This window comes from Artemia sp. Qi Xiang Cuo, chromosome 2 (genome assembly GCF_049724085.1).
Source record: "Artemia sp. Qi Xiang Cuo chromosome 2, ASM4972408v1, whole genome shotgun sequence".
NCBI lineage: Eukaryota > Metazoa > Arthropoda > Branchiopoda > Anostraca > Artemiidae > Artemia > Artemia sp. Qi Xiang Cuo.
The window spans coordinates 45,013,826-45,158,004 of record NC_142795.1 but is presented as its reverse complement, the minus strand read 5'-3'; the positions used below and the strand labels follow the sequence as shown (position 1 = coordinate 45,158,004).

General features: G+C 36.7%; 3 protein-coding genes across 4 annotated transcripts; all 3 read left to right on the top strand.

Annotated features, from left to right (window-relative positions):
• Nucleotides 1-24,746: 24,746 nt before the first annotated feature.
• On the top strand, nt 24,747-140,957 carry LOC148955275 (phospholipid phosphatase 5). 2 transcript variants are annotated; one of them, XM_089101307.1, is made up of 7 exons: nt 24,747-24,842; nt 47,548-47,683; nt 73,922-74,027; nt 84,764-84,911; nt 128,686-128,814; nt 136,851-137,030; nt 140,301-140,957. In XM_089101307.1, the coding sequence occupies exons 2-7, from the start codon at nt 47,598-47,600 to the stop codon at nt 140,441-140,443; spliced, it is 792 nt and encodes a 263-aa protein (XP_088957433.1). In that variant the 5' UTR covers nt 24,747-24,842; nt 47,548-47,597; the 3' UTR covers nt 140,444-140,957. The 2 variants fall into 2 exon arrangements, with proteins under 2 accessions (XP_088957433.1, XP_088957426.1); XM_089101300.1 differs by lacking the exon at nt 24,747-24,842 and adding an exon at nt 45,119-45,137.
• On the top strand, nt 31,715-32,374 carry LOC148955277 (general transcription factor II-I repeat domain-containing protein 2-like). Its single transcript, XM_089106879.1, has one exon. It carries the CDS (start codon nt 31,715-31,717, stop codon nt 32,372-32,374), a length of 660 nt encoding a protein of 219 aa, XP_088963005.1.
• LOC148955276 (protein ZBED8L-like) lies at nt 32,465-32,737 on the top strand. The gene has a single exon (XM_089106869.1). It carries the CDS (start codon nt 32,465-32,467, stop codon nt 32,735-32,737), a length of 273 nt encoding a protein of 90 aa, XP_088962995.1.
• Nucleotides 140,958-144,179: the final 3,222 nt, after the last annotated feature.

The window sequence follows — 144,179 nt, the reverse complement described above, 5'->3', positions numbered from 1 at the left end:
CCCCCTGTAGTTCTTGTGCAGGTTTCTTTCTCCTTTCTTAAATAATGGGATCAATATCTGCCAATTTTGTGACCATAGAGGTGTACTTAGAATTGCCGAGAATATCAATGCAAGCACTGGCAGTATCCATGCTCTTGACCATTTCAACAGCTTAGTTGGTACTCCGTCGATACCTGGTGCTGAGTTCCCGCTTATGATTTTCAAGGCGTGCCATATTTCCACCTGTCCAATCGGCTCCAGTAGTTTAGCGTCCTCTGAATCCAACTCAATATCGGATGTCTCTTCTAAACTATTCATCTCCTCATAAGATCCTTCTTCGTCCTCTTCGGTGTATATCTCTTTGTATTTTTGTTCTAAGTATTCTGTCCAGATATCTGCGTGAGGGACTGAATCAGTCAACCTTCTATTTTCTGTTGATTTCCTAATTAACTTCCAGAACTCCGTTGTATCATTCACGCTTAATTTCTCCCGTATTTTTTGGATCTCTTCCTCTTCAAAATGTCTTCAACTGTACTACTAGTCTTAAGCAATCTAAAAGCTTCTAAAACCTCCTTCATCTTTTCATCACATTCCTTATAAAAAAAACTCATCAAACCAGTACTCCTACCATTTTTTCTCCTACGTGCCACCTTAGTTCCCATTCGACAGAACCTGTTATATCCCCTTCCCTTGCCATATCCTCACTAATCTGAATAAATGAATCCAGCTCTCTATCTTCAACTAGTACTTTTTCAACTGCTCCTCACTATCATTATCAAACCTTAAGCCTTCCCTCCATTCAAGCTCATTACCCATCTTTCCCTTAACCCCAAATTTTTTTTTCCGGCTCTCAGCCCATCCTTCCCGTCCTAATTCAACCCTAATAGGCATGTGATCCAACCCAGCCAGTGCCATCACCTCAAAATTCACACAACAAGAAACAAGCTCCAGACTAACAACCCCATAATCTATAACACTTGGAGATTTGCCCGAAAAACATGTTAAATCCCCCACTCCTTTATCCTTCCCTTTCCTTCCATTCAAAATAACCAAATTCTGCTTTCCACAAAAATATAATAATTTTTTACCCCAATTATTCTTTCTCCGATGACCATCCTTACTTGTCCTCCTCATAACCGACGGCTCAATCATGTAAACTCCATTCATTTTTTCTAGTTCAAGATCTACCTCTTGCTCATGGGCTCCTTCATCCTCTCCTGTATATCCGTTAAAATCCCCTAGAAAAATAAAATAATCGGACGGAAACTGTGCTGAAAAACGATCCATATCATTTTCTAATATCTCCCAGGTATCTTCATCACTAAAGGAGCTGGTTTCCGGCAGTAAATGCACTGAACAAAAGATAAACGAGTTACTACCTAAAGATACTCGCACCCATACTAGATTACATAAAACACTTTTCAACCGAGATACATTTCGCCATCGTTATTAATAATGCAACTCTTCCATAAGTTCTACCATTCTGCGATCGCTTTCTTTGTGATCCAAAATAAGAAAAACCTTCTATTCTGTCCTCTTTTTCCAGCCACGTTTCTGCTAATGATACAACTGAAAAATCACGACATTTAAGAAGACACTTTACTTTAAGATACGAAAAACCCTGAACTTTCCAATGTGCTAAATTGCACTCGTAATTTGCGCCATGGCCCTGGTTATCCTATCCACTGTCTGAGCCGATGGGTTGTGACATGTTAAATAGCCGCCTAGGCTCCATGTTTTTAGGGTCGTCAGCTCTAACCGACTTGCTCTTCTGTCTTAGGTGGTCACCTGGGCTAATAATTTGTTAGCTGTTACGTTTGGGAGCCCCCACAGGCCCGACAAAAGTTGATATGGAGCCTTTTTTAATAACCGAAGTTTCACTGTTCACCCCATTTATTTCGTTATCACTACTAAGCTCCTCCACTACACTAAAGAAGGATTGAGTTGAGGATGAAGATCCTGAACGCGAACTTGAATTGCAAGTTTCTTCCAGGTTAAACCGATTATTTTCAGAAACCAAACTCTTTACTAAACTTTTTTGTGGCACTGATAAAGACCCAGGTTCACGGTGAAACTTTTGTCCAACATTTTCCTTAAAATGGGTCATGGTACTCGCTGATGACTCTATATTAGGGGCATTCGTAACCTTAATCCTGGAACAAACAGTATTTTTTAAATTTAATTATAGAGTTTCTGAATTTGACCTGAAAATAAAACTTACTATCGCTCCCAGAAGATTCTATCTATGCTCTTTGACAACCAGGACACACTTACACCCTTTTTGTTGATTTAAATTGTAAGAGCAGAAGTAGTAATAGTAGTATCTCCAAGAGTTTCAACTTATTACCCCCAGTCGTTCTCAGTATAATGCTGAAGTGACTTATTTCTAACAATTAACACAATGCCGTTCGATTCATTTTAAAGTAATATCTAGTTTTAAAGCATAATGGACCAATTTAATAATTTTAGGGGATTGACATGCCTAATATCCATAAAGACATAGTGGCTGAACCGTTCTTCTATGCTGAACAAAATGACTGTCTCAAAATTTTGACTTAAATTTTGTTTGGAAATTCAAGGGGCTTGAGAGAAGGGCTGCTTGCCCTCCAATCTCCTGTTACTCTCAAAAAGGGCATCAGAACTTTTAATTTTGTGTTGAATTAGCTCCTTTAATAGTTTCAATAATATTTCTAGCTATTATAGAGTGGTGCTGCCTATGATGTTGCTTACATACCTTTTTGAAAACCTGCATGCATACTGTTTTTTCTTTAATTGAAACTCCTAAACGTTCACTAAAAGCTTCATCTTAACACATTTAGCGTCATTAGTTACACAAACTGTAGTGTCAGCAGTAAAAATATACATATAGTGCCTACTGGCAACTTCAAAATCCCCCACAACTTACCCTTAAAGGTCTAAATTAATAATATAAGTTGTTCTTCAGGTATTGCTTTGTCATCTTCTTTAAAATCCAAATGCTCATAGTTTTTTTTTTTTTTTAGTTCAACATCCGCCTAAATATTCCTTAAAAGCTTAACCTTAATACTCTTAGCTTAAGAAGTTGCAATATTTGTAAAAGCATTAGTAGCAATGTGGGCATAGCACCTTTGGTCTCTTCAACAACCGCTTTAACACATGGTGAAGGTTTCAGTTTAATAGATACCATCAACCATTCCTGAAGCATTTCTGATGCGTCCGCTTGACAACCTGTGTGGGCAATGTTTGTTTCGATTTTGTTCCATATAGTTTCTATATATCCCAAATTTATCGCTTTAATTTGCGTAGTTGTAATAGCAGTAGTAGTAGCAGTAGCTGTAGAGTTAATTATAGTAGCTAAAGCTTTAGTGTCGGTAGTAGTAATAAAGGTAGTAATAATAGTAATAGTAGCAGTAGTATGAATAGAAGCAGTAGTATTAGAATGCAAATATTTTCTTTTTGTTATTCAACATTCCTCACAACAAGCCCTGTTAGTTTTAGCTTCCACACCTAACTGTTCCTAAGATATTAATGTTAAACCCTTTTGACAAACTGCATACAGAGGGTGTGTTCTGATTCAGTTCATCTTCCTGAATCAGCTTCATGATTCAAAATTTATTGAAAATTTCACCTTCATGTCCTTAGGCATAGTTGCAGTCGTGGTCACAGTAGTATTATTGATATTGTCAGTAATAGTATTGAATAGCGGTAGTACTACTAGCAGCAGTAGTATTAACTTATTGCCTTTTGGTCAGTAGAACATCCCTTTCAGCAAGTCCTGGAAGTTTCAACTTAATACAATTAGCCATTGCCATGAAATTGCTGATATATCCTTTTGATAACCTGTATGTTTATATGCTTCTTGGCATTTTGTTCTCAATGCTCAGGAATTTGCCTTTTGGTGACATGATCTTCCCCTTTAAGTACTCTCTGAAAGTTTCAACTTAATACCCAAATCAACTCTTGAGATATGCTATTTTGACAATGTGCATGCAACTAGCGTATTTTTGATTTTGTTCCAATTTCCCCTTAATACTGTAAATGGAGAAGTGTGATCTTCCCCTTTAAGTATTCTCTGAAAGTTTCAACTTAATACACAAATCAACTATTGAGATACGCTATTTTGGCAATGTGCATGCACTTAGCGTCTTTTAATTTAGGACAAATTTCACCTTAATATAGTGAATGGAGTAGTGTGGTAGTAGTAGTGGTTGTAGTAGTATTGATAGCATGCAACTATTGCCTTTTTGATCATCCCCCTTATCATTTCCTGAGTTTTCCAAATTAGTATATTCAGTTACTCTTGTGTTGTACCCTTTTAACAATCCATATACACAAAACGTGTTTTGATTTAGGTCAACAGTCACCTCAGCATTCTCTGAAAGGCTCACCTGAATACCCTTCGTCTTCTTGGAATGCTAAGTTCAAATATGCATACCTTTCTCAATAACATGTACTATGTGTAAAAAATGAACGAATGGCCTAACTTACAGCCCTTGTCCTGAGTACTGTGGGGAGGTTGACATCCCCAATACTGGGCCTTTCAACAATGCTGAACAAAAATACTCTCTTAAAATTTCGATCGGATATATTTTGGGGAATGATCAGCTTGGGGGGGGGGCTGACGTCCCTCCATTCACTTTTGACTCTTTAAAAGGGCACTAAAACTTCCGACTTCCAATCAAATGAGCTCCATCCAATCCAAAGTTTATAAAACTACCCGTTCCATAAAAACCTTATATGCCCCAGGGCATAACTTAGAACCCTTGCCCATGGGCTCTGGGGGATTGTGTCCACCCTACAGACATTGTTGTATGATTTTTGGACTATTGGTAATATATTACGATCACCCTTTCTGTATATACCTTATATGTCCCCAGGGCATAACTTACAACCGTTGCTTTGAGGGCTAGGGGTGGGGGGGTTGCCATCCTTAAAGACATAATTTCTGGACCTTTCAATTACGTTGAACAAAAAGGCTATCTCAAAATTTTGATTGGATGTGTTTGGGAAAATGGTGGGCATGGGAGGGGGGTTCGCTGCCCTCCAGTCACTTTCGACTATTAAAAACAGCACTAGCCCTTTCCATTCCAATCGAATGACCTTTTTTCGAATTCTCTATGACAACAAATGGCCATCTCAAAATTTCTATCCGATACATTTCGGGAAAATACAAAGTGTAGGGGGGAGAGTATCCACCCTCCGATCACTCTGAATCTTAAAAAGGGAACTAGAACATCAGATTTTCAATCAAATTAGCCCATTCCGGAGTTTTTACGATCACCCTTTCAATATATGTCTTATATCCCCAGGGTATAACTTACAATCCTTGTCCTGAGGGCTGTGGGGGGGGGGGAATATCATTCTTAAAGACATACTTTCCGGATCTTTAAACTACGTTGAACAAAATGGCGATCACAAAATTTTGATTGGATGTGTTTGGGGAAATGTCAGGCCGGGGAGGGGGGTGAGTTGCCATCCAATCACTTTTGACTATAAAAAGGGCACCAGCCCTTTCAATCTCGAATCGAATGGGCTTTTTTGAAGTTTCTAAGACAACAAATGGAAATCTCAAAATTTCTATCAGATGCAATTTGGGAAAATACGACGTTTGTTGGGGGGGGGTATCCACCCTCCGATCACTCTGAATCTAAAAAAAAGACACTAAAAATTCTTATTAGCATTCCAATCAGCCCCCTCCAAAGTTATTACGATAACCCTTTCTATACATACCTTATTTGTCCCCAGGGCATAACTTACGACCCTTGCTCTGAGGGGTGGGGGGGGAGGTACTACTACTACTACTAAAAACTCAGCGCAGCACCAAGCTGCCTGAGGCCAGCACAGCTACGCACGCTCCTCCTCCATCCCGATCTATTCAAAGCCTCCCTTTTTACACCCTACCAAGAAGCTCCCTTTTTTAAATCTTTCTTTATGACGTCCTCCCATTCCTGACGAAGACAACCTGCTTTCTGTTTAGCCCTAGACGGTTGGCCGAAAAGAGTTATCTTCGGCAATCTGTCAACCTTCATCCGCACAACATGCCCTGGCCACCTCAACTTTTCTTTCGTATTAGCCCTAGAGAGCGGTATTGGTACCAAACCTTTCCTATCATCCAGTCTAAGGGTTGGTGGTACAGGTGGTACAGATATATATATATATATATATATATATATATATATATATATATATATATATATATATATATATATATATATATATATATATATATATATATATATATATATATATATATATATATATATATATATATATATATATATATATATATATATATATATATATATATATATATATATATATATATATATATATATATATATATATATATATATATATATATATATATATATATATATATATATATATATATATATATATATATATATATATATATATATATATATATATATATATATATATATATTATAAGCGAAGGGATAATTGGACAAAGAAAAAATGATCCATAGAGAAAATCCACAGAAAAAAGTCAAAGAGACTATAAAGTACCATCTGTACCACCAACCCATAGACTGGATGATAGGAAAGGTTTGGTACCAATCCAAACAATCTTAAGTAACACAAACTATGACAAGGTATTTAAGCTCCAGAGTTGTTACAAACAGCTGGAAAAATCATTGTTATTGCGAAAAATACCAACATGAAAACGTTTTCTAGTAGAGAAGATGTTAATAGCCCATTGTCAAATCGTCATAGCTTCATAAATCGAAAGGTAAAAAAAATCACCAAAATGAAAATGCACCAGCAATACTACATAATGACAAAATTCTTATGAAGAATCAACGAAAAGCTGAAACATTTCGAAATCATTTCGGACAACCAGCCACCAGCACATTCTCACATATTATCCCGTTCATTTTCAAAATGAAACGAGGCAGCCAAAGAGGATCTTATGGAGTCATTTACAAAACAAGAGCTTGTCGAAGCACTTGAAGAATGGAATTAGAGCTCAGAAACAGGAGGGGATGAGGTAAGTTACATTATGCTAATTAGGTCGGACTCAAGATTGACATGGGTCCTAAGAGAGGAATATAAAAAATTATTGAACATTCCACAATAAAAGGAATATGCCACTGGCATATTCCCTTTATGCACGATCTCTTCCTTTTTTTTTCAGAATTACACAAATGTTTGATATGTTTGTTGATATTTTACGTATTTTACTCAGTTGTTAATAAGTCTATTGAAGATCAATACTTTGTTTCACTTACTGATGTATTTTGTAATTTCATTTATGTATTTTATATACTCCTCGCTTTTGAGAGAAATAAATAAATAATTACCAGCTGCAGAGCCAAAGTCAATGAAAAGTTTTTCTTTGGCGTAATCCGAGGCGTAGAAAATAATCAAGATCTCAACATTTTTATCACCTGCGATGGGACCACAGAGTCTTATTGCATTGGGCGGTCGCGTGCAGTAAAGGTCACATTTGTTGACCCAGTTTCACAGGCAAATTTACCTCGACTTGGAATGAAACTAGGTTACGATATTTTGTGTGTATCAGAATATCTCAGGCCACCTCGATACTGTCATAATTGCCAGTACCCAGATCACCTTAAGTCGAATAGTAACGGGCCCGCTGTTCACTGTGAAACTTCGAAAACGGCTCATTCGATTTGAAATTGAAAGGGTAGTTTCTCACAGCTAAAAAAAAGTTTGGAGGAATAGAAAGATAAATCTGCAAACCGAGATTAGAGTATTAGAAGTTACATTTGATGACAGTGGTCAAATAGGCACTCAGAAAAGCGGATGAAGATTTGCTAGATGTTTTCCAGAGAAATTGCTTAAGGACTGTTCTGGGTACCCGGCTGACTGACCGTATTTCAAACAATAGGCTGTATGAAAAATGTGGTTCAATACCGCTCTCTAGGGCTAATACGAAAGAAAAGTTGAGGTGGCCAGGGCACGTTGTGCGGATGAAGGTTGACAGATTGCCGAAGATAACTCTTTTCGGCCAACCGTCTAGGGCTAAACAGAAAGCAGGTTGTCTTCGTCAGGAATGGGAGGACGTCATAAAGAAAGATTTAAAAAAAGGGAGCTTCTTGGTAGGGTGTAAAAAGGGAGGCTTTGAATAGATTGGGATGGAGGAGGAGCGTGCGTAGCTGTGCTGGCCTCAGGCAGCTTGGTGCTGCGCTGAGTTTTTAGTAGTAGTAGTAGTAGTGCCCTTTTTATTGTTCGAAAGTGATTGGAGGGCAACTAACCCCCGTTTCACGCCCACCATTTCCCCAAACACATCCAATCGAAATCTTGAGACAGCCCATTTGTTCAACGTAGTTGAAAGGTCCGGATATTATGTATTTGAGGATGACAACCCCCCTACAGCCCTCAGGGCAAGGGTTGTAATTTATGCCCTGGGGCCATATGAAGTATATATAGAAGGGAGGACGATGTAAACTTCAGAGGGGACCCATTGGATTAGTAATCAGAAGTTCTAGTGCCCTTTTTGAGATTCAGAGTGATCGAAGGGTGGATACTCCCCCCCCCCCTTAAACCTCGTATTTTCCCAAAATGCGTCTGATAGAAATTTTGAGATGGCCATTTGTTGTCTTAGAAACTTCGAAAAGAACCCATTCAATTGGAAATTGAAAGGGCTAGTGCCCTTTTTAATAGTCAAAATTGATTGGAGGTTAACTAACCCCCGTCCCACACCCACCATTTCCCCAAACACATCCAATCAAAATTTTGAGATGGCCATTTTGTTCAACGTAATTGAAAGGTCCGGAAAATATGTCTTTGAGGATAACAACAACCCCCCCCCCCCCGCAGCCCTCAAAGCAAGGGTTGTAAGTTATGCCCTGGGGACAAATAATTTATATATAGAAGGGGTTATCGCACTAACTTTGGAGGGGGCTGATTGGATTGCAAATAAGAATTTTTAGTGTCTTTCTTTAGATTCATAGTGATCGGAGGGTGGATATCCCCCACCCCCCAACATACGTCGTATTTTCCCAAATTACATCTGATAGAAATTTTGAGATGGCCATTTGTTGTCTTACAAACTTCAAAAAAGCCCATTCGATACGAGATTGAATGGGCTAGTGCCCTTTTTATAGTCAAAAGTGATTGGAGGGCAACTAACCCCCCTCTCACGCCCACCACTTCCCCAAACACATCCAACCAAAATTTTGAGATAGCCATTTTGTTCAATGTAGCTGAAAGGTCCGGAAATTATGTATTTGAGGATGACAACCCCCCACACCCGTCAGTGCAAGGGTTGTAAGCTATACCCTGGGGGCATACAAGGTATATATAGAAAGGATGACGGTGTAAACTTCAGAGGGGGCTCATTGGATTGGTAATCAGAAGCTCTATTGCCCGTTTTGAGAATCAGAGTGGTCGGAGGGTGGATAGTTCCCCCCCCCTAATACTTCCCCTTTTTAATAGTCAACATTGATCGGAGGGTAACTAACCCCCGTCCCACACCCACCATCTCCCCAAACACATCCAATGAAAATTTTGAGATGGTCATTTTGTTCAACGTTATTGAAAGGTTCGGAAAATATGTCTTTGAGGATAACAACCTCCCCCCCCAACCCTCAGACCAAGGGTCGTAAGTTATGCCCTGGGGACAAATAAGGTATGTATAGAAAGGGTTATCGTAATAACTTTGGAGGGGGCTGATTGGAATGCTAATAAGAATTTTTAGTGTCTTTTTTTAGATTCAGAGTGATCGGAGGGTGGATACCCCCTCCCCCCCAACACACGTCGTATTTTCCCAAATTGCATCTGATAGAAATTTTGTGATTTCCATTTGTTGTCTTAGAAACTTCGAAAAAAGCTCATTCGATTCGAGATTGAAAGGGCTGGTGCCCTTTTTATAGTCAAAAGTGATTGGATGGCAACTCACCCCCCTCCCCGGCCTAACATTTCCCCAAACACATCCAATCAAAATTTTGAGATCGCCATTTTGTTCAACGTAGTTTAAAGATCCGGAAAGTATGTCTTTAAGAATGATAACCCCCCCCCCCCACAGCCCTCAGGGCAAGGGTTATAAGTTATGCCCTGGGGGCATATAAGCCATATATAGAAAAGGTTATCGTATAAACTCTGGAATGTGCTCATTTGATTGGAAATCAGATGTCCTACTGCTCTTATTAAGATTTAGAGTAATCAGAGAGTGGAGACTCTCCCCAATACACTTTGTATTTTCCCGAAATGCATCGGATAGAAAGTTTGAGATGGCCATTTGTTGTCATAGAGAATTCGAAAAAAGGTCATTCGATTGGAATGGAAAGGGCTAGTGCTGTTTTTAATAGTCGAAAGTGACTGGAGGGCAGCGAACCCCCCTCCCATGCCCACCAATTTCCCAAACACATCCAATCAAAATTTTGAGATAGCCATTTTGTTCAAGGTAGTTGAAAGGTCCAGAAATTATGTCTTTGAGGATAGCAACACCCCCTCCCCCCAACCCTCAGAGCAACGGTTGTAAGTTATGCCCTGGGGACATATAAGGTATATACAGAAAGGGTGATCGTAATATATTACCAATAGTCCAAAAATCATACAACAATGTCTTTAGGGTGGACACAATCCCCCAGACCCCATTGGCAAGGGTGCTAAGTTATGCCCGGGGCATATAAGGTTTTTATAGAACGGGTAGTTGTATAAACATTGGATTTGATGGAGCTCATTTGATTGGAAGTCGGAAGTGTTAGTGCCCTTTTAAAGAGTCAACAGTGAATGGAGGGACGTCAGCCCCCCTTCCCCAAGCTCATCGTTCCCCAAAATATATCCGATCAAAATTTTAATAGAGCATTTTTGTTCAGCATTGTTGAAAGGCCCAGTATTGGGGATGTCAACCTCCCCACAGTCCTCAGGACAAGGGCTGTAAGTTAGGCCATTCGTTCATTGTTTACACATAGTACATGTTATTGAGAAAGGTATGCATATTTGAACTTAGCATTCCAAGAAGACGAAGGGTGAGCCTTTCAGAGAATGCTGAGGTGACTGTTGACCTAAATCAAAACACGTTTTGTGTATATGGATTGTTAAAAGGGTACAACACAAGAATAACTGAATATACTAATTTGGAGAACTCAGGAAATGATAAGGGGGATGATCAAAAAGGCAATAGTTGCATGCTATCAATACTACTACAACCACTACTACTATCACACTACTCCATTTACTATATTAAGGTGAAATTTGTACTAAATTAAAAGACGCTAAATGCATGCACATTGGCAAAATAGCGTATCTCAATAGTTGATTTGTGTATTAAGTTGAAACTTTCAGAGAATACTTAAAGGGGAAGATCACACTACTCCATTTACAGTATTAAGAGGAAATTTGAACTAAATCAAAATACGCTAGTTGCATGCCAATTGTCAAAATAGCATACCTCAAGAATTTATTTGGGTATTAATTTGAAACTGTCAGAGATTGCTTAAAAGGGAAGATCATGTCACCAAAAGGCAAATTCCTGAGCATTGAGATCAAAATGCCAAGAAGTATATAAACATACAGGTTATCAAAAGGACATATCAGAAATGTCATAGCAACGGATAATTGTATTAAGTTGCAACTTCCAGGACTTGATGAGAGGGATGTTCAAGTTAACAAAAGGCAAAAAGTTAATAGTACAGATGCTAGTAGTACTACCGCTATTCGATACTATTACTAATAATATCAATACTACTACTGTGACCACGACTGCAACTATGCCTAAGGACATGAAGGTGAAATTTTCAAGAAATTTTGAATCATGAAGCTGATTCAGGAAGATGAACTGAATCAGAACACACCCTCTGTATGCAGTTTGTCAAACGGGTTAAACATTAATATCTTAGGAACAGTTAGGTGTGGAAGCTAAAACTAACAGGGCTTGTTGTGAGGGATGTTGAATAACCAAAAGAAAATATTTGCATCCTAATACTACTGCTTCTATTCATACTACTGCTACTATTACTATTATTACTACCTCTATTACTACTACCGACACTAAAGCTTTAGCTACTATAATTAACTCTACAGATACTACAACTGCTATTAAAGCTAAGGATATTAAGGCAATAAATTTGGGATATATAGAAACTATATGGAACTAAATCAAAACAAACATTGCCCACACAGGTTGTCAAGCGGACGCATCAGAAATGCTTCAGGAATGGTTGATGGTATCTATTAAGCTGAAACTTTCACCATGTGTTAAAGCGGTTGTTGAAGAGACCAAAGTTGCTATGCCCATATTGCTACTAATACTGCTACAACTATTGCTACTGCTTAAACTAAGGGTATTAAGGTGAAGCTTTTAAGGAATATTTAGGTGGATGTTGAACTAAAAAAAAAACAAAAAAACTATGAGCATGTGGATTTTAAAAAAGATGACAAAGGAATACCTGAAGAACAACTTATATTATTAATTTAGACCTTTAAGGACAAGTTGTGGGGGATTTTGAAGTTGCCAGTAGGCACTATATTTATATTTTTACTGCTGACACTACAGTTTGTGTAACTAATGACGCTAAATGTGTTAAGATGAAGCTTTTAGTGAACGTTTAGGAGTTTCAATTAAAGAAAAAACAGTATGCATGCAGGTTTTCAAAAAGGTATATAAGCAATATCATAGGCAGCACCACTCTATAATAGCTAGAAATATTATTGAAACTATTAAAGGAGCTAATCCAACACAAAATTAAAGTACTGGTGCCCTTTTTAAGAGTAACAGGAGATTGGAGGGCAAGCAGCCCTTCTCTCAAGCCCCTTGAATTTCCAAACAAAATTTAAGTCAAAATTTTGAGACAGTCATTTTGTTCAGCATAGAAGAACGGTTCAGCCACTATGTCTTTATGGATATTAGGCATGTCAATCCCCTAAAATTATTAAATTGGTCCATTATGCTTTAAAACTAGATATTACTTTAAAATGAATCGAAAGGCATTGTGTTAATAGTTAGCAATAAGTCACTTCAGCATTATACTGAGAACGACTGGGGGTAATAAGTTGAAACTCTTGGAGATACTACTATTACTACTTCTGCTCTTACAATTTAAATCAACAAAAAGAGTGTAAGTGTATCCTGATTGTCAAAGAGCATAGATAGAATCTTCTGGGAGCGATAGTAAGTTTTATTTTCAGGTCAAATTCAGAAACTCTATAATTAAATTTAAAAAATACTGTTTGTTCCAGGATTAAGGTTACGGATGCCCCTAATATAGAGTCATCAGCGAGTACCATGACCCATTTTAAGGAAAATGTTGGACAAAAGTTTCACCATGAACCTGGGTCTTTATCAGTGCCGCAAAAAAAGTTTAGTAACGAGTTTGGTTTCTGAAAATAATCGGTTTAACCTGGAAGAAACTTGCAATTCAAGTTCGCGTTCAGGATCTTCATCCTCAACTCAATCCTTCTTTAGTGTAGTGGAGGAGCTTAGTAGTGATAACGAAATAAATGGGGTGAACAGTGAAACTTCGGTTATTAAAAAAGGCTCCATATCAACTTTTGTCGGGCCTGTGGGGGCTCCCAAACGTAACAGCTAACAAATTATTAGCCCAGGTGACCACCTAAGACAGAAGAGCAAGTCGGTTAGAGCTGACGACCCTAAAGACATGAAGCCTAGGTGGCTGTTTAACATGTCACAACCCATCGGCTCAGACAGTGGATAGGATAAGCAGGGCCATGGCGCAAATTACGAGTGCCATTTAGGACATTGGAATGTTCAGGCTTTTTCGTATCTTAAAGTAAAGTATCTTCTTAAATGTCGTGATTTTTCAGTTGTATCATTAGTAGAAACGTGGCTGGAAAAAGAGGAGAGAATAGAAGGTTTTTCTTATTTTGGATCACAAAGAAAGCGATCGCTGAATGGTAGAACTTATGGAAGAGTTGCATTATTGATAACGATGGCGAAATGTATCTCGGTTGAAAAGTGTTTTATGTAATCTAGTATGGGTGCGAGTATCTTTAGGTAGTAACTCGTTTATCTTTTGTTCAGTGCATTTACTGCCGGAAACTAGCTCCTTTAGTGATGAAGATACCTGGGAGATATTAGAAAATGATATGGATAGTTTTTCAGCACAGTTTCCGTCCGATTATTTTATTTTTCTAGGGGATTTTAACGGATATACAGGAGAGGATGAAGGAGCCTATGAGCAAGAGGTAGATCTTGAACTAGAAAAAATTAATGGAGTTTACATGATTAAGCCGTCGGTTATGAGGAGGACAAGTAAGGATGGTCATCGGAGAAAGAATAATTGGGGTAAAAAATTATTAGATTTATGTGGAAAGCAGAATTTGGTTATTTTGAATGGAAGGAAAGGGAAGGATAAAGGAGTGGGGGATTTAACATGATTTTCGGCCAAATCTACAAGTGTTATAGATTATGGCGTTGTTAGTCTGGAGCTTGTTTCTTGTTGTGTGGATTTTGAGGTGATGGCAATGGCTGGGTTGGATCACATGCCTATTATGGTTGAATTAGGAGGGGAAGGATGGGCTGAGAGCCGGAAAAAAAATTTGGGGTTAAGGGAAAGATGGGTAATGAGCTTGAATGGAGGGAAGGCTTAAGGTTTGATAATGATAGTGAGGAGCAGTTGAAAAAGTACTAGTTGAAGATAGAGAGCTGGATTCATTTATTCAGATTAGTGAGGATATGGCAAGGGAAGGGGATATAACAGGTTCTGTCGATTTTTTGTCGGGGGTTTTGTATAAGATGGGAACTAAGGTGGCACATAGGAGAAAAAATGGTAGGAGTACTGGTTTGATGAGTTTTTTTATAAGGAATGTGATGAAAAGATGAAGGAGGTTTTAGAAGCTTTTAGATTGCTTAAGACTAGTAGTACAGTTGAAGACATTTTGAAGAGGAAGAGATCCAAAAAATACGGGAGAAATTAAGCGTGAATGATACAACGGAGTTCTGGAAGTTAATTAGGAAATCAACAGAAAATAGAAGGTTGACTGATTCAGTCCCTCACGCCGATATCTGGACAGAATACTTAGAACAAAAATACAAAGAGATATACACCGAAGAGGACGAAGAAGGATCTGATGAGGAGATGGATAGTTTAGAAGAGACATCCAATATTGAGTTGGATTCAGAGGACGCTAAACTACTGGAGCCGATTGGACAGGAGGAAATATGGCGCGCCTTGAAAATCATAAGAGGGAACTCAGCACCGGGTATCGACGGAGTACCAACTAAGCTGTCGAAATGGTCAAGAGCATGGATACTGCCAGTGCTTGCATTGATATTCTCGGCAATTCTAAGTACATCTCTATGGTCACAAAATTGGCAGATATTGATTATGATCCCATTATTTAAGAAAGGAGAAAGAAACCTGCACAAGAACTACAGGGGGATAAGTCAAGGAAGTTCTATCAGTAAGTTATTTTGTACTTTGCTGTCTAATAGGATGGATAAATGGTTGCAATATAAAGGTAGATTAATTCAATGTCAGGCAGGGCTTAGGGAATAAAATAGTACAATTGATCAATTATTTTGTTTACAGATTTTAGTTAGTAAATATACGAAGTATAGAGAAAATAGGCTATATACGGCGTTTTTGGACATTAGGGGAGCATTTGATGAAGTTTCAAGGAGTATATTGAAAGGGGTGTTAGTGGAATTAGGATTGGCAATTAGGTTAGTAGAAGTTATAATGAAAATGTATGAGGTGGTTGAAGTAGTAATGAAGGTAGGTATTTCTTATTCTAGGCCAATCTTAAGTAAGGTAGGCCTTAAACAGGGATGCGCTCTATCCCCACGTTTTTTTTCTCCGTTTGTCTATCACCACGTTTGATATTGATTAAATAAAAAAAACAAGTTTTTTAAACTGAAAGTAAGGAGCGACATTAAAACTTAAAACGAACAGAAATTATTCCGTATATGAAAGGGGCTGTGCCCTCCTCAATGCCTCGCTCTTCACGCTAAAGTTTGACTTTCTCACAACTCTTTTTTTAAACAATAAAAACTTTAGCGTAAAGAGCGAGGCGTTGAGGAGGGCAAAGCCCCTTTCATATACGGAATAATTTCTGTTCGTTTTAAGTGTTAATGTCGCTCCTTACTTTCAGTTTAAAAAACTTGTTTTTTTTATTTAATTTCTGATAGTTTTTTAGTTAATGCAGCTTTTATTTTGGCTCGCCGGCATTGAATAAGTAAACAAAATTTGCATAAAAAATTTACTTTTCTTTTGCTAAATGGCTGTCTCTAAATTTGGTTCTGACGTAATCTACAAATTAACTTACGTAACAAACTTCTATATTTGTATATTTTTCTTCTGGCGAAAAATACAAAGTTGCAGATTTCTGCAGATATGAGCTTGAAACATATGTTATAGGGTTTCCCGATACGCTGAATTTGACGGTATGATTTTCATTAAATATTTTTCACTTTTGGGGGATGTTTCCCCCCTCTTTAAAAAATCAGGTAAATTTTCTCAGGCTCGCAGCCTTTGATGAGTAATACTAAACTTAATAAAATTAATATATTTAGAATCAGCATTATAAGCCCATTCTTTTAATACATTTATTGACATCAAAGTTCCGTTTTTAAAAGTTTAGATTACTATTTATCCGTTTCGCTTGTTTTTTTTATTGTTTTTTTTATTAAGTATATGTTATTAAGTATATGAGGGGGTTATAACCTTATTAAAAAACACGCTATTTAAGTTTAAATTTAACAAAAAATTTAATTCAAAAAAACCAGAATAAAAAATGCCGTTTAATTAGAATATATATATATTTTTAAAGCGCTAAAAAAAACTGTAGCGTAAAGAGCGAGGTATTGAATTGGGGGAGACCCCCCTCATATACGTAATAATTTATGTTCATTTTAAGTTCTAATGTTGCTTCTTACTTTCAGTTGAAAAAACTGGTTTTTTAATTTAATTTCTGATCGTTTTTTAAATAATGCTTGGAAATCTGGCGACCCCTTCATAGAAATGTCCCTTGCACCAAATAAACATCCTCCACGCAAAGATTCGCCCGAGTAACCCCCTCCTCCCCCCCCCACCAGAAAAAAATTCTTCCTGAAAATGTCTGTATACTTTCCAATAACCAATACAATATGTAAGCACTGGGCAAAGTTCATAACTTGCAGCCCTTCCCCTGGAAACTGTGGGGGATTAAGTCATCGTAAAAGACATATTTATTAGATTTTCGATTATGCTGAGCAAAATGGCTATCTCAAAATTTTAATTGGGTGGCTTTGAGAAAAAAATTAGCGTGGGAGGGGGCCTAGTTACCCTCCATTTTTTTTGGTGCCTTAAAAAGGGCACTAAAACTTTTAGCTTCCATTCCAATGAACCCTCTTACGATATTCTAGGACCACTGGGTCAATACGATTACCCCTGGGGAAAAAAAAACAAAAAAAAAATAAACACGCATCCATGATCTTTCTTCTGGCAAAAAATGCAAACTTCCACATTTTTGTTGACAGGAGCTTGAAACCTCTACAGTAGGGTTCTCTAGTATACTGAATATAATGGTGTGAATTTCATCAAGGTTTTATAACTTTAAAAGGGTATTTCCCCCTTTTTTCGAAAATTAGCCAAATTTTCTCAGGCCCGTAACTTTTGATGGGTAATATTAAACTTGATGAAACTTATATATTTGAAATCAGAATTAAAATCTGATTCTTTTGATGTATCTATTGGTACCGAAATTCCGTTTTTTAGAGTTTCGGTTACCATTGAGCCTGGTCGCTCCTTACTTACAGTTCGTTACCACGAACTGTTTGATGAGAATTTTAGAAATAGAAGTGTCCCTATGTTAAAATAAATGTCGCTGGAGCTGTTTTGTTTATCATTTGCAGAAGAGATAGTATTGCTTGCGAAATCGGCTCCGGATTGGCAAAAGATGTTAGAGATTTTGGATAGTTATTTGGGGAGTAAAAAATCAGTTTTAAATATTGATAAATCAGTTATAATAGTTTTTGGAAAAGAAGAAAGGGAAAAGAATAAGTTTTATTTTAAAGGGAGAGATGAAAGAAGTGAAGGATTTTATTTATTTGGGATGAAGTTTCAAGTTCAGGGAGGTGGAGTGATCAGGTGCAAATAGCGAGTTGGAACGGTCAGAAGCCTTCATGGGCGCTATTGAAGAATCGCCTGAGGCATCTAGGACCGGCAGATATTAAGCTACAGAAGAGAATTTTGAGACGAAGGAAGTCCCAGTATTGAGATCCGGTGGGGAAGTTTGGGGGTTTGAAAAAGGGGAAAAATAGAGAGAATTTATTTAGGACATTTCAGGAGACTCTTGGGGCTAAGCGGGAAATTTCATAGTCTGTTTCAAATTTAATAGATTGTTTTCATTGAGGGTAAAAAGATTGTTTAGAATGATAGGATACTGGGAAAAGCTGATTGGGTTACACAATAATATTTTAGTTAATGCAGCTTATCTGGAGGTGTTGCAGGATAGAAGGAAAAGTTCATGGGGTGCCCATGTGAATCAATTGTAAATAATTGTTGGTTACCAAGTGTTTGGAATGAAGGGAAGGGGATAGGACTGGAAGTAGGAAATGTAGCAAAATTAGTAAAGGGTGTGCTGGAAGATCAGGAGATTCAGAAATGACAGTGTGAAGTCGCAGCCTTGGTGTCCCTCGGCGTTTACAGGCAAAGGAAGGAGGTCTGGGGATAAGCTATTTATTTTAAAGCGGGTTTAAATAGTGAAGAAATTAAGTGGTATGTATCAGGGAGGGGTAATTTTCTAGCACTTAGAGAAAGGAGGAAATATTTAGGGAGGGTAAGGGTTATGGACGGTCTTTACTCATGCCCCATGTGTGGAGAAAATGGAGAGGATCGGCTTTACTTCATGGCACTTTGTCCTGAATTGTAGGATTTAAGGAAAGGATTATTTTTTGGTAATGTGGGGACAAGTGAGTGGTTCCATCTATCCATCTATCCATCTATCTATCCATTCTATCCATCTATCTTTCTATCTATCATACAAATAGCAACCCATACTATGGATTCTTACAGAAAAAAAAAACTGAAAAGTTATAAATATTATTTTTCCCATGAAAAAGACTTATGCCAATAAAAAACGAACAGAAATTATTTAAATTTTTCTAACAAAACAAGTTTTTAAAAGAAAAGTAAAGAGCTCCATTAAGCCAAGAATTATCAAAAATAAAGTCAAATGATCTTCCAAGTGTAAACTACCACGGATCACTATCTATAAATAATTAAAACTCAAAAACGAACAGAAATTACAAAAAATAGCCGAGTCGAACTTAAAACAAGCAAAAATTAACATGAGTAGGGCTGATAACCCCATGCCTCCTCAAGACCAGAACACAATTTGCACTTTACTGAAAACAAAATATGATTGAAATGTTTTCACTTTTCTTACTTTCATAAATTAAAAATTATCAACACTTTTCAGGAATAAATATCAGTATATGTAAATTAAACTGACAATCCATAGTCATTTGTTTTTTGTTGTTTTTTTTCAAATAAAGCGCAAATTGTGTTCTGGTCTTAAGAAGGCATGGGGGCTTATCAGCCCTACTCATGTTAATTTTACCTCGTTTTGAGTTTGACTCGGCTGTTTGTTGTAATTTCTTTTTGAGTTTCATTTACTTATTGATAGTGATTTGTGGTATTTTTACGCTTGGAAGATTATTTGACTTTATCTTTGCTCATTCTTAGCTTAATGGAGCTCTTTACTTTTCTCGGAAAAACTTGTCTTGTGAAAAAAGTTTTTAAATTAATATAAACAATATGCTCTTCCATTTCCGAGATTTTTGTGAAAAATACTTCCCATTGCATTCTAATCACCCTTTTTCTAGAGCAGTCGTTCTAAAGGTACTGAGGATGAAATTCAAATTTTCGGGATATAGTGGAGGCATTTGTAAATATCTGTAAAGATATCTCATAAGTAAAGCAGAATATACAGACACCCAACATTATAAACCATAGAGCTTTACCATACAAGCTTTTAAGCAGTATTGCATATAAAAGGTAAAATGATGCACTTAAGCTATGGATTTTACTGTTGAGACAGCCTGGCTCCATATTGTGCAATGAATAGGCCATAAATCTGATAGTTTTCATACTGCCGTATTGGGTCGCTAAATAGGCATTGGGTCAAAGCCAAATCGAATAAATTGTTACAAGTTGGCCGCACTATATGCTGTTGCTGCACAACATAACATAAATATGTGCTGGCTATCCATAAGACTGTAAACGTCTTAAGCCTATTGCGTCATTTGCGTTTTACTGAAAACTATATGTGTCTTGAACAGTTCATGGGAAGAACTAGTATACGATCACCCTTTCTATATAAAACCTATATGCTCCCAGGGTGTAACTTACAACCCTTGCCCTGAGGGCTCTGGGGTGGGGTGGGGGTGGGGGCTGTCGTCCTCAAAGATATATTATCCGGATCTTTCAACTACTTTGAACAAAATGGCTATCTCAAAATTTTGATTGGGTTTGTTCGGAATGGTGGGCGTTGGCGGGGAGGGGGGTAGTTGCCCTACAATCACTTTCGAATATTAAAAAGGGCACTAGTCCTTTCAATTTCAAATCGAATGAGCCGTTTTCGAATGAGCCATTTTGCCCACATAGCTCTTTACTTAGGCAGCGCAATTGTGCTGCCAATGATTGTTTATTTGATTTCTTTTCATTTACGTCTATTCTTTAATAGTACTTTTTTGTTGTTTTGAGTTTTAATTATTATGTGAATTGATTTCTGCAGGCCTTAAGTTTAATATGGCTATTTAACTTTCTTTTCTTTTTTGGAAAGTTTTTTTTTTATTAATTTTTGTTTGATTTTGTTCGCCATTGTTTTTTTGTTTATTGCTTAGCATAATTAATACGTCTCCAGTTTCTCACGTCTCCTGTGTAAGAGCTAAAATATCTTACTCTAATTTATTAGTTCTAATTTGTCTCTTTTGATTTATTTCAGCATCCGCCTCAACATCTCCTAGAAGTTTGGACCAAGTGCCATTAACCTAAGTACTCAAAGTTGCAAGTAGTCACAGTGGAAAGCTATGAAATTTTCAAACAGTGTCAGTCGCAAGCAGTTGTAGTGACATTTGTAATCACACGTAGTCTTAGTCACAGCCACCAGAAATGACATTTGCTACTATTCGTAGTAACAAGTAGTTACAGACACAAATAATCAAAGTTGCAAGCAGTCACATTAGCAGATACAAATAGTCACAGCCACAGTAACAAGTAGTCTCACTTACGGGTAGTCCTTAGTAGTCATTGTCACAGCTACAAATAGTTGCAGTCAGAAGTAATTGCAGTTGCAGTAACAGTAGCAGTATCAATAATGGCCCAGAAAGTATAAAGTTATTACCCGTAGCCACTCCTAAGATAGTGCAGCAATCCCCTTTTGATAACCTGGATGCACATAAAGGGCACAGTACCGGTCTCAAGTAGAGGTAGTTAAAGCAACAAGTAGTCACAGGTACAGCCACAGTAGTAGTACCAATAGTGGTTCTGAGAGTGTAAAATTAATATTCTTAGGCGTTCCTAAGGTATTCAGATATTTCCTTTTGATAATATTAATGCACACAGTGTCTTTTGATTTAATGTAACAGCCCCTTCAGCATTCCCTGAAGTTTTACATTAATACTATTGGCCTTTTCTGACAAACTCAGAATAACACATCCTCCCTCTTTTCCAATGATAAATCCTGTGTGTAATCAATTACACATTGCATAATCTACGATCTTTTCTTCAGGGGCTGTGGGAGGCACCACATTTACAGATGCATAGTTACTAGACCTATTGACTAATTTGAACAAAGTGGTTATTTCATAGCTTTGACCTGTGCTAAGGGGGTTCTAAATAGGACAAAAGGGACCCTTATCCCTCCAAAAACTGTTCAACATGCCCCGAAAGTTTCAACGCAATGCTACCAGCCGTTCCTAAAATGGTACTGATGTGCGCTTTTGACAATGAGCGTGCATATAGTGTGTTTTGATTTAATTCAATATCCGCCTCAACATTCCTGAAAGTAGTCACAAGTATATGCTGGAGCAGTTGCATTCATGGTTGCAAGTTATTCAGTTGGAAGTAGTCACAGTCGCATTTGCAGCCACAATGGTGGTTGAGGTCGTGGACGTGAAAGTTTCAAGTTAATACCATTACCCGTTCCTACGATATTGGATATACCCCTTTAGAAGATATATCCCTTTTTGATAACATTGGTGCAGTTAGTTTTTTTTAATTAAGCCTAACACCCCCCCCCCCAACACTTTCCGAAATTTCTCCTCAATGCCCATAGTCATTTTGGACACGCTCAAAATCAAACATTTCCACCTTTCCCATGATAAATCCTGCATGTAAAAAGTGTTATAATCGCATATTTTTCTTTCCCTGGCCCGGGGGCTGTGGGGAACGGCATCCCCAAGGGCATAGCTAATAGATTTTGTGATTATTTTGAATAAAATGGATTTTCAAGGTTTCCATCAATATCAAAAAAGGGCAAGAAGGGGGGGGAGGTCAATCCGTTTTTAACATCCCTCTCAATATACCTTAGAAGTTTCAACTTTAGTATCCTTAGGCGTTCCTCAGATATCAATTTTATATCCTTTGACAGCCATCTTGCATAAAGTCTGTTTTGATTTTGCTTGACATCTGTCTCAACATTTCATAAAATTTTTATCGTAATACCTTTAGCTTTTTTGGAGACTCGGGGTCTGGCATCCCCCTTTCACCCAATAACCAACCTCGTATATAAACAATATGCAATTTCCCAGGGCTGTAGAGGGTTGTATCATCCCGGAGTTATAGTTATCAGACTTTTCGACTATACTGAACAACATTACTATTCAAAAATTTGGATCAGATATATTTTGGGAAATGGCAGCTAAAAAGGGAATGGAGATGAACTGGTTGCCCGCCCACAACTTTTTATCATCCCCCTCCACGTGCCCTGTGAGTTTAAATTAATAAACTTAGCCTTTATTGAGATATTGCAGATACACCTTTTTATAAACTGGATGCACATATTATTTTTTATTTAATTTAACATACCCCTCAATCAACATTCCCCGAAGTTTCAACTTAATATCCTTGGTCTTTCCAAAGACATCCAGAATCCAATATTCCCTTTTTTTAACGTTGATTCCTGTATTTTAAAAAAGGGTAAATTGCAAAATTTAAAATTTTTGCCCTGGGGGCTGCAAAGGGCATTTCATTCCTTAAATAATAGTTGTTAGGTCTTTTGACTGTTTTGAACATAACTGGTTTTTCAAGATTTTGATCAGTGATGATTGAAGGGAGAATCTAAATAAGACAAAGGGGGCTGGTCGCCCTCCGACAGCTCTTTAACATCACCCTCAACATGAAGTGTTGAGGGTGAGAACATAACCCAAGAAGTGTTCTGATAGCTTTCTTAATGATTATTGCTTTCATTTTGGGTATTTCTCCATTGGTTTGAATCAGATAATTAAAAACTATTCAAGTCACAATTTTATCCTAATTGTATATTCTGAGGCTGCCTATGGACATTGCTGAGAAGACTATGTTTCTTTTTCTGTGCTTTTTAGATATATAGCTATAGATCCTATTCCGGATACTTGTGTGCTGAGAGAAGGCGTTTTAGAGATTTTGGAATTTTTGTTGTGGGATTGTATTTAACTTATAAACATAAAAACGTGGCATCTTGCAAAAAGGGGTTCATTTTTTTTAATTTTACAGCAGAGTAAAACAATTAAAAAATCTTTTTCCCACAAATAAAAATATAAGAAACTTGATACTTTAAATACTGATTCCTAGTTGACTGTTCAATTGGAATTCGCTGTAAATGTCCAAATCACATAACTGTTTGTGATTTAGAAGATAAGACATAAAGAACTTACGCCTAATAAAGATTAATAAAGATTAACTAATAAAGAAGTTAAACGCTACGGAAAATCTGTACAAGGATTTATATTGAACGTAGGTCTGCTTTTGCTATTCTTCAGGCTAATGTTAACTTTGGAATTCTAATTGAAACGACGAAAAGTAATAGCTTCATCTGATCTGCCGTTCTGTACTGCAACAGCTCTGTCGTTGTATGAGGTGTATATTTTCATTTGCTAAGAAGAGTGTCCATCGGAATAGACTGTTCCTAAGGTATAGATTTCTATTTGTACATATTTCTCTATTGTGAACGCTCCGCGACAGAATGGGTACGTGAGAAGGGTCGTGTTAGATTTTTTGTTTTTGTGTGGCTATGCCTCCAACAAATAGTGTGCCTAAATGAAGATAGTTCGTAATGCTTGCACCAAAATTTAGTCATCTAATTGACTAAAATATAAAGTAATTGTACTCGCATTTTTTTACTGATTATTCAAACTGGCTTACTGTCAGCTAGATTCCCATTCAGTTTTTGATCTAGTCTAGTTGCTGCTACTTGTTAAACTAGTCTTCATTATGCGTTCGGAAAATCAGGCTGCGTTTCTACATCCGAAAGATCCAAGTTAAAGTCAATTCCGATTCAAACGTGTTTGTGATGGACCTTTTTTATGATGATTTTACATTGTATCGGGGTACGAAAAAAGATATTGAGTTAGACTTTTGAATTATAATATTTGTCGAATGTTTATTTAAGAAAAAGGTATCAGCAACATCTAATCTTAAAGTCTAACGTGGAAATTGAGTGAGTATTTGCATCTACTTCTTTCCTTGTCTGCAGGTGGTCTTTTGGCTTCAATGGCTCTTTATTTGTTTTTCTAATCAGTATTAAAGTTGGAACTGTGTTTGTCAGGCTTTTTTAACAGAACTTGTGGTTCTGTTACAAAGAGGCGATCTTAGAATGTCCGTCTCTTTTACTTTTGGACTTCCCGTGAAGGTAGTTCTGGCTTTGCCCGAAAACGCAAAACAAAGTATGACTTGACAATACGACAATAATAACTAGCAAAAAATTCAATTTCTTTGGGAATCATGCTTGTTTAGTTCAATATTGAAATTGAGGTAGATATTTATTTAATGGACTCCTTTCATATTTTGTTATATAAGTGAAAAATTGACAGTAACGTCTTTGTCTCACAAACTGAGTCAGTAGGCCCAATCCATTCTGAACTTTTCGGTAAATGTTTTGTTAGGTTCCTATTCGTATTAGGCTATTGATTTAGGAATAAAGTAAACATACCACTCGATGCCTTTTTTATGCTCTTTCCAAATATAATAATCATTTTTGTTGGAAATGAATTTTACCCCCACCCCAATATATACCAATTCATGGTATTTATTTGCAAATTAGGGGTGGGGTGGCGGTAAATTTTATCTCCGATGAAAATGATAGGTTTTAAACTTTCCCCCACCCCCTTAATGTGCAAATATATACCCTTAATTGGTATAGGTAAAATTCTACTTTAGCTAGCCTACTTTTGGCTCTCTTGGATAGGGATTAGGTTAGGAAAATGAAACTTTCAGGGATGGGTCTACAGGCCATGGGCTAGTTGCCAGGTGGTGCACATTTGCGCCATTTGGGTGCTTTTTTGAGTTGAAGTTTTCAAAATCAATTGCACCAAATTTGCACATGTCAGAAAAATTTGGTGCAAAGTGGGCACATTTTGCCTTCACATTAACAATGACAAAACTCAGAATTTTAAAGTCTAGTGTTTACTGACAACTTCAACTCACAGATTCAGGAATCTGTCTATAAAGACAGGTGGAGTTTTCTGAACCCCCTAGGTATTCTCATATTGCATTCCAGGCTCCATGATGACCTAAATTTTAAATTATTAAAGCAGGCATTATCCTTAGCATGAAAAACCAAATGGGAAAGTGGTCAAATTTTGAAAAAAAAAAAAAATACAGAAAAGAGTGGGAAAAGCTGACCTTTGTTTGACATAACTCAAGCAGCTCTTTCTCTCTTAAGCTTACCCATCAGCATCCCCTTTGTCAAGAGAGTGTTTTCTGGTATGAATCTTGTCAAGTACAAAATTTGAAACAGGATGCACCTTAAAATGCTTAACTCTTCTGTGACATCTGACTTAGGCTAAAGTGCTGCAGAGACTTATGATTCTACACCCACTATGCCAAATAGATTTACCACTGACATGTATGACATCAACAGCCATCCAATGAAAATGAAGATGAAACTCTTGAAGAAATTTTGGGTGATAGGCCTATAGAAGGAAAGTTTGCTGTTTAACTTTGAAATGATCTTGAATACTAGTTGAAGATAGATACAATATATGATTAAAAAATGTACAAAACTAATTCAAAGTTCATTAAAAGGAAAACCAGTCTAATTTTTTGTCTTTTATTTGGTTGTTCTTGTCATTCTAATTTATATTTTGAAAGCTACAAAACATTTTGTTCTCATAACTAAGTTTGAGAATTTAATCTTTTTGCAGCTTAGCATTGCAATGTCATAAAAATAATGTATAAGGGAGTTAACTTTTATATCACTTGCCTAATTGACATTTTGGAGAGATGTGACCTTCAGGGATCATGCTTCTCTTTAGTTCTGCATTAGAAAATCCTATCTATTAGTTATCTTCATCAAATGGACTTTAACTTCCACATTTTAAGAGAAGAACAGTGAAGAAAAGTGCAGTTTTAGAAAAGGTAGAGGATATGTCAACCAAATCTTCACTCTTAGGCTAATAATTGACAAGTGCTTGAGTTTTCAAACACCTTTGGTTCTCAGTTTTATAGTTTATGATCAAGTGTTTGATTCTGTTGATAGAAAAGCTTTAGTAAAGGTTCTATCCTTGCATAGTATACCAGACAAATACATTAAAGTGATTATTGCTACGTACAGGAATAACACTGCTGCAGTTAAGGTAGGAAATGAGGTTAGCAGCTGGTTTCGTATTAAATCAGCAATTTAGCAGGGTTCTGCTCTATTCCCCGTTACGTGGATCAATTTCATGAACTCTGTCTTAAGGAGCACAGGAAAGGCAATGGGAGACCATGGAATCAAATTGGGAGGAAAAGTCTCCTGGACTTAGATTATGCTAATGATTTAAGCATCCTAGATAAAAGGGTCAGCAAAATGAATGAAGTTTTAGAGGTATTGCAAGTTCAGGGTGCTAGAATAGGTTTGAAAATTAATGTTAAGAAGACTACATCACTAAGGCTAGGAATAAGTGAAGATGAAAAAGTGACATTGGGTAATGAAAAGATTGATCAGTTGGGCAGCTTCACTTACCTTAGTAGTATTATTAGTAAAGATGGTGGGAGCAGTGAAGATGTTAAAAGTGGAATAGCCAAGGCTCAGGGTATTTTTTTCACATTTAAAAAAATGTTTTGAAGAATAGGAAGATAAGTCCACAAACCAAGATTAGAATATTAGAAGTTACAGTGATGACAGTGGTCAAATATGGCTCTGATGCATGGACGCTCTGAAAATTGGATGAAGATTTGCTAGATGTTTTCCATAGAAATTGCTTAAGGATTGTTCTGCATACCTGGCTGACTGACCATATTTCAAATAATAGGCTATGCAAAAATGTGGTTCAATACTGCTCTCTAGGGCTATAATGAAAGAAAGGCTGAATTGGCTAGGACATGTTGTGTGGATGAATGATGACAGATTGCCAAAGATTGTTCCCTTTGGCCAACCTTCTAGGGCTAAACAGAAAGCAGGTCATCCTTGTCTAGGGTGGGAGGACGTCATAAAGAAAGATTGAAAGGAAATGGGAACTTTGTGGGCAGGTGTAAAAAGGGAGGCTTTGAATAGATTGGGATGGAGGAGGAGCATGCGTAGCTGTGTTGGCCTCAGGTGGCTTGGTGCTGTGGTGAGTTGTTAGTAGTAGTAGTAGTATCTATATTGCAAGGCCAGTATTCTGAGTACCTATTTCTTTTTTTAGTTCTTTCATTACAATTTTTATTGTTGATAGGGAATAATTCAGCATATTAGCCATAAAGTAATGCAAAATACCACCTTAGATATTGGCAAGTTATTTTATTTGTTAGATCTTCTTTAATTCTCTGATATACCAGAGAACTAAGGAAAATATCTTTCTTGTCAGGCCAGAGACTGAGAACAGAAAATTTTGACCACAAAAGCGCATTTAATCAGTCAAAAATGATTCACTGTTTCAGATTTTGGAATATGGTGCCAAAATCTGTCAATGAAGATTGAATCCTATGACTTTTGAGTTCTAGTATTCTGAAAAGCAAAAATTCACACTATCAGATAAAATTGTCTCTGAATTTCCGTTTTTTTTTTTTTTTTTTTTTTTTTTTTTTTTTTGCACTCATCCCTGCAAGATCTAATTTACACTGAATTTTCAACTCCACCCAAAATATATATAGCAAAAATACGCTGATGGCGCATTTTCGCCTCTCTTGGTGTGCTATCTAAAGTCAGGCACCTGGAATCACTGCTACAGGCTTAAGTATGAAGTACCTATCTTAGTAAATTTTTTGCAAATCATATCATTGACTTATGAATAAAGTGAATATGCCACCCGATGCCTTTTTTTATGCTTTTTTCAAATATAATAAGCCTAATCATTTTTGTCGGTAATGAATTTTACCCCCACCCCTGTATTAATAGATCCAAGTTGTACATTTGAACTTTAGGGAGATAGGGGTAAAGTTTATTTCTGGTGTAAATGAGAGGTAAGTTTAATCTTTTCCCCACCCCCCTAATGTGCAAATATATACCCTGAATTGGAATAGGCTATTTAGAGGTGGGGGCTAAAATTTATTTCCAAAAAAATGATTATTATATTTGGAAAAAGGCATCAATTTCAATTTCAATTTATTCGAATAAAAAATTAACACAAACATCAATAACAATAAAGATCCTAGAAGAGAACTTGTTAAGGACCAAAAAAAAAAAAAAAAAAAAAAAAAAATTATTAAAATAACTCTGAAAAGAAAGAAAAAAGAAGAAGAAAAAAACATGGGTAATTAAAGCAAATTGGTTAAAAATTGAAAAATTAAATTATATTATCAAATTTTGTTACATTTTTATACAGCATGCAGAAACTTGTGGCTAGTTCAACACTGGAGGGTATTTTGATCCATTGAATAATAGATTTGTAAATGGGAGATTGCTGGGCAGCACTAGAAACGCATTTAGGAATTATAAAGGCTCTATTGGATGAACAGAGACAGTGGGCTTCCGAATTATTAATATTATAACAGGTTAGTAGTTGAGGTGGAAGATTATTGTCGAAAGCAGAGTAAGCAAGCGATAAGTTTAGTTTTTGTATCATTTGATCAAGTGGAGCTATGCCAAAATCTGAATACAAATCATGGGTTGGATATAGATGGGGAAGTCGAAAAACTGCGTTAATGGCATGGTTTTGGGCAAAGTTGAGTTTTTTAGTGAAAGACCGTTTTGTATTTCCCCAAACTGATCTGCAATAAGAAAGGTAAGGAAAAATAAAGGAATAATAGAGGGTAACTAGGATGTCAGGAGGAAGAAAATAATTCACATGGTCAATCATAGCTACTTGTCTCAAAATTATTGCTGTGATGTAGGAAATATGATTAGAGAAGGACAAGCATGAGTCAATAAATACACCAAGAAACTTGGCAACCTCCACTTGTGGGAGGATGTTGGAGGAGTACTTGAGAACAAGAGCAGGTTGAATTACGTCTTTGTTGTAGGGGGTTCTGAATAATACTATTTGACTTTTTTTGCTATTAATGGTCATGTTATTTGTAAAGCACCACGCCTTGACTCTGTTCAGAAGGACTTGGGCAGAGGTTATTGCCGATGGTAAATTGGTGCCAGGGATTAAGAAGTTGCTGTCATCAGCAAATAATAGAGAATACACAGGAGGGTCCCTGTCCATAACGAGATCATTGATGTATAGGAGAAGTAAAGTCGAGACTAGAATGGAACCTTGCGGGATACTCTACCGAACAGGTAAGGTCTGAGAGGATACTCCACATAAGCTCGCACTCAGTACTTTTCCCCATAGATAAGAATAGAACCAAGAGTGGGGAACACCACGAATACCTTCACTATTTAATTTACTTTTTAAAATACTCTGATTGACTGTGTCAAAGGCCTTAGAAAAATCCAAAAACAAACCCAATGCAGTTTTTTTAAGGTCGATTTGTGAGCGTATGAACTGTGTGGCGTCAATTAGAGCATGAGAAGTTGAAAATTTTAGCCTAAAGCCATATTGGTGAGGAGAAATCAAGGAAACAGAGTGCTGACTGTCAAACAGAAAGGGAGACAGACGCCTGAAGATGATTCTCTTGTGCACTTTGGATATAACAGGGAGAATTAACATTGGACAATAATTACCTATCTCAGTTGGATTGCCCTTTTTAAGAACTGGGATAACAATGGCTGACTTTAGTAAATCAGGGAAAACTCTGTGGGTTAAAGATAGGTTGGCAATATGCTTGATGGGCTTGCAAACAAAAGGAGATATGGTCTTCAGGAACTTATTACTTAATCCAAGACAGTCAGGTGTAAAACTATTGGGAAGAGAACCAATGATTTGAAGTACCTCATTGCTATCAGTTGGGCAGAAAAACATGGATCTAGAATTGAAGCAAGAGAGTACAGCTTGTAAGGAGGAGTGGGAGTCACTATGAGGAATATTAGCAAAATTAACTATTAAAAGCGTCAGGTCATGTAAAGGGTCAAATAGTCTGCCATTTGTTTCATTAATTCGAAAAGGTATAGGCTTGGTTTTTCTATTTTTTAACAGCATATCATTGATGGTGGACCAAATTTTTTTCAGGTTTCCTTTATAACTGAAAATTCTTGTATAACAATAATTTTTCTTTGCTTCACGGATGAGTGTAGTTTTTATAATTTTTATAATTTGAAAGGTCAATATCACTACCGGTCTTACAGGCTAACTTATATAATTTGTTTTTACAATATGAGGAGACAATGAGGCTATGTGACATCCAGGGGCATATAGCGATAGTTTTCCGGTTACGTTTACAAATAGGAAAAGTTGAATGGATAATCTCACTTAGTCGTTGCGCAAAACCATTTGTGACAGAATTTACCTCTTAACAATTTAAAACATCAGACCAGTTAATGGTTCTTAGGCAATCGATAAAATGGGTTATATTTGCAGAGCTCTAGTTTCTAGTAGGTGTTGGGAAATTAATTCTAGAGCGTAGAGTTAGTGGTTGTGAAGATAGTGACGAGTAAATAGGAAAATGGTCTGACGCATCCGAAAATATTATATTTGAGGACAGGTCATTTCCCAGGGAAGTGGATACAAAAATGTTATCAATTAATGATGAAGTTGATCTCGCAGGATCGATTCTACTGGGGAAAAAAATTGTGGGTAGAAGACCACTCGCGGTTACCAATTCAAAAAAAGTGTCAGATTCAATATTTTTACCAACATTGAGTAGGTTACAATTAAAGTCCCCAAGAACTATTGCCTTTTTATGGGGTAGATCAGGGGGTCTCCAAACTTTTCAGTCTCAGGGCTATACTGATTACTCCGGTAAGTTCCAAGGGCCAAAACCATATTGTCATTGCTGCCAATGGTAAAAAGTGAAATAGTTCACTGATGAAAAAAAAGTCCGAAAAAGTACGCAAGTTTAAAAAAGGCTGAAAATCAGACTGAAGTCCGTAAAACGGCAACACTGCATATTATTAATTGTCCTTTCATTATCTGTAATTTCTAGATTAGTCGTAGAGTACGAGCCATGAGGAGTAACGTGACACGACATTTGGTGGACACAAGTGGAAACTCACTTCTAGATGGTAGTAATTGGAATATATAAGAAGGCTAGTGGCGCAACCACAAGTCAGTTCCTATGACACTGTTGTGAAATAAAATAGTGTGTACCTCCTTACAACGTGTTTGTGCGTGTTTAAGTTTAAGACATCTTTGTAACAGTATTTTGATTTGAATTGTTGCTTTTGTGCATGATTTATTAGTATGGAAAAGAAGCAAAAAATTGATAGTGAATGCAGAAAATTCAAAGATCAGTGGAACATTCAGTATTTCGTAATTGAGTCCAGTAACAAGGTGCTATGTTTGATTTGCAATGAAAGTATAGCCATTCTCAAAGAATATAACATTAAACGTCATTATGAAACAAAACATTTTCAAAATTACTCAAAGTATACAGAAAGTTTGCAGACAGAAAAATTCGAAGCTATGAAGCATGGATTGAAATTGCAGCAATCTTCATTTACAAAACTCAAAACTGAACAAGAGGCTGCAACTCGTGCCAGCTTTTGTGTGGCTCTTGAAATTGCGAAACGTGGAAAACCATTCACCAATGGAGAAATGATCAAAGAATGCATAATTGCAGTAGCCAAAGAAATGTGCCCTGATAGGGTAAATTTATTAAAAACTGTCAGTATGTCAGCAAACACCATGGCTCGAAGGGTAGAAAACATCGCTGAAAATATATCCTCTCAACTGTTTGACAAAAATGGACATGTCGAGTGGTTTTCTTTGGCCTTGGATGAGTCAACGGATGTGTCAGATACTGCTCAGGTATTGATTTATATTCGAGGAGTGGATAAAAGCTATGAAGTGCATGAAGAACTTCTTGATATGTATAGTATTCATGGCACAACTACCGGTTAAGATATTTTTAAAGGAGTTGAAATGGCCATTGATAAAAAGAACCTTTGATGGAAAAACTTGAAATGTATTACAACTGATGGAGACAAAAACATGAGTGGGAAAGATAAAGGAGTGGTCGCTCTTGTGTCAAAGGCTGTAGAAAATGACGGTGGTTCAAAACCATTAGTCTTACATTGTATCATTCATCAACAGTCTTTGTGCGGAAAATGTTTGGATATGTCTGAAGTTCTGAAACCAGTCATATCAACTGTTAATTTTATCAGATCTTTTGGGCTGAATCACCGACAATTCCGAAATCATACTGCCGTACGTTGGCTTAGTTGTGGGAAGTCTTTCAGCGCTTTTTTGAACTTCGAGCAGTGATCAAAATTTTTTTGAATGAAAAGCATTGCCCTGTTACTAAATTACAAAATAACACATGGCTGTGGAAGTTAGCATTCTATGTTGATTTGACGAAACATGTGAACGAACTGAATTTGAGATTGCAAGGAGAAAACCAGCATCTTCCTGATTTATCCACTAATATCAAATCATTCCGGAAGAAATTGATACTGTTTCAATCACAACTACAAAGTAAATGTTTTTCACATTTTAAAACATGTGAAATATTCAGCCACACCACTGAGACTGAGTTTCCTATCTATTTTGCAATCGAAACTTTGAGTGCTTTGAAAATAAATTTTGATACTCGTTTCTCGGACTTTGATGCCATTGCAAATCAAATTCAGATTTTTCTGAATCCTTTTGATACTGACATTGAAACCCTAGCCCCAGAACTTCAAATGGAAATGATTGATCTACAGTGCAGCGATATAATTAAGAACAAATGTCAAAACTCATCTTTGTTGGAATTTTATAAGAGTCTTCCACTGACACAATTTGATAATTTGCATAAATTTGCATGTGGGCTGTTTTCTGTTTTTGGTACTACTTATTTGTGTGAGAAGACCTTCTCCAAAATGAAGTACACAAAAAATGTTTACAGATCTAAATTAACTGATGAGCATCTTAAATCTCTTTTAATAATTGGTAGAAGTAAAATTAGTCCACAAATACAAACTATTGTCAGTGGAAAATCTCAATTACATAAATCTCATTAGTATTTCATGTGTCGTTATGCTTGTGTTTTTATTTAAAATGTATAAAATGTTAGTTGGATTCATTTCAATAATTTGTTAGTTATTATATACAGAACTTAAATTTTCTGCATATTATACATGTCTTTACTCATTACAATTCTTTGCTTCTTTATCCAACTTATCACAAAAACAATAACAATAAACCTAAAACAATGTTATGAGCAGTTAGCCCATTACCATATCAATGTAGATGTCATATTAATAATTATTCAACATAAAATTAGAGTACTTCAGTAAACTAAATTTAATTTGCTATAAAAAATGTGTTCTCTAAAAGGAGTTTTCAAGTATGCTAGCTCTCCGTGAGCCGGAAAAAATCTGTCCGCGGGCCGGATTTGGCCCTCGGGCCGTAGTTTGGAGACCCCTGGGGTAGATTAATAAAATTAGAGAAATCATCAAACAGATTACAAAAACATGAGGTCGGAAATGGTGGAGGTTTATAAAAAAAGGAGAGTATATAGGAATTTTGGCTGATAACTATGTTAACAATTATTGAATAAATACATCTGAGATTTATTTGTGTAGAGAAAATAGATTCGCACTCTGATAGCCCCGTAAAATTTACATTCGAATGGATGTACAGTGAGATACCACCAGAACACTTTGTCAATCTCCTGAGCACATGGATTATTTGGTAACCAGGGAGTGAAAAATCACTAGTGTCATCATTATCGGAAAGCCATGTCTCTGTTAATCCTATTACGTCAAAAGGACAGACACCATTGAATGAAATTAAATCTTTAAACTTGAGCCACTTATCCAGGATGCTTCTGATGTTGAAACAAAGAACATTAAGGGAATTATTATTTACTAGTTTTGGCTTCAAATTGGTAGCAAAATCAAGAATAACAAGATAATTACAACTAGCATGAGTTAAGGTACCATTGGGGCTGCTTATAGGGTTGGCATGCTGGTTACTTTCTATATCGGAATAATTAAAAGTAATGCTATAAGAAAGGTATAAATTAGTTAAAAACGAAAAAGTCACACATTAATTAGTCGTCAGGCATTCTTGTTGGGTATCTTCTCGCTTGGGTTTTGCTTTGAACTTCATCCTCGCCCAAAGAGACTTCGTGAGGGGTCGTCAATTTCTGTGGTACTGTGTTGGTTGGCCTTTTCTTGTTTTTTTTTTATTTTGCTATGACTTGGTGCTTCTACCATCGTTTAAAGTGCTGGTGATTCTTTCAAATTTCTGGGGGATTTGGTGACAGTTGGGATTGTAGGAAATGTTGAGTTAGAATGGCATTCCTTGCCTTATTTGAAGGATAAAAGTTGGACCTTACCTGTTTGCCCGATTTCCTCTCCTAGGACCGTAGTAATGGCTTTTTTTAAGGATGTTTTTCAGCTCAACTTGTTCACTGCCAACCTCGATAAGATGGGAAACTGCGAGGTATGTGGCTAACCTTTGCCATTCTTGATTGTAATGATGAATAACTTGTGGATGCGATAAAAATGGAAGTTGAGAAGAGGAAGGCTGCGATTTGGCCTCAAGTTGAGGAAATTGAGTGGACCATTGGGTAAATGAGAAGCCTTTATTTATTGGGGGTGGGACCTTTTTCCTCTGGTTCTTTGAAACTTCAGTTTGGCTATTTAAGGGTCGACTTGGAGTTGGTTGTCTAGGGATTGTAGCAGCTACGACGGAGTAGGGCAAGTTCAATCTCACAGAGGTTCGGAGGATCTCGGCTCTTATGATAGGCTGGAGAAAGTTGCTTCTCAAGTGCCGTGTGCCCCTTATTATTTACAATTTTTACAGTAGGCGTCTTTCTCGGTGCAATTTTCTGTAACGTGGCTAGGTTTACTACATTTTCGACATGATTGGAGTGACTGTTTGCAATTATTTTTGCTATGACCATGCGCAAAGCTAATTGTACTTAGTATGGGCTGTATTTTTTATTCCTGGGGGCGAAGGGCATTAAAACACAGAAAAACTTCCCTTTTAACTTCTTTTTTGAATGTACTGAGCAACTGGGTATATAGGTGCACTAGTTTATCAATCTGAGTCTTACTTAGCGTGTTTGATATATGAGATTGTTTGAAGAATGACGTAGTTCTATTTTAAGATACTTCATTGGTATACGAGTGTCAACACCATAAACCACGTATTTAAAGGACTTTTCTACTTCTTTTGAAGTGGCAAAGATTTTGGAACCCTTAACGATTAATTCCTTGGACCTTGAAAGGACTGAATCTGTGGCCTTGTGAGAGGTAAAATAAAGATTTATCAGACTGTCTTTTTGGAAAACTACTTCAAAAGTTGAGTTAGCTAGTAAAAATATAGGCTTTCTAATATCCATTAACCACTCCCTAGTAAAGGGTCGACCAGTGGTTTTTTTGATGTTCACAATGTAATAACATTGCTCATCTAGAGAGCTAGGAAGCAATTCAGTTGGTTAGGAATCATCAGGGAGTGATATAATCTCGGGTTGGGGTTCTTCTGGGGGTGATATAATTGCATAATTTTTTCTTTTTTTGACAGGAGTTTCTCTGTTCCTTTTATCTGGAAGTAAGTCTATGATTTGTCTCACTTCCAGATGTTGGTTTCATATATACATAGGAGTCAGGGGGAGGGGGGTTGAAGTTAAGTTTCTTTTTGAAGGCAGGAAAGGTGAGACATCTATGTCTTTTTCAGGAGGATCCTTAGTGGCAGACATGAGCTATTTGGAACTAAAAATCTCACCTCTTATTCCTTTCACTGTTCAGAACTATAATTCAAATCCTATAATCCAATTATCAAGAACCAACGTCAGTAATATCACTTAGGAAAGTCCAGGGACATGCACTGTCTGTAAATGTTCAAGTTACACATGGGCAATTTCGACTGGCAAATACCAAGAGTGAAAACACCAATTAGATGTTAACACAGCGGAAGCAAGTTCATAACTGAGTAAGCATCAAGTGGTATGCTTACTTTATTTGTAAGTCAATAATATGATCTACAAAAATTTACCCCTATCTCCACTCCTTCTCTCTCTAGAGGGTCCTGACCTTAGGTAACCTTTAGAAATCTGTGTGTTATAAAAGTGAAACCTTGCAGAATAGATCTTCTGCTTAAATGAAGTGCAACAAAATTGGATAAAATTCTACAGTAAAATTCTACTTTAGCTAGTTTTGGCTATCTTAGAAAGGGGTTAGGTTAGGAAAATGAAACTTTTAGGGATGGGTCTAAAGGCTGAAGTATGTCCTGGGAAGGTATTTTCAAGTACCTTCCTCCACTCCTTCCCCCTTTAGAGGGTCCTAAAATTTGACTACATGACAGGTCCTATACCTATTGAAATTTTGACAAAACAAGATTGTACCTTAATTTTCAGTTATCAGATTCTTGTTCTCTGGCTTTAGTTCTTAACATGCAATTCCTGTTATTTGAGTAGAATTTTGATAATTTTTTTTTCGAAATTTTGGAAATGTATTTGCATATCTTTAAAACCTTATAAATTGGGATTGAGCAAAGTTGTGAAGCTCAAAACAATCTTGTTGTACTTAATTTAAGCAGAAGATCTATTTTGCAAGGTTTCACTTTTATAATACACATATTTTTAAAGATCATCAAAGGTTAGGATCCTCAAGGGGGACAAGGAGGGAGGTAGATACTTCAAAATACCTTCCCAAGACATACTTTAGTATGTAGACCCATCCCTGAAAGTTTCATTTTCTTAACATAACCCCTTTCCAAGATAGCCAAAAGTAGCTAAAGCAGAATTTTCCCTTGGGTAGTGCTTAAATCATAGATTAGGCTAACCTCAGGAATTTGCATCATAGACCTAGCTTAAAATTTTGGTATAAATTTAGGACCAGTTGCCTACTGGTCATAAGGAGACATTTTAAAAAAACAGTTCTTACTTCATAATATGCCAAATTATTCTATTGGACATACTAGTACTGTTCTATTAACCAGGCTATTTTATCACTCTTTTTTCTAGTATATATGTAATGTCATTTTGAGACACGACAGTTACCGTGACAGATGCATGAGAGATACCCAACCATAAAACATTTTTTAAAGTGGAATTGAGTGAAACAGGTGATCTAAAATGAATGTTCAAATTAAAATTTAAACAGCAAAATTTAAAACAGCACCAAGGTACTGCCTGCCAGCACCTATCAGCTTACTTAGCCAAGTACATGTAGAGTGCGAAAGTGAAGTGTGAAGGTAGAGATATGCTTTAGTTAACCACTGATCCTTAAAAAAAAACAAAAAAAACAACAGAACTTTGCCCCTCACTCCCCCTAATGTGCAAATATATAGCCCAAATTTGTTTCTAAACTATTATATATTCATCCTATTTTATTTATTTCATTAACATTAACCAAACTAGCATTATATAAAAGAGCCCAGTTAATAGAACAGTACTGACATATTATCCAATGGGGTCACCTTTATCCTCACTATTTTCCTTGTTTTTCCAGTTTTACAATCACATTTTTCAATGTCTTGTCTTTTCTCCAAGTCTTGAAAACTGTTTTAAAACAAACACCCAAGAGCCATCTAGCTAATCCAACCTAACCAAACGAATTGTAACCTAACCTAAATTTATTAATATTAGCCTATTTATATATTTTTGGTAGGTGACAGTGATGGTGTCTAACTTCCCTGTATAGAATAATTGAAAGCAGAAAAATGCAATCAAATATGTTTATTTTTCACAATTTTATTAAAAATTATTGTACAACAGTGAAAAGGGTGATGATAAAGGTGCTCCCCCTGGAAAATATGTTAACTAGTATTACTATGCATATTATGAAGTAAGAACTGTTTTCTTAACATGTCTCCTTATGACCAGTACTGGTCTCAAATTTATAACAAAAGTGTCTATGCTATAATAGAAACAACACGATTTCTGGAGTTTATTTGATAGTTTATCAATTCTTGATTTCAATTAGCCTAGCTTTACAAATTAGGGCTCCATTTCCATGTTAAAAATTAGACTAATATTAGGCTATAATATAGTAACATTAAAATTGATACTATGGTTGGTGAGATAATATGCCAGTGGGTTCTGTTATAAACAAGTCTGCCATTTTTATTCTCTTCAAGGAATTCCTGGTTACAAAACCAAAAAATTTTCCTCTTTGCTTGACTTTAGGAGAGTTTAAATTATATAGCCTATTGAATAATACATATATGGTGAATATGGCCAGGAATTGTAATGAACCTTATGAATCAATATTTTATTATTCTGTGGACTAATTTAAAGACTGCTACTACAAGGCTATTAACCTAAATCAAAATAATTTAAGTACATCCAAGTTGTTGAAATGGCACATTTGCCGTATCTCATAAATGAAATAGGGTATTAAGTTTAATCTTTCAGGGGAAGTTAAGGGGGATGTAAAACTAAATTAAAGTAAACTATACTGACAAACAACATTACTTTGGACTAAAAGTATCTTTTTTTCTCTGTTGTTTTGCAATAACTTTTGTAATAGTACCTTGTCTGACTGCTGACAAGGGTAATATTACAAATTTTTTTCATCCCTTCCCATGTGGCTATTATAAAAAAAAAAAAAAAAAATTTTGTTCAAAGTTACCCACACTTTGTCCAGCTTTGAATTATGTTATTTTATTTTATGTAATTTTCATCTAAGTTCCTAATTTGATTATAGTTGGTCATGCTTTGGGTAAGTTTGAACAACCACTTATTTACGGTTTTTTTCTCTCTTAAACTCAACATAAAAGGTTGCTTATACTGAAAAATTAAGATAAAACATATACAATCAGACTAAGATCATGTTAATAAAAACCAGACTTTCTGGAAGATCCAGAAAAACTGGAGGTTAGAACTTGTATTCTTTGCAAAGTTTTTTGTATGACTTTGTAACTTCATAGTGCCCTGCAATCTGGAAGGGGCCATACCCTTTTTGTATGAGTAGTCTAGTGAAAACATATTTTATTTCATCAACACTGATATCCTCTTTCTTGGTCCAGTTGCAACTGAAGCTAGTATTGCTCACACATTCCAAAAATTTGAATCTCATTATCCCCTCATCTGGAAAGTGTTCTGCTCACCCAATGAAAAAATCTTTCTCACAAAACACAGCATAGAAGTCAGACAGTTTGATTGAAGACCTGGGTCTTTCTTACAAGTAGAATTATCATCAACCTCATGTTTGCTGTTCTGGCATTCATCTCAGCTAAGTTCACTGGAATCACCACTCAGTTTTTCTGGCAAGTTTTCCAGTGCATTGTCAGATGAGCAGTTTAGATTCAGGGATTCTTGTAACTTTTTTCCTGCCTCTTTCCTTTATTTGGCTTCATTTTAGTTTTGCCAGATTTCACTTCCCTTGGCCCTGAATCCTCAAGAACTTTATCTTCCCTGTTGCTTGATTCAGCTAGTGATTTTCTAGGAGCCTTGTTAAGCTTTGTTTGCTTGTGTGATTAAGTATAACAGTGACAAACCACTTTTTTTCAAAAATAGTTATGACAGAATAACTAACTGCCACACAGATTTTGTCATTTGGTCACCTATCAGGAATTTTTTTGATGCAATGCTTTCTTCAAAGCATGCTGTGAACCCATTTTGAAGGTTGATGTTGTCATCCTTTCCCAGCTTATCCCAGAGGAGCTTCAATAGTCTTGGAAATACCTCCTTTCTGATTGAGTTTTCAGCAGGGTTTTGCATCTTGTATTTTTCAAGGGTTCTTATCCAGATCCATTTAGTCAGCCCAAAGAATGCTACATCAAGGGGTTGCAAGAAATGGGTGCAATTTGCTGGTAAACAAACAAAAATAATATCTTCTTCTTGATAATCTTGTCACTGAAGTGAGAGCTTAGCTGATCACGTACTACAACTTATCTTCCAGGCAGAGCTTTAAGGTGCAGAAGAAACTGAGACATGAACCAATCTTCAGACTAATAGCCTTCAAACCAACCAGACTTGCTAACATTATATCAAGTACCACAAGGTCCCCCACCTCTCCAATTGGAGTGTAGATCTTTGCTTTATAACAAACATAAGGAGGGGTTTTATAACAAATTTGCTTCATAACAAAAATAAGTGCCTCATAAAATACCTATGAGGCACTGGATGGAAAGATGCCTGTTAGTTTTCAATTCAATTCAATTTACTTATAACCTGTCAAAACAAAAAAGGGCGCAAGTCCCCTAAATGACAGAGTACATAAGAGAAACAAAAGAAAACAGACAAGAAAACTTATACACTGAACAAAAATAAGTCGTTTTTACAATCATAGACATAATCACGAATCATATATCATAATCATAAGATAAGACATAAATCAAAAGACATAAAAAAACTTAAAAAAATAAAGAGGACCAATCATGATTTAGTTTACTGGCGGAAGATTTAAAATCTTTTACTCTTTTATCAATAATTGTCGAAGGGAAAATGAGCTTAATTTTTTGGGACAAAAAAGAGTTACTAGTCCATAGGGGGCATATGTAAAAGGAATTTAGCAAATTTAAAATAAATCCGATGAACAAGTTTTTGTTTTGAAACAGAAAAAAAATGCCAAATAGGAGACAGAGCAAGAAGATGAGGCACAGTTAGACTATTATTAAGTTTAGAAAGATGGAAACGACTAAGGTGTGTAAGTGACGCATAAGCTAACCTTGTCTTTTTTTCAAGATTTTGAATGGCAAGCTTAATAGTTTCCTTAATTGAATTTCCAATGGGCATTCCCAGGTAAATAAGGCTTTTAGAGAGGGGGATACAAGTTTCAGTAAGTACTATCTGGGGTAGGGATTATAGTGTCATTCATCTGGATATTTGAAGTTGCATCATTATTTGTTGAGAATACTATCACAGCTGACATTCCCAGGGGAAAAGATCATATTGTTAAATAAGGCCCAATAATTGAGATAATCCTAGCTCTTTTGAACAGTATATTTAAGTGTCTAACCATTTCTAGATATTTGTTGCAGTGGCAAAGTGTTTAGTATACCCATATAGTTGATAACCTAAAATACTATCAAAATTAGTATCACTACAATGTAAAGTAATGTAAAGTTTCAGTCATGATTCATTGCTCAACCGGTTAAGACCGTATTGCTTGCTATCGCCCACTCTATGAATCAAGTAATGAAATGAATGACGATGGATTATTGCTAAATTATCTGCATGCTGTGATATAATGAAAACTTTGTACAATCTGATAAAAGACAATCTGAAAATACAAGCCTTTCCCTAAATAAAACTCAACAACGGAAATCATTAGCTATTATTCCTCCAAAGTGATTTAAGGCTCAAATTATTCGTGATATGAGATTAAAGAAATAGTACAGTGAGGAAAAAGGACTGATTTAGGACTGTTGGCTTCTTCTTTTGCCATTAAGTCAATTTTAGCTATTACTAAGTTAAGATGGGCAAGAAAAAAAATAAAAGGAGTCGTCCAGATATTGATTCTAGCGAGGATATTGCCACAAGTACCCCAAATACGTCAGGAAATCCGGATATTCGGAAGCCAGTGACAACTCAGGTTTCGTTAATGACCCTATCAGAGGAATTTGCAAAGATGGTGGACATTATGCGTGAAACTCATAGCTCAGTCAAATCAATTGAACAGAGATTCATTGTTGTAGAAAATAGAATGAAAACAATTGAATCAGAGCAATTAGCCTTAAGGTCTGAATTATCTGGGATTAAGTCTTGTACAAATGCTGTAGAAAATGACATTTCTTTGTTGAAAAATGATAATTTTAACCTGCAGTTAGAAGTTAAATATTTTAAAGAAAAGACCCTATGTATTTCTGATAGGCTTATGGCTGCAGAATATCAGCCTAACGAAAACAATGTGGTTGTATGGAATGCAGTCTATGAGGATGAAGATCAAGCCAAACGTATGTTTACCGAGATATGTACGGATGGACTAAATTTACCAGTTATACCCCATTTTTCAGTTGTTGCAATAAAAAAGGATAAGAAATATTTTAAGGTTAATGTAAAAAACCGTGGAAACAAGATTGAAATCCTTAAAAATGGGAAAAAGCTTAAAGGAAGAAATATAGCAAACCAGGGAAACACTTATGTGAGTGATGCTGCCCCATTTTCTATGAGAGAGGCAAGAAAAAAACTGTATGAAAAAAAAATGTGCCTTAAAACTATGGGTATCATTTCATGGGTATCAAACACAGTTTAACCATACCTTCAGTTTGAACGTTCGGGTGGTATAAAAGTGAAGTTTACGTGTGATGAATGGATTGAGGAACTAGCACATAAGCCTCCTCCCTCCACAGCTTCCAGAGGTGCTAAAAAATGAGTGTTTTATTGAATGTGTTTAGTTTATTTATTGGTTAATTATCTTTTCTTTTTCGCTTGGTTTAATCAAATAGATATGGAAAAGTTGATAGTGATGAATTTGAAATTTTTGGGTTAATAATAATTTTTATTTTTGAGTAAATAATTTAAAATGTTTGTTAATGTGAAATTATTTTGAGTGGCTGGTAGCGGGCTGGTGTCTTTTTGAATGGTTTTGCTTTGTGCCATGAAGCTTCAATAATGTGCTTTTTTGAATTGTATGTCCGCTTTGCCGGAATATATTTTGTTATTTTTTTTTGTATTTATCTAGGTCTAGATATATGTTTAGTTGATAATGATTTTTTTTGCCACCACCACCCTCTACCATTACGTGTATTAATTTTTATTAATGATGGTTAGAGAGGTTGTTTTTCCTCCTGGGAACAGCACTGTTATTCAGCTTGAAAATCAAAGGGTTGATTTTTCCAGCCAGTTTAATGAAAAAATAACTATAAATTTAGATATTAATGCTACTAAGATTTTCAAAACTGAACCATCAATGTAGATTTTTAAAGAAGGGGCACTACCATTGTATTGTGATAGGGGCCATTTTGGCCTTGACATTTTTCATTTGAATTGTCAAGGATTGAATTGTGAGAATAATTTTCTATCGGAATCAATAAATACTAATTAATGTCTTTCAGGTGATCGCTTTAACTCAAACGTGGTTAAATGATAATAACTCGCAATTACTACATATCCCTGGTTATAATTTATATGTAAGGAATCGCGAGTATTACCAACATTCAGGCCTAGCAGCTTACATTCAGGCTGATTATAAGGTTTCAATAAGAGAAGATCTTACAATATATAGAGAGAAAGTTTGCGAGTGTTTTGTTTTACATATAGCTAGAGAAAATTTGAATTTTTGTATTGTTTTAGTATATAGACCTCCCCAGAGCAATGCCTGCTCCAAGACTTTATGTATCTATTTGAATAAAAAATAATGGAACTTTTTAATAACTCTATTCTATTTTTTATTATGGGGGATTTTAATATTGACCTTATAGATCAGTCATCTGCTAGCACTGAATTTATTAATAGAAGTTTATCTAATGGGTTTCATCCTTGTATAAATATCCCTACAAGAATTACGGGACCATCAGCTAAGCTTCTGGATAACATCCTTTCTAATATACTCTTGAGTCATCCCCGGGTCCTTATCAACGATGTATCTGACCACTTTGGAGTTTCAGCTAGCTTTAGAACTGTCACGAAGGTGGTTAATGGCAAAAAATCAAGGATTCCAGTGATAAGTAAAAGTGCGATGGTAAAATTTAAAAATGATATAGAAAAGGTGGATTGGTGCGATGTTCTAGGCGATGTTCAGGACGCTAATTCAAAGTTTGTTTTATTTTATGAAAAGTTGCAGAGTTTGATAAGTCAAGTAGTCATATTGAAACCGTTTAATAGAAAGCACTCAAGTAAAGAACCTTGGATTAGTCCTGTGATTTTGAAGCAAATAAATGTAAGAGATAAATTGTTTAGAGCTCAAATAATTAACCTGACACAAGAAAATAAGCAATTATATAAAATTTATCGAAACAGGTTGAATACAATTTTAAGAAATGAAAAAAGGAAATATTTTGAGAAAAAGTTTAAGGAGGTCGAAGGATGCCCTAAGAAAAACTGGGGACTAATAAAAGAAGTGATTTGATTAAAAATAAATAGTATACCTGATGAATTAGTTAGTGTAATGGGAAAGACTTTGAATTCTGAAAAGGACATATGAAATGAATTTCAGAGTTATTTTTCGAATATTGGTCTGAATTTAGCTATGTCAGTTGTACCTGATAGTGGTGATCCAACGTCCAAGTCCTTACTGAGGGACCCCATTGATGTGTCTCTTCACCTTAGACTTCTAACAGTTAATGAAATTAAAAAAATTATTTATGGGTTGCGTAGTAATTCATCTGGTAGCGATCATATTTCTCTAAAAACACTTAAATGTATTTTTCCTGTTATAGCTGAATTTTTTTTGTGGGTTAATTAATGAGTGTTTTCGTCAAGTAAAATTCCCAGATTGTTTTAAAGTTGCCCGTTTAACCCCAATTCATAAGTGTGGCATTCAAAATGACCCAGAAAATTAAAGACCGATATCTGTTTTATCCATCATTTCTCGGGTTTTAGAGAAGTGTTTTAGTATGAGAATGATGAGTTTTTTGGAGGATCATAAGTTACTGGTAGAGGCACAATTTGGGTTCCGTAGAAAAAGGACAACGGAACAGGCGATGATTTATTTGAAAACTATTATTAATGATGTATTAGATTAAGGTTTCAAAATAGGTGCTATATTTTTAGATCTGATGAAAGCTTTCGACACTGTGGATCATGAACTTCTACTTAAGAAGTGTGAGGTGTATGGTTTGACGGGTAAATCATTAAATTTTTTAAGAAGTTTTTTAAGTAATCGTTATCAGTATGTCCAACTAAATGATTCTTCTTCCGAAAAAAAGCGTATTGAAATAGGTGTTCCGCAAAATCAGTTCTCGGTCCTATATTATTCTTGATATTTATTAATGATTTACCAAATTGTCTAAATAAGTTTTGCTATAGAATAAATGAACTAACGGTAAACCCGACTAATGACACATTTTCACTTTTTGCTGATGACACAACAGCCATTAGCACAGCTAAGACAGCGGAGCTGCTATAGATTTCCATGAAGGAATCAGTTGATGGAATTACAGCATAGTTGAGGGTAAATAAATTAAGGATTAACATGGCTAAGTCTAACTTTATTATTTTCTCGCGATCATCAAACTTTTACCAATGGATCAACGAATTGGATATGCCCAATGGCGTTATAAAACAGACTGAGTCTTTTAAATACCTTGGGATTGTAATAGATGAAACTCTATCTTTTAAGGAACATGTTTCTTTAACAAGCAAAATTCGGCAAGAAATCTCGGTATAATGAAGAAACTTCAACATTGTTTTCCAAAGTCTGTCTTTCGCCATCTTTATTTTTCTTTAATACACCCATATATACTTTATTGTTCAAGTATTTGGCTCTCTACTTTTTCTTCTACCCTAAAACCAATAAGACTTCTACAAAATCCTGCCGTAAGAATTTTAGCTGGTATACCTCCATGTATGTCTGTTCGAGAAATTTACCCAACTTTTAAAATTTTGCCGGCTGCAGGCCTTCGTGAGTTCTATATATTGTGGTTTATTTTTGGACTGCAGCAGGATATTCAGCCTCGTTGTTTTGGTGATTTATTGTCCATTAGGTCTACTGTTCATTCTCATGATATAAGGGGTACCATAGCGCGGACTTCTGTGTACCTAGAGGTATATATTCCCGTTCATGTTTTTCTGTTCTTTATAGAGGTACGCGGAAATGGAATAGTTTGAATAGTGATATTAAGACTATTGGTGACCCCAATATTTTTAGAAAAATCATTAAGGAACTGCTTTTTGCTGAATATGAGTTTTGACTGATTAATTGATTTATTTATTGTGGGGGTTTTGTTGATATGATGTTCCCAGAGGATGTATAATATATGATATTATTTTGTATTTATTGTTTAGTGTGATGGTATTAGTGGTGTCGGTGGCCAAGTGTTCTTTGTTTTAAGGATTTTGTTTTCTCTACCTCCCCCACGGACAAGCTTTGCTTTTTAGGGGAGGCAGCAATAATTTTTTGTTGATATGTTTTTTTTTTCAATAAATTCTTCTTCTTGTTAAATGAGTCCAAGATAATGCCCAAGAAACCCCCACAGAGGGTACATTCTGCAGTTCAGACTCTGTACCCTTAGACTAACTACAATTTGCCTACTGTGTAAATAGTTCCTACTGCGTAAGAATTTGCCAGTTTTGAAAATGTCAATGTAGACTAGCCTGTCATAGCTTATTTGTCAGAATTCGAATTTTTAACCTTGTCAAATGCTATTTTCATGTCTAAGAAGGCAACTAGGGTATTTTTTCATTTTTTTGACCAACTTTTATTTGCTGAACAAGTTAAGGCATCTGTAATATTCCTTCTAGATGGATATCCAATGTGCTCAAATAAAATCCAGCTAATCAATTTTGGAAATATCCGGGTTTGAGAATTTTTTGCAATAGCTTGTATACACATGATGTGAGAAAGATGGGTCTATCTGATTTAACTAACTGGGGTACCAGGGTTATTAATTATGACACTATTGTAGCTTTTCTCATAAGCAGAGCACCACTGCAGTTGCAGGGATCTATTAACCTTAAGAGAAATGAGGTTAAGTAGCTTATTATTGACATGTTTCAATATTAGATTACAAATCTTATTTGTACAAGGTGCAGCTTATTTTAGTCTTGTTGTGAGTTTTGAATTTCATCAGAGATAATGGTTTTGATCTGTAACTGGGCTTCCATGTATTTGTAGAGGAATATTTTTTTCTATTGTTGAGTGCAAACCTGCCTGAAAATGTAATTCAAAATAAGATTTAGCTTACCTTTAACATCAACTATTGATCCAAGCTGCTTAATTGCTAAAGTTTAGCTTAAAAAGTATTGGAGATCAATAAGAGAGAAAACTCAAGTTTTTCTCTGAGATACAACATCTCATATTATTTAGTATGAACTAGAAAAGCTGGAAGTACTTGCTGTTTTTTTTAAATAAAATAAAGCTTGTTTTGAGTTTTTCTGGTTTGATGGATGCTCTATCAGTTGCATTAGTAGTTCTCAGTTTCTACTAAACCAATGTGAAAACCCTTTATATTCCTTTTTTTATTAGTTTCTTGTACTCTTTTGTCTTGTTGCTCTATGATCATACATACATTTGTTATTATTTTTTTATGTATAGGAAGTCTTGTAAGGAGCCTTCTTCAAATCAAGCCTGCTAATCTTATAGCTATGAGTTCAACTGCTTGGTATCCTTATGGTAAACTTCAGATGATAGCAGAATTTACTTTAAGGATTGGTCTCTGGAGCTTTTTCCTGTGAGTTTTCATTTACTCTTCAGCCACAGTATAGTCACATCATATCCCAAATAACCATGTAACTCTATGATTAAGCTAATTTTCCCAGAATAGTGAAAATTCTTGATTTTGACCTCTGGGATGAACTGAAAAATAAAAATGACTTATCAATAAGGTATAGTCCTGCTTTTGCTACTTAATTAAATAATGCATTTAATTTATCAATAAAAGAGTCAATAACTAAATAATTGCAACACCAATGATTTATAAACTGTCTTGTAGAAGAAAAAATCTGAAGGACCCACTAAAGCATGGGTTGGCAACCCGCGGGCCGCATGCAGCTTGCAAGGTATATTGGTGCAACCTGCAAGACCCTAACTGCAACGCACCTGACGGACCATATTACTCACCATAACAATACACAACAAAGTGAAAGATGGTACCATCTAGCATTCTGCCATATAGCATTCTCGAAAAAATCCGTAAGCCTCATCTAGCATAGTTTGTTTGATTTTCAACTATCCAATCCAGACCAATTGTTTTGGTATGTTACAATTTTTGTTTTTGAGCAAACCTTTCTTAAAGTTTGGGAAATACACCCCCAAAAATACTTTGTCTTTGGGTTTTCTTTGTTTATTCTTTTTAGTTCAGTAAAATTTAGCGCTTGGGGTTCCAAATGAAAGCCAGATTATCTGGTCATGTTAGGTGGTCATCTTGTGGCAAAACATTCAGAGGAAAAAACAATGCTTGATTCTGCAGAAGGGTGCCATCTGGTATATAATGGGACGGGAAATATTTTAAACACTGGGACATTTCCCAGCATGTACCAGATGAAACCCATCTACAAAATCGAGGGTAATTTTTTTTTCTCAAAAGGGTTTAAGTACAACCAGGTTGTCAAAGGAGCATAAATACAACATCCAAGGAATAAAATAGGTATTAAGTTCCACTTTCAGGGAAACCAGAGGGGAGTAAAACTAAATCAAAAGGTAATATACATATCCAGATTATCAAAAGGGTGTATGTGCAATATCCCAGGAAAAAAGGGGGTACGTTGGAACTTTCAGAGCATATTATTGGGGATGCTGAACTAAATCAAAAGACTCTATGTCCGTCCAAGTTTGTTTTAGGGGCATATTACGGCATCTTAGGAACAGATAAAGGTATTAAGTTGAAGCTTAGGGACCTCTTGAGGGGGATTTATAACTAAATATGTATTTTGAAATGGTCTATCTGCAATATATATGGGATGGTTAAGGACATTAAGGTGATACTATCAAGGGGTATCGCGAGTATATTGAAAAAAATTAATATGTACTCTATGCATGCAGGTCGTCAAAAGGGAATATGAACAATATCTGAAAAACAGCTGAAAGCAATAATTTGAGCCTTTGAGGGCTGCTACAACTACTACTTATGCAATTAGTACTACTGCTATTGTGACTTTTTCAAACTGTGACTGTTTTTAATTGTTTGAATTTGTGACTACTTGCAACTGCAAATACTTGTGAATGTGACTAATTGCGACTGCTACCCCAACTAATTGTAACTACAATTACCAGTGCATATGACTTTGACTGCAATAACTACTTTGCTATAAGAAAAAACAAGACAATCCCTCAAAACTGGAGCAATGCCAAAAAGACAGGGATAGACTGGCTGGCTGGTTTTCGAGCTTAAAATCTACTACTGTTACCATGCAAGGCTGAACCCACAAGCTTGGGTAATGCAACGAGCTTTTACAGAGTCAACATTGAAGAGTTCATTTTCAACGCTAAGTCAGTTCTAGAAAAGCTTCCTTTTAATGCAAGTGACATATACAACTATGACGAAAATTCTGTGACCACAGTTCATGCTCGGGACTGTTTCTGCAAGCAGTCGGTATTTACCACCTTAACTTATACTCTGCCTGTACGTAATTACAGCCAGTCTCAAGCCTGGATAAAGGAGTTTTGCGGTGGTTTAGCAATTTGCCCCCGGAAAAAAAAAATTATGCTAAAAGAAACATCCAAGAAAAATATAACTGGAATTCTCTTTTCAACAATGACCCCTGCACCTGCCCAACGGACAAGATTTTTGAATGCAAAAATACCACTAAAAATTGGATTTTGGAACGTTTGGACGCTAGCACAGCTTTCGAAGGTGGAACAGATAGAGAAGGAGATGACCCGCTATCGGCTAGACATCATGGCCCTCTTGAAAGTGCGATGGCCGGGAAATGGAAAGCAACTACTCAGCGGTGGAAGCACTTTAATCTTCAGCGGTCATGAGACACGACGAGAAGATGGACTGGCCGTAGTCATTTCAAAACCTGTGACAAAATCACTGATTAGCTGGAAACCCATGAGCAGCCGCATTATGACTGCTCGATTCCATGGGAAAAATGCGCAAATGACCCTGGTTGCGTGCTATGCACCCACTAATAACGCCACAGACGATCAGAAAGAGACGTTCCACAATGAACTGACATTTGTTCTTAATGATGTACCCAGACAAGACATTCTGTGTGTCGTTGGGGATTTCAACGCAAAGGTTGGCAAGGATAGAGAATATTGTGTCGACATCCTGGGCAACCACGGTGTTAGAGAACGAAACGAAAATGAAGAGATGTTAGTTTAAATAGCTCAGTCCTTTGGCTAGATTGCTGGCGGCATTCTCTTTATCCATAGAGATATACACGAATGATCTCGGACTTCACCTGATAGGCAAACGAAAAACCAAATTGATTACTTTCTCATTAGAAAGAAGTGGCAGACGTCGCTATGTGATGTGTGCGTATCTAGAGACGCTGATATCTTCTCTGACCATAGCCTGATGGCTGCAAAAACCAGTGTAATGTTTTCAGCCCCGAGAAAGGTGAGGACAGCTAGGCAACGGCCCTATGACTGCGAAAATCTGAGTGACTTATAAATTCGGCCATAGTTTGTGTCAAAAATGACGACCATATATAAAACCCTTGATGTGCTGCGAGATGAAAGTCTAGAGGCAGCTTGGACTACTATATGGCAAACCTACAGTGATACTGCCTATGAAACGCTTGGTATGAAAAGGTCATCAAAGGATGAATGGATCTCTGTCGAATCGTGGGATCTGATCGAGAAGAGGGCTGACAAGAAAAAATCTCTTCTCTACACTCTTTCCCCTGATGCGAGATACCCTCTTGAAATAAAGTGTGCTATGCTTGATAAGGCTATAAGGAAGATCGTCTGTGCTGATAAACGTCGGCGCCTTGACCAGAAAGCTCAGTAGACTGAAGCAGCTGCTAGACGGGGATGCTCTCGGTCAGTGTACCGCATCACCAATGAGATAGTCGGAAAACGTCCAAAGACAGATGGACCTGTCAAAGATGAGTTTGGATGACTTCTTACTGACCCTAATAATGTGAACGAAGCCTGGGCGACGCATTTCGAAAAACTGTTAAATAGACAACCACCTGCTGATCCTCCAGATATACCAGACACGCCATTTCTAAGTCTAGCCGTCGATATTAAAGTACCCTCTGGTGGGGAGGTACTAAAGGCGGCTAAGAAGCTGAAGTCTGGAAAGTCCCCTGGGGAAGACCGTATTGCGGCTGAGATGATTAAATGCTCAATAGCTGCATGCATAACTATGTGGACCACGTTTTTCTCTATAATTTGGAGAACAGAAGAATTTCCTAAGGATTGGACAAAAAGTACTCTCGTCAAAATATTCAAAAAAGGCCACGCTGCAAAGTGCGAAAACTGGAGAGGTATCAGCCTTGTATCTATACATAGCGAACTATTGGCGACTGTACTCCTTAACAGAATCTCACCAGCGTTGAACGAACATCTCCGAGAGGAGCAGCATGGATTCCGGCCAAACTGATGTGCGCTGATCTTGTATTTACTCTTAGAATGCTGCTAGAAGAAGCGAATGAATGGCATAATAAGTTTTACTTGGTCTTTATAGAATTCGAGAAAGCTTTTGACTCGGTTGATCGCCAAACGAATTGGAAGGTTCTCCAATACTACGGTATTCCTGATAAGCTCATTCGAGTCATTGAAGCCTTCTATAAAGACACAAAATGTTGCGTGAAGATAAGTGACGGGAGTACCCTTTACTTTTGTATCATGACAGGGGTGAGACAAGGTTGTTTGGTATCACTACTGCTATTTATTATTGTAACCGGATATAATTTTTGGAATAGTAGCGGGAATAAAGTCAAATCAGACAATAAGCAATTTAGAGGTGTTGTCTTCGCTACTAGAGTCAACCTCCTAGAGTACTACTAATAAAGACTTCAGTGTTATTTCAACAAAGTTATAACCGTTACTGAACCTTTTGGTTTGAAAGTAAATATAAGCAAAACAAAAGTTATGGCGAGCACTGGATTTCAACTCGACCTACGATGCAATGACCAGACGATAGAGCAAGTCGTAGAGTTCAAATGCTTATTAAGTACCATCTACAATTCAGGATCGTGTCAGCAAGAAGTCAAGTTAAGAAGCCAGTTAAGAATTGGTCAACCATCTGAAGACCATAGGCGGGCCTGCCTTGTTTGCCTCTCATTACAGGCAATCTAACGGTCTTGTGTCAATCTTAAATTCTTGGTCAACATGCCTGAGACTCTAGGCAGGCATGCCTTTCCAAAAAACTAACAAACAAGTATTTGTCCAATAAGAGTCATGCATACTCCCGCCATTTACCCGTGCCCCAGCCATTTAAAAATTTGCCTCTCAATTACTTGGACTATCTGTCTTGGCTTTTCTCTGTCTACAATTAGCCCATGTCTTGATGAAACCTATGCAACCTACTGTAAAATACTTGATAACTTCAATTCAACTCATGCATACTCCCGCCATTTACCCGTGCCCCAGCTATTTACACATTTGCCTCTCAATTACTTGGACTATCTGTCTTGGCTTTTCTCTGTCTACAAATAGCCATGTCTTGATGCAACCTATGCAACCTACTGTAAAATACTTGATAACTTCAATCCAAAATCAACGGATTAATGCTGGCTAATACATCTTTCATGAAACTGTCTCAAATTTTGCACAGCCAGAAGTATTCTCTCTGACTCAAGCTGAGGCTGCTTAAAAACAACATCCTCTTAATGATTTGGTATGGTTCTGAAACTTAGTACACTGATCAAATACTTAAAAAGAAGCTTCTCGCGTTCGAAAACATTTGCTGAATACGCATTCTAAATATCCACTGGTCCCAAAAAGTAACAAACACTACCACACAACAGAACACATCGCAGCCACTGGTAACCAAAGTGATCAAGTATTGGAAGTGGAGATACCTTGGTAATGTGATCTGCATGTTCAAAACTTAACTACCGAAGGTCGTCCTTCAGTGGCAGCCACGTGTTACCAGAAGAAGTGGTCGCCCCAAAAATACCCTACGACGCAGTTACCGGGCTGACCTCGCAAACCTCAATGCCTAATTCCAACCTCAATGGGAAGATGTCTGGGTGGCCGCAGTAATGAGAGATGACTAGCGACTCTTCTTGGATGTCCTAAGCGTCTCTGGAGGCACATGAGGATCTAAGGTTTAATGTAAACTAATATTTTCAAGGAAAAATTTTCAGCCTGACATGCTAACTGGTGCTCCAGCAAACTCAGCAGGATGAGTCTCACCATCCAGTTGGATCAGTCAAAATCTATTTTTGAATTATACTCATCACCTCAAGGATATATTCACATCAATCATTTTCCAATTGCAAGAAAACGGTAGAAGAAACTGGTATAAATTTTGTTTGGCAAAATACTAAAATGAAAAGTGTATTAATACAAGTTCAAACTTAGTTTGAAAACTGGGTTCCTGATTTCCCAAAGATCTCACATAAGATGGATATTTTCAAAAACCCCTTCACAGTGGGTATCAGTAATGTACCAAATGATTTGCAAATCAAGATAATATATTTGCAAAGTGATACCACACTTAAAATAGCTTTTAAGCAAATAACCAACTTGGTGGATTCCTATGGAAGTTTCCTTCTGAAAACTACAAGGAATTAAAAAGTCTTGCTGAGCAATTAATTATTATGCTTGGTAGGACATATATTTGTGAGCAAACTTTTTCAATTCTGAATTATCAAAAAAGAAACACTGTTCTTGGTTATCGGACATACATTTAGACGCAATATTTCACGTCTGTGCTACAAAAATACAAGGTAATGTAAAAAAACTTACAAGTCAAATGTAACAACGAAAATCTCTTTGATTGTATTAGCTACAGTAAATGTAGTAAGAATATAAATTAAGCGTTTTATTTTTAAACCTAAAATATTTGTATATAAATATTGTAGATGTACTCTACTTATTATAGTACACCTACAACGCTAGACTACAGTGTTATGACGTGTGGTCTAAGTAAGGCCCGCGTAATATCCCAGCGTAAACTTTTGGCCCTTTTACAACAAAAGGTTGCTGACCCATGCACTAATTTTGATTAATACTTGTAGTATAATGCTTCAGATTCATGGGTGTAGGGGAAAATTTTCAAATATATGGGTTTGAAATCTGCAGAATCATGGGGATTCTATAGGGCCGGCAGAATTAAACCTCTTTTACATTACAGCTTTGTGTATAGATAAATACTTATCAACTATCTCTCTCTGTACGCCCTGTAAGTAGGGTTTTATCCGGGATCTTTGTTCAGGGGGGCTAACTTTTGGGGGGTGGAGGTTTATCCAAAAAAGCTTTAAAAAGCATTAAAAGTTTGTGTTTATGTTTTTTTGTTACGCTTTTACGAGTTCGGAAAAAATTTCAGGAGGGGGAGGATTCAAACCCCCTATACGGAAGCTGCTAAGTTCTGTTTAGGCTGGGAAGGTACTAATAATAGAATGTTAATCGCTTATCTTCTGACTAAAATTGCAGAGTAGCAGTCATAGTACTATATGCCCCTCAAGAACCGACTGATGGAGATAGTAGTGATTCAGATGAATTTTACTTACAGTTACAAGAACAAAAAGATAAGGTCCCAGGTAGAAATAGAGATGAATGGTATCCTAGCCTAGGCAAATTTGGTGTTGGAAAAGAAAACAGCAATGGCTACAGGCTGGTGCGATTCTGTAGGTATAACCTTCTAGTTATAACCAATACAGTATTTGTTCATAAAATTGCTCATAAGTTAACATGATATTCACATGATGGTAATACAGCTAGCCTTATTGATTATGTTATTGTAAACCACTGTATAAAGATAATATAATTGAAATTATCAAGTATTTTGCAGTAGGTTGCATCAAGACATGGCTAATTGCAAAAAGAGAAAAGCCAAGACAGATAGTCCAAGTAATTGAGAGGCAAATGTTTAAATGTTCTATTATTTATATACTGTGTTTTAAACCAAAGACTGGTAGGATCAATAGATGATACTAGGATATATAGGAGTGCTGTTATTGACTTCAAAAGCACAGATCACCGTCTAGTAGTATCTAGGGTTAATTTAAAGCTGAGATCTCGTGAGAGTACCTTCCTTCCAGGAGGCTATGACGTTGATAGACTCCAGGATGAGAATTTAAGGTAAGCTTTCCAGGAACAGTTGAATTCTAAACAGGAGAGTTTAAAATTTGACAATGTAGAAGACGGAAGTAGAACCCTATCAGAAGGTCGTGACATGACCACGTGGTCATTGCAGCATTTTTAATGCTGACGGGAGTCCTAATAAGGGCATAGAGTCATTAGGGAGAATGATTACGTAATGGGGTCAATGACCTCTTTTTCCAAGATCGATTTATTTGTTGTTTCTATGTGTAATAACTCCGGGACGAAGGTTGCACATGTGCATTGAATTCTAACGGGAACAATGTTATTGATCTAGGACTCGAGGGGGAAGTGAATTTCCGAGAAATTGATTGCGTAATCGATCGCGAATGTCATGGTGTCCAGGAATAGTATTTGTTGTTGTTTTGGTCATGTACATGCTCGAGGCGAATGTCATGGTGTCCAGAAATAGTATTTGTTGTTGTTGCTCTCGCCAATGTTATGACTTTCCCGGAAACAGTTAGATCACGTGTTTCCTTCTCAGCCAATCAGCGAGTCGGATACATCCTCCTTCTCAGCCAATCAGAGACCTGCTTACATATGATTTTCCCCGTTACATAACAATTCACCCTTGAGATTTCGTATATAACGGACATGCAATGTGATTCAGTTATCAGAAAGTATTTTGACGCTGTGTAAACAACAATGGATAAATTTGATAAACTTGAAGCCTTGGCAACTTCAATTTACCATGTAAGTACATTTTTTATTTTTAAACAAATTTTCATTGGACATCCTCCATTATATTCAGCTAAAATGTAAATATATTCATTTACCCCAAATCCCCCCCCCCCAAACTATACAAACATCATTATAATCAATGGAAAACATAAAATATATTCTTTTACCCTCGAAACCTAACCCCCCACCCCGACCGTGTGTTAAAAATCCATATTCACGCAAACAGAAATAAATATCATTTATATAAAGTTTTACTTTTATAAATTTTAATATTTTGTCTAACTGAGACATCCATCGCTCTGTTGTTATTAGCTCGCTCTGATTTGACACAAGACTCCGGCACGAGGCCTAAAATTAGCTGACACCCCTTTAAAGTACATCCGGCTTTGATAAATATACAAGAATTTGGATAGCGGCTTAACCAAAGGGTTTCTCTGAGAAAGTTAGTTTCGCGTGAAAAGAGACATTATTGTTAATTAGCCTTGTGTGATTACAGGCTTTGCGTAATTCTATGTGGTATGGGAGCGTGGAAATGAGTTATTTCCAAAATTAATGCCTTACAATATTTTTAGGACATTGGTGAAAGGGGGGGGGGGGTTTGACAAGACCTCAAGTCTAACACCTACAGTGTAAGGTGCACACACACTGCGTCTTCGCGTGAAAAGTAAGGGGGGTGTGTTTAAGAAAAAGATACATTGCTTTATTATGCGTAAATTGAATAGCATTTTTGCCATATCTTTCGGTGGTGAGAGGGGCTAGTGGTCCATGTCTTGTCTCAGGGATATTTTCCGGGGGGGTTATTTTCCGTGGGTTGTTTTTCTGGGGGTGTGATAAATATACAAACTAGGCCGGCTTTTGAACGGTTCAGTGAGTCGTAATTCTCAGATTCAAAAGGACGCAATATCTTTCGGTGGGGGGTGGGGGGGGGGCGGGGATATTGGCCCAGGTCGGTTCTCTGGGATATTTTCCGTGGGGTTTATTTTCCGTGGGCTGTTTTTCTGGGTGTGTGATAAATATAAAAACTAGGCCGGCTTTTGAACGGCTCAGTGAGTCGTATTACTCAGATTCAAAAGGACGCGATATCTTTCGGTGGGGGACGGGGGAATTTTCTCCGGTCCTTGCTCCGGGATAGTGCCCATGGGGATTATTGGTGGGGGTCTGTTTTTTTCTGGGGGTGTTATAAATATATAACCTAGGTCGGATTTTGAACGGCTCAGTGAGTCTTAATTACCTGATTCAAAAGTACGTGAAATCGGTCGGTGGGGGGAGGGGGTATTTTTACATGTCCTTTCTTCGGGATAGTTTCCATGGGGGTTATTTTCCGTGGGTTGTTTTTCTGGGGGTGGGATAAATATACAAACTAGGCCGGCTTTTGAACGGCTCAGTGAGTCGTATTTCTCAGATTCAAAATGACGCAATTTCTTTCGGTGGGGGGAGGGGGATATTTTCCCAGGTCCTTTCTCAGGGAGAGTTTCTGTGGGGGTTATTTTCCGTGGGCTGTTTTTTTCTGGGGCTTTCATAAATATAAAAACTAGGCCGGCTTTTGAACGGCTCAGTGAGTCGTAATTCTCAGATTCAAAAGGACGCGATATCTTGCGGTGGGGGGCGGGGGATATTTTACCATGTCTTTTCTCAGGGGGATGTGCCATGGGGGTTTTTTCTCGTGGGCTGTTTTTCGGGGGGTGTGATAAATATATAAGCTAGGCCGGCTTTTGAATGGTTCAGTGAGCCGTAATTCCTCATTATCAGATTCAAAAAGGAGACAATTAGTATATTTAACGAAATTTTTTACGTTGTGCTTTTCTTAGTGATAAATGTCTATGTCTAAACAAAATTACATAGATTATGATACTAACTTTTATTCTGTAAAAAAAAAAAGGGGAAAATTATTTTGAAACTAATTTTTTCTCTTCTTTTTAAGGCCAATTATGAAGAATGCGTGCCCCCTCCACCCAAGAAAGCCAGAGATGACGAGGCAGCCCCATCAGTGCCAGCCCCAATGCAGCCTGGGTTTAAGTTAAAGAGAGAGTTAACGGCTAGCAATCCTGCCGAAGCTATGCAAGATCATAAAATAGCCGGCCCAGTCGCGCAAGAACATAGCGACGCCACCCCGTCCACTCTCCAACCCGCACTACCCGGGCCATCTGGCTTCCAAGTGAAGCCAGGTTATAAAAATGTATGCATTTTTTCCTACCTTTCTATTTATTCATTTTTTTCTTTTTCAATCCCAATATAAACTTATCTCTGTGAGATATTAACCCCTATTACATATCTAAATATAGTTTTTTGCAAGGAAACCACTCTTTTCTAATCTTTGCTATCTCTTCGCCGCTATCTCATAATAATATTTTTAGCTAATTTTCTAGTTTACTCTTTGAGAACCTTTTTATCACAAAATGCTATTTTTGCTATAATATTATAGTTTTAAGTGGCTTAGAAGTAAACTTTTTATTTCATCACAGTAAAATTATGTCAGAGATATTAAATGACAGTGCCCCCCTCCCCCCTTTTAAATCAGGTCCCTGTTATCGCATACCTTCAGCAGTCTGCTGAATCGGCTCGGGGTGAAGCCAAAAAGGGATACTATATCCCGGACAAAATTTCCTCATAGAAAACTGCCTTTGCGTTATAAAATGCCTTTTTATTTAAACACAATTTTCCATGACGGGGCTATAAATTAAGGACCACGGTTTTTCAAAAGCTGATTAGTTTCTACACATTTTCTCCATCTTTTCGCTTTTCGCTTTTTTTCGACACTGTAAAATTAAAATTTCATAGATTTTAAAATATGTTTTTCCCCCACTCAATATGTGTTGGACAGAGATTATAGCATTGCAATCTCTTACACATAGGCCTAAGTATAATTTGAATAATGTTTGTCTAGACACAAGCGCCATGATTTTGCATGGGGAGACGTTCCTGGATAACAATTAACGGTTTTCAAATTTAATTGTACTGTTTCCCAGAGAATATGCTTGGAAATAGAACAGACACGCAATTAAAAATAATCTGGGCTCATTTGGAGTCATAGACAACCTGTATGGGGAATAGTCGAAACGACTTAGACTATATAACAATCCGGTTTATGGGGGCTTTCGATAACCAGCGGGGCGCCGCGGCGTCCGGACGGCACCAGTGGAGCCAGAGAGTGTTGTGGGGGGCCTGCTTAGGGGGAGCACCGGGGGATGCGCCAGGGGTCAGGGAAGGGCACCAGGGATGTGCCCTGGGTCAGGGACGCGTTGGGGGGAGCGCCGCGGGTCCGGGATGTGTCACAAGGGTATGCTGTGGCTCCGAAAAGCGCCACGGATGGTCCGGGAAGCACTGTGGGGCAAGGTTAGGGGGGGGGGTGCTGGGGGGAGCGCCGAAAAAAAAAAAATTTTTGTAACACTTTGAAAATAAACGAACAAATTGTCGCCTTCTATGTCATATCTTAGATTATCTTCAGTTGAATTAACCAAATGTTATTAAGCAATAATATTCCACATTTTAAAAGCAGTAGGGGTGATTTGAGCACTTTGAAAATAAGCTATTTTTCATTTATAGGTTGTCCTGGTTCCGTACTTACCATCTCCCCCCTACTCGTCAATTGGAGAAGGAGAGGAGGCACACGTGGAGTCCCCCAACAATTCACTATGGGATGATTTATATCAAATTCCAGATAATATTGATGAGTTCTTAGGTGATTTTTTAAATGTATATTTTAGCGCTGTTGAGCTGGTAGACTTGAGCCCCAACACATTGAAAATTTTTTACGATTTCACCTGGGAATTAATAGGGAAGCCTCCCATCTCCGATAACATATTGACTCCACTTAGAACACCTGAAGTGGAGCAATTGCCAGATATTGTTGAACAGCTTGGGGGAGGGGGTAATATACACGAGGGGGATACAACTCTCCCAGACTTTCAGCTGTCCAACAGAATTTTAAATAATATAGTTGTTTTCACTGCAACGTTTGGTGACCCTTTTAATTCGCTTTTGTGTGGTAATTTTGTTTATGACCCTGTAGAAATTGTACACACACTATGTAGATAAAATTCGTGCACTTCTGGAGAATCAAATTAAGTTGTGGGGAGGTAGGGATTCAATTAAGGTCTCCATTGTTCTAAAAGTGTTTTATTTAAATGAGGGAAAAAGTGAGGTTTATTATCATTTTATACATTCCGAGATGCGTTTGGTTTATTCAAATTTAGAAAATCTTGAGGGAGCTTTCATATATTGGGTCGATCAAATTATAACGCATCTCGAGAACTTTAATGAAAATGGTAGTGGATCTCTAGTTCTTTTTGTTGAAAATTTAATTGTTAATATTTGTTAATTTAAGAAAGATTTTATTTTAAGAGGGGGGCATGGTGGGGGAGAGGTCAGTAGTCTTAAAATATAATCCAGATCTAGAGGGTTGTAAAGGTGTCCAGAGGATTTGTTTTGAAACAGATCAAAAGTGTTTCCGATATGCTTTCCTCATATCAGCATTCGAGCCTCTAGCTCGGAACGCTACCAAGACGAATTTAGATCACTGGGCTATACATGGGAAGGAGGGGTCCAGTTTTCTAATTGTAGATTTTTCTTGTTTAGAGGGGAAATATCAAGTGACGCTTCATGATATTAATATTCTTGAAAATGCTAAGACCCGTTTAAATATCGGCGTTACTGTGGTACAATATAAAACTGAATTTGAAGATTGGACTCATTCTATCAAGAAAGGGATGGTCTTCCCTTAAAGGGGCCCCTCAGTTGAGTTGGTTAAGCACTGGGTTGGGTTGCTATACATACCACCTAGTCAACCGAACTCAATCGGACATTTTAACACTATCACTGACAGTAGTCGAGTTCTGGGGGAGGGTCAGCAGAAGGGGACACGTTTCTACTGTCTAACATGCCTCTCTAGATTTTGGACTGAACTAAAGTTACAAAATCATACGAGGCATTGTAGCCGCCATGGCTACCAGACAGTGGAAACTTTTTCAGGGTATAGGGCAATTCTACGCTTTAAAAATTTCCAGAAGACCCTTCTCCAGTGCAACAAAATATCTTTGGATTGTGAAGTTAAGCTGGTGGAGGTGAATGACCCCAAATTTCCAAACCGAGTCAAAGAACATCAGGCTATTGCAGTGTCCTACGCCCACGCGCAAAGAGACAATTCTAACACCCTGCGGTTGTTAGAAATAGTTGAAACATTGGATGAGGGGGAGTTTTTGGACAAGGCACTGAATAACCTGAGGGAAACTAATAATTGTTATTGTTATCTATTTAGAAAGAACAATTATCATTTGATGCGGTCCACCAAGAAGCGTCACGGATTTAAAATCAAAAAATAGGTGTACGTTTCCAGGGAGGGTTTATAGTGGGGGATAAGGGGGCTAAAGGGACAAGTGGGGGGAGGGGGAAAGTCAGAGATCATGACCATTTGGGGCAGGAAAGATCCTCGGGGGCTAGTAATTTTAGAGGGGTTGCGCATCAATCGTGTAATTTAAATGTTAGCCAGCAGTTTTTTATCCCCGTTTTTATTCATAATTCCAATGATGATTAAAAATTTATTTTACCGGCACTGGCACGTATGCATAGGGGGGGAGGGGAAGTAGATTGTCCATGGGTATATAGCTCATTTACCTATAGCAGAATTCCCAACTCATCCGAGACGTTATTGCTTCTCGAGCTGAAATGGCAGGCAATGAATAATGGGCGAACGTGCTGGAATAAAATTAGGTTTTTAGATTCCTATAGTTTTTTCCCCAAGGCATTGAGTCAATTGATTCAAGTGCAAAAAAGCGACAATTTTGATAGCTTTACCTTGCTTAAACAGCACTTTCCAGACAGTGAAATGTATGACTTGTTGACATGCAAAGGTATATATGCATACGATTATTACTGTTCTGGTGCTCGCTTAAGTGAGGAGAATCTACCTCCAATTGAAGATTTTTACAATTCACTGACCAACAGTGAATGCACAGCCGAGGAGTATGAGTTTGCCAAGAAGGTGTGGTCCAAGGGGGATTGTAAGAATGGGTGGGATTATTGTAGACTGTACTTGGCCAGTGAAGTTCTAACTCTGTTAGATATAATCTGTAAGAACACAGACCAGATCTATTCAGAGTTCGGGTTAGATATAGGATAGTATTTTTCCACACCCCAGTTAGTGATGGATATAATTTTAAAAATTAGCAAGGAGGACATAGGCCTAATCACCGACGTAGATCAACACCTTTTTGTAGAGCGTTCAGTGAGGGGGGGGTACGTTTTTCATGGGGACCGCGTCTTATCAACCGATCCTAGCGGACAAAGCACCGGTGCAAAGTCAAATGCAGTGTTCTTGGACATGAACTCATTGTACCCCTCGGCAATGTCACACTACTCTTTGCCGTGTGGGAACTATCAATGGCTTGAGAATCCTTGTGAGTTCCCCGACATTACCATCGTCGAGGACAATGGGCCACAAGGATGGTTCTTTGAAGTTGATGGTCACAGTCCGCTGGTGCTTCACGACTCAGTCAAAGATTTTGTATTTCCCTGTATCAATCGACCGGTGAGCAGGGACTCTCTGAGCCCCTACAATCGTTCATTGGTTGAGGATATGGGGATGCACTGTACTCCCTCCAAACAGAAAATGATTGCTGATTTGGACCCTAAAGAGAATATCGTTGTTCACCATATGCTTTTGCACTGGATGGTGAGCAACGGTTTCAAGATCACTAAAATACACAGGGTCATACAGTTCAATCAGCGACCCTACTTGAAAACGTTTATTGACACCTTTGTCGATAAACGCTCTAAGGCAAATTCAAAGCTGGAGAAGGAAATGTATAAGCTCATTCTAAATTCAGCGTTTGGCAAAATGTGCGAAAGCTCGCGGAATGGATCCTACTGTCACAACATAACCGACCATCGTCATTGGATACAGAGTGGTACCAATACTTATTTTATATCAGTCTCAAGCAGAGAGGCTTGCATGGGTCTGCCGCATAGGAAAAAGCAACACTCGGTACAGACCACGACAATAGCAGTAGGCCGTTCAGTACTGCAATTTTCCAAGAAGCTCATGTTGTCGTTCTTTTACAATGTGTGCAAGGTGCACTGGCCACAGGAGGGGGAGGTTAAAGTTTATTATGGTGATACAGATTCTCTGCTGTTAAAGGTAAATGGGAGTGAATGGGATTTAATGGACGATTTACAAGATGGAGGACACATCAGCTCGTGAATGGATTTCACCAACTGCAATCCATCCCTCTACCTCGAGTTGGTGAAAAGTCAATCCCCCAAACAACTATTAATGGTAAAATCAGAGATGGGGAGTGATTTGATAGCCAGGGGGATGGTCCCGGGCCCCAAAGTTTATTGCGGGGAAACTCATAGTGGTGACGACAAGAAGGCGTGTAAAGGGGTGCCTACACATTTTGTAAAGAGCAATTTCAACATGAGTGTGTACTGAGACTGTGTAGAAAGTAGCCTAGTGCCGAGAGCACAAGTGCTTGCAATTCGCTCTCTACAGTATAGAAATTATACTGTGAGAGTGGCAAAGAATGCAATGTCATGTATATCCGACAAGGTCTATGTGCTCGAGAATGGTGTGACTGTCCTACCCCACGGCCACTACCGTATTTCAGACCGAGTTGAATGCATTGACTATCGCAATCAACTTGGTCTGGATAAATTAACCTAACCTGACTAACCAACTAACCACCCCTCAACCTGTACATAAATTAACCTAACTCAACTAATCTAACCCAATCACTAAACGCCACCACCACTAACCCACCCTCTACTAACCCTTCGCAGTGATGGCAACTATTCTTTTTCCACCACCGTTCCCGGGGGGAGGGGGGGGGTCCCTTCCCGCGGTCGCCTAGGGGTGGGGTCCCGCCTGTGGCCGGCCGGCCTTCGGCCCCGCGGTCCCCGGGGGGTGGGGGGACCCACACACCTTTAAATTCATAATGTTCAACTGTGCTACTAGCAATTCCCCTGAGTGTGTGTCTGTTTTTTCTGTTGTATAAAAAGTGTTGTATAGAAAAGTGTTTAAGTACAAAAAGTGATGTATAGAAAAGTGTTGTTGATGATGGACAAAAAGTGTTTTTTTATTGTACATAAGGTGTTGTACAGAAAATTGTTTTTAAAGACAATAAGTGCTTATTTATAAAGTGTTATCATTGCCCTGTGTTCATGTTAAACAAATAGAGTTTTCATTTTGACCACCGGAGAAATTTTGTCAACTCTTCTTGTTGAACAAGTGTTATTATTATTTTGATCGCTATTCATGTTGACTACACAAATATTTGTTTTCATACGGTGTCGAAATAAATACTGCCATGAAATATTGTTTTTTTTGTTGTTCTTGAATAGATAGATCTATAGGGAAAATTATTGCTACTACATATTCATTGAGCACATATGATTTACAGTTAGTTGCAGTCCGACTGTTGTCAGCAGCATTTATCAATTTAAAACACCCTTCAGATCGTTTCTGTGTGGTCTCTCAATGTCGGTGAAAACAAGACTCTTAACTAGAATAATTCAAAATTGCGATAAAATGTTTTTTGGAAAAGCCGAAAAAAATCTACTATTGCTATAGTATTTGGCAGGAGTCCTATGATAAGATAAAAGCTATTGCCACAACCATACCACTACAATTCATACGAGGACTTGATGTTTTCAAAAGTATTGAATCGAACTCATGGCTGATCATCGATGATTGGACTGAATCCATTGAACCGGTCTCTTAGGAAATGATACACTTGGTCACTGGTCGCTCCAACCATGAACACTTATTCATTAACAGAGTTCTACACAATCTTTTTCATCAGAGTAAATGCATGCGAACCCTTGCTTTGAATTGCACTGTCTATATCATCTATCGAGTCGTGAGTGTTTATAGCTCGCTCATAACACTCAATAAGCAGATATAACCCCGCGCCCCGAAAATTATGCTTTCAGCGTACACTCAGGCGACTAGCAAGCCCTACGGTTACATTTTGCTGGATCTTAATCAGAGCACGCCCGAGGATCTACGTGTAGTCACCGACATTTTCAACAATGAAATTACAGTATATCTTCCGGTGAAAAGTAGAAAATACTATTAGTCGCCATTATGACACTGAAGAAACTACACGAACAACGACATTTATTTTCCGTTTTAAGCACTTCAAAACCATTGCTTAGGAAGGATATACTCAAACATGGGGTTGACAATGATTTCATTAATCTAATATCTGAACTTTGTTTAAATTTAACTGAGGGCAATTTTCAACTGCCAGATGGTTTTATACAACAGACAACCCAAAATCGGTCCACTGTACGCGCATGGGATTTTAAAAACATGGTGAAAAATTTTAAAACAAAACGGCTCCTTCAGGCGGGCGGTAGCTTTTTCACACTTTTACTACCGATAATTGCAGGACTTGTAAACAGTTTTCTCTAGTGAGAGAGAGAATGGCAAAACCCTATAAATTGACACCATTTGAACTTGTCCTCTCGCCCATCAAACATTTTGAAGACAATCTAAGCAAATTCATTAACGATGAGAATATTGCCGATGACAAAAAGCTGTTTTTGCTTCAAGATGCATTGCAACGTGTGGACAAACATAAAACATATCGTGAGACCTGCCACCGTCGTCACTGATCCCCCTAAACAGGAAACATCTCCTCAAGATTCTGCACTGCAATCAAAGGAGAAGGAATTGAATTCAATTGTATTGAAAATTGGAAACCTATTGCCAGTGACCTATCGAGAACAGAGTAAAAGAGTATTATCTTATATCATGCTGGAAGCTGGTGATCAGGTTCAAGTCGAGAGCACAGGGACACAAATTATAATTCAGGGAAAAAGTTATAATCTAGTTGATTTAATTTGTGATATGGTGACGAATCGTAAAGGACTCTTATCCTTTGACGATAATCTATACACCTGTCTGTGTGCGATAAACATTCCGAAAAGTCTTATTGGCAATAAGCAAATTCTAAAGAAACTAAGAGAATATACTCCACCAACAACATCATTTAAAAAAGAATAATATTCAATATGTGAAGATACTATCAGCAGCAGCACTGATTTTACAACACCTGTGGTTGCTAGTCAAAAACGAAGACGAATTGATTCGCTCATCCGTGTGCAAAAGGAGAGTGGACATTACACTACGTGTCTACGTTCAAAATGGATGAAGTTTTTAAAGGTGTCTATGAAAATATTGGCGAAGTGGGAAGTTTAAGTTCCCCCAAAACGCTTTCCAAAGCTGTCTCCGGCACCACCACCACATTGAAAAATGCAAAAGAGTATCTAGAAAATGAGCCGAGTTACACACTACATCGGAATCACAGGCTTCGCAGTAAACACTATCGACAAACTAAAGCCTTTTTCCCTCTGCATATAATGCAAACGGATCTTTTAACTTTAGACGCACTTCAACAGCGTCACAATGTACCCTACAAGTACATTCTAGTGGCAATCAGTATCTTTAGTCGCTATGCCTATGCCATTCCACTACGGTCAAAGAGAGGTGTTGAAGTTGCTCGGGCCATTGAAAGTCTTCTCGAACAGGATTCGTATAGAAAAATTCAATCGGATCGTGGCAGTGAATTTGTTAATCCCCTTGTGCAAAAGGTTCTTTTGAAATATAATACAACACTATATCACAGTCATAGTCCGATAAAGGCTGCATTGGCTGAACGATTAATAAGAACGATTCGTCTATTAATTTCAAGATATTGCACTTTGAAAAATACAGCTGCTTTTATTCATGATTTAGATAAAATCATGCAGATATACAACCATCGACCCCATCCATCTCTGTCCAACTCTACACCAACGGATGTTCATTACAGTGAAAAGACCATTGATACATTTATACATAAAGAAAACCCGTGTGAAAAATAAAAAAAAAAGAAGAAGAAAGACATTGTTGGTGATAGTGTTCGAATTCATAGAACAACCAATATATTTGAAAAGTGGGATTATTTCTTGAGAATTAAACTTTTTAAGTGTCCAAAACAATGTACACCGTAACCATAACATATCGACTGCGAGACACCAAATATTATGAGATTCTCGGCTGTTTTTATGAATATGAACGGCGCAAATTTGGAAACACGATTTAAATGTATAAAATTGAAATGATATTAAAGAGTGGTAAACACCATGGTAAGAAACAGCTACTTGTTCGCTGGATAGGATACAACTCGGATTTCTATTCTTGGGTCAGTGCTGAAGACATTAACAATGCCCATTGATTTCTATGTGACTTTCATGTCCAATGTTTCTGATCCTCTCTACAATGATCTGAATAGAGCAAGTGATTTTTGGACGAAACTCTCCCCCACCATAAAATTTGACGGAAAGTATTAAGTGGCTCTTGTCGATTGTATTCTTAAAAATATTTAAGACATCCTGAGAAAAGATCGTAAATATGATATAAAAATTTTACACAATTATTAGCCACCGCCACTTTCAGATGATCAAGAACAAATTCAAAAAATCAATTGGTTGGATTATCCATACATTGAATTACCCTACGAGGAACTCACCTGTATGAATTATTTATGTCGTACTATCAATAAAAGAATTACCGCTCGTAAAAAAGGAGCTTTTCATTTTAACTATTCAAAGGAGGAAGGAAAGATCTACATTAGTTCACCTATTGCCAATGAAAAGGTTATTTTCAATGATAATCTAAAGGGTGTTCTTGGCTTTAAGCTCAATATAATCAATGGTAAAAGTGCCAGAAACACTAATTTTATTTTTGCTGACTACCCGCCTGTCTTCTCGAAAGACACTTGTATATTTCTCTATGCTTCATGTGTGGAAACATCTCGGGTTTGTAATTCAAATGTTCCCCTCCTACGAGTTCTTGAACGAAAAACAATCAGGAACATAATCATCACTACAATATAAATCATCTTCAGTATATTACTGTAAACACTTGCTATTTGGAACTCTGTCAGTTAACACTAAGAACCGAAATGGGTGATCCCATAGCAATTTCAAAAGGTTTGGCTGTGATTACATGCCATTTTCGACACATCGTTCAACAGTTAGATGTCTAATAAAAAAGTGGTATTCACTTGTCCTGATATTGACTGCTATGTTAATACTCTTGGCCCAAGACAACAGGGCAATGGAATGGACTACTACAAAGGTCGCTCGTCAATTTCTGTCTACGGTCTTGGAAGCTGGTTTGCTAAGCTGTTTCGCTCTTCACTAACACTGGCTAGAAAATATCTTGTACCGGCTGCGACAGATTGTTCTTCCTCGACACTCGACTCGTGTTGCTCTGGCATTGGATTAAAAAAGCGGGCTATTGATAATCATTGATACAGTCTATAAAGCCTTGGCGACGGACCACAGCAATCTGTTCATTGCTTAAAGATGCCGCAAAACAATAATGCCGCGCTCAGACTCCACTCAGGACGGATACGTAAGACATCCCATTTGTGAAAGAAAAGAAGGAAAAAGCCGACACGTAGTGTAAACAGAAGCCCCAGGAAGAATAGAATTGTCAGATCGAAACTTGATTTCTTCTCCTAAGATGTCATACCTACCACATAAGGATTCTCAACCTTCAATCACCACCTCATTGAATCTATTCAATGCCGAAAATGTCGATGTGAGTGTCAAGCATGGATACTATGAACAATTTTATCCACAACAACACCTCTCCGATAATATCCACTTTCAAATTTATTCTAATGAAGACTACTTTATGGACATGTCTTCAAAATTTATAGATTTGCAAATGAAAGTCCTTAAATCCGATAATTCAATGACAATTCGAGGCGATGGAATATCCTATGAAACTTGTATATTACATAATTTATTTCGTCAAATTAGTGTCTATATCAATGGCACGCTGGTGAGCACAAGCAACAATCTCTCAAATTATACAAGCTATATGCAATTCATGCTGATGACACCCAAGTCATACAAGGAATTGAGAGGCACCTCCAATGGATATGAATATATTACTAATACTGATAGTACAGATGCACTTAAAAATGCTACAACTAGTGAATTACATCTAGTTGGAAAAATATATCATGAAAATTTTAATATACCCCAATGGCTGCCGCCCAATGTTAAATTGGATATAAAACTGACGCTTGCACCATACAATTTCATATTGAGAAAAGAACTTGCTGTCAATTCTGATGTAAGTCTCTCCCTCACCTTGGCAATACTTCATGTACGCAAACAACAGGTAATGAGTTCTGTTGCTTTGGCCGTGGAAACACTGAGAGCCAATGGCAACAATATTAAACTGGCAACAATATTAAACTACTTGTTCCTCATACAATCACCAATCAGCGTAATATTGCAATGGGGTCAAGCACCTTCACCGATTCATCCTTTATCAGTGACGAAATCCCGTCAAAACTTGCGTTGGCATTTGTGAAAAGCACCAGTGCAATTGGATCCTGGACTGAATTTCCACATAAATTCGAGATGTTTGGACTTTCATCTCTTGTCTTCAAAGTAAACGGCATCCCACTCTATAATCTATCATTTGATAGATCATATAGAACATTGTACGAGTTGACCATGCAAACCCTAGATCATGATTCACAATTACTCGAAAATGGTATAACCGAAGATATGTTTGCGAAAACACATGGTATCACTGTACTGGATTTGTCTGGCACACAGGATATGAGTATAGTACGTACGGGGAGTGTACGTTTAGAGTTTACATTTACCGACCCATTAGCAGAGAGTATTGCACTAATATCACTAAATCAATTTGAAACCTATTGGGAAATCACTCCCAAAGGCAGTTTTCTACTAGACTTTGCGCCATGAACACCAGTCAAATAATCAGTGTATTTAATATGGACCCCTACATGTCCCAGTACAAATCCTATTGTCTGCCCTCGGACTATCTTTGAAAAATTCAACGTGTCAACAATACCTTGATTATTGTTAATAGCAGTCCGTCGACTGTGCTGACGGGTCATTGGCTGTGCATCTTTCAAACAATGAAGACGATTGAATTTTTTGATCCTCTTGGTCTACCCTATACATTCTAAACGCCTCACATCAGCAACTATATTGAGAGCAGTTGGAAAACTATTATTCAAAATCGGAAGAGGGAACAGGATCTAACGACTAAAAGCTGCGGCTTCCATGCACTACTATGTTTTGTGTTCCGATGTTGTGGATATACTTACAAGCAGTTTCTCCACATTTATGTTGGCAATCCCCGTCTGAACGACTTTCTAGTGGAAAATATCCTCTCAGACCTATAGAGTATTGATTTCAGTGCACTAAGAGTAAAGTGCTTAAAAAATGTTTGTGAATTTGTTTATTAATAAAATGCGTATATATATATACAACAATGTATTTCAATCTACACTTTAGATCTCTACATCTTCGGTGTATAGGCAACTATCGTGAACCACTAATGTTGACAAATCATTTGGATTCACTGTATATTGATTTTGATTGACTGCAAAGTCAGGGTCACATTTTCTACAGTATAATGTAACTTCACTCTTGTCATATCTCTTTGTATAGTCAATGATACTATTTACATTCATATCATGAAATTCACGAGCTTCAATCTGTCTATTTGAAGCAATATCACATACAATGTTTTCAAATGGTGAATCACATTCCGTCACAGCCAAATAAAAATCACTTGGTTTATAGTCATAGTAGGTGGTTTCGTCACAACGATGACGTAGAAACCAAATTGTCTTTTTACCCCAATAGTTGAATCGTAGACCAGAGTCCTCTTCCCAGAATAATTTAAATCCACGACGATACCAATCTCGTAGCAATAAACTAAAATCACGTTTGGGATTCTTTCCAATCATAGCGGGGTAAGTATTCTCCCACTGATCACATTTATCATAGTGACAATTGGAGCACAGGTGCCCTCTAGGATGAGAGTCACACACCTCCTCAAGACATGAATTACATCCTTTAATTTGTACTGCATAGCCTCTATCTAATTTACAAGGATTACATAATTTACACTTTTCACTATAGTCATCAATAATTGTACAATTCTCACATTGATTCCAACTGCCAAGAGTGTACATGCACATTGGACATATATAAAACATTTTTTAGTTTCCGATGTCAACTCACTCACAGCTAAAACGAAACTGATCCTCTTCGTTCGATAAATTCAATGAGAGGGACATGGTGGGAGAGAGGAGTAGCTCTGTGACGTTACCTCTTTCGAATGATGGGGGGAGCTATCTACATTGAATCCATTGGCAATTTTTTCAAAAGTATATCCACAATATGATTCTGCTTTGGTCCAACTAATAAAACAATAAAATGACTATAAGCATTTGAGTCACATCGTAAAAGCTTCATACAATAGTCCAATGGGGGAGAATCACTCCTCATTATATTTTCAAGTGTTCCCCGACAAGAGAATATCCTACGTTTAAGAGATAACTCGAGAAAATCATCATCCAAAATCAAATGTTTTTCCATAAACACTAGATTCGATCTAATTCTCTCTTTCTCAAATTTATTCATTTTTCAGTCTTTTCACTCCAACTGCAGACTCTAGACTGGCCCTGATTCGTCAGCTCTACCCAGGAAATATAGAAAACATTTTCGATTTTGAAACAATTTTATTGAATAATTACAACAACAACAACATCAATAATATAGAGCATGTACAATCAGCGATACTGTTTATTGTCTTCAATATGTTTCACCAATGCACTTAAAGCACATTGAAGTCTATTCACATGCGCTATATCAACTTTAGCGGCGAAACATAATTGATTCTCCATTTTAAATTTGCTCAAGGATATCACATATCTTGCATATACTGCATCCCATTCCAGACAAAGCCGTGATCCTTTCGTGATTTCCACCGCAATGTTTGGTGCTCTTGTATTATTTTCATAAACTCCACTATCAACTTCTAATAGGGTAAACATTCCACTCGTCATCATTAACACACACAAATATACATCCAAATGAGTAAAGTCAAACTGTTCTTCTTCTTCTCACTCCTTTGAATTCTATTCACAGACTAATAGAACTATAGCAAAAATCCCTTCCTCATATTCCCTCCGCCGCTAATATGTATCCGACTCGCTGATTGGTTGAGAAGGAGTATGTATCCGACTCGCTGAGTGGCTGAGAAGGAAACACGTGATCTAACTGTTTCCTGTTATCGGATCAATAAAATTCCCAATCGATGACGCAATCAAATTCTCGGAAATTCACTTCCCCCTCGAGTCCTAGATCAATAAAATTGTTCCCGTTAGAATTCACTGCGCCTGTGCAACCTTCGCCCCGGAGTTATTACACATAGAAACAACAAATAAATCGACCTTGGAAAAAGAGGTCATTGACCCCATTACGTAATCATTCTCCCTAATGACTCTATGCCCTTATTAGGACTCCCGTCAGCATTAAAAATGCTGACATGACCACGTGGTCATGTCACGACCTTCTGATAGGGTTCTACTGACGGATGGAATAATTTTGGTAAAATAATTTGTTAAGTTACTTATGGAGTCTTAGGAAAGAAAGTTTGGAACACAGCTAGGAATATTAGTGAAAATGCTTTATGTTTAATATAGAGAAGGAGGGGCTTGTACAAGAATTATCTGAGTGACAGATCATTTGAAAATAAGAGGCATGTAGAGAAAATATTAAAATAAGAACTATGGAGGTGTGAAGTGGAGGCCACGGATAAAATTGCCAGGGATCTGGAAGATGCAGCTAGACGGCATAATAGTAAAATTTTTTACTGGCGTGGTAATAAATTAAAAACGAGTAGTCAGTCTGGACTTGGCCCAGTTAAAGATAGGAACGGGGCCAGAATTAGCGATAAGGAAAGAGAGATGGGCAGACCATTTTGAAATTCTGCTAAACCAGAATAGAGTTACAGGGAAAGATATGGAGGAAAATGAAAAAGTTTGTGATACCTTGTATGTCAAGCAAGATTTATTTTGTGAGGAAGAATTATTGACAGTACTAAAAGGATTAAAAAACAATAAGACCCCAGATGCTGATAATGTGGTGAATGAGTGTCTTAAATATGGTGGTTATGAGGTCAGAAACAAGTTGCTGAAAATTATGAATACGATTTTTGAAAAAGGGGAAGTACTTAGCGATTTTAGGAAATCCTAATCAAACCCCTGTATAAGAAAGGTGATAAGAATGTGGTAATTATAAAGGCATTATACTGGTTTTTGTAGGTAACAAATCATTTCGTATGATGATTCTTTTTAGACTTTGAGATGCTGTAGATAAAGTTTTAAGAGAAGAATGGTGCGGTTGTAGGAAGGGTAGAGGATGTGTCAACCGAATTTTCACTCTTAAGTTAATAATTGAGAAGCTCCGCAGTCATTAAGCGCATTTAGCTCTAAGTTTTACAGATTATGAGCAAGAATTTGATTCAGGTGATAGAAGAGCTTCAGCGAAAGGCTTATCCTTGTATGGTATACCAGTTAAATACATTAAAGTGATTAGTGCTATGTACGAGAATAACACTGCTGCGGTCAAGGTAGGAAATGAGGTTAGCAGCTGGTTTCATATTAAACCAAGAGTTAAGCGGGGATGTGTCTTATCCCCATTTATATGGATAATTTTGAAGGACTTTGTCTTAGGGAGCACAGAAGAGGCAATGGAAGAACACGGAATCAAATGGGGGAGTTTTGAGCTTGTATCTACATAAATGTTCTAACAGGATTTGTCCCTAGAAGGATGGTCATGGATTAGTGTTAATTTTTGGTCGTTTTATACAGGGATCGCCAAATCGGTTGCGGATTAACAGAAACGGCTTATAAGAGATATCACATCACAGTGAAGTGCTGATTTATGTTATTTTCTGCCGCAAAATACAAACTTAGGCTGTCAAAAATGTAACAAACTGCCATTAAATCAGAACTGTAAACAAACGAACAAACAGAGAATGTCAAGTGCAATTCCAACGATTATGCCTTTTATTGTCACACCTCGCCTCTGTAAACTTAGAGCATTCTTTTCTTAGCCGTGTGGTGGGATTTTAGTCTATCTGAAATAAAACCTATCACCTAGTATAATTTATTTTCTGTTGTTAAAACATACTATTCACTTATTCTTAATAATCTTTCCACAGTCATCTGGAAGAATGGCCTGCGTTTGAAAGGAAAATCCACCAAGAAGAACTCTGGCTGTATAAGAATCCTCGAACACCAAGCTATGTTCCATCAGAAATGTTGTGGGTAAGCATTTACTTTTCTAAATATATTTCGTGTGATTTCAGTGTAACTTAATGTCGATTTCGAGTATAATTTCAGTTCAATTTCTTATCATTCAAGTCTAATTTAATTTTTTTTTTAATTTCCGAACAGTCTTTACGTCAAGTTTTGTGATTTTGCTGTTCCCAAAATCTTCGGGAAAAATGGGGAAAAAAATTTAGGAAAAAGTTAAATTATGTGAGGTCTTTGCATGGAAAATGTTACTTATATTTGTAATAAGGAAAGGAATTTAACAAAAAACTGTAAGGGTTGTAATTTCGAGCTGAATAATATGGCGTCATTTTGATTTTAAAGAAAAGCATTTTCAATTAAGAGTAAAGAGCAATACTAAAACTTAAAACAACAGGAGGTGTTCTGTAAACGAAGGCATTCTTTAATACCCTTAGAAAGGACACTATCATTTTTGATTTCCATTCAAATGACCCCCCTCCGAAGTTTCTACGGCCACTTATTCAATACGAAGTAGCGAGAGAAGAAAAACAACAAATAAATAAATAATACACAGAAACCATATCACTCTCTTTTCTAAGGCATCGCTATTGCGCTTCCCAGGATAATGAAAAATATTGATCTAATTCCACTTACCCTTGCGCTCGAGCAGTCGTTCTCAAATAATTGCGAACGAAGAGTCGAACTTTAGCGTAAAGATGGGGGTTCGAGGAGCCTCCCCATAAACTTTAAATGGTCAACTATGTATGTATAAATATATATATTTAAATTTTTTTTTTCTTGAAAATCGCTTTAGATTCTTTTTGAAAATTAGCATCCTGCGATTTTATGGCCTGAAAAATGATCTAGAGAGGTCATGGGTTTGAGAAAATTGGTTTAGAGCCTAAATTTTCGACAAAAGTGACGTCATATTTATGAGCACATTGCAGGAGCATAAATTATCTCATTTTCCACCCACAAAGGTTCGTATTGTCTTTAGTATCTATGACGCATGAAAAATTACAAAAGATAAGAAATAAGTCTGCACAGCTAAAGAAAAAGGCATTTTACAAGAAATAGCAAAAATCACATTGAATTGGAAACGAAAATGTTGCACACTGAAATTTGCGGTTAGAAAACAAAGCAAAATTACCTGGAATGAAGAAAAACGCTGGTTTAGCATCTGTGAAGCATAAACATGAAGGAGAAATTTAATTCATGTCAGAATTTTCTTAGTTTAATCGAAATTGCTGATTTGCTCTATGATTCGAAAAAAAAAAAATAAAACGATGATTATGCCAATGCGTAATTTAAATATGTCTGAGGACAGAGGCATTGGAAAATTCCTAGTTGTTGTTGAATTATATAACAACGCAACTAAGGCAAAAATATAAAGACTGGAGAAAAGCTGGGAAAGAAGTTTTCATTATCTATGAAGACTTTCAGAAGTACACATTATTTTGAAAGAAACCGAATAGCTAAGGCAATAGGCATTGAAAAATGTCTGAGTTAATGCTGCACGAAAATGAAGCGCAAAGAGATCTGTGCAGAAAACATGTAACAACAGGCATCACAACGAATTCCAAATGAAAATAATGGACAAAGAAGTCTGCAGCAAGAGTATATATGACAGGGATGATAACATCGAAACAAAAATTAAGCAAAAATTACGTTGAGAGCAAATTTTATTATATATATATATATATATATATATATATATATATATATATATATATATATATATATATATATATATATATATATATATATATATATATATATATATATATATATATATATATACATACAATATATATATATATATATATATATATATATATATATATATATATATATATATATATATATATATATATATATATATATATATATATATATATATATATATATATGCGTCTTATAGAATTAAAAAGTTTGCATGTAAAAACGCACTTTTTGAGTCTTCAAAAAGGTTCTCTCCCTCCCCCACTTACTTGAAGTTCCACCAGCCCTCTTCCATAAAAGCTGATACACTATACATAATTTTAGCAAGCCTCAAATAAATCAGCTGAGTTAAATGGGGCTTCAAAATAAAAGTAAACTAATCTCGTTTAAACAGCATGCAGTTTTAGGAACGAATGTGCTACAACGATACATTAGTGCTTCTCAATGATTTTTGGTAATTTTAAATTGATTGGCTATCTCAGAATTTTTGCTTGGTAGCTTTTCCGCCCTCTTTGAACCAAATTTGTTGTTTTCCGCCCCAAGATGTTAGAAAATATCACTTTGCTCTGTCACAATCTCTTTTGCTCCTTAATTAAGTGGCAATATACTTTTCAGTTTCCGTTCAAAGAACCTTCTCCCTATGTCTTACGACAATTGATCGAATACGATTAGCCCTAAGAGAAAAGGTTATTTTTTTTTACCGTTCTTATCTGAAAGTCTAAGATTTCGTGGTTTCTGAGATGTCATATAAGATTTTGCATTTGATGGTGTAATGGTCATGAAGGTCACTTGCTCTTTTGGGTATGTTTTCCCCTTTTTTCTAAAATTGGGCAAATTTTCTCCGGCTTGGGGTTTTTGGTGGGTAACTATAAACTTAATGAATGTTAAACATTTAGAATCGTCATAAAAAGTTAATTTTCTATGTATATATTCTTATCCAAACTTCTTTTTTAGGAGTTTCGGTTATTATTAGCTCAGGTTACTCCTAACTCACCGCTGGCTACCATGAACTGTTTATTGAACGGTTAACACGTCACTTTTGGTGGTCCTTTGAACTTGTTATGACTTGTTTGTTCAGAACCCCAGTGACATCTGTGTTTGCCAAGTGTACATTTTCTAAACATTTCTTTCATGGTTGCAGCGATAACTGCAACCTAGTAAAGAGCGAACCACTGCCCATAGTAACTAAGTCTTTAAAAAGCTGTCTGCTGATAAAAAATTGCCAGTTGCAGCTAATTCGGGAATGGTAACTATTATTTCGATTAGTCTTAGCACTAATATTGTTTTGAAATCCAAATTTACATGAATTTTGAAAAAGAGCCTGAAACCCCGTGAAAATTTCGCCGAATTGAACGAAACGTTTATAATTGGAATTACCATTGTCAAAAACCCTACTCAGAAAATTTAAAAACCCCATCACGAACAACAAGGAAAAATCACTTTTTTTTGGATCGGTCCCTACCTTAACTTAGATCCGCCTATGCCTCCAGAGGCACTCAGGGCATCAAGAAGGAGCCGCCAATCTTCCCGCAGGTTTGCTGTTGCCAGTAGGTATTCCCACTGAGGTTGGATTGATGCGTGCAGGTTACGGAGATCTGTCTGGTACGTTCAACGCAGGGTGTTTCTGGGTCTGCCACTGCGGCTTGGACCCGATGGCTGCCAATGGAGCGCTGCATTTGGTAGTCGGAGATTGTCCATACGTAGTACTTGGCCAAGGTATCTCCATCGGCGGACTCTTAGGGTATACATCAGAAGAGGCTGGCCATTCTCTGCTGCCAACGGATATTGAAAATTCTTCTAAGACATGTGTTTTCGAAAGCAAGTATTCTTCTCTGTTGTTCCTGGTTCAGGTGCCAGGTTTTGGCTGCGTTGAGCAGCACTGGCATAACATTGCTATTGAAGATTCGTTGCTTTAGCCGTGTTGAGAAGCTTTGGGACCGCCAAACTTTCCGTAGTCTATTGAAGGCGCCATTGGCTTGGCCGATTTTTGTGAGCACTTCTTTTGTGGTCGATCCGGTGATCTCTATTATGCTTCCCAAGTATTTGAAATGGACGACTTGCTCTATGTGTTGGTCTCTGTAAGTGATGCTCAGGGGTGAATCTGTGGTAGCCATGCATTTTGTTTTCTCATTATTTATTTTCAGGCCGACCTGGCCACCTCTTTCCCTTACTTTGTCAAGGATTTTTTGGAGTCTTCTTTTGCATGCTTCTAGGACGGCAATGTTGTCAGCGACGTCAAGATCACTGAGGCGTATTTCTGGATTCAGCTGGATTCTGTCTGTGCTTGTACTTCGCAGTATGTAATCAATGACGATTACGAAAAGTAGCGGTAATAAGACGCAACCTTGCTTAGCTCCTGACAGAATGCGGAAGAAACGAATTTGGCCATCTGGTGTCTTTACACAGCAGTCGTTATCTTCATAGAGTGCAACAATCAATGAAACTATCTTTTTAGGGATTCCGTAATGCAGTAAGATCTTCCAAAGATTTTGGCAGTCTACTGAGTCAAATGCCTTCTCAAAATCGATGAATATCATATAGGTTCTCAAGTACAACTCTTTGCTTCCGTCTATCAGCAGCCGTAGAGTAAATATAAGGTCCACGGATGAACGGTTCGGTCTGAATCCATCTTGTTCATTCCCAATGTGTTTGTCAATTTGTGAGCTGATTCTCAGCAGTAAAATGTGCGTCAACAATTTCCTAGGTATGGAAAGCATGCAGATTCCTCCCCAGTTGCCTGGGAGGGACGTCGAGGGGTCTTTTACTGGTCCATGTTGAATAGAGGATTTCTTTCCAATAATCTCATTAGTGGCTGTATAGAATACTCTTGAGTCACATCTCTTCGTTGCCTCTTGTTCCTGTGTTGCTTGCCGCTTCAGCAGGTTTCTCTGGTCTTTTCTGGCACTCTTCTTTACCTTTTTATCCTTGGCTCTGTATTCATCGTTTCTGAGGATCTGTCGGTTGGGGGCTTTTCTTTGGATAAGTGATGCTTTAATTTTTTACTTGTCTCTATGAGTTCCCATGTTTGGTCAGATAGCTACTGTTCCTTTGGGCTCTTACGGTACCCAATGGTGGCTTTCGCCGCAGCATCGTGAAAGCACAACTTTATGCTTTCCCAATATTGATTGCTATCAGCATCATCTAGTAAAGACAAGGCTTAGAATCTATTCCGCATCTTTAGTTTAAGGCGTTGGTTGAATTCTCTCACCCTCAGTTTCTCCGAGTCAAAGACTGGGTTTAAGGGAGCGTTTTTGCGTTTCTATTTTTTCAATTTGAGGCGAATTTTTGCTGTCATCAGATTATGATCTGAAGCCAACATCAGCTCCTCTATATCCCCTTATATCAAGTAGGCTGGATCTCCACTTCCTGCTCCAAAGATAATGGTCAATCTCATTTCGGGTGCGGCCATCGGGAGATATCCAAGAATATTTGTGTACATCCCGATGAGAAAATAGGGAACTTCCGATTACTAGGTCGTTAAGGAGCGTGAAGTCGATAAGTAGTTCTCCGTTTTCGTTTCGCTGGCCCAGACCATGCTCGCCGAGAACCTCTGGTGAAAAGGATCAGTCGTTCCCTACTTTTGCGTTAAATTATCCTAAAAAACATGCTATATCATGCCGTGGTATGTCGTTTGCTACGGAGTTGAGAGCTCTGTAAAATTCGTCTTTTGATTCGTCGGTGGCGTCATTGGTGGGTGCGTAGCATACTACTACTGACAGTTTCGCATGTGCGCCGATAAACCGGGCTTTCAGGATTCTAGGTGACACCGGTGTCCACTGTAGTAGAGCTTGGGAAGTCTGTTTTGTCATCATGAGGGCTACTCCGTATTCACGCTTTTGCTGCAATCCACTGTGTATAATGGTCACATATACATCCAGTTTATTTGATCCAGATCCTAGCCATCGAACTTCCGACAGAGCCAGAAGGCCGAGGTGGTAATCTTCCAGTGCTCTCAGCTCTTGTTCAGTCTTGGAGTCTTGAGACATTGTGCGGAAGTTCCAGAAACCAAACTTGAGGTGTTGTTTCCTCATTTTCATTTTGCTTTATCTATTTATTCTGCTTTACTTTATATATTTTTTTTTCTTTTCTCCTCTCTCATTATGTTGAATGAGATTCAAACCCTGCTGTTTAATAATATTATTAATGGTTTGGAGATTTAATAAATTACAGGACATTTTCAGTTCAGATAAAATTAAGTCAAAGGTTATTGTGTAGCAGGTGTTTGTTTTTTTCTTTTTTTTGTTGTTGATTTTCATCGCATTGTGTTTATATTTTTGAGATATTGTTGTATTTTTTTTTCCTTCCCTGATTTGTTTTGTATGGATTTTGTGATTGATAGGAGGTCCTCTACAAGCTATGCTTCTTGGGACCTCTAGCGCTTAAGTGTATTTATGTATTTATTGTAGTATTTAATGAATTGAATTGAATTGAATTGTTTCGCATTCATAAATCCTGGCCATGGGCATGCAGAGGTCGTCATCAAAAGGGGGTTTGAAAATCCGAGGCTCAAACTTGATGTTTCGGTTGCAGTTAAAATTTCCCCCGAGGGCAGGCCCTTGAGGTCCCGGATGTGTGTCGCAAGCCCACAGCCCAACCCTCTCTCTTTATCCTGGTTTGGAACAGGCTGCATACGCAGACGAGGTTTTGGATGGGTAGCACTGATATATCCTCTTTTTCTGATGTTTTCCAATTTTTTTTATTTTTTTTCTTCACTACTAGCTTGGAACCGGAAAATCATAGAAAACTTTTTAAGAGCTCATGTAAAAGCTATTTTTTCTAATCTTCTTTTATAAATTCGAATTGATAATGCCTTCGTGAAGTGCCAGGTGGCACACAAAAAGTGCACTTTGGGTGCAATTTCTTAAATGAAAAGGCTGGAAAGAATAAAAAGGGTGCCATAACAGTCTCCATGGTTGAAAATCTCCCCCTCTTGTATATTCTTCCTCTCTATCCCTTTAACTTTTTTCATAAGTTGTCTACAGAACTAGCAGGCTATTGCAGCATCATTGAGAGCGGTTTAAGGTCTCCTTTAACAGCTAATTTCTATATATACTTGCTTTTTATAAATTCGTCTTGATAATGTCATCATAAACACCGTCTTGATGACACCATCATAAAGTGTAATATGGCATCGTAAATGCCAATTTTTTACTGTGCCATATTTAGAGTAGAAAGGCTAGGAACCATGGAAAATGTACTGTCGTAATATCCATAGTCGGGAACCTTTAGCTGAGTATTATACTCATCCCTCCTGTGTACTCTCCCTCCCATCCCCCTAGTAAGTTTCATAAATTGTGGCCTGACTTGCAGATGTAGCAGGCTATTCCAACATGGTATAGATATGTTTAATGGTTTGTCTTGAAGTTTTTGATCATATCTCGTATATAGGCTACTCTTTCTAAATTTCTCTCCATAACTCCATCACAAAGTTCCATGTTGCACCGAAATGGGATTTTTCGTACAACTTCTGAAGTATAAAAATCCTGGAAAGCCTGGAAATTATACCATACAACTCTACGTGGTCGAAAACCAATAACTAGATGTTTACAGTCCCAGATTTTTGGTGCTGCTTCTCTCAGCCCCTTTACCATCCTAGTAAGAGCAAGTCACAGCCCATAGTAGCCGAAGGTTTAAAAACGCGTTTTGAAAAAAACTTATGTTCGTCAGTTTTCTAAAATTGCTGTAAAAATATCATGGTATTGTACGAACAGAACGCCACATTTATGTATAACGTCACATTTTGAGAACTTAGATAAGAACCTGAAACCCCTCACTCTGACAAAGTAAACCCGATATAAAAAGGTCGGTTTTGTTTACTGCACTAAAATCCCTAAGCAGACGAGCAAGCAGTCCGTAATCAGTCGTTAAATTAATCTGCAATCTCGATTAATTTGTGTTGTGGATAGGCTATAGCAAATAGGTGTGCGTAAGCAATGACTTTTCATGATATTAGTCACTGGTTGGCCTCTTCTGAAGGAAACATGCTGCACAAAATAAAAATGATACTCCTTATTTTATGTTGTTCCCAAATGTCATTGTTTTTGACACCCCCCCCCCCCCACCCATTTATGTAGCCGTAATAATGTGTTTTTCCTTTAATTGATCTTGTGATACGTCATAGGTTCTTTGTTGAAGCCTGTTTTTCAGTTTTTGTTTGATTAAATTTAGCTTTTACCTGAGAAAATTGTGACTATAAGTGTAATTTGATATTATTTTAGACCTGAATAACATTGGAGGGAAGCATGATAATATAATTCATAGAAATATGCTGTAATTTCTAAAGTAAAATTTTCATTGTTTCAGTTTTATTTTTTATTTTTTTTTGTATTCATTGGGCAATGTCTGGGACCATCAGGCTGAGGGTACATTATCAGAAGAGGGACCATGATATTTTTAATTAGCATAAAATATGGAATCTGACGGTATTACTTTTATTTGTGTAGCACATTTACTTCAGAAGAGGCTCACCACTGAATATTTATTGTTCCTTTTTCCTTTAAACCTTGTGTAAGGTTTATTGTATATATTTTCAAAACCCTAAAACGGACAAAAATTAGTTTAAAAAACAATTTTTTTTTTTTTTATGCGAGTCAAGAGCTAAGATAAACTTAATATACCTGTGATATTGGTTCAAATAAACTACCTTGTAATATTTTCCTAAATTTGTAGAATTTTGGAAAACTGGTGCTTTGGTGAAAACGAAAAATCGACGTAAAAGAACACGACTAGGAGCTGAAAAGTCCTTAAGTACTCTGTAGAAAATCAGTTTTATCCTTTACCGAATTGAAAAAACGTTCAACCTTTAGTACATTTTTGAAAGAATTTTTCCAAGCATGTCACTGAGTTTCAGGATATAAGGTATAGTGGTGAAAGTTTTGTTTTCAATTACCGGAGCAATTGAAGAAAGACGGATATGTTCAATGTTCTCCTGTTTTACCATTTTTAATCTTCTGTCTATAATATTTTCAATAAGTTTAATTGGATATCCATTATAGAATAAAATATCTTTAACGACGAAAAATGTTTTCGAAAAATATACGACGAAATAACGAAAAATATAACGACGAAAAATATTTTCGACGAAAAATGCAGATAACGATCATTGTATGTAGGCTTCCTAAATACTGAAAATTCAAGGTTAGGAGTATTTTTTATAATTAAAACATTCAAGAAAGGAAGCTTTCCTGAATCTTCCAGTTGTAGTGTAAATTGAAGATTCGAGTCGAAAGTGTTCAAATGTGGCAAAAATCATTTAAAGAGTCATGTCCATGTTCCCAAACATAAAAAATATCATCAGCAAAGCGGAACCAGAAAGAGTATTTCAAGGGGAAACTATTCAAAGCAGAATTCTCTATAAAGTCCATTTTGAAATTTACCAAATATGGAGAAAAAACGGTTCCCATTGGTAAACCCATAATTTGAAGAAAAAATTTGTCTCGAAACCTAAAATACAAAGAAAATTTGTTGCAAATAAGAACAAGCGTCATTGTTGTGTCAATTTCTAAGGTCTTATAATCTGCCCAAGCCGAATTTTTCTCTAATTTCCTTTGTATGGCCTGTTTACATTTGTGACCATCACAGGAGGTAGACATGGAAACTGCATCAAAACTGGCTAAGATAGTATTAGTTGTTATACTTCTTTTTTTTTCAACAGAATCTGCAGAATTTCTTATATAAGATTTCTGTGTGCTTAAAAGAGGCTTGAAAATGGTGGTTAAGAACTTTCCTACACTTGTAGCTGGGCAAATATGGCATGCTACGATAGGGCGTAACGGAATATCCTTCCTATGCATTTTAAGCAGACCATAAAGTTTGGGAGCAGAACAACCTTTGGGGTAGAATTTTGTGTACGTTTGAGGGGCAATTAGTCTATTTTCTTTTAAAATTTCAATTTCTTTTCTCAATTGCTGCGTGTGTTTGTCTGTGGTATCAGTTGTTATTTCTTTTTAAGTGTTTTCTATGCATTAAAAATGCATTTACAATCTTTTGTCCAATTACATATAAAATAAGGATAATCAAAAAGGATTATTGGTATTTTAATTGCATTCCTAGTATTATCGAGGAGTACTCTGTTTCAATTTGAATAACAGATAAACTACATATTAATATGAGTATTACAGAATTTTTGTATTCCTATTCTTCTCATGTTACAAGAAAGACTAGTCAGCATTGGTAGAGATCATTCTCATGTAAAGATCGCCTTTTTACGCTATTTTTTTCTAATACATTCAATAGATGTCGTTGCCAATGCTGTAATGAAATATTTTAATTTCTTCTCTTTCTGCATGGCTTCTGACTTAAGCTTATACTCACTTTATGTTTTTATGCTTATGACTTAAAAAACAAACAAACATATAAACACTGTGTTTTGAATCAAGGCTACAGAGTAAGCATACTACCATATAATGATACATAACTGAAATACTTATTTGATCCTGGTTTATCTCAAAGCACCTTAATAAAAATTAACTATTAAATATTTGTGGTCTATTATTATCTCTTGCTTTTGGCTTTTCCCATCTCATTCATTCAATAGATGCCGTTGTCGATGCTGTAACGAAATATTTTGAATCTTATCTCTTTCTTCGTCACTTTATTTTCCTGACTTAAAAAAAGGCTACATACTATATACCACATTACCATACAACGGTACATAACAGAAAATGCTTATTTGATCCTGGCTTAACTCATAGCGTCCTAGTTAGAATTATTTTTAAATAAGCGTTGTTCACAATTGTTTCTTTTTTTGCGCTTTTTTTCATCTCATACCTTTAGTAGATGGCGTTGTCGATGCTGTAACGAAATATTTGAATTTCTTATCTTTCTCCGTCGCTTTATGCTCCTCACTTAAAAAAAAAACAAAAAGCATATAGATACTGTGTTTTGAATCAAGGCTTGAATTCATTTGTTTTTCGTCTATGGGGACAGATAGTAAGTTTGGTATAAATTTGCTGCAAAAATTGTACATTTTCAAATATTGTGAGCTATGTTAGCTTCGTATGAGCTGCCAGTCCTACAATTATTTGTTTGTATTTTTGCTTTTTCAGTTCCTGGTAGTGTTTGTTCCTTTGGTAGTATTTTCTATCTGTTTCATCGTGACCAAGGATTTCAGTGACCTTATTAATGCATTGTTGGGATACACTTTATCAATGGGCATTAACGGAGTCATCACAGATGCAATAAAATTAACAGTTGGTAAGCTCTTACACCTTTTTTCGTTAGGTTAAGTTTCTTTTTGCCCTGTGATATTAACATGTTATCACCAAAAGGAATATGAATATTTCTTTTTGCTCATAGACGAAGGGTCATGCAGTGGCGGTTCTGGCCTCTCTTGCGCCCAGGGAAAAATATTGATCAGCCCTTCCCCTCCCTGCCCCCTCACGCAATTTTCAGGCCAAATTTTCATTTACTAATAAAATTGTTTTCAGTTTATTAATTAACTAATAATATTTGTTTTTACTAATTTCACTCTATTATTTAAAATAATTTTTGTTTTTTTTAGATCATTTCATTAATTAATTAACGATGAATTAGTTATTTTAATTTGTTATGTACGCCCTCTGCTTTATTTTAATAAAAAAAAAATTCAAAAGTTACAAAATGATTATAACCGTTAGATTATTTATTTGAAATTTTGTGCCCCTAAAATGTCTTTGCCTGGGACAAGTGCCTACCCTCCCCTCCCCCTAAAACTGCCTATGAGGTCATGGAATGCAAGTACAAGTATTTTGTAGGAATTTGTTATTTGTAGGTGAAGAAATTTGGTCTGACGAGCACGTTAGGAAGTGTATGGGGAAAATCTTACAATTTGTGAGGGTTCAGTGGGAGGCTGGGAGGCAGGATATACCTATCCATACCTATGGATAGGTATTCTTCCCTGAATACCTATCCATACCACATATTGCTTAATCGAGAATGAAACGTCACTTCACTAATATTGCTACTTTCGTTAACCTCATTACCGAAATAAGTAATATCCGGTATATTTTAGTAGTCAGTCTCCAGGTGCTGTAGTCGGGAGGCAGGGCTTTCAGTCCTTGCAAATGTGCCCTCACGCTGCCCTCGCTTTGTTCAAACCGTACTCAGTCCTTCTGCCCTTGCAGATTTGTTCTTGCTTTGCCTGGGTAGTGCTCAAGCCCTCGATCCTTTTGCTCGGTTTCTTTCTCGCTCCGCTGTCCTTAGTTGGCAAATAGTGCCTTCATACCAAAAATTACAATTACTACGAAAAAAAAATCGTTCACAAAATAATATGTATGTAGTTTTTACAAGTAATTTAAAACCATGGATTTGCTTAACTTTGGTTAAGATAAGACCCCAGTAAGTCGTCAAAAGGGGGTGTATCAAATACCAAGTCAATAGTTAATACAAATGAACATGTATCAAAAAGAGTTTTTATGTTAGCTGCCAAAAAAGCAAGAATCGCATTGAAAACAAGCTCGCAATTTGTTTTTATCTGAATGAATTGCCTTGTCTGTTGGTTTTTCAGTCCATGTTAAAGTTTCTTTAAGTTATTATACCAGGACTGATTTCATTTTTTATTAGTTTTATGGTCAAATATTTTATTGTAAGTCTTATTTTGTATTTATATCAGATATGCTGAGGACGACTTAGATATGGAACCGAAGTATTCATTTACTACTACTACTAACAACTCACTGCAGCACCAAGCCGCCTGAGGCCAACACAGCTATGCAAGGCCCTCCTCCATCACGATCTATTCAACGCTTCACTCTGTAAACCCTTCCAGAAAGTTCTCATTTCCCTTAAAACTTCCATTATGACATCCTGCTTTTCATTTGACCCTAGACAGTTGGCCGAAAAGGACAATCTTTGGCATTCTGGCATCCTTCATCCGCAGATCATGACCTAGCCATCTCAACCTTTCTCTCATTATAGCCTTAGAAAGCGGGATTGAACAACACTTTTTGTGCAGCGTACTGTTTGAAATACGGTCAGTCAGCCGGGTACCCGAAACAATCCGTAGGCGATTTTTATGGAAAACATATAGCAAATCTTACTCCGTGTTTTAGATCGCCCATGCTTCAGAACCATGCTTCACTACTGTCATCACGGTAGTTTCCAATATTCTAATTTTGGGTTGCAGACTTATCTTTCTATTCTTCCAAAATTTTTCAACTGTGAAAAAATACCCTGGGCGTTGGATATTCTATTTTTAACATCATCACTGCACCCGCCGTCTTTACTAATAATACTACCTATGTAAGTGAAGCTTGTTCACTTGATCGATCTTCTCGTTACCCCACATCACCTTTCTATTTTCGCTTATTTCTAGCCTTAGTGACTTAGTCTTCTTACCATTAATTTTCAAACCTATTCTCGCATCCTGAAGTCGCAAAACCTCTAAAAGTTCATTCATTTTGCTAAACACCTTCATCTAGGATGCTTAAATCGTCAGTATAATCTAGATCCAGGAGGTTTCTACTACCTCATTTGATTCTGTGTTCTCCCATTGCCTATGCTTTGTTTGTTAAGACGAAGTCCATCAAAATGATTCATGCAATTGGAGATAGAATGCAACCCTGTTTAACTCCTGATTTAATATGAAATCAGCTACTGACCTCATATTCTACCTTAACCCCAGCAATGTTATTCTCGTACATAGCACTAATCACTTTAATGTATTTGTCTGGTATACCATGCTAGGATAAGACCTTCGCAAGAGCTGTTGTGTCTGCTGAATCAAACTCTTCCTCGTAATCTATGAAATTTTAGGACTAAGTCGCTTCTCAGTTATTAATCTAAGAGTGAAAATTTGGTCGACGCGTCCTCTTCCCTTCCTGAAACTACACTGTTCTTCTCTTAACACTTTATCTACAACATATCTAAGTCTAAAAAAAATCATCATACTATATAATTTGCTACCTATAGAACCAGGTTGATGCCTTATAATTACCACAGTTACTCTTATCTCCTTTCTTATACAGGGGTCTAATTAGAGTTTTCCTAAAATCGCAGTATACTTCACCCTTTTCAAAGATTATATTCGTAATCTTCAATAACTAATTTGTAACCTCATTTTAGGAAAGATTTTTTCGCTGTTCTCAAACAACACCTCGTCGTTTTACTTTTTGTTATTGTAGGGCCTACATCGCTCGCAGGATAAAATCATGCCACCATTTTAAATCCACTTTTCTTGTCTTTTTTCTAGTTTATATTTTTGGGGTTTAATAAATGATTTTTTCATCGTAGGTTTACATTTTTTTTTTAATCGTGCATACATCTAATTCACTTTACGCTGGACACACAAACAAGCAAAGTTGTCTTGGCTTTGCTGTGTTTTTCTCTATTAAAAAGGCCACTTCGTAGGCTTTTTGTCACCTGCCTCTGCTCACTTCCGTAGGGCCCTTGCCAAGCTTTTAAACTTTTAATCACTACTTCATATTTCCATTTTTTCCCAATCTCATTATGTATGAGATGGCCAATGTATATACATCGATGGCCGATGTATATGGCTATATTATTCTTGAAAACGGCTCAATTATTTAAGAAATGTTTGCAAAACAACGCGGCAAAACTGTTGCCAGCTTCAAAAATATCGTCCATCGTGTGGAACCCTTCACCTACCCATTGTTTTATCAAGCTCGAGCTTCAGGATTTAATGTAGATATGCCACTTCGAATACCTTATGCAAGTTGTGCGTATCTAACACGACTTGAATCAGTGCAACATCTTAGAAAACCGGATTTAACTAACTAGATAAACCTGATTCCCTAACTGTAAAAGTATACAACCTACTGCGTCATTGGCGCTTGAATGAAAAGAATTATGCTACAAATATTTTCTTTTGTACTTATTAAAATATTGAAAAGAAAATGAAAATCACAGTAAAATAAAATCTCAAACTGATTCAACTAAAATTGTTCTAACATTTTTCAACTAATTCAAATAATCTTCTAAGATTTTTCTTTAGATAATTTAAAGAAAATTTCCACATTTTCGTCAGCGTTGTCACAATGAACCGTGAGAATAAATAAGCAAAAATAATTAGTTAAATTTGATAGCCGAATAGTCCGTAAAAGTTTAAATACTAAATTCAAATTTTCTCAGGACGTTCATTTTGGTGCCATAGATCGGACCTTAGGGAAGATTAGGAATACTTTCTAAGGGGGATAGAGATTAGGTTAAAAATTTTCCTCAATGTTTCCTGGGTTTATCCCAAGATACTGTAAGGATTGTCCTTGCAATAGGTCACTTAATGTGCCTTTTCCGGTAGTATTTTAGATAAACTTGGAGCTTTTCTCTTGTTCAGCTTGGCTTTTTCGTTATAACAACGTTCTGATTCAACTCAAACTAATAAAATCTTATTGTTCAAATGTCGGTTATCATAAGCTTGGTCACTCCTTACGTACAGTTCATTTGTTACCACAGTCGACAGTCAGGTCGACAAGATGTCCAGATGGAGAGTGACTGTGCTAAACTTTCCCTAGATCCATTTCGGATGCTAAGAAGAATTTGCTCTTGAAGCACCTCCCTAATTTTATTGTCTAATTTAGCTCCATATGAAACAAGTAAATCACAAAAATCAAGTCTTTTCATTCTAGCAGCAAGCCATAACGGTGCTTCTCTTATATCGGTGCTACTCCAACGAACAAAATTGGATTTTGAATTTTGGGGGGGGGGGTCCATTTTTCAACATAAATGCCTTTACACCTAGGAACCTTCTATGTTCAACAATCTATGTTCTGTCAATTCTAAACAGTGCTATCTATCCCTTCGGCGTACCCCACCCCCCCCCCCCAAAAAAAAAAAGATGTTCACAAGATCCCTTTCATGAGACTGTTTTTTTTTCAGCCATTGAGCGCAATTGCTTAGATGTGTGTTATTCATAAGAGATTGGGAGAGGGAGGTTGCCAGACTTCATTCAGGGTTTTTCAGTTTACGCGGCTCAAATAATACCAGACATGATTTTAGGCCTTTTATACACAAAAAATCACGTTATTCAGAACTGCACAATAGTTTTTAATGAGATCTTTCTTTTTCAAATTTCAAATGAGGTCATAAGGTCAAATAGGTTTTAGGTGAAAATAAATTTCAAAAATGTAAAAAGCTTTTTTAAAGAAATAAGTTAGCAGTTTTCTTTCAAAAAAACGGAAGTTCGTTTTAATATTTCGCTTGGTTGGGTTTTGAGCAATTACAATTCTTACATATCAAACACATAAAGTTTTCACTAAAAACAAGAGTTTGGCTACTACCCGCTTTCCTAACTTTAAAAGTCTCAAGTCTATTGCATAGTTGGTGCTTTACTGAAAGCGAATTACATTACAAATATTTTCTTTTTCGTAGTGCAACATTAAAAATAAAATAAAATTACAGTGAAATACAATCTTGAACTGATGAACTTTCAGCAATTACGATCATTATATATCAAACGCGTTCTAATCAATTATTAGTTCTTTCCAAGACTGTTCAAGACACATATAGTTTTCAGTAAGCGCAAATGACGCAGTAGGCTTTATACTTTTACAATTAGGGAAGGGGACAATAGCCAAACTCTTGTTAGTAGTATTTTTTTCGTTATAAGCTTGATTTGCATATTCAATTTTAGTTTTACTCGTTTTAAGATTTATTTATTCATTTATATTAGTACCTTAGGTCAGGGGCGTCACTAGCCTTTTACCTTTGGGGGGGGGTCCAAAATATGCCGACAGATTTCAGTAGGTGCCGACGACAGCCGACATTTGTTGCTTCGTTTTTTAGGTGTTAAAACAATGTTTATTAGTTATGGAAGATTTTCACATATTGTAGAGAAAAACTCAGGCATGAAAACAAAATTAAGACAAAGAAAATAAGCTGAATTTTAATGTGGTAAAGTGGTTGTAATGTTATTAAGGTGATGTAGTGGTAGATGCCTTTATTCTCCCTTTATAGGGGAGATATACAAAAAGCAAAATAAAAAAACAAAAACAAAAATACTCAACATATTAATTCACTATATTTACATTTATATTTAAAATGACTTAAGTTATGTTTTTACATAACTTAACTGTTTAAACACAAACAATAATTATGTACCCTTACAATTTATTTAGTCACTGCAATATTTGTTTTTTTACAACTTTTAAACTACGTCCGTCAAGAATTTTATCTGAAAAGTCTTAACTGCAATTAAAATATTTACAAAAAAAATTCAACTCCAACAATTAGATTATACACTATAACTGAGAACTGTGATTAGCCTCTATATAAGGTCTTGGCAATAGTTCATATATATGACTTTGCTGTTTACATTTCTCTATTTATAATTTTTTTTACGATAAAAATTCCGTATTTATTAAAGGTTTTTAAAATACCTTTATAACTGTATATATTTTCTGAATAACATTTGTTATCACTATATACGACTATATACATTTATTTTTTGCTTCTTTTTCTTATCTTTGTTTTACAACTTTGGTTCTATTTCGAACCAACTTGTGTCATTAACTGTTTTTAGCTTACTATTCAAACTTCTTGAGCTTTTTAATTCTTTTCGAATTTTCAGGGGATTGAGAGAGTTAAAGAAAATTTATTAGTCTGTAATCTCTTTTTTTTTTCAGCCTTAATGTCCTTTTGGGACATGGCTCCGTTTACAGCTTGATTTTATAAGCTAAAAATTTAGCAATTCGTCTTTTTAACTGTTTTGGCACTATCGATTAACTTGTGCCTGCACCCTGAAGGTTTGCTTACCAGAGCTGCTTTCTGGTAGCGTGTAACAACGTTTCTAGGTTTTCTGTCATCAGCTATACAGCTAAATAGAATATTATAAAGTTGCAACCACAATAATTAATTATTTATAGTATTGCCTCACTTTTTCTGATTTGTGGGCACAGTTTTCTCTTGGGCTATTCTGTTATCAAACAAAGTGGCCCTTCTGCAGAAAATATACCTTGCCTTCATCGCAAACAGTAATTTACTTTTAGACATACAAGTGACAATGATTGTTTTCACTTTAACTTCCCAGCTTTTAGTAGTCTGTCTTAAGTTTGAACTTCAATTTAGGTCCTTAAGGCTATTATTTGCCTTCTTTTAATTTTTCATACCCTGTTAGTCATTTTTTCCGAAAACGACTCCCACCTAAGAGAGCATAACTTTTCCTGTCTACTTGAAACATAACTCCAATATTTTAATTAATCTCGGCCAGAGTTAACCACTGTAACGGTGGCTACGTAGTATTAATGCTACCTATTTTGTACTTATTTAGTACAATTATTTCGTTTTAGGCTCATTTCAATATGCACGTATGTCAGAGTTTAACGACTCCATTCAATTTCTTCTTCTTCAATTTTGTCTGGCTATATTTTCAACTTGAACCCTTCTCCTTTTTTTTCATTATTTACTTCAATAAAGCCCAAGGGTTTTTTTCAAGTCTTTTTCCGCTTTTTCAGTTTTATAGGTATCTTCTAAGCCTATATTTATATGTTTCATGTTTTATTCAATAACTTTTACAAGTTTTTATGCTGATTGCCATTCTATGGTCAAATTCGTTATCTCCTTATTTTTCAGGGGCGCAGGGGGGGGGGGGGTCTATTGTCGCAACCTGTATTTTTTTTAAATTATTTAAATTTCTCCGTCCGAAAGTGTTTGTGTTAGAAAAGTACTGTATTTTTTCAGCTGATTTTTAGAACACTTTTAGCTAAGCTTTTGCGCCTTATTTTTTAGCCCCCATTTCTTCATAAAAATATGATTTTTACGATATACCGATATCCGCAAAATTGTGTGGTTTTCATTGAAGACACATATTATTTGTCAAAGGTACTTCACACAAAAAAATAATGCCTAGCTCGTGCCAAATTTTGTTTTGCGATAGGGGTTATCACTACCCATTGCGGTTTCCCTATAATCTCTTATATTATTTGCGACTTGCGTTTCTCCTCAGTTTAATTTTTGCCTTAGTTTTATATAGTAATTGAGTTCAATTTGTCCCTTTCGGGATTTTTTTATTATTAACCTGTTCTAAAGGTTTATGGGTTTAGTGCCCGGATAAAATTCCCGACATACCATTTATTTTTTTTCTAGCATGTCGAACTTTACCCGAACATTCAGCTCAAACTCCCTCCAAATTTTGACTTTTATTTCTGATATACATTTGGTTAGCTTGGTGGGTCCCCCCAATGACAAGACGTTTAGCAGTTTCCATTTTAAAATGCCAATGGTTTTGTCATTGGTGTGTTTTCACCTGCAATGTCCTCGCCCTGATTATTTCTATTAGTGGTTTGCTGTGAATTTATTTAATATGTGAAATTATTTGTACCCGAGAAAAAAAACTTTGGTTTATACTGTGCTGTACTTTTTAAATTGTGACAATTTTATTTTTTCTACTGATCTTAGCCTGTTTATGTTTACTGTCCTTATTTGGTAAGTATCCATTTGTTATCTTCTACTGTTTATAATAAGATTACAGCAAGCTTATACATGTCCGGATTCATGTAAGCTCTTGCTGCCCTTCCCATTATTATTTTTAATTCCCGTCAAAAAAAAATCTTCAAATTTGACTTGGGGTGCCACCTCAGACGGTCAAAGGTCAGTAGATTCTTTGCATGTACTTAACAACAAGAGACCAGCAGTGATTGAGCTCCCTCCAAATTTGCTAGCTTCCAATGACCCTATTTCAGTAGACTACCCTCCTTCTTTTTTGTTCTTTTTTTTATATTACCCCTCAAATAATTTTTTCAATATACATATCAAAAGAATCGTTTTTTAATGCTGACTCTATATATGTATAATTCATTTAGTTTCAATACACCTATTAAAAGTTACCAGTCAACTATTAATAACTTTAACTGTAACGCCACTGTGTAATTGTTTCCGTGATAAAGTTTCTATTTGCTTCCTAGACGCAATCTATTTGTAGACTAATTGGGACATAAGGGACTATTGGCTTTATTCTATTTGATTTCTACTATCAGACTGTATTTATGTGATATATTATGAAGGAAATTTTGACGTTATTAACATACCGATTAAAAGAAGAAAAAAATATAGATATTTCTTTAGAGGCTCTTTTCTTTTTCCCATGTTATTTTTTTTTCATTCAAATACTAATCGGCTGGGAGCCACACTAGTTCTCCCTTTCTTCGTTTCCTGGTCTGAATTTTGGATTCCAAATTATGGTTTCTCTTCTTTATAATATTGACAAGTTTTTCCGTCGTCTCTATTATGTGGTTCAAAAGGTTTTGAATTCGAGCGTGGTTTTGTTGCTTCGTTAAATATCTTTAATCTCCGTTCCTCATGATGTTTGGCCTTTTTCATTAGTGATTTAGCTACTTGTGCTGCTGAAGAAGGAACTTACTGCTGTCCTTCTGGTTTCTTTACCTTTCTCTGTATTTTTACTCTTAAGGAGGTTTTTCATAACGATTGCCCGGGTTTAGCTATATCTTTTTTCGTTGATAAATTTTTTGTGTCCCATTCTCTTAGATCGTTTCTACTATAAAGCGTTTTCTCCATAATCCATTTTTGTGTTGAGACTGTAGGCAAATCTAGTGTATGAAAATCAGATCATTCTGTGGTTTCTTCCAATTTTTCTTCCTCTTTGGATTTAACCTCTGGTTTATCACGTTTTAAACCATTATGTTGTGTTTGAGGCTCTTCTCTATCGCTTCCATCGCTAGTATCCGATGAGCATCGAAAATTTCCCTTTTTTTCTTGTTTGTTGTGAAGAGTTGGTAGCCAAGACTGGGCTAAATACTCCTTCCACTCCTCCCCACTGTTGCGGTCGTTAAAAAGCTCATAGAATTCGTATGGTCTTCTGATATATACTGGTGAAATTGTTTCCCTTAACTGCCACCAGTTGTGGTAAAGTGGTTGTAATGTTATTAAAGTGATGTAGTGGTAGATGCCTTTATTCTTCCTTTATAGGGGAGATAAACTATGGCCCTAAGGTAATTAAACTTTGGTAGCGTGCTTTAGGCTATGACCGGACTAATGAGGCGTACCAGCTGGGTATATTCAAGAGACTAAATGTAGATTGTAGAGAGGTTGGCTATAACACAATGCTTTTATTCAGTTAACATATACTAATACAGGTTTTGATAATACATAGATATATTCCACTGGGACCGGTTGTCCCAAGTAGACCACAAGTCTCAGAAAACTACAATAATATATAATAAGATACTTAGACACTTACAATAATCCGACAATATTCCAAGGTATTTAAATCAATGGACAAGAGGTCAGTCCGGCATAAAGTTAGTATCAGTCTACCCCTTCCCATAAAGTATATCTTTTATACATTTTTATGAACCACACCTTCGTGTACCCAATCGACGCAATAGCTAGGAAGTGGGGATTTCTCAATTTCCCGTTAAGCAGAAACTTGGCAGGATATGTTCCTTATCTTAATAAAAAGTGGTATTTCGAAACTTTTGTATTTGCGTCTTAATATTTTTACTAAATTCCAAATTGACTTAATTAGAAAGCTTCACCACATTAAGGCTGCGCGGCTTTTCAACTTTTCACTTTTCTACAAATAGGTTGAGGTCAATTTTTCCAGTAGGTGTTTTTCTGACACCATGAGCACGAGATGGTCAAGTCGATCGTGTCCCATAGTTGACCTCAGTCTGTTCTTGACGATATTCATTTTTAGGCCAGTAAAAGTACGGTTTGACCGGGACAAAATTGCAACAAAAGGTTTTTTTGCACCAAAATGTTCAGAAAAAATCGCTGAACAACATCCAAAATCCGCTAAAATCGCCCTCCGGGAAAATCTTCAGAGGCTGCTTAAAAGGGCTTGAAGGGGGCTAAAATTAGGTATTTACATTTTTGACATTTAAGAAGCTTTAGATGTTACTTTTATTGTAACACGTCTGTAACTTATATTAAACTACAAATAAGATTTTAATAACTCCATCGCAAAAATAAAAAAAAATAGCTTTTCTTCCGAAGTGTTAGAAAGATCAGATCAATGGAAGCCTGAAATACTTCAAACAGCAACACAGGAAAATCTTGAACGGCAATTTAAAGGAACAGAGAAGTACCCCACTCTTTGTTGCTTCGCTAATCGTTGGAAACCTGGTTATCCGATGAAAATCAACCTAGTGAAGACCAGACTGCAGAAAAAGGGAAACTATAGGCATAGACGCATAGAAACTTGAAAAATCATTCTTATTATCGGCTTCTTTTACAGTTGGAAAAAAAACATTAACATGTCTGTATATAAATCACAGTTTTGATAATCATTATTTTTAGATCATTTAACATTGAGAATCATCATTTCATTAATGAGCACTACAAAAGAGCACAACCACCGTTATTGCAAAAAACTAAAATTCTTCTTCTAGAGATGTTGGTTCAGAGTTATTACAGCTTGTTCCCATGCACTCTGCAAGCAAGTGTACAGGGCATGCCATTCTTACGGCAAGTGCATCTGGCCGTATTGCAACCTGATTTGCATTTGCAGTGGATAATTTGAAGAAGGCTGTGGGGAGCTGGTTTCTTCTCCGTCATTACTGGGATGTAATTATAAGCAGAGAGTCGCCATCCCCAGTTTTCCGGTTTCATCGCAGCCGCCTCGCTTTTCCATTCTATTACATGCAAATACACGCGAAAAGAATGGAACTTCGTAGCTGAGGGTGTGGTAGGCATCCGATCAGGGCAGACAAATGCGGAAGAGTAAGCGAGCTTGGCCAAGAACAGATGATGTCTCAAGGACACGAGAGTTTCTCCAGGCTTTCCTTTATAAATTCTCAAAAGAGCTTGTTCACCAGCTACAATGAGCTCGTCTTTCTTAGCCTTCGAGTCCATAAAGACCTTGGCGGCCTCACGGAAAGACGGATCGGACCGGTACAATGACAGTCTGACAAATTTACCAAGTCCTTGCAATCTCGAAGTGGTGTCACAGCCTAGGAACGCGTGCAGATATAGAATTGCACCACACATGTCCCTTAGTTTTTCTTTGATGGAGCAAATATTCCTTAGCTTATGTTCGTTTGAAGCTTTCGCCTCGGATCTGAAATACAGCCCTTTGTGGGTGGCAGTGACATGATAGAGGAAAAGGATAAGGAGGTCAGTGTCGTTGCCGATGAGACGTCAACTGAGTTCTTGCATTATGAATGGCTGTGGTTGCAATAAGGACATCCGCGTCAGCAGAGGCATGTTGTACCGAACAACCTGCTGAGGACCATTTTTATCCTATCGCTAGAATTATCCGCTGCTTGTTTGTGCAGTTTTGAAAGAACTCTTCTTTCTTTCTTGTTAACTTTGTTGTACCAGTGAATTCTATCACTGGGCACTGTTTACCCCTGGAACGTTTGAGGTGAGCCATACCTTTTGTCGAAGGACCATTGTCATATCCATCAAAAACTATCGAAGCTTTTTCAAATCTAGTGGTGACATACTTGACGTAACTTTCGCAAATGAATTCAAATGTAGAGTTGGGTTGCCAAGTCAATTTCTGGAGCAGCCAGCCGCCGTCAACGACATAGTGGCACGAGTTTAAGCGCTCATCCGAATGGTCCCCTGACGCCTTTCGGATTGCATTTGACAGAGATGGTTTGTCGGCAGGACGCAGAACTTCATAGGATCCAAAAAGGTATGGGGAATACGTACAAAGCTCATATACGACAAAAAGTCTCGAAGATCGAATTCTTCCCGGTTCGCCACCGTAGCTAAGCGCTGGAACAGAAGCCCTTGATCTACATGAACCGGTTCAACATCGATGTTAACAGCTGATTTGGATGCCATTGTAACAGCCTTGTCTTTCTTATACTATAAGAATTAAAGTTATCAAGTATTTTGCAGTAGGTTGCATAGGTTGCATCAAGCCATGGCCAATTGTAGACAGAGAAAAGCCAAGACAGATAGTCCAAGTATTTGAGAGGCAAATGTTTAAATGGCTGGGGCACAGGTAAATGGCAGGAATATGCATGACTCTCTTATTGGACAAATACTTGTTTGTTAGTTTCTGGAAAGGCATGCCTGCCTAGAGTCTCAGGAATGCTGACCAAGAATTTAAAATTGACAGCCTTGTCTTTCTTATAGTATAAGTTAGAGAAGTGTTACAATAAAAGTGACATCATTTTCGGTTTCAGCGAGTTGATTTATACCAGAATCGAGTCTCCGAACGTACCGAAATAACAAAATCGAAAAAAGGATTTTTCACCCCTTTCACCCCTTTCACCTTCTTTAAGCAGCCCCAGAAGGCTTTCCCGGCGGGCAATTTTAGCGGATTTTGAATATGTTGTTCAGTGATTTTTTTTGAAAATTTTTATTTAAAAAAAGCTTCCAAAATGGCAAAAGTTAAAAAACCTATTTTTCGCCCTCTTCCACCCTCTTTAAGCAGCCCCAGAGATTTTTCCTAGCGGGCGATTTCAGCAGATTTTGGATATGGTGTTCAGCGATTGTTTTTGAACATTTTAGCGTAAAAAAAGCTTCCTAAATGTCAAAAATGCAAATACTTAGTTTTTCGCCCCCTTCCACCCCCTTTAAGCAGCCCCAGAAGGTTTTCCCGGCGGGTGATTTTATCAGATTTTGGATATGTTGTTCAGCGAGTTTTTCTGAACATTTTGGTGTAAAAAAACGTTTTGTTGCAATTTTGTCCGGGTCGACCCACTTTTCTCCGTACTTTTACTGGACTATTTGCTGAATATTTGTTCGCCTTCGGCCATTGTCACTGCAATAGTTTCTGCAAAAGTGAATGCTCTGTAAACTAAAGGCAACCCTCGACTGTTCTTTTTTGCTAGAGAGAACAACTTGGCAAACTCAATGATACTTTCAGTGCTTTTGCAAATCTCTGCAAAAAGAACGATAATGTTCCCTCTATGGGCCCGGCATTTTAGGTATTGGATATTTCTTCCTAACTTCTTGGGAATGTGAGTTTGTGTTCCGTCGAAGTACCTACTCATGTTACTTGCAAAATCCTAGTTTGGCATGGAAGTGCCAGTTTTTCTTCATTGATACGAGCCTTCCGCAAAACTCGTAGAATTTCTTCTGCTATATTGGCTCTTTTATTTGACTCAGAATCTACAATGACGAGTAAATGCTCTTTAGCGGCTCCCTCACAATCAATGTTCCTTACACCTACAGCTAAACACTCTTCATGGCTGGCAGCGGGTGTTTCGTCTGCGAAGATGCCAAAGAAGTCAGCTTCATTAACTTCTGCTACGATTATTGAACTAGCTCTGTTCGAACAATCGCAATTAATTTATTTTGGCTTCTACCCGACAGATAGCTGGTGACATTCGGGTTCATCGGGTCTTTCATTCGATGGTCCATTTCGATGTTGTGATCTCGAAAGAAGATTGGCTAGCTGAACGTGATTTTCCCTGTCATGATTCTCCCCGCGCAATGCCAGCCCTTGTTTACCTAGAGTGAGGGTAACATCTAGCAACATGTTTATAATGCGACGCCCTCTTTCCCTTTCTTCTTCTTACTCTGTATCTTTCATTAGTTTCTCCTTGTTAACTAAGCTTGGCAATGATATATCTCTCTCTATAAAACAAATTAGACCGCCTACAGGAGCTTTGTGACCATTTGATTGGAAGTTAATGACGAGCATTTCAGCCTTGGTGCACTTGCTTCGCATTTTGTGCCAGTTTTTAGTTCCTGTTATAACCGAAGAATATTTGTTTCTGTATTCGCGGCCAGGTCCTGTTGGAAACAACTAACCGGCAAAGTAGTAGGCTAAATCTTTCTCGACAGTATACTCTAGGGAAATCGATTTTTGGCTGAAATGTCCTAGTTCGATAACCTTCAGCTTTTCAGAGTTTGAATTTTTTTTTCTTAAGCCCGGGATTGTGCTCGACTCTTACAATTCCAGCTTACTGTAAACTTTCAGCTTCAGATTTGACTCCTTCAATTCTTGACACTTTCTGAGAAATGAATTTCTCTGACTGACTAATAAGCCTCTGATTTATTGCCCTATGTCTAGCGCTTGTATTGCAGCGTCCAATTCGTTAGTGACGGAATCCGACTTAACTTCAAGTGTCAGTTTTTTTGCTACCTCGGTACAGTCAATAATGCAAGAAAAAATAGCGAAGATATTGCTGATTCCTAACGATTCTCTCGTGATCAATTTCTGAACAGGGAACTTCTTCCAATGTTGTTTTTCTTTCACCAGGTTTCTTTCACCAGGTCACACAGAGTCAGGTGTGAGAGGAAAAGTAACTTCGATTTTTTCATCCGCATCTTCTACTATTCAGGCTCTTATATTTTTCAACTATGGACCAGGACGAACTTCCTCAACTGATGTCTGAAATGTTACTTCGATTTCACCACAGTTATTTGTCTGTATTTATTTCGTTTATTCGAAAAAATTGAGAAGCTCGGAACAAATTTTAAAAATTTTATAGGGAAACCTGGCTATAACCTAATACACTTTTTTCAAAACTATTTTCTTCTTTGCTTCTTGCAGGCAATTCGGTACGCTTTAGTTCAATTCAGTTCCATTTTAAGGCATACCTCGATAGAAAAGAGAGTAAGAGTCCCAAAAGTAGAGAGCAAGCTGAAAGAGATGTAGAGATCCTTTGCATAGTAGTACTGCTGTTTTGTATATGTATATATATATATATATATATATATATATATATATATATATATATATATATATATATATATATATATATATATATATATATATATACATTAAGTATAATCCAATATCTCTAAAATTCACTTGTCTCCAGTACTCCCATCCTGTAGGAAAGATCTCTTACCAGGACTGTGCTCTAACTCACATAAACAAAATTAAATTAGGTAAAACTACAAAAAGTTTGCATATTAAAAGGACATGTTCACTGCCCTTCAGGATAACTCATCTCTTTATCATGTATAATTGAAGATTAAGGATATGTCTTATAATTATCCCTAATCTTATTGTCATTTCCTCGTTTATCAATTACAAATTAATGAGTGTTTCAATCAAATTTTTCTAAAGTTTACTACCCTTTAACAAACTGACGCTCGCTGAACATACTTCCCTTAAATGTAAGATTCTGCACAGACTTTGGGAGTCTATCCTATCAAGTCATGTACTTACAACTTCGGAAATCTGATGAACTTTCATGATAAACATTTTAGTAGTGTCAGAATTTGAGATACGAGGTGGCTGCGACGTCGAAGCACTAAAACAAGAGGCATCACTGAAGACAGACTCTAAGCTTTCTGTTTACTTTAACTGCACTAAGCTATGTTGCTGTTCGAAATTAAGTTCGCTCGTGACAGGGCCTTCTACAGTCTTCTTTGAGCTTCCTGGCCGTTACAATTTTGAAATATCCAATAGAGAGGTCTTTTGCACAATCTTTGGCCTAATTTTTGCTTCGGTACCGTTTTTCAGTTCCTCACTATGATGCTTAGAATGTGAATAGCTCGATAATCAGTGTCAACTTTGTAATACCTTTCATCTTTCTTTTTTGAAGCAAACTTCACATACAAGCTTTATTCTAGTTCTGGATCTGTTCCTTTGTTTTGCATACATTTTCATGTACTGATGATGTAAACAAATAAAATAGCGCTCTAAGCGTCCTTTTAGGTTCAAATGCAGAATCGCACTAACTCAGATTGCAATTTCTAGATCACTGATAAACTTAATTCCAACGTTCATTGTGAACGTTCCTCACTCTTGACAAACCAGTTTAATTTGAATTTATTTCCACGTGTGTTTGTATTACAAAATTTTCTTTTGGAGTACCAGTACAACCCAAGTAAAGGGCTTCCTGCCTTCTTTTTTTTGTCACCTTAGACGTTAGTTCCTCCAACGCCATCCAGGTCGCATAGGGCATCAGTGATACTCCGCCATTCTTCTCGAAGCTGGGTAGCGTCTAATACATCCGCCCAGTCTGGTACAATAGCAGTGTTTATTGTTGCTCAGTCTTTTTCATAAGTCCCGCGTAGAGTATTCATCGGCCTGCCTCTGCCTCTTGAGCCCCCTGGATTCCATTGGGACGTAATCTTCGGTAGTCTACTGTCTGGCATGCGTAATACATGACCAGGAAAGCGCCTGCGTCTATACTTGATTACTTCTGTGACGGATGGTTGCATGGTGCTGGTTCGTATTTGTTCGTTTATACCTCGGTGGTACCAGCCGACGTGCAACAATCGTCGGAGACGGTAATTCTCAATGGCTAGCAGACGTTTCTCTAGAGTTTGGTCGAGTTTCCAGGTTTCATATGAGTAAAGCAGTAAGCTCATCACCTTGCTGTTGAAGAGTCTCATTTTGAGCCTTAATGAGAGTTTTGGAAATATCCATATTGATGAGAGCCGATTCAAGGCAGCCTGTGCCATCCCAATTCTGGTCTGGACCTCCTTAGCTGTGTTGCCTCTCTTCAACTATACTGCCAAGGTATCGAAAGCATGATACTTGCTATACTCTTTCGTCCTTATGGAAGAACTTGAGAGGTTGATCGCTGCAAACAGCCATACATTTCGCCTTCTTTATGTTAATATGTCCCACTTTTTCGGCTCGGTCTGTTACACGGCTAAAGAATTCTTGCAGGCTAGCCTTGGCTTTATCTAGGAGGGTTAGGTCGTCAGCCAATTCTACATCTGACAGTTGTGTTTATTTGCTAAGTCTTACTCCTTTGCCGTTAGCATTTCGGAGGATGAAGTTGATGACAATGATGAACAGGAGAGGAGACAACACACATCAATGCTTAACCCCCCGAAGTGATTTTGAAGCATCTTGTGTCACCAGTACTGGTACGAACGCAGCATTCTGTTTCTTCGTACACGGTCATGATCAGATTTACTATTTTCACTGGCAATCTATTGTGGGATAAAATCTTCCACATGTTTTCTCGATTGATTGAATCAAATGCTTTTTCGAAGTTTATGAATAAGATCAGCAATTTCCTCCTCCGTTCATTGCTCTCTTCAATCAGCATTTGCATAATGAAGATAAGGTCGGTGCACGACGACCTTATCTACTAGGTCTAAAACCGCTTTATTCCGACTAGGTCTAAAACCAGTTTGTTCCTCGCGAAGGTTTTGGTTGATCTGATTGATAATTCTATTTAGTAGTATCAGACTGAACACCTTGGCAGCTACAGATGAAAGGGCGATCTCTCTCCAGTTTCCTCAGGACTTGGCATCTCCTTTCTTAAATAGTTTTACTATAATGCCCTTGCTCTAATTTTTGGCAACTCTTTCCGTTTCCCAGACGGTTCTGAAAAGGGTTAGCCAAACTGACATGCATATGCCCAATGAAACTTTTATCATTTCAGCAGTGTTGCCATCAGCACCGGGTGACTTGCCATTTTTAACTTCTTGGGCACTTAAGATCTGAGTGGGAAAGATTGGGTCTAGGTTACTGCCTAAATCAAATAAAGGTACTTCTGGGATATGGAGTGTCTGAGGCGGTCTAGGTCGATTAAGGACGTTCTCGAAATGTTCTGCCCAACGTTCCTTAATCTGCTCTTCAGAAGTTAGGTGGTTTCCTTTACTGTTTGATCTGAACCTTGGCGATAACTAGTTCATGGTCTGAACCTAAGTCAGCACTCCTCATGGTTCTTACGTCTAAGAGACTTCTTCTTCGAGCTTTACTCCTAAGTATAGGATCGATCTGATTTTTGATTCTGTGGTCTGGGGACGTCCAAGTGTATTTGTAAATGTTTTTGTGTGGAAATAACGTTCCATTGATCAACACCCCGAGTTCAATATCAATATCGATCAATAGGGAGCCGTTTTCATTCAGGTTATCGATGCCATGCCTCCCCATAACGCTAAATGCGTAATCAGTATGGTCGCCAACTTTGGCATTAAAGTCTCCAAGAACACGCATGATGTCATGCCGGGGTGCAGATCTTATCACATATTTCAAGGTACGGTAAAATTCATCTTCAATATCGATGTCTGCGATATCAGACAGCAATTTTTTTGTTAAATTGAGTCTTAAATAAGTGTAATGTCGCAAAGCAGCAGAATTTTTGAATCTGGAATTTTTTTTTTTTTTTCCTTTGCAGTTTTAATTATTCATATCCTGGGCTATATGATTTGTTATAGAACTTTTGAGAATAAGCGAAAGAGGTCTAGTTCTAAATAAGCGTAGTATAACCTTGCAATTCTATGCGGTCATTTATTACGAAATTATGTCAGCTGTTTCCGATATTTTGGAAAGAAACATCAATATTTCCCAATTAGTTTTTTCTCAGTAGAGCCACTAGAATTGTCCTGGCTAACCGACTCGTTAAGAAATATCAGGTTTTGCAAGGCTCCACCCGACAAGATCTTTTCTAGGTGGCAAATTGGTTTCTATCAACTTCGCAGATGGAGCAGTCAATTTTGTCGACTCTGCCCGACGGAAGTCTTTTATGACATACCAATGGACCGACAAAATATTAGGTTTTTGTTGACTTTGCACAGATGAAGCAGCAAATTTCGTAGTCGTTCGCCCGACGGAAGTCTTTAATGACAATAGATCTGACCGACTATATATCAAGTTCTGTAAGGCTCGGCTCAACAAATCGTTTTTTAGAGGGGCAATTGGTTTCTGGCGACTTTTTGCAGATGAAGCAGTAAATTTTGTTGTTCTTCGCCCGACAAAAGTCTTTTATAACATTACATTGGATGGAGAAAATACAAAGTTGAGTAGGGCTCAGCTCCACCAGTCGGTTTTTAGGGGGCCAATAGGTTTCTGTCGACTTCGCGCACATGAAGTAGTAAGTTTCGTCGTGCTTCGCCCGACGCAATCCCTTTCCAGAAGCCTCACTGTGCGCCGAAAGATAGTGACTTCTCGAGTTTCGCCCGACAAAAGTCCTTTCTGAGGACCTTTAGGGGGGAGGGGTATAGTTATTTAGCCTTTGGACTATTTGAACAAAATGGCTATCACAAAATCTTGACACGATGGCTTTGGGGAAAACGGGTTCGGAGCGCTGGTTGCCCTTTGATGACTTTTGACTCTTAAAAAAAACACAGGAATTTTCAATCGAATGAGCCTCCTTCAAAGTTAATACGACCACCCCTTCACAAAAACCTTATTTTACAACTTTCGCTTCGAGGGCTATTTCAACCCCTAAGTTAAAGTTATTTGAATTTTGGACTATTTTGAACAAAATCGACATTTCAAAATTTGGTTTGGGTACATTTGGGGAACAAAGGGCGTGATGAGGAGGGGGGCAGGTTACCCTATGATCACTTTTGACTCTTAAAAGGGCACAAGAAATGTTGATTTCTAATTGAATGAGCCTCCTCCAAGGTTTGTATGACCATATATGTCGTAAAGACCTTATATGTTAACGATGGGTAACAAGCATAATTTCAAACCCTCTCCGCGAGGGCTGGGTGGTTTTCAAACCCAGCACCATAGTTATTTGAGATTTTGACTATTTTGAACAAAATGGGTAATTCAAAATTTTGATCGGAAGAATTTAAGAACAAGGTGTGTGGGGAGGGGCTGGTTACTGTCCGAAACTTTTGACCTTTAAAGCTGGAGCTAAAACTTTCGATTTCCAATCAAATGAACATATCCAAGATTTACACGACCACCCTTCCATAAAAACCTTATATGCCCTCAGGTTATAACTTATAATAAATACCCTGATCTCTGTGGGGTTGTGTCAATCCCGGAGACATTGCTATATGATCTTCGGACAATTTTGAACAAAATAGCTATGTCAGAATATCGATCGGATTCATTTGGGGAAAAGAGGGCATAGGGGGAGGGGGTAACTTGCCATTTATCACTTTTGGCTCTTAAAAAGGAACTAGAACTTGAAATTTCTAATTCTAATAAGCTTCCTCCACCACTTCCAAAATAACCTGATAAGCCCCTGAGGCATAACTTAAAACCCTTGCCCCCAGTCTCTGGGGATTGTGTCAACCCCGAAGGCATTGTTATATGATTTGTCGACTCTTTTGAAACAAAATGGCTATCTCAAACGTTCGATCGGATGCATTTGGGGAAAAGAGGGCGTGTGGGGAAGAGCTACTTAAACCAAAACGAACTACAAGTATGTAGATTTTCAAAAAGGTAACAAAGTAATATTTCAAGAACGACTTAAAATATTAAGCTAGACCTTTAATGGTAAGTTGTGGTGGATTTTGAACTAGCTGAAAGGTATTATGTGTATACTATTAATGCTACCACTGCAATTACTATAACTAATGACGATAAGGCTATTAAGGTGAAACTTTTTAGGGAATATTTAGGAGGAGTTTCAACTAAACCAAAATACTATAATCATGCAGGTTTTCAAAAGGGCATTTAAACACTATCATAGGCAGCGTGGCTCTATAATAGCTTGCAATATCATGGATACTTTTAAAGGAGCTAATTTGATTGGAAATTAAAAGCTCTTGTGCCCTTTTTAAGAGTCAAAAGTAATGAGGGGGGTAAGCTGACCTCCTCCCAAGCCCATTCCTTTTTCTAAATACATCCAATCAAAATTTTGAGACAGCCATTTTGTTCAGCATAGTAGAGCATAAAAATTGATACTTTACTGAAGAAAAAACGACCATGGATTGTCAGTTGAATATGCATATACTGAAATTTATTCCTTAAACTCTTAATAGTTTTTTTATTTGTTAAAGTAAAAAAAAAATTAACATGTTTAAAATTTATTTTGTTTTCAGTAAAGTGCGAATTATGTTCTGGTCTTGAGAAGGCAATGGGGTTGTTAGCCCTACTCATGTTAATTTTTGCTCGTTTTGAGTTTGATTTCATTTATTTATTGATTGTGACTTTTGGTACTTTTACCCTTGGAAGATTATTTGACTTTATTTCTGCTCATTTTTGGCTTAATGTAGCTCTTTACTTTTCTTGGAAAAACTTGTTCTGTGGATTTTTTTTTAAATTAATATTTTTTTTTTCGTGAATCACTTTGTATGGCTGGTTGTTGCTGCTTCAAAATGTCGCATTTGGGTCTAAACATACATACAATGCAAACAACCTGAACGCTTAGTGTAGACCATGTGTACAGTGTTACCTAAAAAAGGTGAAATGTCAAAATTTGAAACATGTCCGATTTTCCACAAAGTAGAAATGACGAGACAACCTTTAACATAAATAGGAAGGAAGAGTTTTTGAATATTAAGTTTCAACTTCCATCATTTTCTTTCAATTAATTGGAGTATGATAGATAGGATTACCAGAATCTCATTACAGTCAGGAAGTCAAATTTTCTATACAAACACTTAAGGATCATCATAGCACATAGCTAATTTTGTACTGCGGATCTTTTGTTAAATCTAGATTAAGATATAAAAACAATTAGAAAGTTAATGATGGATGTAGGTAAATCTTGAAGAAGAAAAATTATGAACTAGTTGTTGCTCACTATCATTTTCCAGAAGGTTTACTCTTTAAAAGAAACAAGTCCATAAAAAAATTGCTTTCTAGTTGTGGGATTACTGAACTTAAGTGAATAAAATTGAGTTAGTTTTCCTTGATTTCGTTTCAATGACTGTTGATTCTGGTAATGGTTAATATGAAAGAGAATCAGTTGTTTATATAACATTAATTAAGAAAACTTTTTCCACAAAATAAGTTTTTTAAAGAAAAGTAAAGAACTCCATTAAACAAAAATTAGCAAAAATAAAATCAAATAATCTACCAAACTCGAAACTACCACAAATCAGCATCGATAAATAAATGAAACCCAAAACGAACAGAACTTAAAATAAATAACCAAGTCAAACTCAAAACATGCAGAAATTAACACAAGTTGGGCGCAAAACTCATATGCCTTCCCAAGGCCAGAAAAAAATTTGCACTTTACTGAAAAAAAATACAAATGAATGTGCATTGTCAGTTTAATATACATATACTGATATTTAGTAATCAAAATGTTAAAATTATTTGATTTATTAAAGTTATAAAAGTAAAAACATTTATATTTTTTTCAGTAAAGTGCAAATTTTGTTCTGGACTTGGGAAGGCATATGGGTTTTGCGCCCAACTTGTGTTAATTTCTGCTTGTTTTGAGTTTGACACGGTTATTTATTTTAATTTCTGTTCGTTTTGGGTTTCATTTATTTATCGATGCTGATTTGTGATAGTTTCGAGATTGGTAGATTATTTGATTCTATTTTTGCTCATTTTTCGCTTAATGGAGTTATTTACTTTTCTTTAAAAACTTATTTTGTGGAAAAAGTTTTTTTTAATTAACTTCTGTTCGTTTTATATTGAAATAGTTTTTTCAGGGAAAAAGAAAATAATACTTTAAATCTTTTTGTTTTTTAAGGCTTTGTAGTTTGGCCTGCTATTTGTATACTTGAGAAAAGTTTTCAGCAATTTTTAACAACATACGCCATTTTAAAAATCTGGACACAAATAGTACTGCTTAACTTAGTTTCATACCTCGTCTAGTTGACCTGAAATGGAAAACTTGATACCAGTAGAATGGGGGGTACCAGCCCCACGCGACACCCCTGCTGCCACCTATAACTTTTTTGCACACCAAAAATGGGCATAGCCTCCCCAGGGAGAATGATTGCATAATCGAAGTGGGTCAATGACCTAAATTTCCAAAGGTCGATTTATTTGTTGTTTCCGAGGCAATTGTCAAGGTCAATGTTGTTGTTGTTGTTGTAAGTGCATGCTCTTAGCGAATGTTATGATCCAGAAATAGTATTTGTTGTTGTTTTGGTCATGTACATGCTCGAGGCGAATGTCATGGTGTCCAGAAATAGTATTTGTTGTTGTTGCTCGAGCCAAATGCTATGAGTTTCCCGGAAACAGTTAGATCACGTGTTTCCTTCTCAGCCAATCAGCGAGTCGGTTACATCCCACTTCTCAGCCAATAAGAGGGCTTGTTACATATGGTTTTACCCGTTACATAACAATTCGCCCTTGAGATTTCGTATATAATGGACATGCAATGTGATTAAATTATCAGAAAGTATTTTGACATAGTGCAAACAACAAGAATGGATAGAACAATTAACATAATTGATGAGCTTGAGGCCTCGGCAGCCACAATTAGCAAAGTAAGTGCATTTTCATTTTCAAACGAATTTTCCTTGGACATCCTCCAGTATATTCAGCTAAAACGTAAATATATTCCTTTACCCCAACCCCCCCCCCCCAAACCATTGTTTTACAATCAAATTCTCGCAAAAAGAAATACCATTTCGATAAATTCCTTCCTTCTATATTTCCAGCTAAATCCCCCCCCCACCATTGTTTTACAATCAAATTCTCACAAAAGGAAATACCATTTCGTTAAATTCCTTCTTTCTATATTTCCAGCTAAATCCCCCCCCCCCACCATTGTTTTACAATCAAATTCTCACAAAAAGTAATACCATTTCGTTAAATTCCTTCCTTCTATATTTCCAGCTAAAGCGATCACTGACTTCTGTCAATTTTTAATGAAAATGCTGCTCTGGTTTTGACATAATGCTCTACGCGAGGTTAAAATTAGCTGTCACCCCTTTTCCTATGTGTTTACGAACGCGGCAGCCAAAGTCAAAGGGAACTGTTTCTCCTTCAAAACTAAATACATAAAATATTTTCTTTTACCCTCAAAACCTAACCCCCCCCCACCATTGTTTTAAAATCAAATTCTCTCAAAAATAAATACCATTTCGATAAATTCCTTACTTCTATATTTCCAGCTAAAGCGATCACTGACTTCTGTCAATTTTTAATGAAAATGCCGCTCTGGTTTTGACATAATGCTCTACGCGAGGCTAAAATTAGCTGTCACCCCTTTTCCTATGTGTTTACGAGCGCGGCAGCCAAAGTCAAAAGGAACTGTTTCTCCGTCAAAATTAAATACATAAGATATTTTCTTTTACCCACAAAACCTAACCCCCCCCCCCCACTGTTTTACAACAAAACTCTCGCAAAAAGAAATAATTATCCTTTCGTTAAATTTATGCAATTTTAAGTGTACTATATCCTAGCTAAAAGCGACCATTGACTTCTGTCAATTTTTAATGAAAATGCCGCTCTGGTTTTGACATAATGCTCTACGCGAGGTTAAAATTAGCTGTCACCCCTTTTCCTATGTGTTTACGAACGCGGCAGCCAAAGTCACACGGACCTGTTTCTCCGTCAAAATTAAATACATAAAATATTTTCTTTTACCCTCAAACCCTAACCCCCCCCCGCACTGTTTTACAACAAAACTCTCGCAAAAAGAAATAATTATCATTTTGTTAAATTTATGCAATTTTAATTGTTATATATCCTAGCTAAAATCGACCACTGACTTCTGTCAATTTTTAATGAAAATGCCGCTCTGGTTTAAACAAAATTATATGGATGAGGGTACTAACTTTCTTTCTGTAAAAAAGGGGCAAATTATTTTGATACTAATTTTTTCTCTTCTTTTTATGGCAAATTGTGAAGAATGCGTGCCCCCACCTTCCATGAAAGCCAGAGAGGGTGAGGCAGCCCCATCAGTGCCAGCCCCATTGCGACCTGGCAGAAAACTTAAGAGAGAGTGGGCAGATAACTACAATGCCGAAGCTACGCAAGATCGTGAAATAGCCGGCCCGCCACCCCCTTATCATACAATGTCGAGGGTCTTAGGAGCTGCCCCACCCGCCCTCCAACACGCACTACCTGGTCCTTCGGGCACCCAAGCCCAGACGGATTATGCAAATGTAAGCATTTTTTCCTACCTTTCTATTTCTTCCATTGTTTTTTTTTCTTTTTCAACCCCAATATAAACTTTTCTCAGCGGGATATTAATCCCTCACCCCCCAACCATTGTTTTAAATTTATCTCCCTCAGAGATATCTAAATGTATTTTTTTTTGCAAAGAAACCGCTTTTTTCTAATCTTTCCAATTTTCCATTGTAGACATCTTCGCTTTCTCATAATAATATTTTTAGCTAATTTTCTAGTTTACTGTTTGAGAACCTTTTTATCACAAAATGCTATTTTTGCTAGAATATTATAGTTTTAAGTGGCCTAGAAGTAAACCTTTTATTTCATCACAGTAAAATTATGTCAGAGATATTACAGGACCTTGTCCCCCCTTTTAAATCAGGTCACTGTTATCGCATACATTCAGCAGTCTGCTGAATCGGCTCGTAGTGAAGCCGAAAAGGGATACTATATCCCGAACATAATTTCCTCATAGAAAACTGCCTTTGCGTTATTTAAAAGATGTTTTTCCCAAACTCAATGTGTTTTTAACTTATATTATAGCAGTGCGATGTCTTACACATATGCATAAGTCTATTGTGCATAACAATTTTATAGATAAACTTTCCAAGATTTTGCATGAAGAGACAGTCCCTAATATGAAGTAACGCTTCGTGAATTTAATTGTACAGCTTTCCTGAAAACGAGCTTGGAAACAGAACATATATGAGATTAAAAATAATCTAGGCTCATTTGGAGTCCTAGACAACCTGTACGGGGAGTAGGCGAAACGACTTATGCCGCCTAACAATACGGTTTTTTGGGACATTATGTAAATGGCCGGGAGCCACGGAGCCCGGAATGCGCCGGTGGGTCCGGGAAGCGCCGGAGGGAGCGCTGCGGGAAAGTGCCGCGAAAAAAAAAAAAATATTTGAACACTTTGAAAATAAACGAACAAATTGTCGCCTTCTATGTCATATCTTAGATTATCTTCAGTTGAATTAACCAAATGTTATTAAGCAATAATAATCCAAATTTTAACAGTAGGGATGATTTGAACACTGAAAATAAGCTATTTTTTCATTTATAGATCGGACGAGCATTGGTCCCCTACTCTCCATCCAGGGAAGAAGAGGAAGAACCTATTCTAACACCGCCAGTGGAGTTTCAGGACAACGAAATCATTAACTCTATTGAAGTACCTTTCGATATTGATGACTATTTAGCTGTTTTTTTTATTGTAGATAATAGCGCTGTTGTGGTGTTTGAATTGAGCCCGAATACTTTGCAGCTTTTAGTTGATTTTACTGGGAACCCTCCTCCTCCCGCCTCCGATACCCTAACGACTCCACTTCGAACAACTGAAGTGGAGCATTACAAAATATTCCTTTATTACCTCTGCAATACGGGTAAAAATGAAGAATTCATACACATTTTCAACTAGCTTAGGGTAAGTGTTTTAATTAATCGAATTTATGCTTCGACTAAAAAAAAATCATATAAAAAATAAAAAACTATCCTTTATGACAACTGCAATTCTGCCAATAAATACGAAAACAAACAAATGTTCAAATAGCTAAGGGTCAATGTTTTAAATATGAGCCATTCTGTTGCGAAAATACACAAAAGATAGAAAAAATTCAAAATATCCCTTTATTACCTCTGCAAAACGGCTAAAAATGAAAAATTCATACACATTTTCAACTAGCTAAGGGTAAGTGTTTTAAATATGAGCCATTCTGTTGCGAAAACACACAAAAGTTAGAAAAAATACAAAATCTTCCTTTATTACCTCTGCAAAACCGCTAAAAATGAAGAATTGATACTCATTTTCAACTAGCTAAGTGTTAGTGTTTTAAATAAGAGCCATTCTTTTGAGAAAACACACAAAAGTTAGAAAAAATACAAAATATTCCTTTATTACCTCTGCAAAACGGCTAAAAATGAAGAATTCATACACATTTTCAACTAGCTAAGGGTAAGTGTTTTAAATATGAGCCATTCTGTTGCGAAAACACACAAAAGTTAGAAAAAATACAAAATATTCCTTTATTACCTCTGCAATACGGCTAAAAATGAAGAATTCATACACATTTTCAACTAACTAAGGGTAAATGGTTTAAATATGAGCCATTCTATTCCATAAAAACACAAAAGTTAGAAAAAATGAAAATTTTGCGTTATTACCTCTGCAAAAAGGCAAAAAATGAATAATTCATACACATTTTCAACAAGCTAAGGGTAAATGTTTTAAATATGAGCCATTCTATTGCGAAAACACACAAAAGTTAGAAAAAATGCAAAATTTTCCTTTATAAACTATGAAATACGGCTAAAAATGAAAAATTCATACACATTTTCAACTAGCTAAGGGTAAGTGTTTTAAATATGAGCCATTCTATTGCGAAAACACACAAAAGTTTGAAAAAATGCAAAATGTTCCTTTATTAGCTCTGTAATACGGCTAAAAATGAATAATTCATACACATTTTCAACTAGCTAATGGTAAGTGTTTTAAATATGAGCCTTTCTATTGCGTAAACACACAAAAGTTAGAAAAAATACAAAATGTTCCTTTATTACCTCTGCAATACTGCTAAATATGAAGAATTCATACAGAATTTAAACTATCGAAGGCTTAGTGTATTAAATATGAGCCTTTCTTGTGCGAAAACACACAAAAGTTACAAAAAATACAAAATATTGCTTTATTACCTCTGCAATACGGCTAAAAATGAAGAATTCATACACATTTTCAACTACCTAAGGTTAAGTTTTTTTAATATGAGCCATTATATTGCGAAAACACACAAAAGTTAGAAAAAATGCAAAATGTTCCTTTATTACCTCTGCAATACGGCTAAAAATGAAGAATTCATACACATTTTCAACTAGATAAGGGTAAGTGTTTTAAATATGAGCCATTCTATTGAGAAAACACACAAAATTTAGAAAATATACAATATAATCCTTTATTTCCTCTGCAAAACAGTTAAAAATGAAGAATTCATACACATTATCCACTAGCTAAGGGTAGGTGTTTTAAATATGGGCCACTTTGTTGCGAAAACACACAAAAGTTAGAAAAAATACAAAATAGTCCGTTACTACCTCCGCAAAACGGCTAAAAATTAAGAAGTCATACACATTATCTACTAGCTAAGTGTAATTGTATTAAATATGAACAATTCTGTTTCGAAAACACACAAAATTTAGAAAAAATCCAAAATATTCCTTTATTACCTCTGCAAAACGGCTAAAAATGAAGAATTCATACACATTTTCAACTAGCTAAGGGTAAGTGTTTTAAATATGAACCATTTTGTTGCGAAAACAAACAAAAGTTAGAAAAAATACAAAATATTCCTTTATTACCTCTGCAATACGGCTAAAAATGAAGAATTCATACACATTTTCAACTAACTAAGGGTAAGTGTTTTAAATATGAGCCATTCTGTTGCGAAAACACACAAAAGTTAGAAAAAATAAAAAATTTTCCTTAATTACCTCTGCAAAACGACTAAAAATTAAGAATTCATACACATTTTCAACTAGCTAAGGGTAAGTGTTTTAAATATGAGCCACTCTGTTGCGAAAACACACAAAAGTTAGAAAAAATACAAAATATTATTTTATTACCTCTCCAAAGCGGCTAAAAATGAAGAATTCATACACATTTTCAACTAGCTAAGGGTAAGTGTTTTAAATATGAACCATTCTGTTGTGAAAACACACATAAGTTAGAAAAAATGCAAAATGTTCCTTTATTACCTCTGCAATCCGGCTAAAAATTAAGAATTCATACACATTTTCAACTAGCTAAGGGTAAGTGTTTTAAATATGAGCCATTCTGTTGCGAAAAAACACAAAAGTTAGACAAAATACAACCTGACCCCCATAATTGAAGGATATGAATTAGAACCATGGGAAAGTAATTTCATCGTATTTGCATTTCCCACAAGAGGACACTTTTCGAGTAAAAGTAAAGAGCTACCAGACTAAACCAAAGATATGATGAAATAATAACGAATAATTGTTCAAACTTAAATTTTCTGTATTACGGGAATAGTTTATTTTCGAACCATTATATCTACCAAAGGTTCAATACCTGAGTTAAACTAAGAGGTTTCAATTTCAGGAAAAAATTACATTTTGACAACATATGACAATTTACCAAATTTAAAGTTTTGTTTAGTTTCAAAATGTTTTCTGTCACTCATCTTCTTTTAATCATTCACAAACAATACTAAAGAAAACCACTTCCCACGGTTTATTGATTTTAAATTATTAGAGAAGGCTATTATTTCATTGAAATATACATTTTACATTTTTAATTTTCATGCTTTTGATAAGTATCTTGTCCTTTTGGTGTAAATTGCAGCTGAAGGCTTATTTCATCATATTTTCCTTATTTTCGTTGGAAAACACACTGAAAAGACATATTATTGAACTCACATCAAACATTGCCAGGCTTGCATTTGAAGAACCTTCAATTATTTTCTATCTTGTCCTATATTTCATCATATACTGACTTTTAAAGCTTTTCAACGCTCTTAAATATACTAACCTAACGGTTATTTATTTACGAAATTTTGCAAACTGTTGATTTAGAACAATAATTACCTTTCTATATATCAATTAACACTCACTACAATTGCCACTTTTCACTCGCGGAGAATGGTTTCAAAACAATACTTCTTACATCGCATAGACTAATTGTGTCAAACGAGACATCTTCAATGCAGATTAATTAATTGTTACGTTCGATTTTGTTTTGGACATAGGAGAGCATTAATGGGAAGTGAGAATTTCTGTAAAACTATCAAAGATTGATTAGGTGTATGGTTAGGCTAGGTTAGATTATGTTAGGTTAGGTTAATTTAGGGTAGACTAGCTTAGCCTACGTACGAGAAAGAAAAGTTATTAGGTGTGGATCTCCACCAACGCCTCAAACATAGCTCTTTAAATCCCGTGAATTAGGTTAGAGACAGACAAAAAGTTAGGTGTATGGGTAGGTTAGGTTATATTATGTTATGTTAGGTTAATTTAGGTTAGACTAGATTAGCCTACTTAGACCACACTCCCCCACCGCCACAACCAACCCTCATGAAATACCGTGAATTAGGTTAGAGAAAGACAAAAAGTTAGGTGTATGGTTAGGTTCGGTTAGATTATGTTAGGTTAATTAATGGCCGCCACTTTTGTTAAGGTTTTTTATTTTTTTTGGGGGGGGGGGCTTCCGCCCCCCTCAACAAAAAGTTAGGTGTATGGTTAGGTTAGGTTAGATTATGTTAGGTTAGGTTAATTTAGGTTAGACTAGCTTAGCCTACGTACGCCCCCCCCTAACCCCCGGGGCCACGGGACCGAAAGCCTGACACGGGTAGGACCCTCACCACCAAGGTCAGGTTAGGTTAGATTAGGTTAAGTTACCTAACATTTCTAGGTTAACTTACATCAGGTTAAGTGGCGAGCCACTTAACCTGATGTAAGTTAACCTAGAAATGTTAGGTAACTTAACCTAATCTAACCTAACCTGACCTTGGTGGTGAGGGTCCTACCCGTGTCAGGCTTTCGGTCCCGTGCCCCTGGGGGTGGGGGGGGGGGTCACCGTGAACTGTAAGGTAACCTAACCGGGTTGTGGTGGGTCCCCCCCATGGTCGGCTTGCCGTCCCCGGGGCCCCGAGGTGTGCAGGTGGGCCGTACGTAGGCTAAGCTAGTCTAACCTAAATTAACCTAACCTAACATAATCTAACCTAGCTTAACCATACACCTATAACTTTTTGTTGAGGGGGCGGGAGCCCCCCCCCAAAAAAATAAAAAACCTTAACAAAAGAGGCTGCCGTTAATTAACCTAACCTAACATAATCTAACCTAACCTAACCATACACCTAACTTTTTGTCTGTCTCTAACCTAATTCAAGAGATTTCAAGAGCGATGGTTGAGGCGGTAGGGGAGGGGGGGGCTACGTAGGCTAAGCTAGTCTAACCTAAATTAACCTAACATAATCTAACCTAACCTAACCATACACCTAACTTTTTGTCTGTCTCTAACCTAATTCAAGGGATTTCAAGAGCGAGGGTTGAGGCGGTGGGGGAGCTCCACACCTAAGAACTTTTCTTTCTCGTACGTAGGCTAAGCTAGTTTACCCTAAATTAACCTAACTTAACCTAACCTAATCTAGCCTAACCATACACCTAATCAATCTTTGATAGTTTTACAGAAATTCTCACTTCCCATTGATGCTCTCCTATGTTCAAAACAAAATCGAACGTAACAATTAATTAATCTGAATTGAAGATGTCTTGTTTGACACAATTAGTCTATGCGATGTAAGAAGTATTGTTTTGAAACCATTCTCCGCGAGTGAAAAGTGGCAAATCTAGTGAGTGTTAAATGATATATAGAAAGGTAATTATTGTTCTAAATCAACAGTTTGCACAATTTCGTAAATAAATAACCGTTAGGTTAGTATATTTAAGAGCGTTGAAAAGCTTTAAAAGTCAGTAAATGCTGAAATAGAGGACAAGATAGAAAATAATGGAGGGTTCTTCAAATGCAAGCCCGGCAATGTTTGATGTGAGTTCAATAATATGTCTTTTCAGTGTGTTTTCCAACGAAAATAAGGAAAATATGATGAAATAAGCCTTCAGCTGCAATTTACATCAAAAGGACAAGATACTTATCAAGAGTATGAAAATTAAAAATGTAAAATGTATATTTCAATGAAATAATAGCCTTCTTAATAATTTAAAATCAATAAACCGTGGGAAGTGGTTTTCTTTAGTATTGTTTGTGAATGATTAAAAGAAGATGAGTGACAGAAAACATTTTGAAACTAAACAAAACTTTAAATTTGGTAAATTGTCAAATGTTGTCAAAATGTAATTTTTTCCTGAAATTGAAACCTCTTAGTTTAACTCAGGTATTGAACCTTTGGTAGATATAATGGTTCGAAAATAAACTATTCCCGTAATGCAGAAAATTTAAGTTTGAACAATTATTCGCTATTATTTCATCATATCTTTGGTTTAGTCTGGTAGCTCTTTACTTTTACTCGAAAAGTGTCCTCTTGTGGGAACTGCAAAATACGATGAAAATACGTTCCCAGGGTTCTAATTCATATCCTTCAATTAGGGGGGGTCAGGTTGTATTTTTTCTAACTTTTGTGTATTTTCACAACAGAATGGCTCATATTTAAAACACTTAACCTTAGCTAGTTGAAAATGTGTATGAACTCTTAATTTTTAGCCGTATTGCAGAGGTAATAAAGGAATATTTTGTATTTTTTCTAACTTTTGTGTGTTTTCGCAACAGAATGGCTCAAATTTAAAACACATACCCTTAGCTAGTTGAAAATGTGTATGAATTCTTAATATTTACCCGTATTGAAGAGGTAATAAAGGACTATTTTGTATTTTTTTTTAATTTTGTGTGTTTTCGCAACAGAATGGCTCATATTTAAAACACTTACCCTTAGCTAGTTGAAAATGTGTATGAATTCTTCATTTTTAGCCGTTTTGCAGAGGTAATAAAGGAATATTTTGTATTTTTTCTAACTTTTGTGTGTTTTCGCAACAGAATGGCTCATATTTAAAACACTTACCCTTAGCTAGTTGAAAATGTGTATGAATTCTTCATTTTTAGCCGTATTGCAGAGGTAATAAAGGAACATTTTGCATTTTTTCTAACTTTTGTGTGTTTTCGCAATAGAATGGCTCATATTTAAAACATTTACCCTTTAGCTAGTTGAAAATGTGTATTAATTCTTCATTTTTAGCCGTATTGAAGAGGTAATAAAGGAATATTTGTATTTTTTCTAACTTTTGTGTGTTTTCGCAACAGAATGGCTCATATTTAAAACACTTACCTTTAGCTAGTTGAAAATGTGTATGAATTCTTCATTTTTAGCCGTTTTGCAGAGGTAATAAAGGAATATTTTGTATGTTTTCTAACTTTTGTGTGTTTTCGCAACAGAATGGTTCATATTTAAAACACTTACCCTTAGCTAGTTGAAAATGTGTATGAATTCTTCATTTTTAGTCGTCTTGCAGAGGTAATAAAGGAACATTTTGTATTTTTTCTAACTTTTGTGTGTTTTCGAAATATAATTTCTAATAATTAAACAACTTTAACTTATATATTTTAATTTTTGTTTTAATTATTATTTTTTTTAAGTATTTATTTTTTTATTTTTGAACATTTTGCATTTTTTATATCTTTTGTTTGTTTACGCAATATAATTGATCATATTTAAAACATTCACCCTTTATCTAGTTGAAAATGTGTATTAATTCTTACTTTTTAGCCGTATTGCAGAGGTAATAAAGGAACATTTTTCATTTTTTGTAACCTTTGTGTGTGTAAGCAATATAATGGCCAATATTTAAAAAATTTTCCCTTTAGCTAGTTGAAAATGTGTATGAATTCTTCTTTTTTAGCCGTATTGCAGAGGTAATAAAGGAATATTTGTATTTTTTCTAAATTTTGTGTGTTTTCACAAAAGAATGGCTCATATTTAAAACACTTACCCTTAGCTAGTTGAAAATGTGTATGAATTCTTCATTTTTAGCCATATTGCAGAGGTAATAAAGGAACATTTTGCATTTTTTCTAACTTTTGTGTGTTTTCGCAACAAAATGGCTCATATTTAAAACACTTACCCTTAGCTAGTTGAAAATGTGTATGAATTCTTCATTTTTAGCCGTTTTGCAGAGGTAATAAAGGAATATTTTGGAATGCTCCACTTTAGTTGTTTGAAGTGGAGTCGCGTTGGTATCGGAGGCGGGAGGAGGAGGGTTCATTGTAAACAAAACTAACATCATCCAATTGTACGGACTAAATTCAAACACCACCAATTCTCAAAAATCTACATTAAAAAAATAAGCAAGAAAGTCGTCAATATCTAAAAGTACTTCAATAGAGTTAATGATTTCATTGTCCTGAATCTCCACTGATGGTGTTAGAATAGGTTATTCCCCTTCTTCACTGGACGGCGAATATGGGACCAATGCTCTTCCGATCTATAAATGAAAAAAATAGCTTATTTTCAGAGTTCAAATCACCCCTACTGTTAAAATTTGGATTATTATTGCTTAATAACATTTGGTTAATTCAACTGAAGATAATATAAGATATGACATAGAAGGCGACAATCTGGTCGTTTATTTCCAAAGTGTTCAATCTTTTTTTTTTCGCGGCACTTTCTCGCAGCGCATCCTGCGGCGCTTCCCGGACCCACCGGCGCATTCCGGGCTCCGTGGCCCCCGGCCATTTACATAATGTCCCAAAAAACCATATTGTAAGGCGGCATAAGTCATTTCGCCTACTCCCCTTACAGGTTGTCTAGGACTCCAAATGACCCTAGATTATTTTTAATCTCATATCTGTTCTGTTTCCAAGCTTGTTCCCAGGGAAACAGTACAATTAAATTCGAGAAGCGTTAATTCTTATTCAGGAATGTCTCTTCATGCAAAATCTTGGCAAGTTGATCTAGACAATCGTTATGCAAATTAGAATTAGGCCTATGTGTAAGAGATTGCAATGCTATAATCTCTGTCCAACACAAATTGATTGGGGGAAAAACATCTTTTAAATAACGCAAAGGCAGTTTTCTATGAGGAAATTATGTCCGGGATATAGTATCCCTTTTCGGCTTCACTACGAGCCGATTCAGCAGACTGCTGAATGTATGCGATAACAGTGACCTGATTTCAAAGGGGGGACAATGTCCTTTAATATCTCTGACATAATTTTACTGTGATGAAATAAAAGGTTTACTTCTAGGCCACTTAAAACTATAATTTTCTAGCAAAAATAGCATTTTGTGATAAAAAGGTTCTCAAATAGTAAACTAGAAAATTAGCTAAAAATATTATTATGAGAAAGCGAAGATGTCTACAATGGAAAATTGGAAAGATTAGAAAAAGAGTGGTTTCTTTGAAAAAAAATTACATTTAGATATCTCCGAGGGAGATAAATTTAAAACAATGGTTGGGGGGTGAGGGGTTAATATCCCGCTGAGATAAGTTTATATTGGGGTTGAAAAAGAAAAAAACATTGGAAGAAATAGATAGGTAGAAAAAAATGCTTATATTTGCATAATCCGTCTGGGCTTGGGTGCCCGAAGGACCAGGTAGTGCGTGTTGGAGGGCGGGCGGGGCAGCTCCTAAGACCCTCGACATTGTATGATAAGGGGGTGGCGGGCCGGCTATTTCACGATCTTGCGTAGCTTCGGCATTGTAGTTATCCGCCCACTCTCTCTTAAGTTTTCTGTCAGGCTGCAGTGGGGCTGGCACTAATGGGGCTGCCTCACCCTCTCTGGCTTTCTTGGAAGGAGGGGGTACGCATTCTTCATAATTTGCCTTAAAAAGAAGAGAAAAAATTAGTATCAAAATAATTTGCCCCTTTTTTACAGAAAGAAAGTTAGTACCCTCATCCATATAATTTTGTTAAAACCAGAGTGGCATTTTCATTAAAAATTGACAGAAGTCAATGGTCGCTTTTAGCTAGGATATAGAACACATAAAATTTCATAAATTTAAAGAAATGATAATTATTTCTTTTTGCGAGAGTTTTGTTGTAAAACAGTGAGGGGGGGGGTTAGGTTTTGAGGGTAAAAGAAAATATCTTATGTATTTAATTTTGACGGAGAAACAGTTCCTTTTGACTTTGGCTGCCGCGCTCGTAAACACATAGGAAAAGGGGTGACAGCTAATTTTAACCTCGCGTAGAGCATTATGTCAAAACCAGAGTGGCATTTTCATTAAAAATTTACAGAAGTCAGTGATCGCTTTAGCTGGAAATATATAAGGAAGGAATTTATCGAAAAGGTATTTCTTTTGGAGAGAGTTTGATTTTAAAACAATGGTGGGGGGGGGTTAGGTTTTTAGGGTAAAAGAAAATATTTTATGTATTTAATTTTGACGGAGAAACAGTTCCTTTTGACTTTGGCTGCCGCGCTCGTAAACACATAGGAAAAGGGGTGACAGCTAATTTTAACCTCGCGTAGAGCATTATGTCAAAACCAGAGCGGCATTTTCATTAAAAATTGACAGAAGTCAGTGATCGCTTTAGCTGGAAATATAGAAGGAAGGAATTTAACGAAATGGTATTTCATTTTGTGAGAATTTGATTGTAAAAAAATGGTGGGGGGGGATTTAGCTGGAAATATAAAAGGAAGGAATTTAACGAAATGGTATTTCTTTTTGTGAGAATTTGATTGTAAAACAATGGTGGGGGGGGGATTTAGATGGAAATATAGAAGGAAGGAATTTATTGAAATGGTATTTCTTTTTGCGAGAATTTGATTTTAAAACAATGGTTTGGGGGGGGGGGGTTTGGGGTAAAGGAATATATTTACGTTTTAGCTGAATATACTGGAGGATGTCCAAGGAAAATTGGTTTGAAAATTAAAATGCGCTTACATTGCTAATTGCGGCTGCCAAGGCCTCAAGCTCATCAATTATGTTAATTGTTCTATCCATTCTACTTGTTTGCACTGTGTCAAAATACTTTCTGATAATTTAATCACATTGCATGTCAATTATATACGAAATCTCAAGGCCTATTTTTTATGTAACGGGGAAAACCATATGTAACAAGCCCTCTTTTTGGCTTAGATGGGGGATGTAACCGACTCGCTGATTGGCTGAGAAGGAAACACGTGATCTAACTGTTTCTGGGGAACTCATAACATTTGGCTCGAGCAACAACAACAAATACTATTTCTGGACACCATGACATTTGCCTCGAGCATGTACATGACCAAAACAACAACAAATACTATTTCTGGATCATAACATTCGCTGAGAGCGTGCACTTACAACAACAACAACAACATTGACCTTGACAATTGCCTCAGAAACAACAAATAAATCGACCTTTGGAAATTTAGGTCATTGACCCACTTCGATTATGCAATCATTCTCCCTGGGGAGGCTATGCCCATTTTTGGTGTGCAAAAAAGTTATAGGTGGCAGCAGGGGTGCCCCGTGGGGCTGGTACCCCCCATTCTACTGATACCATTCGCAAAAAAATCTGTTTACTTTCTTTGATAGCTTTGATACACTTACACTATTTTGATTTGGTTAAATTTTAGAGCAGAAGTAGCCTCGAGAGTTTGAACATAATACCCTCAGTCGTTCTTGGGATACTCCTGAGATGCTTTATTGGGAATTAGCATTATCACAGTGCATTTTGATTTAATCTTGAGGCAACATTTGGTTTTTAAACATAATGGGCAATTGGGAGGGTCGGAGTGGAAGAGGGATTAGTTGCCCTCCAATCACTTTTGACTATTAAAAAGGGCATCAGCTCTTTCTATTTTCAATCCAATGAGGCCCTTTCGAAGTTCCCACGACAAATCCTTCGATATGAAGTGCCCTGGTCTAAACAACAACAAAAATATTACTAATCACTTTCGACTATTAAAAAGGGCACTAGCCCTTTGAATTTAAAATCAAATGAGCCCTTTTCTGAAGTTTCTACGACAAAATCTTCTATAAAACCTTATATGCCCCCAGGGCATAACTTAAAACTCTTGCCCTGAGGGCTGTGGCGGAGTCTTCCTCAAAAACGTATGGTCTATCTTTAAATCACTTCCACTGAAAAAAATTATAGTCTAACAATTCTGTGTCGATGTGTTTGGGGGATCCATGGGCGTGGGGGGGCTAGTCGACATTCGAACATAATCTAATGTTAAGAAGCGTACTATCCCTTTGACTCTCCAATCTAATGAGCTTTTTTTGAAGTTTCTACGACAACACCTTCTATAAAAAACATTATATGCCCCCAGGGCATAACTTAAAACCCTTGTTCTGAGGGTTGTGGGGGAGTGTCCTCCTCAAAAGCATATTTTCTATCTGGAAATCAACTAGGCTGAACAAAATGGCTATCTCAAAATTTTGATTGGATGTGTTTGGGTGAATGATGGACGGGGGGGGACTAGTTGCCCTGCAATCACTTTTAACTATTAAAAAGGGCACTAGTCCTTTGAATTTCCAATCAAATGAGCCCCTTTTGAAGTTTCTATGACAACACCTTCTATAAAAACCTTATATACCCCAGGATATAACTTAAAACCCTTGCCCTGAAGGTGTCCTCCTCAAAAACGTATTTTCTATCTGGAAATCAACTACGCTGAACAAAATGGCTATCTCAAAATTTTAATTGGATGTGTTTGGGAGAATGGTGGGCGTGGGGGAGGGGCTAGTTCCCCTCCAATCACTTTCGACTATTAAGAATGGAACTAGCCCTTTCAATTTCCAATCGAATGAGCCTGTTTTGAAGTTTCTACGACAACCTCTTCTATAAAAACCTTATAAAACTCTTATATTAAAAACCTTAGTTTCTATTACAACGCCTTCTATAAAAACCTTATATGCCCCCAGGCCATAACTTAAAACCCTTTCCCCGAGGGTTGTGGGGGAGTGACCTCCTCAAAAACATATTTTCTATCTGGAAAACAACTACGCTGAACAAAATGTTTATCTCAAAATTTTGATTGGATGTTTTTTGGGGAATGATGGGCCTGGGGGGGGGGGCTAGTTGCCCTCAAATCACTTTCGAATATTAAAAAGAGCACTAGCCCTTTGAATTTACGATCGAAAATCCATTTTTTGACGTTTCTCCAGCATCACCCTCTATAAAACAATACATGCCCGCTGGGCATAACCTAAACCACTTGCCCTGAGGGTTGTGGGGGAGTATACTTCTCAAAAAAGCATTTTCTATCCTCAAATAAACCACGCTGAATAAAATGGCTATCTCAAAATTTTGATTTGATGTGTTTGGGGGAAGGATGGGCGTGGGGGGGAGGGTGCTAGTTGCCTTCCAATCACTTGCGACTATTAAAAAGGGCACTAGCCCTTTGCATTTCCAATCGAATAAGCCTTTCTTGAAATTTCTACGACAATGCCTTCTAAAAAAAAGCTTATATGCCCCCAGGGCATAACTTAAAACCCTTGCCCTGAGGGTTTGTAGGGGAGTGTCCTCCTCAAAAACATATTTTCTATCTAGAAATCAACTACGCTGAACAAAATGGCTATCTCAAAATTTTGATTGGATGTGTTTGGGGAATGATTGGCGCGGGGGGGGGGGTTAGTTGCCCCCCAATTACTTTAGACTATTAAGACGGGCGCTATCCGTATTAATTTAGAATCAAATGAGCCTGATTTGAAGTTTTTACAGCTACAGCTTAAATGTGGACATTAGATGCCCCCAGTACATAACTTGAAATAGTTGCCCCGAGGGTTGTGGGGGAGTGTCCTTCATAAAAACATGTATCCCATGATAAAAGCAACTCCACGAGATAAAGTTGCTTTTCCAATCGAATTGAATTTCCAATCGAATGAGCCTTTTTTGAAGTTTCTACGACAACGCCTTCTATAAAAGTCTTATATGCCCCCAGGGCATAACTTAAAACCCTTGCCCCGAGGGTTGTGGGGGAGTGTCTCCTCAAAAAGATATTTTCTGTCTGGAAATCAAATACGCTGAACAAAATAGCTATCTCTACAATTTTGATTGGATGTATTTGGAGAAATGATGGGCGTGGAGGGGGGAGGGGCTGGTTGCTCTCAAATCACTTTTGACTCTTAAAAGGGGCACTAACCCTTTTAATTTCCAATGTAATGAGCCTTTTTTGAAGTTTCTACGAAAATACCTTCTACTAAAACCACACATAGCTCCTGGGCACATATTAAAACCCTTGCTCTGAGGGATGTTGGGGAGTTTCGTCCTCAAAAGATATTTTCTGTCTGGAAATCGACTACGCTGAAAAAATTAGCTATATCAATATTTTGATTGGATGTGTTTAGGGCGATGATGGGCGTGGGGGGGGGGGGGGCTAGTTGCCCTCCAATCCCTTTAGACTATTAAAAAGGGCACTAGCAACTCTAATTTGCAATCGAATGAGCCCTTTTCGAACTTTCTACGACAACTCCTTCGATACGAAGTGCCCGGGTATGGAGAAAAAAAAAACACATTGTGCCCACATCGTTCGGGGGGGGGGGGGCGCTAGTTGCCCTCCAATTATTTTCGACTATTAAAACGAGCACTAGCCGTTTGAATTTCCAATCGAATGAGCCTTTTTTGAATTTTCCATGACAACGTCTTCTATATAACCTTATATGCCCACAGGGCATAACTTAAAACTCTTGCCCCGAGGGTTGTGGGGAAGTGTCCTCCTCAAAAATATATTTTCTATGTGGGAATCAACTACGCTGAACAAAATGGCTATCTCTAAATTTTGATTGGATGTGTTTGGGAGAATGATAGGCGTGCGTGGGGGGGGGGGGGGCTAGTTGCCCTCCAATAACTTTTGACTATTAAAAAGGGCACTAGCTGTTTGAATTTCCAATCGAATGAGCCTTTTTTGAAGTTTCTACGGCAATGCCTTCTATAAAAACCTTATATGCCCCCAGGGCATAACTTAAAACCCTTGCCCCGAGGGTTGTGGAGGAGTCTCCTCCTCAAAAAGATATTTTCTATCTGGAAATCAATTACGCTAAACAAAATGGCTATCTCAAAATTTTGATTGGATGTGTTTGGGGGAATGGTGGGTGTGGAGGGGGCTAGTTGCCCTCCAATCACTTTCGACTATTAGAAAGGGCACTAGCCCTTTGAATTTTCAATCGAATGAGCCTGTTTTGTAGTGTCTATGACAATACCGTCTATAAAAACTTTTAATACCCCAAAGGCATTACTTAAAATCCTATCCGTGGGGGCTGTTGAGTATTTTCCTCCTCAAAAACATATTTTATATCTGTGAGTCAACTATGCTAAACAAAATGGCTCTATCAAAATTTTGATTGGATGTATTCGGGGAATGATGGGCGTGGGGGGGGGGGGGTAGTTGCCCTCCAATTGCTTTCGACTATTAAAAAGGGCACTAGACACTCCAATTTGCAATCGAATGAGCCCTTTTCGAACTTTCTACGACAACTCCTTTCGATACGAAGTGCCAGGGTATGGAGAAAAAAAAAACAAAAAAAACAACACATTGTGCCCATATCGTTCTTTACTTAGGCAGCGCTAGCGCGCTGCCTAAGTAAATCATAGGCAGCGCTAGCGCGCTGCCTATGATTCCAGCAGCTGCCAAACTTACTGCCACTAAGTTTGAGTGTGTTGCAGCATCGTCATTTTGAAAAGTTAGGAAAGGCGATTTAATCCATTTTAACAACAAGCCCTGTATCCATTTAGACAGGATCCTTTGGACTTGTGGTACTCCCTTGTTTCTATTTTTCCACATAATTTGACTATTTGTGTATGTTTTGTCACCAAACTTCAGTTTGAATAAGACCATCTTCAAAAAGTTGGAAGAAGTTCCAATTGATATCCTCCGAAGCCTCGTGATCTTTACAATCATCTCTTCATCTTTTTTCATTAGTAATTCTATTTACTTTTTTTATTGTCAGTGGGAATTATTTTCCGTTGCTTATTATGAAAGTTTGATGGAAACGTGAAATGCCGTCATAAGCTTCCCAATGGCCTACATCAGGCCTTCCTAAACTATGGGTCGTGACCCTAGACGGGGTCGCGTAGCGAAATCGTGCGGTCGCAAGAGATTTTAAAGTCAAATATTTAGATATTAAAGTCAAATATTTATAACATGCTAGAGGGAAAGATATATATTGTAAAGTTGATGAATGTTTAAAGACTGAAGGTCTAGAATGGAAAAATTGCTGTGGAATATGCACAGAGTGCAAGAGTGATGATGGGCAAAAACATTGGTGTTAAATCATTTTTTCAAGCTACTCATTATGACCATATAACTTTTACTCACTGCCTTAAACACCGAGAGGCCCTTGCAGCAAAAAAATAGCACCATAATTGAACGGTGTGCTTCATAATACTGTTATGATTATAAATTTTTATTAAGAGCCATGCCCTTAACAGTCACTTATTTTCAAATCTTTATAAGGATATGGATTCCGTCTATACAACTTTATTATTACATGCAGAAGTAAGATGGTTGTCAAGAGGTCAAAGTTTCAGAAGCTTATTATTATTAAAAGACGGAATTGAAATATTCTTGACCGAACGAAAATGTGAACTTGCTGCTTTTCTTCAAAACGGCTCATGGCTATCATGTCGGATATCTTTGCGAAATTAAACGATCTCAACTTGTCTCTTCAAGGAAAAAATTGCGATATATTTACTTCTAATGATAAAATTGAAAGTTTTACTAAAAAGATTGAAATTTGGAAAGATAGGATAAAAAAAATCGTTCGAAATATTTTCCAGTGTCGACAATTTTATAATCGAGAGAAATCATTGTAAAACTTTTATTGCAAAAATTATTGTAGATTACTTAAACGCGCTAGAAACTTAGTTCTGTACATATTTTATATTAAATATTGATTTAAAAAAGGTAGCTTGAATTCAAAATCCGCTTTGTATTGATTTAAGTGAGATTGATCCTATGCCACTTAAAGCTTAAGAGCAATTTACTGAGCTTTCGAGTGATTCAAACTTAAAACTACAATTTCCAAAAAATCCCTTGACTGAATTCTGAATCAGAACTAGAGCTGAATTTCCCACAATCGCAGATATGGCCTTATATGTTCTTCTGCCATTCAACACCATATATTTATGCGAAGTTTCTTTCTAAGTTTGACACGTATGGATCCCCGATATCGTTCATCGCTAAAAAATGTTGAAAATGTCGTAAGTCCAGCAGTTTCAACCATTCAACCAGGATTTAATTTGTCATGCAATAAAAAACAGGTAAGTTTTTCTTTTGATTTTAATAGCATTCTCTTTTATTTATGTTATTCCAAAAAATGCAATTTTGACGAAAAATAGGGCATATCGTGAAAATTAGGGAATATAAGGCAAAATAGGGCGTTCAAAATATTATATAAGTATAACAGAGACAACTTTTCAATTTTTTTGGAATTTTTTATTTTAGATTTTTGTATATTTTTTATTTTAGATTTTTGTATATTTTTTATTTTAGATTTTTGTATCTTTTTAAACGAATTCTAAACTTTATATTTTCATGTGTGAATAATGAATAGTGTTCCCTAATAAATGAATCATCAAAAAATACTTATTTGTCTTTGATTTATATATATGGGGTCGCCAGGATTCTTGCAATAATAATTGGGGTCGTGAATGAAAAAAGGTTTAGGAAGCCCTTGCCTACATGAGCCTTCCTTATTAATTAGGGACTAGTGAAATAAAAAAAAAAAAATCAGGTCAAATAGCAACTGAAAATTCTTTTTTTTCAACTTTTCTTGGAATTTCCGTTCCAAAGAAGAAACTTTATTTTAATTGATGACACGAAGAAAAACTAGTTATTTAAGTATTTGTTTTTCCAGGAACTAACCCCATGATGCTATCACCAAAATAAGTTTAGAAACCTTTTCTAGTGTTTTTGGGGAAATTCTTTATGATTATGCATTACTATGAAAAATCACTGCGAGCTTGAGATACGAAGAAAAAATGTTTTTCTATTTATTAATATTTTGTTATATATTTGGCTTTATTCTTTTATCTAGGGAGACCACGACCGGACTTCTTTTATCGATGTTTTCCTGACGGTATACAATATCCAAATATGAAATGCACTGGTGATCTGGAAATTATCAACGAAGGACGCAAAAGCTTTCCTAGTGGACATTCCTCTTGTAAGGTTTTTTTCTTATTTAATAGCCATAATCTCTTATTGACAGTTTAAAAACACAGTCATCCAAGGATAAAACGTATATGAACTGTCAATTTTTATGAAAAATAACGGCTTAAAAATTTACCTCGCTTTACATTAATCCGATCCCTGCTTTGCAAGACAATTGTTAAACTTGTGTTTTTTAACTCTACTTCAAAATAACTTGTCTCATACAAATGATGTAAAAAATAATTTTTTCGCTTGAAGCTTTGCTGTGACAGTAAGTCCACGTTCTTTGGGCGCATAGGTTTCATAGGTTTATATGAATATAGCAAAAAGCGAAATTGTTTCATTATTCAGGTTTACCGTTAGTTCATTTATTACGTAGCAAAAATATTTAGACAATTTGGTAGATCATTTATAAATATAAAGAATAATATAGAACCAAGAACTGGTCCTTGCGAAACACCTATTTCAACACGGTGTTTTCCTGAAGAAGAATCATTTAGTTGGACATACTGATATCGACTACTTAAAAAAAACTTTTTAACAAATTTAAATATTTTCCCCTCAAACCATACACCTCACTCTTTTTAAGTAGAAGCTCGTGATCCACCGTGTCGAAAGCTTTCATCAGATCTAAAAATATAGCACCTTCTTTTAAACCTTTATCTAACACATCATTAATAATAGTTGTCAAATAAATCATCGCCGGTTCCGTTGTCTTTTCGACGGAACCCAAATTGTGTCTCTAACAGTAACTTATGATCCTCCAAAAAACTCAACATTCTAATACTAAGCATGCACACGTAAGGTCTTAGACCCAGGAAACCCTCATGCCAGAATGAAGTTGGGGGTACAGGCCCCCAAACATTCGGGCAAGTTCAATTTTTTTTTTCCGATTGGCTTGAAACGTATATCTGTAAGTCAAGGGGCCTTAATTCACAAAAACAAGAGTGGAGAAAGATGTTTTTTCGGCTGAGAATATTGCCATAAGAAGGGCCAACAAACTTGTTTTCTGAATGGCGAGGAATCTAAAACCGTGTTTCTGGGTAATTGAAGCCTTGTGCAAAACAAAAAATTTAGTTTTGGGCACTACCCCTTTCCCTCTCTCCCTAAAGCTACGTTCCCAAAAAGGGTCCCCTTCTCAACGCCTCGCTCTTTACGCTAAAGTTTGACTCTGTCTCACAACTTTATTTTTCAAAACAATAAGAAAATTTAGCATAAAGAGCAAGGCGATGAGGAGGGGACCGCCCCTTTCATATACGGAACAATTTCGGTTCGTTTAAGTTTTAATGTTGCTCCTTACTTTCAGTAAAAAAACAACAACTTATTTTTGTATTTATTTAATGTAGATAAGGAAGAATATAGGTCCCAAGACACTGCCCTGGGGGCCCTGGCTTTCACTGAATATTCGCGGGAAATATTTTTTTTTTCGTTCTTGGTTTCAATTTTTTATTCACACTAATTCCTGTTAGTTTTCCGTTTGAATTATTATATGACTACATTTCTTTTTGATTTAGATTTTAATATAGGTCTTTACTCTACTTTAAAAATAAATTTTCTTGGAAGACGTTTTTTTTTTATATAAATTACTTACTTTCCTCATGCCAGGATGGTGTTGAGAGCGTCGTTAGCCTTCTTCACGGGGAGGGGGCAGCAGCAAGGGCCTCTGCATCAGACAGTAAAATTCCAGCCTGGTCCAGGAATTTCCCGAGACTGTCACTCCATCGGAACGTTGGCCTTCCTCTTGGACGTTACCAGCCACTATTGATTGGTTCGATTTCGTAAAGAATCCGAGCCGTAGTTTCGGCAGGCAGTCGCAAAACATGTCCGAACCAGCGAAGCGTTCGTTGGACAACCTGGTGTGACAAGGGCAACTAGGAAGTCATACTTTGTTGGCGATTATTGCCGACTAAGTCTGTGCGTCGGATTCTCTGAATTTTCCAAAGCCACTTAGATTGAAGAGTGTCGAGATGGCGCTGGACAGCTGCAGTTTCAGGTCAAGTTTCAGCTCCATACAGCAGGATCGAACAGACTGAAGTTCCGAGGATCTTCATTTTGGTGGCTCGTTTTATCATTGGCTTCTTCCAAACATGACCCAGTTTACCGAAGACGGCTGAGGTCTTGGCTGCGTGGGCATCAGCTTCATGATCGATACAGCGGTCCGATGATATGAAAGAATCAAAATAAGTGAAATGAGTGAAACCAAACATTAAAATTCATTTTAATATTGTTGCGTCAACAAGTCAATTTAACCATATGTGTTTTATTGACTTTTGCAACTATGCAATAATTAAAGGAAAGACTGATAAGTTCGTATGTCTTAATGATAAATGAGAAATGCTGGCATGAGCGCCTCCTGTGGCTAATTGAGATAGTTCACACGGAACGGAAAAGCGTTCAGAAATTCACACGGAACATTTTGGAGACACTTATCGTATTGTTTTAAGTAATATTATTACATTGAATAATACGAAAATTAAACCATCGATTTGTATTCTTACCTACGGTCTGTAAGTGTTATGTTCGAACAATGTAAAACGTGCCATAATGGTGACAAAATGGAATTTTAGGCTGGCTAATATGCATAATTTTTTTGGTTTTGCATTAAATTATGCCTAGATGGCTTATATTCCAATTTTAAAAGCAAGTATTCATAAAGTCCAGACATTATTAATAATGCCCTGATTGGTCTGTTATTTCTTGGACTGCTGCATCTGAATCTTTGAAATTCTCTGACACCTGTCTAATTTCTTTTCTTTGCTGTTTTTCCTGTACTTTCCTGCTCTTTTTATTTACTCTTTTTATTTTCAAGGTAAAGAATAAGGTATACCAAGTGTAAGACAAAAATAAATTAAAATGAAACAGAGAAAAATCTAAAATTGATTAAATGAACTTAGAGTATGACGAGTTAATACACATTAGGGAGAATATTTAGTGGTGGCCCAATTCAATTTTGAAATCGACCTAGATGTATATCATTTTGGGAACGACAAAAAAGTTATCAAACACAAAAATGTATTTTAATCAAGATTCTTTTCTAGCCTGATCTTGGAAGACTCTCCCAATTTTGTGTGCAATTATTGCATTAGAATAAATATATAAATTAAATGAAACTTACATCATTTTTTTATGGAGGGTGAGAAGATATGGCTTCCTTCCTTTTATCTCTAAAAAAAAAAAAAAATATTTTGGTTTTTCTGCAAACGAAAAACTAGATAAAATATAATGCCTTTTATCTCTAAAATAAAATATTTTGTTTTTTTTGTAAACAGGAAAACTGTAGGTAAGATATAATGCCTTTTATCTCTAAACAAACCAAAAAGTGATTTTTTTTTTGTTTTTCTGCTAACAGAAAAACTGTGGGTAAAATATAGTTTCTTTCATTTCTAAACAAACTAAAAAGTAAGATATTTTAGTTTTCTGCTAACAGGAAAATTGTAGGTAAAATATAAGATCTTTTATTAAAAAAACAACTAAGAAATAAAATACTTTGGCTTTCTGCTAACAGAAAAACTGTAGGCTTTTAAACTAAAAATTAAACCATTGCGCTGTTATGACATACTGTGTAAGCATTCGAGGAAAGCTTTTTCTACCATTTCCACCTCACGCTTTTTCTTAATCTTTAATTCAATGAAATTTTTCCAGGTATCACGGAAATTTTCTTTTATTGACTTTTGTTGAATTTTTTATTTTACTCTTTTTATTTTTATTTTTCCTTACTCTTTTTATTTTATTGTTTATGTACTTTCCTGCCAAAGTTCACGGTCACTAAAGTGCACATTTATTGTTGTATTATTTTAGTTCCGTTCTCACATATGCCTGGCTTGGCGTATTCCCTTTCGCCCAATTAGGATTATGTATCAAAAGAGAAAACAATGTCTGATTTGCAGTAGATAATAATGTCTTGCTAAACAGGCGAGAGCACGGGCTTTAAAGTAAACTCTATCTGTTTTAATTCTACCCCTTTCGATTTAACTCCTGGAACTTTGAGTCTTGTTATCTATTCCAATGCTTGATACTAGGGAAGAAAATTGAAAATGTTTTGTGTTTTTCTTCCGTTTTCTACTGTTCTATCATATTGATGTAATAACCACCCTGTTCAACACACTGAACCTAACAATACTGTGGCGACTCAGCTACAATAATTAACTTGAAACGTACAGCAATTACATTAGTTGTCTTTCTACTTTTCCGTAGCTAAAATGTCAGGGTCTGAAAGGAAATTTTTCACAGTCTCTTTTCAATATTGAAGTGTTTTAAATCTAGGAAAGTATGTTTGGAGGTGCTAGCTCCTACAGTTAAGCGCATAAAATCATGTGCTTGCTAAGATCATGGTTTTGTAGGACTGGCTAGTTATTTAAAAACTAATATATGCAAAAAAAAATCTCCTAAGTTCATAGAGATTTACATGGGAAAACACCCGAGCCATAGGAGAAAAGTTTTTTTTTGTACGATATGAAAATTAGACAGTTGTATGAGTTTTGTAAAGTAACGTTGCTACCAAGATAATTTCTTAAGCCACATTAACCTGCCATAATATAAAGAAGAAACGATCAAAAATGGTTCTTTTAAGGCCAAGCGAAAATACTGACAAAAAATACAAAACTAATATCTCGAAAGGACAACCGCCTCCCTTCTTCAGCGCGACAAAAAAATATTTAAGGAAAATGCCGAAAAGGGGCAATGAAAAAATTAGAAACAAACGCAGAGAGTCAATGTGAAAAAACAAACCATTGAAAACAAATGAAAAAACAAAATTAAAAGGTGAATAAAGTTGAATGAAAACTAAAATTAAAACCAAATACCTAACAACCAAAAAAGCGAGCCATTCGCCAATATCCTCGATTTGCACAAAATCTAAAACTCTTAAACAGCCATTGAGGGATACTAGCTAACCACTGGCCAATTAAAGAAAAAAAAATCATTCACTCATACAAACGGACCATTAATTAAATAACTTGGATAACTCTGTCATTTTATTTCTGATTTTAATAATTGTATTCCTTGCACAAACCCTTTGAGACCTGATTGGCAGATGGCGCGTTTCATTATGTGACTGCGAAGGAGATTGAAGGTTTATTTTAGGGATGACTAAAGAGTTGGCTTCTCTTGTGAGAAGACCGAAATATGAGTCATTTGTTCTTAATCCCCAGAATCTCTGTTCAAAGCTAGACCTAAAATGTTGGTGTTTATAAATCTCAATAGCCTCTCTGCATTGCTGGGCAATACCTTTGTTGCGTGAAATTAAACTAGGTTGGTTAAATAAAATAGTATGGTCTCCCATGGCATTCTACCAATGTGGTTACTACATCTATATCTCTTGCTAGAAAAAAAGGTAATTTGATTAATCAGCAGTATTTTGTTCATAATTGTAAAAAGAACCGTGTTTTACCCAAGTCATAGCCACCTTCACTTCAATTAAAAACACTGGACGAACGTCAATTTACAGAATTAATAGGCTTTGGTATTTTAAATCATGTCATTAATGATTTGGAAAGCAAGCACTGTCGGTTGAATCAGGAAATTTTCAGGTTAGAGTGGGAAATGTTGTGCAGACTTTCTTATGCTGATATCCACGAAATTAAGGCTACCGCTGAAGATTCTTTTCAGCATGATTTCGCATTTCTAGACAAAGGCTTTCTGAGAAATTCCATCGTTTAAAATTGGAAAATTTACTAATAATCCACCTTTTGTCCCAAAAGTATCAATTAGCTAGCGATCCCTCAGAAAAATTTGTCCAGGAAGTCAGAAAAGAGCTTTCTTATCTAAAAGGAAAAAGTGAGATCACAAATCAATTGTACAAAAGATTTTATCCACGTGGGTGCACGTCTTCTTGTTTGTATGGCCTCCCTAAAATTCATAAGCCCTGTAAACCATTTCGACCAATTGCTTCCTCATTTAATTCACCTACAGAAAAAAGGGAAATTCTTATCAGTTGTGTATCCCCCAACTAGTTCATACTTAAAAATCCTATAGCCAAAATTCCCCTGTTTCGTTTCTAAAGTAAAGCAAGTTTCGTTAAACCAAATACAAGAATTGACAGTTTTGATGCTCAATGTATACTGATTGTGATCCCCGAAAGACGGAACTCTTTTTGGAGCATAAACTTAATTCTAACCCATCTATATCAGAAAAATCCTTTTGTTTCCATTATAGAGGCTCTTTTTATAGACAGAAATGTGGGCTTCCAATTGGCGCCTCTCTTCATCAGTAGAAGCTGATATCTTCATGGGAAATCTTGAAGAAAGGGCTATTTTGCAAAGTGTCCATAACCTGAATTTTGGGTTCGTTTTAAAGATGATATTTTTTTATTCGTGGGAGCATGGTGAAGAATCTCTGGGGCCTTTCCTTCACTTGCTTAACTCCTTGGATCCAAAACTCAAATCTTCTCAACAATCAGTGGCAGATAGGCGGCTTCTTTCTTTGATGGTCTGATGCATCGTAATGATACATGTTTTAAGTTTGGGGTCTATAGAATACCTACACAAAGTGACCGTTACTTAAATTTTCTTCTAATCATTCTCCTGCGGTGAAAAGAGGAGTGGTCACTTCTCTAGTTGATAGAGCATTGCAGGTCTGTTCACTACGTTTCCTGGATTCAGAGCTGACCGCCTTAGAGATGTCTTATTTGGTAATGGATATCCAATTAGGTTAATAAATTCTTATATTGGAAAACGTAGTGAATAATTTTCAAATAGTGACAAAGAAAACACAAATAAAAAAGAAAATACTAGTTTCCTTGGTCTCCCTTACATAAAAGGGGCTTCAGACCATATTTCCAAAGATCTAAGGAAAAATAATTTTTGCACTTATTATAGGCACGGCAAAACCATCAGTTCCCAAGTTTATCAAGGTAAAGATCCCGAAAGGTGGAAACTCCGGTGTTTACAGAATTCCATGCTCTTGTGGTCTTTGGTGCATAGGGAGGACGGATCAACGGCTTACAGATAGAATAACTCAGCACTCTAATTCGATTGATAATATACTTTAAAAAAAAAGAAAATTTTGACTCTGCCCATGCAGAAGACATTTATGACCACCCGGACCCTACTATTTTAGTTAACCAAGCTAGCTAGTTTAGTTTCACACGCCAAAGGTAATGTCCAGCACTATAGAGATGTTGTTGAGATTTATAAATACCAACATTTAGGTCTAACTTTGAATAGAGATTCTAGGGATTTAAGAACAATTCACTCATATTTCGATATTCTCAATAGAGAAACCAATTCTTTAGTCATCCTTGAAATAAACCTTAAATCTCCTTTGCATTCACATAATGAAACGCGTCATCAACCAATCAGGTCTCGAAGGGTTTGTGCAAGGAATGCAATCATTAAAATAAGAAATCAAATGATACTGTTCTCCAACTTATTGGAGAACCTTTTTTTTAATTGGTTCGTTTGTTTGAGTGAATGAATTATTTCTTTCTTTCATTGGCCAGTCGTTCGCTAGTATCTCTCGATGGCAGTTTCAGAGTTTTTGTTCAAATCATGGATATTGGTGAATGACTCGCTTTTTTAGTTGTTTCATTTGTTCCTATTGGTTTATTTTTTTCAAATTGACTCTCTGCGTTTGTTTTTGCTGTTTTCATTGCCCCATTTTGGCTTTTTTCTTCTTTTTTTTCACGCTGAAGAAGAAAGGTGGTTCTTCTTTCGAAATATTCGTTTTGTGTTTTTTTCAGTATTTTTGTTAGGCCTTAAAAACCCCATTTTCGATCGTTATTTTTTATATAATGTTACTACCATATCACATCGTATTATTGGAATGAATATGTTTTGAAAAATATAAAATATGTATTGATGAAAGTCAAAATTTGTCGTATAGTTCCAGTTGGCAAGGAATTATTGATTTATAATTGAAAAAAGACTGGTTGTAGTTATATAATTGAAAATAATGGGAAACTTAAAAACTTTGTAGGCTTGTGTGCGAAAGAATAAAGAAAAGTAATATCTGCAACTAAAATTTGCGCTTAAATTTGTAAAAAAAAGAAGTCTCTTGTTTGAATAAAGTGATTTAATTTTCATACCTTTTTATGTATGTCTTTTATTTTAGTTTCATTCTGCTCATTGTGGTTTGTTGCCCTTCATCTTTCTGCAAAACTAAGGACATTTTCAAATGGGTCTCATCAACAGCGGTGTGGTGGCATTCGCCTAGTTGCTACCCTCGTTCCGCCAATTGTTGCTCTTCTAATAGCAATCAGTAGAACATGTGACTACCATCATCATTGGCAAGGTAATCTTTCTAACATGTAACTTAAATTTCAACGACAGCATGGTTTTTTAAGTTAGAAATGGCTGTATTGCATTGCCACGGATGCATTTACGCCGGTTTTTGATCTAGAAGTTTGTCTTAGATTATAGTTCATTTTAGTATTTTTTTTGCGTCACTTAACTAGTCATGACAATTGGTGGGGTTTCACCCCTGTTTCGTTTCTTTTTCAGATAAATGACATGTTTTCGATTCCGTAATTACATTTGCTTAGATTTGCCTCTAGTATGATTTTCAATGATAAGTTAAAGTCTCGTTGCTAAGCTATAGTTGTTTTGCAATAAATAAGCTTTCAAGCTAAGCTCTGTTTTTGTCTTTGTTACCTGGGCCATCTAAGATAATATTATTCAAAAGACGTCAGGGATTTGAACTTAAATTTAGCGGATTAGCCAGGGCCAATCTAAGGGCCACCCCTACGCAAAGTTTGTTGTATACAACTAGTGATTTAGTTTTTAGTCTGTATTGAGAGTCTACATTGAGACACTGTTTAGAGAGTCTGTCTTGAGAGTTTATGGATGTGTGTTCTATGACCTTTGGAAGAAAGCATGTAAGCTATTTTCTACAGCCGTGTGAGATTATTTTTCCAGGAACCCAGGTAGGGTAGGAGTTTGCGGCAAATACCGTCACTTAGTATATCGACAGGAGGGCCTGTTTACCCTCCAAAGAGATAGCTAGAGATTTTAGTGGTGACCCAGGTGGGGCACCCTTGGCCTAGAGTGGCCGTTTGACGGTTCGATCACGTTACCATACCCTCAAACAGGGTATACCGTAATAGTGTATTAACATACTCAATATTTACGTACAGTAGTGGTGACCACAAGGTTCTCCATAACCATATTTGGTACCAGCGAGGCTTTCCACTCCAATAAAGTGATGTAGCTCCATTTCCCCGCCAATATCTGGCAGCGGCCGTGGTTACCGCGCCAATAACAATTAAACTACGTTTTCTCTCTGTGAATCTGTAGGTATTCTTATTTTAGGGGTTCGTCTAATAAATTTCGACAGGTAGACCTACTGCCGGGCTTATTGATTATTGTTTATTATTTTTTTTTTTTTTAGCACTGATGCTGCAAAAATTTCGAGTGGTAGCGAAGAAAACACTGATTCTTTTTTAAGAAAGTCGCCTCTTGTCTTCATATGTTGGCTCTCAAACCGTTCGAAGAACAATATTCTTCTTCCTATCATTAAATTAGAAAGAAAGAATTAATGTGTTATCTTTTTTTTAAATCAGCATCGCTAAGAACTTTAGTTTAAACTATTACGACAAATATACGACAAAAAATAATAACATTTCTATGCATACCGGATGTGCCTGATATTTGATTTCTCTGTAGTCTTAAAATACGCACTTTTTTGTTCAACAAACTGTGTGGCTGAGTGCGATATATACAGATTCCACACTTAATCTCAACAAGGTACAACTATCACCTATATTCAGTCCTTTTCAAAGCCCTGTATTATTCTTTTCTAGTTATCACATTTTAGTGTTCATTTCAGTGTTGAAACCAGACGATTGCACTGTAATTTACGATTATAATTACAGAGATTCTAGTCAGTCACATTATTCTGGAGGATATCCTTATTGACTAGTCTTCTCTAAGGTCAGATCAGCTGGGTATCGGTTTTGGCTAAACCTTTGCTGCAACGGAAATGGATTCAGCTAATCCTCAGAATTACCTTTGGACGAATACTGGGGTCATTAAAATAACAATATCACTAGATTGCCAGTGAAATTTACTCATTCCGAAGATCTCCACGGCAATTCAATATTACGACAGTGTATAAGATTGACAAATTATCTGCACAATGTTGATAAAATATCAACATATTTTATTACTGTGCAATAATTCTCTGTAACTGCGCAATAATTTTGCTAATTGTACAGAAATGTTATAGGTATGATCGCGAGAACGATCTTATAGCAGAGAAAAATAAAATATCCCCTGTAATTTATGTTAGCCTTCATGCTGTGGTGCCGTGAAGACTATTAAAATCAATGATTTCAGATCATAATATCAGAATCAATGCAGTAGTGTTGACTAAGTAAAAGTTTTCTTTTTTTTTTATTTGCCACTTTGTGTGGAAAGAATCTTCACGTCAGATAGTTTTGGGAGGAGACTCATTTGATCGTAAATATAAAGTTCTGGTGCCCTTTTCAAAGACCAAGACTGATCATATAGTAATTTTCAATCTTATTGCGAAAATAAGCTAAGTCCAAGCCACGGGTTGACTCGGCCAAAAACGATCTTAATCCTAATTTGGTACAAAACTGGGCTAAATCCTGACTTATTGCAAACCAACCTCTGAAATTTCGGTGAAGCTCTGCAAAGTCGGGCCAAGTCTCAAATCTACCCCGGAAAGAGTAAAGCTTCTTTTTTTTATAGCAAAAACTAGCTACGTCCAAGCGGCGGACTTACTGGATGTAAACACGAGCCAAGCCTAAGCTGTGAAATTTCGGTGACCTGGTGCAAAGACAAATCGGTTAAAAACAAGCTAATTGCTTACTCAGTGCAGCTGCAAGCCAAGCCCCGATTCTGCGCAGCAATGACCCAAGTCCTGAATCTAGTAAAAGGGGGTTAAGTCTATGGTTTGGACTGATTCGGTGAAGAAAATGAGCTTAGTCTTTATTTCATGCAAAAATGAACTAAATTCAGACATGGTACAAAACATGTCAAGTACTGATTCGGTGTAAAAAATATTCAAATGCAATCTGTGGAATTTTGGTGACACAGTTAGAAAAAAAAATTCAAGTCGTGAATCAGCGTAAAAATAAATCCGAGCTGCGGACCGATTCAGTGCGTATTAATAATATAGGTGTGTCTCACCTTGCTTGAACCATTCTCACACAAATGATTTTAATCTATATTATTTGGAAACAAAAGAGGACCAGCTGTTCCCCTACCCTCCCCCTCCCCACAATCTCTATCTCTCGAAAACCTTTCATGCAACAGCCCACTTTTTTGCAGAAAGTTGGCATGTTGCACCTTGTTTTAACTGCAATCATGCAAGGATTTGCAGTTGGCATAGGGAAAGGATTGAAGTAAAACCGCGTCCCATTCGGTCCAAATTTCTTTTTCACCTCCAAATTTCTAGCAGTAAGGTGCATATTATTTGAACGAGAATTATGTAAATGTTTTTCATCTGTATCATTAAAAACTTTTATATTTATTCGCATTATTGGATATATGTTAAATATTATTAAATACTTTTATATTTATCGTGTTTTAAATTTAGATATTTCCGTCGGCTCTTCAATCGGGATAATCGTCTCCTGGTTATGCTATCGAATTTATTTTCCTTCTGTGACTTCAACCTCCGAGGCCGTTATTTCCAAAAGGCTACCCGAGAAGGTCGAATGGCGATATAGAGATGTCTGATAATCTATTTGACTCTTAAGTGATGACGACACGACTGTGGTAACTCAAAAAGCAGTATTTTGCACAATATTTATTTTACAGGACAACGAAAAAATTGTTAAAAAGGTTTTTAAGTTTTTTCCAGCTATTAATGAAAGGCTGTTTGTATTAGAAAGACTATTTTAGACTTCCAAGATGTGGTAAAAATAATTTATATCGAAAGTTACATTTCTCAGCCATTTCTGAAAGTGGGAATACACTATATTTCGGAAAAGGAAACTTACAAATATGTTGAACGTTAAATAAGATTTGGCGTAAACTTAAGACAGCGTAAAGATGCTGGACCAGTCGATAGAGATTGCTTACTTTAAGGGGACGGGTTGTAACTCTAAGTTTGGGAAAACATGTCTCATAACGCTTTGTGAGTTAACGCAGCGGAGTGGGACAAGCCTTACATCTTTGAAGCTTTGTTTTTTTGTTTTTTTTTAGTTCTTGTTTTAACTGCCAAGAGATTTTAATAAATTTATATTTCCTACTGTGTCTTCTGAATTTTGTTAATGCTTTCTTTTTGTTAATTCAGATTCTTTTTCATTGAGCAATAAATAAGGACAATAAGAATCAGAGGTACAGATATTATATTTTATCGTCACCTATGTGTCTTTAGATTGTTGTGTATACAGTACTAGTTTAAAGACCTAACATTTGCGTAAGGGCTAATTAGATTTCTATATGGAATACTCGGTTCATGGATGCGCATACGAAACTGACAGTATTAGTATGCTATGTACCTACCAATGTTGCCCCTGACGAATCAAAAGACGAATTCTACAGAGCACTCAACTCCGTAGCCAAAGACTGTTTGTGCGACACTTCAACGCGAAGGTTGGGAACGACCGATTGTTTTCTCTGCATGTCCTCGATGAGCAGGGCCTGGCCCAGTAAGACGAAAATGGGGAACTACTTAACACTCCTCAACGACCTTTTAATTGGAGGAACTGTATTTGCCCGCAGGGATGTACACAAATACCCATGGACGTCCCCCGATGGCCATACATGAAATAAGATTGACCACTGTCTTAGGAGCAAGAAGTTGATTTCAAGACTACTTTATATAAGAGGATGCAGCAGTGGCGTATTTAGGACTTCCGTTTGGTGGGGGGGGGGGCACCAGCTAAAAGCTACTAGAAGTCCAGAAACGACTAAGTATATTACTGTCATAGTCCACTTTTTGACCTTATTTATTACTATGCTACTAAAATAAAGTAACGAGTTCAATTAACCAAATTGAAAAGCTCTAGTCTGGCTAATCTTTGAATCAGATACAAAACAAGATAAGAACTGTAGGTAGTTCTTATATTTTAACTCGTTCTGATTTCCTCCCCGAAGTCGCTTAAAATATCGTCAGTATCCACCTTGACATTGCAATTGATACACATGTGTGCAAGACTATTCAACCTGCCCTCTCCTGTCTGATTTTGGAGGTATGTTTTAAGCTGCTTCACCATACTAAACAAATGTTCTGCAGATTATTTGGTAACAAGAAGAACACAATAAAGAGTGAACACACTGTTGGAAAAAAGTGGCTGTCGCACGCACCAAGAGTTTCAGAAACTTTGTCGGGATCATGAGACTCGCCTATAGACCTCAATTTGGCTTGCCAGACAGTCAGCTCAGAAAGGAGGCTAGTCTCGGAGAAACAGAACTGATTATATTTTTTTAGCTTTGTCACAACCTCAGCTAATGCAGCAACAACAATAAAACCATGGAACAGAAATCGGATTTGGAATGCTGTAGATCGGTGATTAAGCAACATCATATCGGGTTCTTCACATAACTACTCGTGGTGCGGGGGAAAGAAAAAGTCTTTGTAAAAAAAGAGAAGTGTCTGAAGAGGAGAATCGCCGATGTTGGCATCTTGGTATTGAGGTGGTTGTCTCAACATTTTCAGCTTTCTGGACTGATTTTCTATAAAATGAAGGATAGTGTGCTTCCACTAGGTTTTTTAATAGATTTGACTGGACTTACTTGACTTGAGTCCCATCCACTCTCAAAGGTTGTTTTGGGGCCTCTTCATTCACTATGTTATTGATGTGGCGTCTGTAATAGCATCTATCTTCAGACAGGCGTTAAAGTTGCGGCAGGTTGAGTGTAGAGAAGTTGTCTTTCCATCTTTTCGGGGGCCGACCCCTTGGGCGAGAACCCTGCACGTGACCATGGAAGACTATTTTCGGAAGACGAAAATTTTCCATACGCTGGATGTGGCCTTGCCACCTAAGTTGTTGCTGTTTTATTTTGCATACATCGATATGTTCACATTTAGCTTCACATTTAGCTCACATATTTTTTTAGCTTCGTCACAACCTCAGCTAATGCAGCAACAACAATAAAACCATGGAACAGAAATCGGATTTGGAATGCTGTAGATCGGTGATTAAGCAACATCATATCGGGTTCTTCACATAACTACTCGTGGTGCGGGGGAAAGAAAAAGTCTTTGTAAAAAAAGAGAAGTGTCTGAAGAGGAGAATCGCCGATGTTGGCATCTTGGTATTGAGGTGGTTGTCTCAACATTTTCAGCTTTCTGGACTGATTTTCTATAAAATGAAGGATACTGTGCTTCCACTAGGTTTTTTAATAGATTTGACTGGACTTACTTGACTTGAGTCCCATCCACTCTCAAAGGTTGTTTTGGGGCCTCTTCATTCACTATGTTATTGATGTGGCGTCTGTAATAGCATCTATCTTCAGACAGGCGTTAAAGTTGCGGCAGGTTGAGTGTAGAGAAGTTGTCTTTCCATCTTTTCGGGGGCCGACCCCTTGGGCGAGAACCCTGCACGTGACCATGGAAGACTATTTTCGGAAGACGAAAATTTTCCATACGCTGGATGTGGCCTTGCCACCTAAGTTGTTGCTGTTTTATTTTGCATACATCGATATGTTCACATTAGGTAAGTAGGTCCAAATTTTCCTTCCGAAGACAAACGGTTTTGAAAGCAGAATCGAACTCACTTTTTCAAAATAATCAGAGGGAAAATGAAGCTGAACTGGGTAATGCCTGGTATTAAGGATTTGGCTTTCCTTATTAGACCTGAATCGAGCTGGTTGTCAGCAAAGTTCTCCAATACTCCAACAACAGCAGCAGAAATCTCCAGAAAACTGACAATACTATCATGCTTTTCAACCCACAATGTGTTGCAAAAGTGAAGGAATTTTTGCTTTTTTGTATGCTACAGAGCAGAAGCTAATGACTCAGTTCGTTTGGAAGAATAGGGAAAAAAAAACGACTTCTTGCAAGTATCCATATAGTATTTGAACTAAGTCCAATCTGGAGGCTTTCACCGAGGCAAGGTTTAAACAGTGCTTAAAGACAGTACGTGTGAATGGCAAGTGGAAATTTTTTTCGTATCTGTGTTCGAGCGCCCTTGTACAAACTGGTTATGCCACTACTTTTATCGGAGTCAATTTCAACTAACTTGATCATGTCTAATCTAAACTCTAAGGAGAGTTTAAAAATCTAATTCTCAAGATCTACGCCAGTCACGCCATTTGCAGTGTCGAAACGCAAGAAAAACTTTCTTCTATTGATGATTGCCATAGAAAGGGACGACAAAAACAAGCTGTTGTTTCGAAGTTACATTACTCGTCTCATCAGTCAATATCGAAAAAAACTACGCAATTTTTGCTCTATTCAAAATTGCGTCCCGAATGATTTTCCATGCACTATCGAAGATATTATGCACTAGAGGAGATGCACATT

Excerpts from the sequence above, each read along its gene's own strand:
- LOC148955275 (XM_089101307.1), top strand. The coding sequence starts at position 47,598 with ATGAGTTCAACTGCTTGGTATCCTTATGGTAAACTTCAGATGATAGCA. Across the intron at positions 74,028-84,763 it reads TTCCATCAGAAATGTTGTGG|TTCCTGGTAGTGTTTGTTCC; the intron begins GTAAGCATTTAC and ends TTGCTTTTTCAG. Across the intron at positions 84,912-128,685 it reads TGCAATAAAATTAACAGTTG|GGAGACCACGACCGGACTTC; the intron begins GTAAGCTCTTAC and ends TCTTTTATCTAG.
- LOC148955276 (XM_089106869.1), top strand. The coding sequence starts at position 32,465 with ATGAGTGGGAAAGATAAAGGAGTGGTCGCTCTTGTGTCAAAGGCTGTA.
- LOC148955277 (XM_089106879.1), top strand. The coding sequence starts at position 31,715 with ATGGAAAAGAAGCAAAAAATTGATAGTGAATGCAGAAAATTCAAAGAT.